Source organism: Brugia malayi (assembly GCF_000002995.4).
Source record: "Brugia malayi strain FR3 genome assembly, contig: Bm_v4_ChrX_scaffold_001, whole genome shotgun sequence".
Classification (NCBI taxonomy): Eukaryota; Metazoa; Nematoda; class Chromadorea; order Rhabditida; family Onchocercidae; genus Brugia; species Brugia malayi.
The window spans coordinates 14,502,749-14,607,433 of NW_025062479.1; the positions used below are offsets into that span (position 1 = coordinate 14,502,749).

Genomic DNA, 104,685 nt, shown 5'->3' on the forward strand with positions numbered 1-104,685 from the left:
GTCACCATTCATACATTCTCGAATATTTGGCTTCTAATTGACTTGGATGACAAATCTATCATCCATTTAGGCTTCAAGAAAAAAAAAAAAAAACGAGAAACAACAAAAGAACTGAAATCGAATTGAGAATAAAGACTTGCATAAAATTTAATGTACAAAATTTATAGAAATTAAATTTGGATTTAAATGGAAAGAAAAAACGAGTTCGAACGTGCGTGATTGTCTTCATTCTATCTTTCTTTTTCTAATTCATATATTTGCATATTGCTGTGTTTTTCTTTTAATTTTATTGTTAAAAAATTTGGATTATGATTTTATTTCCTACATTATGTGATGAAAGGAAAAAGAATTCACGATTTGATAACGATGAAAGAAGAAAGATCAGCAAATAGTACTTCTTCATTTGATAATGCATTTCAAACATTTGCTGTTTATTTTCTCTTTTCCTTTTCCAAGCGCTACTAATCATTCACTGGTGCAATAATAAAATATAATGATAATAAATAACAATGAGAAACAATGATAACTCTAATAATAATAATAATTTGATTATGTTCATTCATTATGATAACAATTTTATTATTATTGACAGCATATTGGATGATCACAAAATTGCAATCCAGAAATGATTCTAAATTAAATCATAAATTAGGTGATTATTTGGATCATATGTCTCATAAATATGTGTCAAAAAAAAAACGATAAACTGTCATTTTATATAATTTAATAAAAGAAACTAATAGAAAATTCTGAAAATAAATGTTTCAAAAGAGAATGATGAAAATGGTGACAATTTCATAGTCTAATTCTTCCTCCTATTTCTTTTCCTCAAATACATCCTTCGTCTTTTCATCATCACTCAACTAATCATTATATTCTCATTGGAAAAAAAACCAGTTTCAATGGCTCTATGGAATTTCTCTTCTTTTTCTTGTTGTATCATCACCATCACTATTATTATTATTATTATTATTTATTTATTATTAATCTGTATCATTCAGCATCACCATCATCATAATCATCATCACTATCACCGTTATCACTATCGTCATCACCATCATCATCATTATTATCGTCGTCATCATCATCATCATCCTTTCTAGCAATATTTTCAATCTTTTCCAATATTGTTTTTGAAATAAATTGATAATTGCTCTTAAATAGGTCAAGCATTTGTTTCATTTTCGAGACAACAAAAATTAGAAACGATTGATTTTATTTCATTACTGATATGTGTATTATTACTGTAACAGTTGTTTCTTTTGAGATGGCCACTTTTGCTACTTGATCCCATATAGAAATATTATGTTTTTATTTGGTATAAGTTATTCATCAGTTAGCTTACTGTTACTTTTTACTAAAACTTGTTATTTCCTAATTATAATGTAATGCATCATAGAATATTGTCTATGTAACGAAAAAAGTAATTGCAGAAAATTTTTGATTTCATTTTTTATTTATAATGATAAGGAAGCTTTAATAATGTAAAGATGCTGAACATCGACTGGAATGTAAAGGTTTGTTGTTATTTTGATTCATCATCTCTGCTACAATGTAGCATTAAAATTGAACCATCAAAAACATTTGAGATTTATCATCAGTTACTGACAGAATGATTTCTAATTTTTGCAAAAAAAAAAAAAAAAAACGAATGATAACAAAAAATAGTTTAATAATATTATGATTTACTGACTTAATTGATTATTAATGAATTTAAATTATCAACAATTTAATAGTTTGAAGTTAATGGTAACCAAGAAGTAGTTCATTAATATTATAATTTGCTGAATTAATTATTAACAAATTAATAGTTTGCTTATAATTTTCAATTTCTATACAAATTAATCAAACTCGAAAAAAAAAGTTAAAGCTATTTAATGAGATGTGCATGCAAGACATTTAGCAAAATTTACGAATAATTTCCTTGTTGGATTGGCTTCATAAAGCATATATTTGTGCACATTTCATTTGCATCCTCATTTTTTTATCGATCTGAAAAAAAAAGAAAACATTTTTCAATTCTATTAATTGCTATGTATGCCTTATGTCACTGCATTTCTATTCTTTTTTACAAATTTTAAACTACATTTTAGCTCATTTTAGCAATCGTTATTGATCAAATTTTGTTTAATTAACTTTACATTTTGCTCTATTCATATTTTACTATTATTATAGGATTAAATCGTCGTCTTCATAGCTGTGTATTTTAGTGCTAAATGATTTTGATAAATAAAATGAATTTAATTTAAACTCAATGAACAATAAGGTCAAATGATTCGAAATATAAGAAAAGGATAAAATTGTTCTTGCTTTAAAGGCTGATGAATTTATTACAAATTATTTATGCACAGCAGTTACTGGTATAAATAGAAGTAAGGAAAAAAAAAGATATAAAATGAAATGATCATTTGATTAGTATTTGGTATAATTTAGAAATTATAATGGTCTAAATTGATCAATGGTTAAGTAAATAAACATAGCAAATAAAGTTTAAAATTGTTTACTGATTCATTTATATAACGAATAATTTGTTGAGCTGTTGATCACCAATAAATTTTTAGAATTTACTGTTTCTCTTTTCATCTTAAATTCAATTATAACGCTAAAATTTTAAATATGAAATCTAAATGAAAAATATTTCATTACTAAGAGTGTTTTTTTTTTTAAATTCTTCACATTAAATTGTTTTTTTAAGCATGTCCACTCATAATATTTCAATGTAAGTTATTTTAAAGAAGAAATTCTGGTCTAAATAAATTGATCTGTGTTATTTGTTCCAAATTTAAATACTTATTCTATTTTAGAACATTTGTTCGATTTGTTTTCCTCAAGAGAAATTTTACATTTGTCATTCATTTCATAGAAATTAATTTAAAAAATTAATTTAAATTCCATTTAATTTTTTCTCCTATCCTTGTTCACATGAAAATTTTTCACTTTGAATGTTTAAAATTTAATAATTCAATGAATTTAGTCAAATTACTTGACTATTAACCAATTAATTACTATCATATTCGTTTAATCCTCAATCTACAGATTCACTTCTGAGCTTTTTTTTTATAAAAAAAAAGACTTCATCAATACTCTTATATCGAAATTAACATATTCGAGAAAAAAAAATAAAACAAATTCAGCTTTCGCTTCATGAAAACTAAAGAAATTCTAACTTTTTTTTAAAAAAAAAAATTAAAAAAGAAAAATGGAAGTAGATTAATATATATATATATATATATAAAGAAAGAGAAACTATTACTGTTATCGATTCAGAAATGCAAGATATTAGTGAATCTCAATTCGCTTGCACAAAATTAGCCAAACGAACATCATAAAGATTTGAGCTGTGTAGTGGAGATGTATGTTTGTAAAAATGGTTTTTATTGCTAATGTTTCTAATGCACTGATGATTTTCAATTTGTTGGCTATGTAGGCTAGACTAAGAGATGTTTACTTCATATAAAAATTTGCATAAGTCGAAAAAAAGGAAATAAGCTTTTGAAAATGATAAATTTTTTTTTTATCTTAAGTGTAAAATGAAATTTTTCATATTTAATTAAAATTTTATTGTTATCATTAGACTATATTTCCTTTAGCTATTTTATACTATCAGCATTAATCTTTTTTTTTTATTTTTTTAGTTGACATATAAAGGAAATTTCATCTCATCTTTTGGCTTCCTCAGTCTTTCTCTTTTTGTAATTTTAGACATTTCGATCTAAATTATTTCTTCAAGCAATTAATTCTATTTCTTTACTATTCTATTAAAAAGGTATTTTTAGCAAAATAATACATACCCATAAACATTAATTTAAAAGATTTGAAAAAATTTCTTTCATGATAATTAATGAATTCAGTGAATTCTACTCACTTCTATTATCATTATCACGAAACCAATTCATTCATATCATTATCATTCATTTATATTACTTAGAAAAAATAGTTGCTGATATATTACTATCAGCAACTATTTTTCAATCGTCTACTTTATATTCATTCTGAAATTTATAAGTCTATTGCTCTTTTTCATTGGTTTTGTTTTTTTTTTCTTTATATGAAAAAATTAATTTATCTTAATTTTTTCAATTCAAAAAAAAACATTTAATGATGAAAAAGTTTATTTCTTGATGAAATCTCAAAATATTTGAAATATTATTCTTCCAATCACTTCAATCGTATAAAATACTCTGCCACTTCACATTTATTTCATTTTTGTTCATAAAAGATAAAAATGATTGATTACACGCATCGTTTAAAAATAAATCAGTTTATATTCAATTTTTTCATCTTTTATTGCTCACTTATGACCATTTTAATTTCCCAAATATTTTTCCTTATTTTTACTTTTTCTTTTCCAATGTATAACTGTTTTTGAGTTGTATATAAATGTCACTGAAAGTTATTATAATAAACTTATATTCTTATAAGATTTCAGCTTAACTCCAAAATTCAATGTTTTCATTTTTTTAGCTTTTTCCTAATTTTCCTTATTTTGATTTTTATTTTACTTCTATTTTATTTTATTTTTTATTTTTTTTTTTAATGAAAAAAAGAAAAATTTATCATACAACAACATCTGCTTATTTCATTTATGTTTTCTTTTTGTTCACCATGAAATATTGTGAAATAATTAGTTGAATTTTTTTTTATTAAAAAAAATTATTTTTGAAACACATTTATCGATGAGACAAGATGTATTGCGCATAATAATAATTTAATTTTAATTTGATAGCAAAAATTTATCATACATATGTACTTATGATTGTTTAGATAGCACAGAGAAGAGCTGAGAGTATTTGCTGGTGAAAGTAAATAAAAATTGGAAAGATTTGATGGTATGACAGTGGCAAAGTTAAAATGACAACCACTTCCAGCATTTTATGAAATTTCATTTTTAACGAAATATTAACAATTTATTCAATTTCAAACAATCTACAGACGAAGAATATATTACGTGTTTCTTTTTCATTTTAACATCGGAGAGAGGGAGAAGCAGAGAGAGGGAGGGAGAAGGAGAGGGAGTTTTTTGGAAAGACACGACAATAGAATGGATAAAAAAACGGTTAGTTTAAATTAATTATTATCAAAAATTTACAATAGCTTGTTTTATAACATAATCAAAAGCAAATATTTATTGATTACAATAAGTTATAATCAAATACTTATAATAATTAAAACATAATCAAAATCGAAAATTATGGTAAATTATAGTCAAATATTTATAATTTTCAAAACAAAATCAAAATTTAATTGTTTTAAAACATCATTATCAACAGACAATAGTTAATATTTAATTATTTGATGAAATCATTAGTTTTCTGCTATAAATCCTAATCATTAAAAAAATATATGCTAAGAAATCTTATACTAAAGTAAATAAGTTAATAAATTTGATACAGGCAATATAACATATTAGCAATCAGTGATAATTTGTAATAATCACAATTTGTAATTTAATTCATATCATTATTTAGTGTTTCTTTAAATTGTTATTTAATGTTTTTTGAAGTAAATTTTCGTATTTAGAATTCAACATAAATTCAATCATTTAAAAAGGATTGATTTTTCAATCTTTTCAGGAAACAGAATTTCTTTTAAATGTTAGAACAAATAACTTTTTAAATATTTTTACTTCTAATTATTTAGAAATAAGATGATAAACATATGAAGCTCTGAAATTCAATATTTTAATTTAATAATCTAATAAAATAAATTCGATCTATTAGTCTTTTATACTTTATTATCAACCCAAAAAAGTGTTGTAAATTTAAATGACAAATTATTTATTTAAAGTTAAATATTTGAAATGATATTTTGATACTATTGATATTATTTTTCTGCTAGAATTATGAACAGTTGTTTCTTATCGTTTTTCTCGATTAAATATAAATTTTATATTTACCATAAAATTTAGTAGAAGATTTAAGGTTACCTATGGAAAAAATTAAAATCGAAAATTTGTTTGCATTCATTTTTTTTTCCACTGAATTATTCTTATTCTTTACATCTTTTGTGCTACCATTTAAATATTAGTATGAGTAATTTCTATTCAAATAAAAATCCTTTAATTTGAAATTTAAGTATTAAAAACCAATTTTTTTAATGCCTTACAAGTAAGCATTAAGTATGATAATTATGGGCCTGAAACATGTATTCTTATTATAATGATATTACCGATGATATTATACCTGTAGCATTAAGTAAAACTTTTTTAATCATTACTACTTTACTTCTTTTTAAAGTATACTACTTTACTCTCTTTTAACATTAATACTTTACTTTCATAATTTTAGTTTTATCTTTATGACATTCTTTTGAAGTTTGCATGTAATAGACAAAAGTTAAATTTTATGATAGTAGAAAATTTTTTTTTTTGTTTGTTTCAAAATTGAGGGACGATGCACATAGATACATACATAAACACACACACGTGTAGCTATCGATACGTGCGTACCGGTAGAGACGGACAGATGTCGAGAACAAAAAAAAGAAAAGGAAAGAAAAACATGCAAAGAAATACTAGTTTGATGAATACACTGATAAATTGATCTTATCTATCCAGAAAGAGAACAAAGAGGGCGGATTCTGTTGTTCAATGGACTGGCATATATCAGAGTAAAAAAATGTTTTAGCTAATATTTTAAATTTCTCTGAACAATTTGAATTAGAATTACAGTTGTTATTGTTGTTTTGTTTATAAAATATAAGGAAGTTGAAATTTCTACATTTTTTTTTTAAATGATTTATAAATTCTATCCTTTTTCTAATCAATTTTTTTTTTTAACTGATTTGATTACTTGTAATTGCAAAATATAATTTGTATTAGTGACAGGTATTATAGTTTTTTTTGAATATTTTTTCCTTCTACAATTATTATCACCTAATTATTTTGAATGTTTTTGTTGAAGCATTTAATTATCCACTCACAAATATAATTGTAATGAATTGATAACATCTGTCATATTCCAGTTATTGTTGTTTCTCGAAAATTCTCGGTAAAAAAAAAGCACGAGTGATGATGAATAGCAACATGGATAATTCAGAATTTAAATCTAATTCGAGTCATCAACATCGATCATTCTCTGAAACTAATATAAATTATTTGAAAATATTGAAATTTTTATCCTATCATCATGAATATTTTCAATATTTCACTAAAAAATTATTATTATATATTGATAAAATTACAATTATTTTAAATCATTACTATTGTCAATATAAACCATTGAAATTCTCACACTACTATTATCAACATAATTTTTATTATTATCAGCCAAATAATCTGATAAACCACCATTATCAGCATCATTTACCATATAATTTTATGCACTGTACTTTTGCGCACTTTATTCCAATGGATATATCGACCTACAGGAATATGCAAAAGAGCAAGAAGTGAAACATCGTCGTAGGATCATCCTACCTTGTGTTATTCCATGGGAATATGGTACTAACAAATATGCCAGTCAGAAAGGTACCGGTGGTTTTGGTACCATCCGAAATGCCAGTAGGTTTCATTTTAATTTTATAATATTAATGGTTTTGGTACTATTCCAAAATGCCAGTAGTCATTTTACAATTTTACAAAACGACTTTTTTTTAAAAAATTCATCAATAATTTATCATTATTAGTATTACTAATTAAAATCTCTTTTTTTTATTTTTTTTTTTGTTTCTCAACTGAATGTTTTTTTTTTCAAATTTTTTGAACAAAGAAAAAAAAAACGATATGTAAATTAAAACGATGCAAATTTGTAAGGGTGAAAATTTTTGTTTTATCTTTCAAAAATTCTCGACTATTTTTTTCTTTTCCTGAATTAGATATTCTATTTTATAATTTAGCATTTCAAATTTTTATCGTTTACATAACAACATTAAATAGCTTCGACTTTTAAATTTTTAAGTGAGATTTTTAGTTTGCTAAGCAAATGTTTTAGAATTTTTTTTAAATTTTAAACCAGTTTTTTGAATTGATTTGATGTTCAGTTAAGCAAGGTAATTGAATAAATCATATTTGCACATTATTTTTTCTTTCAAATCTCAAATTTGTTAAATTTCTAAAGAAAAAAAAGATGACCTACCCTAATTTTTTTTTGTGATTCATTAATTGTGAATTATTAAATTTTTACAGGAAAATTACTAAGTAAACGGTGCTTTAAAAAGATTCTTTTGTTCAAAAAGAAAAGAAAAAACAAAAAAACCACTTCATAATACATTGTTTATATAGATATGTTTAATTTAAAATTCATATCTTAGGCCAAATTTTCAGAAAAAGTAGTATCAGAAAATTTTCAAAGAATCGTAAATGCATTCGAAATCTTGCAAATTATTCTAATAAGCAATAAATTCATCGTTGAATTACCTTTAATATGACAAAAAACTAACTGCTGAAGTTAACATTTTTTTCAGATATGAAAGGAAAAATAATTAATTTAAGTAAGAAATGATAAAATAGGCTTAATTTAGTATATTTTATAGGAGCAGAATAAATCAATTTTGTTATTAAATCAACTTAAAATAATTTATTCAGATTTTTGGAACTCTTTTTTCTTCTTTCTTTCTTCCTATTACATTATTTTAAAAAGAAAAAAGTAATAAAGTTTTTACAATTTTTTATAGCTGAAAAAAAAGGAAAGCACCCCTTGAATTGTATTACTTTTTTTGTCAATTGAAAAGCTTAAAAAAAATGATAATTCCTTCCACTTTTGCTTTTCTCTTTTAAAAGTTTTATTGCTTATAGAATATTGCATCAAATATATATTTCAATATTTATACATATATAATACATTTAAAATTTATTTTTTGTACTGCTGTGAAAAAATTGATAATTTGCTGGTTATTTTTAAAATGATCAAAATTGAGTTATACAAATTCTTTGCAAATATTATTTTAACTTTTTTGACTTAATTAACAAAATTAATGTTTTTGTTTTTAAATTACTATTTTTTATAGCAACAACAATTAAATGTAGTAAACAATTAAGCGAAAGTAATGATGGTGTAGTACCATGGATGAATTGTCCTCAGTTACGAGATAAGGAACTTGCATCGCAGGCAGGTCTTACACCATTTGGTGGAATTCGAGAACATGTTATCAAGGTACAGGATAAGGTGAGTAATCACGGACATACATTTTATTTTTTAATCTAAAATTAATCATAAGTTATTAACAATTATTAACATCGTTATAAATTATTATGCTAGGTTTTTTAGTGATAAGTTGTTAGTAATCATCAATATAAATGATTCTATTAGGTTTTTATTTCTTAATGATAATTTACAAATAACTATTGGTAAAAATGATATCGTTTATCAATTTTCTTCTTTCTTTCACAGAATAATGTCAAAATCCCTACAACATTTCATCTTTTTAGTGTTTCCTTTTTCTCACTGTTAAACTAATTTAAAACTTGAATGTTTTGCTAATTAATGCATTTTATTTCTCACGAATGCTCTGTAATTTATATTATTTGAGACGAAAAATTATGATATCAAACAGTTAACATCAATAACACTGAGTGAATGATAATAGTGTTAAATTGATTGATTAATCAAATGACATAAATTATCATTGACTGATTGTGTAATCAGTTTATAACTTAAATGAAATCTAAGTAAGATTAATTTACGATTTTTTTTCTTTAGCAATATCATTTTCAATAGATCCTATTATGAACAAATATACTTTTAAAGATTTAGGCTTAAAGTTTTAGTTTATTTTAAATCATAATTTAATTTATAATTCTATGACAGTTTCGCAAGAGAAATATATTTTAGGAAGGTGAGAAAAAAAAAGATATCAATAAAATTGTTTGTGATCAGACTAGCGAAAGTATATTGAAAATTTGGTCACAAGCAAATCCTGATGCTAAAAATGGTCAACTATTTGGTAATGTTTCAAGATTTTAAGACTTGGAAAGATTTTAAAAAAATAAAATAAAAAAAAAAAGAGATTTAAAAAGAACGGTGAAGAAAGGAATTAAATTTAAGAAATCAAATATTATCCCATATTACTTATTTACTTTATTTCCATTTATTATAAAATGTCATTTTGGTTATATGTTTAATCGTATTTATTAAAATATTCAGGAAAGCATCGAGATGCTGTAATGGAAGTGAAAGGTGGTCGAGAATTTAATCAAAAAGAATTAAATGCCAGTCGAGCAGCTATACCAAAATTTCAGGATCCACGTGAAACGTTAGCAGCTAAAGCAAAGAAAGCTAATAATGTAAGTTTTTTTTTTTCTGTTTTTAATATTGAAAGTTTAATAAAAAATTGCTAAAGAAATAACTAAAATTTGTTGTGTTGCAATTCGCACTCCTAAAGTAAGCAAAAAAAAAAAAAAAAAAAGTTATGCTAGAGCTTAATCTTGTTTTAAAAAAGTAAATATTTAGGAAGAAATAAAGATAAAATTTAATTTTTTAATTATGGTAAAAAAATTAAATATTATATAAAGCAATTTGCACTCATTTTAATTGCTGATATATATTTTAGACTCGTTTTAATGGATTAATAAATAATAGGCAAGAAGAAATAGTTAAGCAAATTAAAAATGAAAAAAAGATTGATGATAATATCATGGATTCCCATTATATGGCTTGTATTGGTGGACAAGTAAAATCATTTACTTTAACTTTCATATTTAATTAATTTTATCATAATTGATTTAATCTTTATATTTAATTAATTTTCAAACAGCGTTGTTGTTGTTGCTGTTTTTTATCTCCCTCTCACTTTTTTTTTTGGAGATTTATACAAAAAGAAGAAATGTAAGTAAATATTTAGAAAGAAATAGAAATAAAATTTATTTTTGCAGTACTGATAAAAAAATCATATCACTTATCATGTGATAGATATTGTTTAGATAACACTGCAATCACAGCCATATCAGGATGACATTCAAATGTCACATAATATAATCACAAAATCTAAACCATATTTTGATCGAGTGATGAGTGAAAGAAAATATGGAATTGAGAAAATAATGGAAGCAAAAGTACAATGTCATCAAAAGCGAAAAGGAAATGGAATGATGGGCAAGAAATTTAAACTTGGTGAAAGAGAGAGAAGACTTAACGAAGTACAAATGGAAGATGAAAAGTGAACAGCTGTGATATATGAGAGAGAGAGGAATATGTGATTGATAAGATTTAATTGATAAATGAATTCATTTTATTATTATCAATTGTGGGTAAGCATAAATTTACTGATTTGGTTAATCTTTATTAACTGATTAATTATTCAGCTCATCAAAATTTTTTTATTCATTTGTTTTTTTTTTTTTTTTTTTTCCTTTTTTTGGAAGTATTATAACGAAAAGTTAATTTTTTTTTTTTTTTTTTTTATTGAGTTTTATTGAGTATTTATTTCAATTGATTTGGATTTATTATTAGTCATTATTTAATTAATTGATTTGGTATTGCTGTTTATCATTATTTAATTAATTGGTGTGGAATTATTGTTTGTCACACCCAGTTTCATTTTTCGAATGTAATCTATTGTTCTTTTTTCTCTTTTGTTTATATTACACTCACTGTCATAATTATGTGAGGGGTCACATAAAGAAGAGGCTTTGTTATTTTAATGTCAATTTGTTATCATATCACTCATAAGGATCTTTTAACATTTAATAATAGTTAATTTTAAATTTAAAATTTTAGTTTATTCTCCCTCATCTTTCTTCTGCTCTTTATCTTCATTTTAATGTAACTGATTAAACTCAAGAAAAAAAGTGAAAAATATTGTATGTTTTTGTTGTATTTGTATTTTCTTTTGTAAAATATTATATTTAAATTTATTACTTCTTCATACCATGATAAATTAATATATAACAAAAAATTATAGATTAAATTCCAAATATCAGTTCATTTTAATTTCATTTCTTTTCGTATTGTAAGAAAGTTGAAATCTTTTTGTAAAAAAATGATTTAACTTGTATTGTAAAAAAAAAGTTGAATTATGGTATAAATTAGAAATGAAATAAAGCGAAAGATTTTAAGACATAAATTTCAACCAAATTAAAAAAAAGTAACCTACTATTGCTTATCATAACAAAATTGCAAGAAACTTTTATTCTTTTTTTTTTTTTTTTCGTCGCTGATGCGTTTTTGATGTATTAATCTAGCAGAAGTAATTTGCTGAAATAACTAAATAGTGTCGCTGTTTCGTTATTTTCTGGAATTTTTAAATTTTTTTCTGTCAGAAATAACTTACAAAGGTATTTCTCGCAAGATTTCTCTTTTTTGGCAATTGATTTTTCTTATTGATATTAAATGAATCAATAATTGCTTGACCATACGCAGAGATTTAAGCCCCTCATTTCCACTCCAACTATAGTTATTCATTGCAAATGATAATGATATTGCATTTATCTCTATCAAACAATTATTTCTTTTCTTTTTTCTTTTGAGATAGTTTTTTTTTTTCTCATTTTTATCATCAAATACGTTAAACCTATTTCATTTAGGTAATAAACAATAGTAATCAATTGAAAAAAAAATTTTAGACAATAAACTTAACTTTTATAGAATTTATTAAATGATATTATTATAACAATAATAGTAATAATAATAATAATTAAATTTGTCAAGTCAGCTTTATTTCAATTAAAAATTACTGATATTTTAAAAATTTTTATCGCTCAATTTATCCGAAATGAAGCAGTTGTTTTTATAGTTACTAAGACGAAAAAAATAACTGAAATTGAAGTGAACTATTGTTTTTAGCTTTAAAATTTTAATTTTCTTGAAGCATACACTTGTGGACATAAGGTGCATTTTCACCATCATTTATCAATGTTAAGACGAAAAGCAATTCAATTTATCATTCAACCGTATGGTGTTATTAGCTATCACAGTTTTTACGTCAATGCTATTTATCGTTGTTTGAATTTTAATCAAATTTAACATTCATTTTTTGGCTATTTGCTGCGTTATTGAAGTAGAATTTACTGACCTAATTAAACTTTTATTATTTAAAAAGACGTTAATTTTTAGCCTGGAAAATGATAGCTATAATTTTCATTTAGAAACTAAATTTGCTTCTAATTAAATTTATAAGTAGGAGATAATTATTAAACTTTTATTGTATCATACTATTCAGAAATGTATTCAAACATGAATGTTTTGATTGCTACATTAGCTCCTATCATTATTGATTCAAATGAACTTTTTTCTTTGTTAAAAAAAAAAAAAAATCAACGATTAAAACCACAAAGCTAAGCTTACATATGTTGCATGGAGCTATTACTTATGTGCATAAATGAAGCATATCAATAAAGATGGATTAATTTTTTTTCAAGCATTTTGCATTATTTTGTTAGAAAATATAAATTTTGCTATTTGCTAGTGTTTTCAAAAAGGAAAATTATCTTACTGAACTGAGTAATAACTTTTACTTTGCAGACTTTTTTTAAAAATATATTTAATGTGCAAAAATTATAAATAAGTGGTCATCGCTTGTATCATTTAACTCTGATAAAATCTTGCATTTAGTCATTCAAACATTTTGACCTTACTTTAGAGACTATTGCAGATGAAAAGGCCTAAATAACTGAGACATTCATTATACAGCTATACTGGTTTGTGGAATTTGATATAAATGGAAGAAGAATAATTGCAAAATGAATGTCTCAGATCATATATTTTGATTTTTGTTACCTGATATGATATATTTGCATGTAACTTTTACTACTTTTAGAAATGTGTTGAAGTAAAGTATTATTAATCCTGTTAATGATAAGACTATTGTTAATCATTATATTGTTATTGAGTTTTTTCTTGGGTACTTTTTTTCCTTGCAGGTGTCAAAATAGGAATAATTTAGAATATTTTGTTATATTTGATCAGATACAAAGATTGAACAAAAGATAAGATAGTTATATGAACAAAAAATAAAAAACTACGTTAAAGTTTTTCGTTTTGGGCCATGTTGAAAGATTTAAAAAAAAGGTTACTTCAATTTATAGTTATCACCATGTTGATTATAGATACCACAATAAGTTTAGATCTAGGTTAATTTGCAAAGTTTTAGCTCTTTGGAAACAGGAATGATTTACGATATTTGATATATCTGCTCGGATACAAAGATAGCTACGTAAAAAAAAAAGCTGTTAAGAAACATCTGATACGATTACACAAAAAGATAAGGAATATTTGTATGTGCTTTTGATTTCGGTATTTTTAACATTATGGAAAAAGATGGAAATTTTATTAAAAGAAGAGGCATAAGAAATTATGCTAAATTGAGGGATGAAAAATTAGCTTAAAATGATTTATTGTAACCATAATATTTGAATGATTAATTTTTATATAAAAGCATTTTATTAATGTAATTTATTTCAAGATATGCAACGTTTAAAACTGGAAATGGTTAGTATGATTTTTTTCCTTCAAATTTTTCTTATGCCTTCTGAATTTTTTTTATTAGGAATTCGTTAAATTTTTTTTTTTTTTTTTAGTTTTGAATTATTGGTTCTCTTTAGCATATTGATTGCAAGTTTGAATACAAGTTTTTGATTTTCTAATTTTTTATTTATCATATTTTGTTTGTTATCTGATGTTTAATATATTTTATTATAGTAAATTTTTGCATCTGTCATACAGGTATGCTTCTATTTTGATATTTCATTTTGTTACTGAATTCTATCATACTGCTAAGGTTTGTCTTTACTTTTTATGGTTTATAATTTTTGTTTTTGATAGTTTTTATTATTTAATATGATTTATTTTTTTGTGGTATGATTTCTAGGAATGTATTGAGACAGGGATATTGTTTTAGGTTTCTAGGCTTCACATATGAACATTCATTTTGAATAATTATTCATTTAGAAGTTATATTTAGTTCTAACTAAATTTATGAAGAGAAGATAATCATAGAAACAGGTCGTATATCTTAGTATAGTATTCAGTAACTATAACAAATGAAAAAGCCTGAATCTCAAATCATTAGATTCAGTAGATCATCAAGTGTAATAGATCAGATGCAATATATCAGGCAATAGATCATCTAGTGTAATCATCAGATGCAATAGATCAGGTGTAACAGATCATCAGGTGCAATATTTCGTATACATATGATAAGCATATCAAACAATTTTATAGGAATATGGTCATTGCTGTATGGTTTTTTTCATTCCTGTATTTAATTACAGTTTTATCTGACAGTCTCAATGGAACAGGAAAATCAGGTATCAATATGAATGTAAAATCACATGTTAAAATATAAACATTAAAAAATTTGATGTAATATGGATTACTTATTTATTTTGCTCGTTTTTCTTTTTTGATTGCAAAGAATTAATTGATTTTTTTTTTTTTTTTTTTTTTTTTTTAATTGCAAAGGATTAATTGAAGAACTAGGATCTTTGGTGCTGGATAGCGAAATTGCGAGCATGGTGAATAAATTTCGGGAACAAGATGTCAATAAAATTGATAATGGAAAAGTAATTCTGGATTATCAGGGACATACGGTAACTCATGATCCTACTGATAACGCCCTAAGAAGGTTATTACTAGTGAAGAATTTTTTTTAGTGGAAAAATTATTAACGAAGAGAAATAAAGTGAAGAAATGCAAACGAACATTTCTGCATTATAAATTGCATAAATATTATTTTTTCCATAACGAATTTCATGATTAACTACAGAAATTAAAAAAAATTTTTGTTGATCATATATCCATCCTTTTATGATATTATACGTGTACATTACCGATTTCCATTATATCTCTCGGTTCTGATTAGTGATAAAACTCACTATAGGATCATAATTGATTATAATAGAGAATCTTCCAAAATTTCCAGATTTTATTTTAAATGAGAACATTTCAGCAATTGTTCATGAGTTGTAATGCACAAAGAGATCAATGATTTAACTGCTTAATGCGAGCGAAAAACTGTTGTATGAAATTTATTGTTTCAATAAAACTTTTGCAGTTCGTTAATTGAAAATTTGGTAACGGTCGCTTTTTAGGTTATTTAAATGGATAGATCCAGTCTCACTGAAAAAAGATACATACCGAAAGTGGATTGCTCTGAGTAATGAATACCATTCAGAAATTGGCGTTAAAGAGAATTCTTTAACGGTATTAATTTGCTTTATTTAAATCTCGGGTACTTGTTGAATTTCTTTTCAAATGCAATAAAATGTTAAATATAAAAGTGACGGGAAAGAAGAATGAGCAAATGTTTTTATTAAAATTTAAAATGTTTTTCTTATTTAAATTTCAAAAAAAAAAAAAAAAAACACGCAATTTAAACAATATTACGATATAGAGTTAATTTTAATTATAAAATTATAAACTTTTCTATTTGTCAAAAAATGATATTTTCAGAAGAATAGAGCTATTGATGATTTTCTTGATACGGTCTTTAATACCACTGTGTGGGAAAGTCTTTATCAATTTCTGCACCGAAAAGGTAAAATTTGTTTTAAATATTTCGAAATTGAGCAAAGTATCATCCATTTGTTTTAAGTTCCGTACATCGTCCAATAAAACCAGGCAGATTCAAAGAAATGTCGCTGAATAATGTAAACAATTCCGAATAAATATTTCAATTTAAAAAATAATGAAATAACAATTGCGAAGATTTAAGGTCATCCATATTCAAAAAATCTGCTAACATTCCGAACTAAGATTAAACAATTATGGTTTACGGAATATTCACGAAGTGAAGGTTACAGTTCATCTGGATTCAAGCATGTTTTTATGGGAGAGGTATTTTTTATCAATCATAAGTTTCACAACAAAATTTAGTTGTCTAAATGTAGTCAGTTCAACGATTTCTCATGGTAATATAATTTCACGCCGAGCCTAGCATACATCAAACTATAGAGTGACCATTTTATTATTAGCTTCACTTATTCCATTTAATCCATTCAATGTGACTAACGATAAAACGGATCACCTGCTCCTTTTTTCTTTATTTTTGACGAAAATTTGAATAATTAAAATTTAGCACAGAGATGGTGAAGTGAGTGGAATGCATTCATGGCTACGATTCTATTTGCTAGAAAGAAATGCCTCAGAGGAGTTCGATTATTGTGGATATGTCATTAAAAGATTTGTGAGTTTGTAACTTATTATGCTTGTATATGAAAATGATGTAATGGTAAGGAGGATTCATGGCTTGATTGGAAATTTTGTAAAGGGATTTACTTACGTCTGCAGCAAACACACTGATGGCTAAAAACACCAATGAGGGATATGCTAGTTCTGTTACAAAAAAAAACATAACGAAAAATCAGATCAGAAGTGCTAGCGAGGCATGGTTTTTCACACGTTTTCGTTTTCTTTTCTTCACGTGATAAGTCTTATATGTGTTTTCAAAGACGGTAGCTCCGCTTCAGATGGTGCTTATTCGTTAGAGATCAAAGTGAACCACTGCAAGTGTCGTGAAACTTGCAGCTTCTGACTCTTGTAGCTTAGACTTTTGTAACTTAAAGTCGGTTTACACTTTCATATGCTCAAGAGCCTTCCTCGTTTGTTTTTGTAGCTAGTATAGACAGATGCGTTGAGTGAAAGGTCTATTGTAACGAATTTGTTTGCTAGCAATCACGATGCAAAGTTGGATATACTTATAGATTCGTAGTATTTGCCTGCGAATATGAGATGAAGAAAATGAATAGATTGGTGGGGACTTAAAGAATCGAAATGAATTAAATGAGCGAGGAAGAAAGAGAGAGAGAGAGAGAAAACAGCAGAACCATAACAAAAAACCAAAGAACTGAGCAAGACAAGGAGTTTAAATGCTTTTATATGTGAGGAGGGATTAGCTTACAACAAAGCGCATGATTACAGTAAGTAAAGAGCTGTCACTGTCGGATGGTCTTTACCTTTTATATAGTAAGATATGGACTTTAACATAAGATCATTTGCTCATAAGAATGACTGTTAGATTAGAAAACCTTTGCACATTAAACAAAACACATAGCTTTTTTTAACTTTTTCTTTTTCAAAACTTCTTAACAAGGCAGATAAGATGCAACTTGTATGAGATGAGGTGCAATTTGGAACATATTTCTTTAAGAATTATTTCTTTATATTTCTTTTAAAAAAATGTTCAATTAAAACGAATTTTAGTATTATGCAATAATACAGTTTTATTTGTTATATTTTGTAATTTATTTGGAGATTAGTGAGACTTATGCTGAATTCTGCTAATAAGTGGCCGATGTATCCTAGGTTAAAAGATTGTTTCGGTTCTGTTTGCAGTAGCCTGATTGTTCGAGAACATTAATACTGGTTTAAGGGCAATATGGTGAATATTTAGAATGGCGAAAGTCAATTTTGATAGTATCGTTCAAGGAATTGCAAATGGTGACGGTAGATGACCCATTCGCATAAACTCCCGATATCGAACTAAATAGTGCTTTTTTGTCAAGATTTGTTGTGGTTCTTTGGACACTAATGTTGGCCAAGTGGTTGTGTGACATCCAAGGAAACGCAATGCTGAATTATGTGAATAGGATTGATGCAAGAATGCAACCTTGCGCTGATCTTCGTGCAACAGAGCGATCACTTTGAAGGACTTGGATGGAATAGCCTAATGCAAGACTTTCCATAAGTGACTTCCGTGTTTATAAGTTTCGGACGGAATTCCATTAAAATCAGATGTTCTCATTTGATTTTCCAAGGTTCAGTTCAGTTTTTCACTGATTGCTGATATGATAAATTAATAATTTTTTAACTGAATGGTGGACACTGAAAAGAGATTGAAAGTGTTCAAATAATGGGTTGAGATAGAAGGTTTATCTGTAAGAAAGTTATAAGAGCTGATATATTGATCCATACTGTGCTTTCAAAATTTTGCGGAGTCCTCTATGATCGTCGACATCTGCTCATGACTGAACCATTAGCTTTTAATATCCCGTAATTTCTGTTGAAGTTTACCACATGCAAAACGAAAAGCTATTTTCCTTACAACAAAAGATGATTTCGTTAGCTGTTATCGGATAATAGTTCTTTGATCTGTACATCGTGTTACAGGGTTTTATGAAACTGACCATATCCTACGAGTCTATGCAAAGACTTTTTTAGATTCGTAGCATCGTGTGCGGAGCCTGTTTCATCCTTTATACCTGAAATTCACTAAATCATCAGATCGTCGTAGCTTTATTTGGAATATTATCGTGGGATAACCATGTCCAGTTTGAAATCAGAGTTGTTCATTTCTTAAGATGATTGCTCTAAAGTTAGGTACATGGACACACTTTCTCTGACCCTTTAGTTGAGATTTATCTGACTTCGCAGATTCTACTGGAGAGTACTATCAACATAGCTTGCAATTTCACAAGATTAATTATTGATATCTGACAGATTGATAATTTCATAAGAGAGACTGGTGCCAAATATATCTATCGATCTTGACAATCAGACTATTTTTGCTTGTCAAAATTGGTTTCGGAAATGTGTGTATTAAAATAATCAAGAAATTTCTTTTCATCTGCATAAGATAAACATTAGAAACATTAGCAAAAATTAACTTTAAATGTGATTACTTTAATAAAAAGAAGCTGATTAGATGCCTTTTCTTTAATTGTTTCATCGAGTAAATGTTATATAAAGAGAAGAAGCAATTAATTAAATATTCATGAAGTGGAAGTTTTTTTTTTTTTTTTTTTGTAGAATATCATGGCTGCAGTGAAATTTACCTGGCATAATCATCTTAAGCGCATTGGCTCATTTTTCATAGGTACAAGTCCGGAATTTGATCTAGCTCTTTATACTCTATGCTTTCTCACACGTCAATCACGTAACACTTGCAAGGTAAGCTCAGTAATTTAGGAATTATTAAAAATGGTTTTAATTCTGTTAATAATTACTGCTATCCAAGTAATTTAAGGGAAAAGTTAATATGCAATGTCATTATTTGAGGTTTTCTTTGATGAATTAAATTGAAATTTTTTTTTTCTGGCTAAAAATTAAAGTTTCTAATTAAATTAAAGTTTTTCTTTAGAAATCAAAGTTTTTAAATTAAAGTTAAATTAAAGCTATTTTCAGTTTCAACTGGATGAATGTCCATTCATTGTTACTAGTTATAACTTTATGCAACAAGGCAAAAATTTTGTCGGAACAATTTATCCAGTTTCTGGCCCACTTACTGACAAATGCCGTCGGTATAACAGTCAATAAATATCGACGAATTTCAAAATGAAAACGAAAACAACTCCAAAACTTAACTGTATTCCGCACTAAATGATCTTTTTTGCTCCAAGAAACGACTGCCTAATGATCATATTTTAAATATTTGCGGCAAATCAAGTCTGCTTTTCTTTTTCAAATGCAAAAACTAATCAAATGTATTAAGAAAGTGCAAAATTCGTTCAAAAAATTTGAAACTAATTAAGAACCAATGTTATTTAGGATTAAATAATTTGATTTATTAATGTATATGATAAATGTGATACAGTTTTAAGCTGTATCTAATGCATTTACTACTAAAGTTCAATAAATTGTTGCAGTGAACGTTCAGACATTTATTGGATAAAGATAAAACAAAGTAATTGAAATAACTGTGGAGAAAACTTTCATTGCTTCAAATTGCTATGTTACGACCCACGTCGTGTCGAAAATGAATTACCACAAATGTTTAAATTTCTTGAAGCTTATAATTTTCTGCTATTCATTCATAAATTATTATTTCAATCTAGGAATAATATGAATACGATATGATTTGATTTTCGGGTATTTCCATTCGACAGATTCTGTTGGTAGAAGGCATTAATGCAGTTTAGGAAAAAATCGAGCACTCTTCGTTTTTTTTGAAAAAAAATTTCATCACAGTTGTATTTTCATATCAGTTTAGACATAATAATTATTGTGCTTAATGATGGTACTTACCTATGATACACATATTGCATTATCAATTTATTAATAAAGAAGTCTGATCTCAGAAAAGCACTTCCTAAAATTAAATGGTGCGAAATAAGTGACAATCACTTGAAATCAGTGCTTAGTTGTTTTTTTTTCTACAAAACATAAGATATTGATTAATTATTAAAAAAAAAAATGAAAAGAAGGATATGCGTAACCGTTCCATTTCCACCGTAATAAATTGACATCTAAGTGAATAAACTTACTTTAATCTAACTATTTCCATATGATACTTGAATCAATGTGAGCAAAGATTATGAAACCTGAAATCTACCTGAATTCATTCCACATTTAGCATCTTCTGTTTTATTCGATGATACATTCTGTCAACTTATTTATTCTTGATCATTTTCTGTGATTTTGTACAAATGATTATTAAACATATGATATGCATGAATACATCAAATATTTAGCAATGTAGTGCTATTTGACAGTTTCGTTGTATCAGGATAGTTATTTATCGCCGCAAGTAAATTATTCAACTTTATGCACTTCTAGCATTTACCTTTCCCAATATTCCAAAAAGCACGTTTACCGGGAAAATAGCTATTTTAGGTGGTAAACATTAAACCTTATTACCTTATTAAGGTAGCAAAATGAATCATTCGAATGATTAGAAATTTTAAGTGCCATTTTAAATGCTTTTCAAACTGAGTAGAATGAAGCAATTGCTGTTTCAATGTGTACATAAATGAATTCCCGATGTTATCCTAGCTTTATCAAAGTGATTTCTGAATTATGCTTAATCAATCATCTCTTTACTTAACAAAGATTAGAAAACAAATTAATATCGGAAATAACTATTTTACTCAATAGCTAATAATATTGATATATACATATAACTAAATTGGACAAAAACTTTAATCTAAGCTAAATGAACACAGTTATCTAATAGTGATCTAATAAAAAAAGAAAAGTATTTATACGCTTTGAATCCTATCAATTCTACACTAATATAAAAGTATTTAATAGTAAAACGATAGATTCTTTCCTAGTTTACATGATCTTACTTTAAAAAAACACATAAAATAAAAAAAAGAAAAATAAAAAAAAATAGTTTCAATAATTTATCATCGCATCTACTCATATCATCATGCAACATTTTTCTTATGATGTGATGCCTTTCTCTTATAATTTTATTCACTATTATCTTGTCAACATTTTTAATGCATGTAAACCTTCTTTGAATTATTTCATTATACCGTAAAACTTTAGATACAAAAAAAAATAAATGTATGCTTTCTGTATTTATTTCATTTATTTCTACTTTTTGCTTTTTTTTTTCTATGAAAGAACAATATAAGTGACACAGTTGCGGCAGCATGCGATAATTTCGGAGGTCAGTCATATAATAAATATAGGCAATGTGTACTTTATTTATTATATCAGATAAAAAAAAAATTTTTTTTGTAGAACTTTTTTTTTTTGAAATGCTCTTTTGTCTTTTTTTTTTTTTTTGATTACTGCTAATGACTTTTTTTTTATTACATAAATTTGGATACATAAGCTATGAAAATTAATTACATGAATACAAATAATAAGCCAATTTTGACATGTATTAAAAATTGCAAAATATTAAAGCTAATGTAATAATTAATAAGGTATTTAGCTTGATTTAAAAAACTTGCAAATGAAAAATTAAAAGATTTAAATCATTAAAAACCTGATAATAATACAATTATCAATGTATCACCACCCACGAAAATATATTTTTCAAACAGCACTACGACGACCTCTTTTCTCTAAAATTATCTTTGGTAGGATAAGAAACCCGTTTTTCATTTCTACCTTTTCCTCTCCCTCTCTTTATCTCTTTTTCTCTCTTTCTTTCTTTTCTCTTTCTCTTTCTCTCTCCTCTTGCTACTCAAAATAGTCATTTTACTGTCATATCTACTCATTGAATTTTCATCTCAACTTTACTAACTTTTATTTTTTTTTCCTTTGCTAAAAATTATTTGAAATAAATTAACCAATTGTTGTTTTTCCTTTTTTTAATCTTTCATTATTTACTCGTAGGAAATTTTATATTCTAAAAGAAAACATCGATTTAAATTACTATTCAGTTATTGTTCTAAAAATTATACTATCATTTCCGATAGGACAAATTACGCCATGTTGTGCTCACTTTGACGTTTGCATGATCTCAAGAAAATAAAACTAATGATTATTCTTTTCTTTTTCTGCCATTCAATAAAAGTTTTTTGAAAAAAATACATCGAATTTTTTCAGTTTCATCAATTTTCTTAGCATACAAAAATAAATTTATCTATTTGTTTTAAAATTCTTCCTTTTTTCATTGATTGCTGTGTTGGAACACAATACTTCAAATGAATTTATAATTGAATTTATTGTTAAAAATTTCATAATTATTTCTGATGAACAATTACATTTTTTTCTTTCGTATTGTGCTATTATTATTAACTTTCTGAAACAATAATTTCTAAGATAGAAAAAAATTGAAAATTTAACAGTGTTCAATTTGATAATTAAAACAATGATATTCATAGTCGGTTGATGATTCGTAAATTTTTCTATAAAAAAAAATAATACACTTAAGAATAATCAGGTCTAATTTTCACTAAATTAATAAATAATTCATAAATATCAATAACATAATTTATCATATCATCAAGTATATTCAACTACGATTGTTATAATTGATTAATTACCACTATGTTATTATGATAATCCTTATTAATTATTATTATTGCTCTTTTCATGATGTCTTAATTATGAGTGCGGTAATCATTACTAATTATCATTAAGAAATCACCACCATCATCTTCAATTAATGCTATTTTTTATTAATATTTAATATAATTTCTCACGTTATTAATGCTTCTGATATTAACTTTATGTGGCATACAAATTAAAAAAAAAAAACGAAATGATAGTTTTATTTTTAGAAAAATTCCATCAAACTTAAAAAATCTCATATTATTACTCCAAATTAAATATTATTAATGAATTGTTTCGGTTAATACAAAAATGTTACTTTTTCATTTTTCTACTTTATTATTTGTTATCTTTGTGCTATCTGTCGCGGCACTTAACAACAATATCATTGATATTAAGAATGATGCAAAACGTCAAGGTTTGTTACACTTTTTTTTTATTAAATATAAACTCAAAATAAATTAAATTTTTTTGAGTTTTAATTTCAGACTTTTGTAATATTTTAGTGTTATAATTTGTTAAATTAATATTTAATATTCTGATTTTCTTTTTTCTTTTTGCTTTTTAACAAAATTTCTTATTATCATAGCAAATAAAAGAATATGAAAAAATTTTTAAAATTTTTCATATTATTTGATGTTTGTTTAAAAATTTTGAAATTTTGATTAAATTTGTTTTTGCTCAATGAATTTTACATACAAATTATATAAATTGAATTTAATATTAACAAAGAATAACTCAGTCGCAAAAAAAATCAAAAAAATTTTTCTAGTGTCATTGAATGATATAATTCAAGGAGCATTGAACTTTGTTCGACCAATTATTGATACTTCGGGATCAATGCAATCAGATTTAATGATATCCAGAAAAGTATGACTTATTCTAATGTGAAAAAAAAACAATTTAATTTAGTATGTCTAAACCAATTTTAAAAATGAGATTGAAATTTAAAAAGCTTTTCTTACGACAAATTTTTAAAATTTATTTCCATTTTTCAGTTACAATCAGAGACGATAAGAGGAAGAGATGCTGAAATTCTTGGCTCACCAAAATATTCTTCTACATTAGATGATATGCCAATTTGTAGAAGTAATTCAAGAATATGCAAATTTATCACGTGCAGTGCACATAATTTTCAAAATGATGAATCATTATCAAATTTGAATTTAGCTGCACAAATGTTAGCTGACACGAGATTACGTAAAATGATTGCTAGGTAAATTAATTTTAACCTAAAATTTATTCATTATTCACGTTTAATTTTATTTGTGCGATCTAAAAATAACTGTGTTGTAAACATAAAATTATGCAAATGATGCATAAATATTACTGCATGTTTATGTTATTTTACCTTCTTATTCATTTATCATCAAAAATTTATAAATTACTTAATTTCATTTTGTATTTGACCATTATTTACAATCCAAATATTCTATTTTGAAAAAAGAAAAGAAAAAGGTACGAATAAATCAAAAATTAGTTGTAGTTTTAAAAAAAAAAAATTTTTTTTCTTTCAATAAAAAAAAGTCATTTATTAATTTCACATTAAATTAATATTTATAGCAATCCAAGTATATTATTAACCGTATGCCAAGAACATGGACTTTCTTCAGTTCAGTGCAAACTTTTTGCAAATGCATTTCAACTTATTAATCGGTACTTTAATAATTTTTTTTTCAAAGAATATTTTATAAGTTGTATTTAGGCAATTTATTTATTATAGTTAGTTTTCCTCTTTCGTTGTTTGTTTGTTCATTTAAAGAAAATTAAAATAAAATATTTTAGGCTTATCTCAACTACTGAATTAATTAGAAAGATTAAAATGAAATTTTTTAAGCTTCTTTTAACTATTAAATTAATTAAAAGGATTAAAATGAAATATTTTAGATTTATCTCAACAATTGAACCATTAGAAGTGGATGATCAAAAGCTACATCATTCTCTCATCACTGATGAGCCATACTATAATGACTCAGATGCACCACCAATACCAATTCAACCGGGATTGCATCAAAATATTGGATCACAAACATGGTCTACCAATGAAAAAACAATTAATAATTCGGAATTAATTTCACAAAAAAAATCATTCAGAGAAAAGGGAAATTTGCCACAAATATCAATGCATTCACATTCTATTGAAAATTTAATTAATCCATTATCAGCTTTTTCAAATTTAAATATTGCTACTAGTGCAACTACAACTACTGTAACACCAATAACAACGTTAGCAACATTACCTACTTTTCCAGCACTAATTTTTACCTTTCCAACTTTTGCAACAGTTACACCAATGCTCTCACCGCATGTTTCATCATTTAAATCACCAATAATAAATATGTTAACAAAAGAAATGGAAATGTTAATGACAAATTTTGATAAGAAATTATCATTACCAAATGCAATACCATCACCATTATCACTAATAATCCATTCGGAACAATTTAAGCCAATAAACTGGATGGAATCAGTAAGAAATAAACGATCAAATGATTATTATGATAATATCGAAGAACAAAATGATGAGCCAAAAAATATGGGTACAAGTTTATATGATAAAATTAGTGATAACAATCAACGAATGATTAAATTTCATAAGCAAACAATAGGACAAAAAGGTTTAGTTGATTGTATCAAATTTCTTAAAGATAATTAATTTGCTATAATTTGCAATAGTAAATCTTATAATATTATTTTTCTATATGATATGATTGATAAATGAAATTTTAATTAAAATAAAAACAAAAAATTATTTGTGATAAATGATGTTTTTTTTTTTGCTAGCAAATTAATTAACAATTTATTTTTGATAATTGTTAAAGAGAATAATGTTATTGCAATATGTTTGATTATAAATAAAAATTTTTTGATATTTTTTCTTTTTCTTTTCCTCGTTTTTGTTTGTTTCTTTGTTTGTTTGCTTATTTCTAATGTTTACTTAGTATAAAAATTGTAATGTTAATCAAATAACAAATATTTTGTACTTATTTTTGGATTTATCAAAACTGAGCAATAAAGTTAAAATTAAGAAAAGAAAGAGGTAAATTTAAAATTGTACAAATATATATTATATATGTTTTGAATGAATATTTTTGTTATATAAATTTGTGTTTGAATTAAACATTTTTATCATTTTCACACGGGTGCTTTTTTTTTTCCTTCTGTAGAATAATCCATAATCGTCTTTTTTGTTGAGCACTTCTATTTTGTTTTTTTCTTTTTTTTTAAAGTATAATTAGTAATATTTTGATAATAAAATATCGCAGCAAAAAATTTAGTAAATTATTCAAGATTTAAATGAGAAATAAAAATAACGAACAACAAAAAAACAACAAATGAAATGTTTAATGCTTTATAGGAAATTAATTATAAAAGATCAAAATAATGAAAAAAGGAAAAAAGTGCAAGAAGGAATTTCTGTTTAATTATCTTAAGCAATTCTCCCCTTTTCTTTTTTTTTTTTGCAAAACTTTTTAAAATAATTTCATAAAGATAAAATTTTTTCAAAAAGGAAGAAAAAAGGTATCAAAATTTTGTGGCATTAATTGATGATTTGAATGATTTTGATTGATCTAATCAGATTCATTTTTTTTTTTTTCACTTTCTTCTATCAAAATTAAAAAAAAAAAAGTCTTTCTTCAAGCAGGTTTCATTCGTTCTTTCTCTTCTCCCTTTTCTTCTTCCTATTTTTCAATTTTTAATTAATTCATCTTCAACATTTAAAATTGTAAGGGCAGAAAAAAAAAGAGGAAAAAAACACTACTTTTCTTCATTTATGACATATCGCCTTTTCAAATTGATGGCTGTTAAAGTTTGAAATAATTCTTCAATCGATTCACCTTGAAAAATCTATTATTTGCTAAGCAAGAAAACCTCTAAAGAACCGGATTTTCTCTTCCATTCATCAGCAAATCCGGTATTTCAAGCCATACCGAATGATTTTGTAAGTTAGTCATTTCAACAAACGATACTGAAATGTTAATTTCTGCTCATATTTCCTATCATTAGCAATAACAAATATTTATTTTATTTTAATTAATTGTTATTTATGTCTTAATATGCTTTGTAATTCTAAGAGTTAGAAATTAATATTTAAAATATTTGCAAGTTTGATATTTATACATATTTCTCTTAATTTTAAATTTCTCAACATTTATAAAATTCATAAAATTGTTAATCTCAATGATAAGTTTTTAGGGAAAGAGAAAATTTTTAGATCTAATTAAATATTTGAAATAAATGGTGCAGAAAACTAGTAATGAAATATGCAATGTCTAATATAATTGGAATTAAAACCAGTCTTTATTAGTTTATCTTATGATATAATTAGTAATGTTAAATAATCATATTACTACTGATTTTTCAATTAATATCGATAATAATGATAATGATGAACCATAATCAAGTTTTAGCTGTAAAACATGATTTGAAATAAAATTTGATAGAAATTATAATTTATATCCTTTTCTTCATTTCTTTCTTTCTCTCGTCTTCTATCACTTGCTCTATTTTTTATTAAACTTTTTTAGAAAAGGAATAAATTGATCAAGTTAATGGTTAATGATATAATTTGATACGATCATCATATGCTACTATTATTATTTACTACATTACTATATCTGCTATGAAATTATTCATCGTCAATTTTATCAAATTCTTAATTTTTATACTTCTAATTATAATTAATATGGCTGAATTTCATTGTACTGTAATATTTCCAACTGTTAATATAACACAATATTGGCAAAATTTTCATAATTTTAACAATACCAATCAAATGTTACAGAATTTTAACAGAAATTTAAGTATTTATATGCCAAACGAATATGACATCATTAGAAGACAAAAGTTTATTGATAATAGCATTAATTTATGTGCATTAAAAAATTGTCAACAAAATAATTTAATTAAACAAAAAAATCATCAACAATTGAAAATTCAACACGAAAACGCTATAAGGAGTAAATCATCAAATGATTTAAATGTGCTGCCATTGCAAGTAATGGAAACTGGTAAGTATCATTAATTAATTGTTGATAAAATAAATCATTTTTATGTAGCCTAAAAGGTTATGTAGTTTCATGGTACTACTAGAAAAGGAATAATTAATATTTAAAAAAAAAGAGAAGTGTATAATTAATGAGCTGTATCTTTATGTAATATATTATATTCATATAAGTTTTGTCTTATGTAAACTATTTATATCCAAATAAAAGTTTTTTTTTTTTTTGAAATGATAAAGAATAATGATCGAATTGATAAGAAACAAAAATGCAAAGTATATAATTTATAAAATTAATTTATTTTTTACCTTTCAAAACAATTTTTCGTCGTCTATTTTCTAATATTACCAATAATGCAACTATTTTTTTTTTCATACTGAATAAAATGGGTAAAAATTGTTTAATCTTCAACTTTGATTAATAGCTAATCTATAAAATTTCATTACTTAGGAAGCAATAAGCAAATGGAATTTCAACTTTCATCGTTACTTCGAAGTGCTAGCGACATGTTAAAATTATTCAAAAGAATTGGTACTCAAGAACGGGATGTTCAAAACAATGAAGTTCCTGTTCAAGGCATTGCAAAATGAGCATCGATCATCCTTTTTTTTTTGTTTTTTGTTCTTTATTTTTGTTAATGAAATTTTAAATTATAGCAATTCAGCAATTCAGGTTTTATTGATTTATTTAAAAATTTATTTCAGCAAATTATTCGAAGAAGACAATCAATGCAACAGTTATCGATACCGAGATTACATGAATTTCCATCGAAAAGAAAATTATCACTGATAAAATCATCTAATCTTGGTGATATGCCAAGTGTTACACGCGGAAGCAATCATCGAAGTATGATGTAGTTAAATCTAAAGTTGTAACGTGAAATGTATAGTAATTCTAAAATTTCACACAAAATGTAACTTAAGAGCTTTATGTAAATATAATTCCAAAACACCTAGGTATGGAATTACATTTAAGGTGTGACTAATTTAATTAAATTGAGATATGAACTCTTTTATAATGATCAATATATTTGGTCCTAATTCAGCTGATTATATTTCACAAATAAAATATATGATTTTAATAATATCTTCTTATATGTATTACAATATTTTCGCAAAAAAAATACTGTGAAATTAAAATAATATTAGAATATTATTTATCATTATAATAATTTTGTACATTTTAAAATTTTAAATTATAAATTTCGTTCTTTTTTTTTAACATTTCATCTATTTTTAATAGTTTTAGGAAAAATTACATTTTTTTTTCATAATTTTACCTAACTTTTTCATCATTTATTAATGTCAACATTTTTTTTCAGCTTTATAAAAAATGAAGTATATCATTTACCTAATGATATTTGAATAGTACTTAAACTTTTTAAGGTAATATAACAGCAGAGAATACGATATGGTCAGAATTACTGTTTGGTCCACGTGGTGTATTAACAGCTGTTTTTCATATTCTTGATGACCGACGTAAAATTACGGAGAAAATACGTGACAGAACTACAATCATCAAAAATAGCTATAATAATAAGCAAACAACTGATACGTATCATCAGTCAGATTTATCATTACTACCTGATTTTCTGATAGATGGTTAGTTTTTAAACTAAATTTTTTAAACAACAACAACAAAAAAAAAAAAAGAAATTAGGAAAAAGTAAATTTGAAAGTATTAGAGTATTTCTATATATTGTAGAAAGTAAAAGTGTTGCTGAACTAATTCCCAAATCAAAACACATCTCTAGGATTTCGCGATAAATCGGGACTAATTTTAAACATCATTCTAATAATGAGATTTATCAAAAGAGCAGAAAGCAAAGTCCCCGCGAAACATTTTTAATTTTCAAAACTTGTTCTCGTACCATCAGCTAGCTAGAACTGTTGTACAGCGAGTGGGGTTCGAACCCACGAGGACTATGTCCATTGGAACTTAAGTCCAACGCCTTAACCACTCGGCCATCGCTGTCCCACCACTTGCCGCACTTAGTTCATGATAAGTTAATTTAACAATTAGTTTTTTACTCTTGAATAAATTAACAATTCAAAAATGAAATTCAGTGGAAGCATTTGGACAAATAGAAAACGAACGTTACAGAGTCAAAAAAAAAATTATTCGCATTGTTACAATTATACTTGTATTAATATAGCTATATGTGATGTACTAAGTTTAATGAATAAGTGTTGAATTTTTTTTTGTTAATTTAATATAAATACATATGTCAAGTATTTGTGTGTATTAAATTAGGAATAAGATGTGATTAAAATCTATTGTATTCCTATCAAATGTTACATGATTTAAGGAGTTATCTAATAAAAAAGTAGATGTACAATGGCACTTTTTAATATACATTCATTTGGAATATTGCTGAATGAATCATAAATTAGTCATTCATTAATTAACTGCATCTCATTGTGATTAATAATGGATCAACATCTTTTCAAAAATATATTTTCCAATTAATTGGAAAGTAGAAACTGTGTAAATGTAGATGAAGAACTTATTCTCTCTCTAATTTTTCTTCGATCAAAATAGATAAAAGAAAATGTTTCAGATTTATCAGGAAACATCATCATTCGAAATAAATTGATGAATTAATTGAAGCCAGCCTAATGAATGCATTTATTTCTTTCAGCTATCATTTTTGTTCTTTTTTCTTGTTGTTATTTTCAGCAAAACCAATCGATTTTGCAAAAATTTTTGAATCATTTTTAACGGGCTCAAAGGGAAATTTTGATGAGCGCATTTTTAATTTACCAGAAATATTGGGAATTTGTAATCGACTTAGTTGTGGAGATATTTACAAAGCTATTGATGCATTTCGAAAAAGTGAATTTTTTATTAACTTTCAGGTACTTTCATAGTTTGCTTTTTGTTTGTTCATTTCGCTTTTTTTTCAATTTATGGATTGACAAATTTAGAGTATAAATAATGAAAAAATATACAAACTATGTGTATCATTATTATAAATATATTTTTTTTTTTTTTGAATAATTATGAATCACTTTTGTGCTTCTGATTTTAAAATCTAAATTGTGAAGAAATTCCAAATTTGAAAAGACTTTAAAGAATAATTGTATAAATTATTGTAGACAGCATTACAATTAATACAAGATCCGAAAGGATGGGAAATTCTTGGTGATCTTATTTCAAATCCTGATTTGATTGCCCAATTCATGAATGGAGCAGGTGGAGCTAAAGGTGATCGTGGTAGTATAGAAAATTTATTTGGTAGTATTACTCGTACTAGTAAATCATCAAAAAATAATACTAAAGGTATATTTCAATTATTTGTTATTTCGATGGTTTGTTAGCAAGTATTTTTTATGAAGAAGAAAAAACATTTATTTAAATATATTTAAAAAATTTTTCTAAAATTAGCTTTTTGCAGAAATTGGTCCGGAAGATGGCGATATTGGCATCGATTTTAGCAAAATGATTGAAAATGGTAACAGCGGTTATGGTAATAAATTCGAGAAATCAAAAAAGCCAACTGTTGAAGAATTGCCTGAAATTGCGGAGAATATTGATGCAATCGACTATTACAACGCCGTAGGTTTGGATCATAACAATATTTTCATTCAACAATTAAGCATTTTAATCAGAACAAAAAAAAAAAAAAAAAATGAATAAGTTAGAAAGTATTGATAAGTTTTTTTTCCTAAGTGATTGATAAGTTTAAAAATATGAATAAATCAATAGTGATTAAATAAAAAATAAAAAGAAATAATGAGCTAAATAACATATATTAAATAAATGAAAAAAAAAAAAAAAACATATACTAAAGGTAGTGAATGGATTAGTAATGTTTTTTGGAAATAAATATTCAACAATTTTAAAATTATCCAACAAAGTATGGTACGAGATGATGAATAAATCTAATGGATAAATTAAATATTCATAACTAATTTTAGGTTGAAAGTGGTGCAGATATTGATGATATTGAAAAAATTACTAAACCAGATATTATTGCGATAACGGAAACAACCACAATAGCATCATTGATACAAACCAAAATATCATCTATTATTACGGACTTAGGCCTAATATTACCTGAAATTTCTGAAAATATTGATCAAATTGAGCAGACAAAAATAATAATTGATGCTATCACACCGATTCCAACAAAAATTTCAGGGTATACTTCCTCATTTACTCTTTGATTTTAATTTTATTGTTTATTGGTATTTTTATTTTGTTATTTATTACATTTTACTTCTTTAAATTTATGAATTTTTAAAATTCTTTTTCTTTAAAAAAAAAAAGAAACCAATAACAAGACAATTGTTAAGCAGACAGTAATTTAACTACCGTAACAATAATTTTTAGCCGACAAACCACTGTTGCAACTCTTCAACGACTAGTACGTCCTTATATCACCGTAACTTATAAACCTATCATTGCAAGAACAACAACAATAACAACTGATAAACAAACAATAACAACTCGTTATTCCACCTGGATAAGTACAAGTGCAAGAAGACCAACTACTAAATCAACAACCAGAAATTTCCGTGAAGATAGTGATTATTATGCTATGTATTATGATGATGTAAGAGGTTAATATCAGTTTTGCATAATTCATAAAAATTAAGGATTTTGAAATTTCAATACTTCTGAAAATCTAAAAATCTCTATAATCAAAACTTCTATCACTTGTTAAACTCGAATATAACATTTTGCAAAAAAAAAAGTCAATGAAGAAAAAGAAAAAAAAAAAAAAGATAAATAAATTCTCCTTAAATTTATAAAATTTTAAATATTCCAAGATGATAAAATTAATGTAAACTTTATGAACTGTAACAAAAAATAAAATAAAAATGAATTGCAAGAAAAATCTATCAATGAAAATAAGTTAAAATAAATTAAAAATAAGTTAAACATCATATTAACCTTTTTTATTAACAGCAAATTAATAGTAAAATATATCGATTCATGATCTGAATAACTATCAGAATGTCTGCGATATTTCAAATGCTTCAATTATTCATTTTAACAAATGCAAAATTTGTCACTCAAGTAATATCAGAGTTCAAGGATTTAATTGTTTCCGTATTTGGACGAGATAAAGTGGGGGTAAAAATTATTCAAAGGTAATAATTGTTCCCAAACTTGAACAAGACAAACTTCCAGAATTCAAGGGTAATAATTGTTCCCGTATTTGGACGAGACAAACTGTCGGGGTTCAAGGGTAATAATTGTTCCCGTACTTGAACAAAACAAGGTTATGAATTGAGATGAAATATACAATTTTTCCTTTCAATATAATGTCATACAAATAAATTAAAGTATTGAAAATAAGTAAGAAATGAATTTAAAATACCGGCAAATAATTGGTAAACATAAAATATAAATAAATGTTTAACTATAAATAAACAAAATATTAACTACTATATTTTACTGTTATTAAATTACAGTCAATTAGGACAATAATGGATATTATCGGCATTGATAAATGATTTATCAGATAATGATATCAAGGAAGAAAACAAAACAAAACAAAACAAAACAAAAAAAAAAAAAAAAGAAAAAGAAAAAGAAAAAACGTGCATATATCAAATTAATGAATAAAATTAATGTTAGTTTCATCTTTTTTATTTTTCTCACCATTATTATCACTTATTAATTTCCTCATAAAAAATTTTGTCTCCGAAAGATAAAAATGTTTAATTCAATTTTTGACAACAAACTAGAATTATTCAAACTTAATTAGAACTCAATTTTCTTTCATTCAGTTTGACTTTATGAACTAAATATTTTACTAAAAATTGTCTGTATTGTTATTATTATTATTACCATTATTACTATTACCACTAAACATTACTGTATCATAATTACAAAGCTACACCGACTTATCTTGAAACTACAACGAACAGAATCAGCTAATTAGTCAACCATCACTATAAGATGCATTATCGATCGAACGGCTGATATCCAATTTGCTACACGGAAGTCTCAGAGATTTTTTATTTCGTCAATTATGTATATTCTCTTTATATGATTGTAAGATTTTAATATAATACTTATTTGGTAACGTATTGTGTTGTTTTATATAACAGAATTGACGTGGATTACGTTAAGATAATAATTATAAATTATTAAATTATCAAACATTTACTACTTTTTCATTTTATTGTGAATTATTCAATTATGAAACATTGCTGTTTTTCTTTCGTTCTATTATAAATTACTAAATTATGAAACATTTTCTCTTTTTTTTCATTTTGTTTTATTTTCAGGGTTAATCAAGAAATGAAATAATTAATTTAATTAACAGAAATGTTGTGATATATGCGAAAAAACCAAGACATTTGTTTGATTATTTTGTGAATATTTTTACGATTTAATTAATTTATTTGTTTCTATAGCAGCTAGAAGTATTGCAATTGATGGCTAGCAATTGGTTAGTGTTGATATTATTACAAATTTTTTATCGAATAATAATTCCTTCTTTCTTTTTTCTCCTGCATACATTTATTTAAATGTTCCTACATATTTTTGAAATTACATTTTTGTTAGGAAATTATGAAATTTTTTTGAAAAACTTGAAACTTTGATGCATATAATAGTCTCATTAGAGAATTCTTTTTTCATTTATTTTTTTATAAAAGTTTAAACTATTTAATCATTCATTATAGCCATTTATGGGTTTTCATTGATGATCACTAGCTGATATGATTCATCTTTTATCTTATTTTCCAACTGAAATATTTGTTTTAGATTTGATGCAGAAAGAATGATGATAAATTGATAATTTATTTGAAACAATGAGGAAATTATATCGTTCCGATAGTGAAGGCCATTTACCTTTTCTTGTTAATCCTATCGCAGAAAAGCGAACATCTCTACATCTATGCAGAGTAAGTTACAAGTTATTAATTTTTGAAAATCATTTAGTATAAAAATGTTTCTAGCAAATATTTTTAAATGCATATTTTAGAATATTTGATCAAAGTATAGAAATTTGGGCAGTTTTAATTTTAATAAGTGTTTTTTTTTTTTTTTTTTTTTTTTTTTTTTTTTTTCAGTACTGGCGATCATTGGCTCGTTTACAGCGTTTCGCTCTGCTCATTTTACTCCTTTTTCTATTCGTCATTTGTTTTATTGCAGCAAAAGGCACAGTAGGTGTGGACAGTGCATATCAGTTATCAAAAAATATTGCAAATGGTGCAGAACCAATCGATATGCCTCCTAATAATGATAAAGTTCTTATTGCTTTCTCTTTTACTCATATAATTTTCCTACATAATTTATATAATTCGAAAATTTAAAATCTTCCCCAAAAAAATTTTTTTAAGTCTTTTTGTTTTTAAAACATATTTTAGCTTTTCATCTTTGATCCAATGTTTATAAATTGTTAGGTTCATTTTTTTTTTCCTGATTTTTAGTCAGCAGAAGAAATAGCATACAAGGATTCAGCACTGCTGAATCAGAGTCGCGAAAATTCTAAAAGCGATGAAGAGAAAGATGATGATGTTGCGAACAGAGGAAAGATTCAAAATCTTAAACATATTAAATTTAGAGGTGAATTATAATCTTTCTTATGAATTCATTTGGTAAGATTATATGTTCTTTATTGTGCGATCAGCAGATATTTACCTAGATGTAGGAATTCTACTAAAGTTTTCATTGATCTCTGAGGAATTTATATTGTTTAAGTATTTTTGATTGTTCTCTATAATATTTGCTAATTTTTTTTTTCTTTTTTTTTTCTTTTTTTTTTTTTTTTTTTTAGGGGCACAAAACGATAAACAAAAAGCAGTGGTGGAAGCATTCAAACATGCCTGGAAAGGATATAAGAAATATGCTTGGGGACATGATCATTTGAAGCCGGTTACGAAGTCTTATAATGATTGGTTTGGTTTAGGATTAACAATTGTTGATTCGTTATCAACTGCCATTATTATGGGACTTAATGATGGTGAATTTTACGAAATCGTCTTTCAAATATCATAAAGTATCATCAGTTGTAATTATACATATGAAGAAAAGGTGTGATGAGAAAAAAAAGGAAAATTTTATTTCAGAAAAGCTTTTTACGTTTCTATTATTAAGAGTTCAAAGAAGGAAGAAAATGGGTTGCTGAATCGTTGTCGTTTGAGAAGAATCGTTTTGTGAGCTTTTTCGAAACAACCATACGCGTACTTGGTGGTTTATTAAGTGCTTATCATTTAAGTGGTGATCAAATGTTTGTTCATCGTGCTGAAGATCTTGGTTCTCGACTTGCTGCAGCTTATGCAACCTCATCTCCTATTCCATACAGCGACGTTAGCCTTACGAATAGGTTTTTTTTTTTTTTTTTTTTTTTATATTTTTATATGCAAGCATCCTGTTATTAGACTATAATTATATTTTTGACTAGTGACAAAGTTCAATCATCATAATTGAGAAATGCTGAGCAATAACTTTTTCATTCTTAAAAGATATTTAATTTGTTATATAATGTACAATAATTAACTGTAATTACAAATATCATAATTTTATAGATAACATAGATCTCATATGAATTGTCATCTTTTCTACATTATTTCCTTAGGTCTTCTTTTGAAAGACTTTTTATGTAAAGTATAACCATTTTGTAACAACATTCCATACAACTTTAGTTTTTGATTATCGTATCACATTGTGTTGTTTGCATAATTAGAATTGATTTCGGCAAATGACCAATTTCCTTTTAAAATTTTATAACACGTTAGTTCATGCGCACTATTTTTATCTGAAATGTGTGATTACGCAATCAATTAAATGATGTGTACTGTTATAACATAAAATGTATCAGCTTTAAAAGTCATTTGCAATAATTTCAAACAATGTTCCTGCGAGTTTTTTAAGTGCTTTTTAGGGAAGGAAGGCAACCATCATGGAATACTTACTGTTCTCTTTCTGAGGTAACCAGCGTCCAGTTAGAATTGCGAGATCTTTCTCGAGTAACTAACAACAACACCTATGAAGTAAGTTTTGCTTGTTTATCTTGTAATGTTGGGGTTAACTTTGAATTGCATCTGTTTGTTTGTAACTTTAATCAAATAAATTTAGTTAATTTGTTAATATATATATATATATATAGATGCTTGCATTTCGAACATCCGAGCATATACACAAGGAAGGTTGTCGTGAATATGATGGACTGTGTAGTATGTTTATTAGTCCAGTGACAGGACGATTTAAAGGTGATTGGTTATATCCCTTTTGTTACTTTAATTTAAATCCCTCTATTACTTATTTTTCTTTTTGGATGTAAATTACTTCATGTAAGTAGTTGCTTGCGAAATTATTTTTATTCTATCTAGAAAATTCATGCAAGATCATTTTTGTTCTATTTAGAGCAAATGATCATTACTATGGGTGCACGAGCAGATAGTTACTATGAATACCTATTAAAGCAATGGCTACAAACCGGCAAAACAATTGATTGGTAAAATTGCACGATAAGATAATAAAATATATATTATAAAAACTTTTATAATAAATAAAAGACTTACTTTAATATTTTCTATATATCTATTCTCTGCTTGTTTAGGCTGAAAGATGATTATAATCAGTCAATGGCAGCAATGGAGAAACATCTTTTGCGATATACAGAACCAAATAATTTTGCTTTTGTTGGTGAAATAATAAGCGATAATGTATATTCTTCGAAAATGGTATAATTTTGAACTCGTGGAATTTATTTAATGACGGAAATGATAGCTTTTTTGCACTCGTTTTTTGATTCCATCGATTTTGACCAATGAATTACTAATTCCTTTTTTATACACTTATCATGTATTCATGTTAACATTAGATGATTTATTGCAGTTGTTGCTTATTGCAGTAAAATATAATAGAAATGATAAAAATAAAAATTTAGGAGTAAATTTTTAGGATCATTTGGCATGCTTTATTGCCGGTACTCTTGCACTGGGCAGTCTGAATGGTTTGCCAGCAAAACATATAGAGCTTGCAAAAGATATTGCAGAAGGATGTCATAAAATGTATGAAACAAAAACAGGTTTAGGTCCAGAAATTGTTTATTTCAATACTGATGGATCAAATGCTCAAGATATTTCAATCAAAGTAAGTTAAACTTTAGTCACTAAGTAATAGTAACTACGTGTTTTTGTAGGAAATTATATTTTGTGGGAAATAGAAATAATTTATGGAAAATTATTTCAATGATTATTTATAGCATATGGATGCGCATAGCTTATTGCGACCGGAGGCTATTGAAGCATGGTTTTATCTTTATCGAGCAACAGGTGACAAAATTTATCAGCAGTGGGGATGGGAAGTTTTCACAGCTATCGAAAGTTATGCAAAACTTGAACATGGTTACTCGTCAATAAATAACGTCAAAAGAATACCCGTTACATATAAGTAGGTTATACTACCTAATTATTTCTTTTTTCATGAGTTTTTGTAAGTAAGTGTTAAAAAAAAAAAGCTATCATTAATATTTCTTATTTTATTTCTCATCTAATTTCAGGGATATGATGGAATCATTTTTTCTAGCTGAAACTTTGAAATATCTTTATCTTTTATTTGATGATGACAAAACTGACATTCCTCTCGACAAATATGTCTTTAATACAGAAGGCCATCCATTGCCAATTTATGACCACTAAAAATATTGTTCGTAAGTCTTTGCCTTCACTTCTCATTAATGCTTAAGAGAAGTGTAAATTTATTACTAAACATTTGTATTTTTCTTGTAAAAATTTATAAAAATATGATAAACTGAATCTTGCTATTTCTATCGCCAAGTTTCCCAGTTTACTTGAAACCTCTAGCAATATTTTCTTTTATAATGTATGCCAATCTATATATTTAGCATTTCAATGCAATAAGTGTCCTATTTTCAAGAGGATTTGCCATTTAAATCTCTTAAATTTTTATAATCTTTAATTGCATTGTAATTTTAGTTGATTATGTTTCAGAATTTTCAGTACTTCATGTTCTTTCTAATTCTGTATAACTGGTTTCAATACCCGGCCAAATTATTTAATGTAATAAAATTATGCCAATTTATTTCCTTTATTTGTTTTGTCAATTTTGAGAAGTTTATTGTAATTTATAATCGTAATTTATACTCTTGTCGAATAGTTATGGCAGTCAGTTATGTTACCGGTGACCTCAAATACTGGTCTTCTTTAAATTCATTGCAATTTATCTTCTTTATGATTTTTTTGCTTTTCAAAAAAGAAAGGTTATGGCAGATCAGTAAAGATAATTAATTGCGATGTGGTATATACCAACTTTAGGATATTTTACTCTTTAATTTTATGCTCATTTTTTATAAAAAATGGAAAATGGAGATTGTTGGCTAATCCTTCTTCATTCCTTATCCATACATATTGATAATTCAATAGTTGCATATTGCATCCTTAACCGCTTGATGAATCTTTCATTTTCAATACCAACATTCTAATAAATTTAATTATGTCAAATTTGGTGAGCTTTCTACTATCTAGCCTTTTCCTTCTTCTTTCGATCAGTTAAAACTTTTTTAATTTAAGATAATTAGCTTATTGAAGTTGATATTTTTTTAATGGTGAAGATGTTCCCTTTTTAGTCATTTATTATATTTTATTGCTTTACAATTTGCTCTATTTGGTAATTCTTTTATCACAAAGCTTTCTTTATTCTTTAACGGTTCATTCAATGATTCTTCTTTTTTTTTTTCTCGTTTTACGTTTATTTAATAATTTTTGGTGTGTTCCTAATTAATTGCAGAAAGCAACATGTAAATGTGTAACAAATTTTTTGCTCCAATGAATAGCTATAAATCTAATGCATTAAATGAGTATATTTGCGTATACAAATAATAATAGATTTACGTAAAGTTATATATAATATTGAAGAGGTATTGTACACCTTTTGTTAGAGACAATAAATTCTGAAAGTTAAACTTTTCACAATAAAGCTTAATGTATAATTAAGTAGAAGGAAGTTAAAAAGGCTTTGATAATCATTATAAATTTGATTGTCATTTTACAATATTAAAACATTAAAATATTTATTATTAATTTAGTTTTTTTTTTGATGTTTGTTTTAGAATAAGTTAAGCTTTTATAAAAAGGACATTTGCCAACTTTAGTGTATTAATTTTCACATTTTTGTTTTACGTGTGAACTAAAGGTTTTTTTTTTTTCTTTTTTATCCGTTTATTTTATTTAGAGATTACTAAGTTATGATTTTTTTCGTGTAGAATTTTTTCTTTTTTTTTGTGTAGCTAAAAGCAAAAAATGGAAATCTCACAAAAAATAAGTAAAAATAAAGAGCAATTACAAAGTGAGGTCTGTTATGAATTCGTTGTTAATAACATATCTTTTATAAATAGATTTGGAATCAAAAAAAAACAAAGCTCAGCTTGTATGTTTTTTTAGTTGCATAATTTTCGAATTATATTCATGCTATTTGAAAATATTTATACTTATGTAACGGTATCCACGTAATAAAGTTTATTTGTATTTTTCCTAATCTTAATTTATAAAGAAAAGTTGCAGTAGGATTTATTGCGAAACATTTTATTAGTGTAATTTTCCATTAATTGGTATTCTTTATAGTTTAATTTTCTTTAACTGACATAATTATGTCATAAATAATTGATTTTGATGATAGCTTTGTTGTAAACTTCTATCAAATATATTTTTCTTTCAAATTCATAATTTAAAAGAAAAATGCTTATAAATGAATGAATATTATTAATTTTAGTTATGTTGAGATGTATCAATGATAATTTTTTTTTTTTTTTTTTATACATTCTTATTTTTACAAAATTTGCAATCCGAGCTATGGTAATACAATTATCCAACTAACGACTATTAACCAGCAAATTTCGTAGAAGAGATGAAATCATGGAAGCTTCCAAATGGACAAAATGACCTGTAATAACAGGGCTAAGGGTTAGTAACAGATTACCTGAAATATGGTAGAATTCATTAGGAATAGGTCATTTGTAGAGTGGCGGAATTGATTAGTAAAGATTCATCTGCAAAGTATCACTACTTTAGATGGTTCCTTTTATTTCTAAATTTTACTAAGCTAAAATTTATTTCGGAATCACTTATTCTAGTTATGACAGCTGACGTTTTAAGATCTTTGATCATGCTAAAAGCAGAAATAAATTTAGTTTAGTTAGAAATAGCTAAAAGAAATTTCAAAAAAAAGAAAAAAATAACAGTGATAGATAGTATATAAAAGTTTTTACAAATGGGTACACATTTTATAAGTTTTAATCATTTTAAATCATTTTTAAAAAAGAAAGAAAAACGAAAAAAGCAGAAGGAAAAACAATTATCTTTAGAGGAGGCATTACAAAATATTATGAGCACAAATTTGAATAACAAAAAATAAAATTCATAATTTGAAAAAAAAATTATTTTCTATGAAATGATAAAAATTTGTTGTAACAAATATTTTCAGTAATTATAATATATCGTGCGGCAGTGTTTTTTTTTTTTTTTTTAAAAAAAATGGATGGTTTTAGTTTTGTAATTCTTATTTTACGTGCTTGTGCTGCAGTATGTTTCTCTTCATTTCTTTTATCATTTGTCAATTCATTCTTTCTTTCCCATAAGTTTTAATCAAAATTCATTTATTGAAATTAATTCAGTTTAGCTAGTTAAATTATTCAAAAAAAAGAGAAAAATAAAGGAAAAAAGAAAAGGCTTATAAAGTTTTATAAAAAATATAATCCCATATGTGAGAAATGCTATCTAATGAATTAAATAGAAAATATTTATGAATGAAAGAAAAAAATGAATTTGCATTAAAAAAATAAACAAATACTAACAAATGTAAAGTTTGATATAATTTTTAAATTAAAATATACTTGGAAATTATGAAATAAAACAATAATAACAATAATCGTAATAATAATAATAGTAGCAATAATAATAATAATAATAATAATAATAATAATATTAATATTTTATAATGGGCAGATAGCGAGCTTAATTTCAACAATAAATGCAGTCATTGTTCTTGTCAATGCAAATTATTATGGACATATATTTATGCCTATAATCGGTTTCATTTTACTAGTCCTTCTTGTCATTTGGACATTTATTGCTGTGGCGGATGTTTTTGCCGGATTACACGAAAAATATAATTGGGTTAGATTAATTTCTAATATGATTAACTTTATAAAATTATCAAAATTCTTCAATTATTTTTTTTACCTCTTTGTAATCTCTAAAAATGACCTTTTTTCTTCTTTTTTTCAACCAACCGTTTGAATGATTTCTTTACTGATTAATAATTCCTTATTTAAATATAATTAATAAATAACGTATGTTTTTAAAAGTGCATCAATATAATACCTCTGCAAATCTGAATAATCTGAATGTGTGCCCTTTGTAATAAATTTGTAAAAAGTATAAATGATATCAATAAAATCATGGATATGATAATGAATGTGCTGATGAATAAATATTTTCAAATTATTTGAAATTATATATATGAGCTATTTTAAATTAATATATATATATATATATATATATATATATATATATATATGTATACTATTTATGAATTATAGGTAAGAGGATTGATGTGGTTCAGTGTCCCATATGGTTTATTAACAGCTTATCTTGTCACAGCAGCATATCTTTATGTCATGTTACATCGAAATTTAATTATTGTTAATATTTATTCTTAACAATTATAGCTCTTTTTTTTGTTCTACTTTCTCATTCAATTTATTTTAATCTTCAAAATCTTTATTTTCCTTTTTAGATTTAGCCAAAAAGGCAAAGTAATTAAATTAAATTAATGAATTATTATATTATAATGTCGCATTAAGTAATTATTAAGTAATGTAAATGTTTTCAATAAATTATTCTTAAATTTCTAAATCTCTAATAAATAATGTTATAATTGTTAAGGCATTTACATGGATTGCAGTATGCAATATGATTACGGATGCATTCATGATAAATTGCTTATCAAATGAATCAATGATAATACATGTATAATGGAAAGAAACATCAAATTGACTTTTTACAATTAAATTTTTCATTAGAACAATATAAATATATGTAAACTACTAAATCGTATTCTTGATAAAATATTTCTAAATTATTAAAAAAAGATTTAATAGTGCCTAAAATTTTAAGTTTTAATGCTTATAATCTTTGACATCTTATAATACTAAGTTTTTACCTAAACATTGTATTAAATTTTTTTTCATTTTTATACAATAACTGCGCTTCTAAATATTGTATATCCGAAAAAGTATAATTCGATAAATTTTTTTTTAATTTATGAAATTGTATAGATGCTAAATTGATAAAATCATGTCAGTACGTAGACAACAAATACACAAAAATGAAATGATATATGTAAAATTATTAAAAGTACAATACGAGTAAATGATAAAAATGATCAATAAATGTGTGGTTTGAGATGATAGCGATCAATTGGTCAAAAATATGATTGAAAATTTCACATTTATTTTCATTATGACATTATTTTAAAAAATTTTTATAATATAAATTTTTTTTTATAAAACTTCTAATAAAAAATTTCTAAAATTTATTTTCTTAATACAAAAGCTTTTACAACTTTAATTTCCATTTAAACCGATTTAAATCTAAAAGTTCTTACAATGAAATTATATTTTCATCTGTTTTTAACATTGCAAAATTTTTATGAAGTAATTTAATTGATCCCAGAAATAATTTGAGGTTCGAAATTGAATTGCTATATTTATATTATAACCAAAGTAAATGCTTTTTTCAATTTTGATTAACTATTTTAATTTTTATTACAACTTAAATTATAAGACACAATATTTATTTAAACAATGCAAATATTATTACTAGCAAAATTTTTAGAATTAATGTAATAAATGTCTTTTTTAATTTGTAGAAATATTTGATATAACAATATGTTAGGTAATTTTTTATAAAATTTTTTTTTCAAAAAATAATATGGATGTTTTTCAAGTTTAATTTTATTGTAAATTTTATGTTTGAAAAATTCAGATTCATGTATTAAAAATAGCTAAAATATAAATTATTATATTTAGAATAATCAATAATAAGCTATTGAATATGAATTGTGTCAGCTAATGAAATAATAAAAACAATGAATAATAAGTGATAATTGGAAATATCTATAGGTGAATTTGTTTACTATCGTTAAAATCTTTGCAGAAAAAAGTATATGAAGAGTTTGAATATGACTGATAAAGTTATTTTCTCATTTAAGGATTGCTCATAACTGGTTGCTTCTTCTACTGCTCTTATATCAATCTTTTCAGAAATATATCAAATCATTTGATTTGATATTTTAAAGTTTTCTTAAATAAATTACTAAACTTGGAGCAAATTACTTTTATTTTATAACCTATTCATTAATTAATCAATTGATAGTCCTAATTTAATCGAAACTTTCCTAGAAGAAAATAATAATTCGAAGAAGATAATATGACTATTATCACAATGATTGCTCCTATTCTGTCATTACTGAGTAACATTATTGCATTAACACTGATTATTTTAAGTATCATACAATGTACTGCTAAAAAAGCGTTAGTTTTTATCATAAATTACTTTTTAAAATTATAAGAAAATTAGAAAATTTTTTGATAATTAAGAACTGACAATTAATTGTTGGCTTTTCAGAAATGAATTTAAAATGATTTGTTTATCTTAAAATTACATTCAAAGATTCTTTTTTTAAATTATTTGAAAATTTTTAATGATTAAATTTTCAAACATTTCAAACCACGGAATTAAAACGTTTAAATTTGTTAAGTGATATTAAATTATTGCAACTTTTCTAGTCAATGCTTAATAAGCATAAGCTAATAATCTAATAGGCCTTTGAATGCCTGTTTATCAGGCCTAAAGTATAATCAGTTGACAGCACTTTACTTTAAGAGAAAATAAAATTCATCGATCGCTACAGTAAGCTAAGCTACCAAATCCACTTCTAACTTTACTGTAATACTTAATTGTGAGAAAAGGATAATAGGTAATTTGCCTTCATCATACCTCAAAATTTGATTCTGATTAAGCTAAAAAACTGACCTTCAAATATTATTTAGAAAAGGCATTCCGATTCCCGGTTTTGACCTGTGATCATGAAGAGATGATTCCGTTGAACTATGGAAATATCATTTTCTCATATAATCTTGCAATATTATCAAAAGTGTATTACAGCAGGGAATATCAATAACCAATATTTCAGTGATAAGCCACCGGCACCAGCAGGAGGCGTAGCCGCTCCGGCAGCAGCTGCGCATCCTGGCGAGGAAAAGAAAGAAGAGAAGAAAGATGAGAAGAAGGAAGAGGAAGGTGAGAAGAAGAGCAAGAAGTCGGAACAAGAAAAGAAGGAGGGTGAAGGTGGTGAGGGGGAGAAAAAGGGTGATGAAAAAAAGGAAAGTGAAGGTGAGAGGAAGGAAGAGGACAAGAAACAGGGGGAGGGTGATAAGAAAGAGGAGGGTAAAAAGAGTGAAGAGAAGGGGGAAGAAAGAAAAGAGGGAGAGGTAAGTGTGAAGTTTTTTTTGTTTTCTAGTTGGATGTCTTGAAATAGAAACTTGAATAGATTTTTTGGAATTGATCAATTCGAGATATCTCAATTATATTTTGGATTGCAAATTTTGATGTTATCCTTCGACCTTTTGTAAACAATTATCGGCAATTGTCTGTTGCACAATACTTGAAATGAGATGGTGCATAGCAAAACAAATTCTTATGTTCCTATCGCTATAAGATAGTAGTATCAGGGATAAGCGGATGATCATATCGGATCAGATCTAGTCAATAAAAATTTTAGCTTTCAATTAATGGTTTAAATTTTTATAGGAAGAGAAAGGTGAAAAGAAGGAGGGTTCCAAGAAGGAAAGTTCCAAAAAGGAGGGATCAAAGAAAGAGGTAATGAAATTTTCGGTGTTCAATTTCTCCATTCCTCTCTTTTTTTTCTATTTCACTTATGAATTTGAAAAGAAAGGAAAAAGAGAAAGAAAAGAAAAGAAAAAACAATTCAGGAAGAGAAAAAAGGTTCGAAGAAGGAAAGTTCCAAAAAGGAAGGATCAAAGAAGGAAGGATCCAAGAAAGAGGTGGATTTTTTTTTTATTCTTTGATCGAAATTATTTTCTAAATTATTAATTTGAGAAAGAAATTTCTTATTTTTTATGAAAATAAAAATTTAAGAAAGGAAATTTTCGTTTTTTTTTTTCTTTTTTTAGGAAGGTGAGGGTGAAAAAAAGGAAGAGGAAAAGAGAGATGAAGAAAAGAAAGATGAAGAGAAGAAGGATGAAGAGGAGAAAAAGGATGAGTAAATAAATGAATAATTGGATTTAAAAAAAAAAGCAAAAAAAAGCAAAAAAAGAATTGGTGTGCAAAATGATGATCTATCTATCTATCTCAAAAGTATGAAACAAAGTATTAATTTGGAAAAAGAAGTCAAATGATTCATAACTTTCAAATGTTTTGGATCGTTTAATATTTCTGCTAACAAAATTTATTTCAAATAAAGCAAAAAGAATTGGATAAATTTATTAATACTCATTAAAATATTGTTGCATTTAAATCTGAACGGAAATCTGAAAAAATTACTCAAGCTTAAAAATGATTAGATAGCATTAGCAAATAATTTTAATGAAATTTTTCAAATCTTATTTTTCTAATAACATTTAAATCAAGCAATACTTCAATATCATTTTTATCATATTCCTTCACTTATCAGTGGTTAATTTTCTTTTTCCCTTTAATAATTTATCCTATTTGAATTTATCATATAATTCTGCTTAAAATATCTGTAATAGAAACAGTAATTATAATTTTAAAATATTGCTTAAATTATTGAAAGAAATTTATTGAATGAAAAAAAATTATTAAATATGAAACATTTTACAAGTCATGTACTATATTTATTCATTTTATACATTTCATATATAAATTGAGTGTTTGAAGGTCATAAGTCTATTTTACTATTTCTCTATTTTAGTAAGATAGTGAAGAGATTATTTTCCAAATAGGTAATATGCGAAGTCACAAAAATTTATAATCAAACAAAACCATTTGTAAGAACAACAATGCATTGTTAAAATTACGTTTAATCTAATTAAATTTAATTTACATTATTTTTTAATTTAACTGAATTTAACTTTAAACCAATTAATTAGACAAAATTTATTTTGTCGTTCCTTTTTCTCTTTTAATATTATTTTTTGTTTTTGTTTTTGCTTTTTTTTTTTTTAAATATTTTATTTCATTACGATACTGTGTAAAAAAAATTAAAAAATTTGAATTTTTACACGACATTTTTGCATGATATAAAACAATTGGTATAACAGTTATGAAATGGCAATATATTTGTTATTCTTATTAAAAATACAGTGAAAAGCAGCAGAAGTCTGCATTCTTCTATTATCAAAGTGATTAATTGAATTCTTATCACTTTGTATTTTTCTACAATAATATGAATGTGCTAAACTAAATCAGAAAATTTGACAAAGAATAAAATATGATATTTTAAAAATGAAATTATCGTTATCAAGTGAAAAAATGAAAAAAGCTTTCAAAAAAAGTGTTATTATCAACTTTATCAGATGATATTACACATATGTAAAATTTTATCCCTTTATTTTTTCCTTTTTTGTTTTATATTTTCTTCAAATATATTACTTTTTTTTTATGCTCACAATATATTCTAATATGTTTATAGATAGCGAAGAAAAGAGCAGATAAAAAAGAAATTTAAACATACAAATAACAATAATAATGGATAAATTGAAATTGATTGAATCGCCTATATTGTTGATTTTTCATTTTATATTATTGCTATATGTTGCCCTAATTTATTCTATTAATTGCTGCAGCTCAAAAAAAACTCCTCGTGCGGTTCGTTTAAAAAAATCTTTAAAAAATTTATAAATTAAATTGACTTGACAATTGCAAGAAATATATTTGAGAAATATTCTCATTTTTAATTTTCAGTTATCTATAATAATATATTGAAAAAAAGGAATCTATCAGATTAATTAATTTAGTGATTATAAGAAACATATTTGAGAAATATTCTTATTTAAGTTTTCCATTACCTATAATAATATTTGAGCTAATCTTATCAATGAAATGAATAATCACTGTAGCTACTTACTATCATTCAAAGATAAGATCATTTGTATTTATTATATCATTGTTTGCTTTGTTCATTTTTCATTGCTTCTTTATTTTTTATTTTTCGATTTTTTTTTTTCTACGAGAACTGTATCAGAAATGAAATAAACAAAAATTTTATCTTAGTTTTATTTATCAAACGAAAAAAATGTGATAATTTTATTAACTATCAATAAATATCAGTTGCAGTCATTAATAGTTTTTTTTTTTTTTAGAAGAAGGTCACAAAAGAACAAAAAGGAACGACAGAAGGACAAGGTATGATGTTTAATAAATATTATAAGGATATGAAAACTGCTATACAAATGTTAAAATGGAAATTAAAATCTTAGATCAATTCTTTTGGAACTGAAAATGCATTAGTTTAATCTACTTAATAACTTATTAAATGATCCTATAGCATACATTAAAGACAGATATCAATTTAATAGGTAAGTTTGAGATTTACTAAAATATATTGTTACCATATATATTACAGGTGCGCAAGCAGGATTTGCTGCTGCTGCAGATGGAGGTCAATTTAATCAGGTAAGTTTGAGATTTACTAAAATTTGGACTAATCTTTTTATTGCATCTTTTAGTCTATTAGTCGATTTTTTTTGTATTGTTTATCTATTAATAAGTGTAATAAATAATTATTTGGGCTTTTTTTTTTAAAGCAAGTGCAATTTTTTTAGGGTGGTGGTGTGGTTCCTGTTGCAGAAGTGCCAAAAGTACCTGGAGAGGGAGGTATAGTCGGTGAGTTAGTTTATAAATTCATGATAATTGTAATAGTTTGAAAAAAAGCTAATTCATGATAATTTTATTATTTAGGAAAAAAATAAAATCCTGGTTACAAGCTGAATGATATGGAGATAAAATGATAATTTCTAATTTTAAAATGATAGCAACTTTTATTAGATTTGGGCTTTTGTATATTTTTTTTTTAAACGTGTAAATAATTCGCTCTTATACTAATTTAGAAAGATTAATTTTAGGAACATATGACCCGAACTATCAAACATTAGCTGGTATAGGTGGTGAAGTATTTGGTGAAGATAAAAAGAGAGCTGCTGGTGCCGGTGCTGGTGCTGGTGGTGGTGGCGGAGGACCACAGGCACCACAAGTTACTGGAATGGCTGGTAGTTTTAATTAGTTATGCATGCATTTTAGAAGGATTTTTTATGTTTGAAGTAACTTCTTTTGAATTTTTTAATTAAATTAATATCACTAGAAGGAAGGTTTTTTTTTTTAATTTTTTAGGAACCTATGATCCAAACTATCAGACACTGGCTGGTGTAGGTGGTGAAATATTCGGTCAAGACAAAAAGAAAGATATTGGTGGTGGCGCTGGTGGTCCACAAGCTCCTATTAATAAAGATGAAAAAGCTGGCACATTTGACCCCAATTATCAAGTAAGCAAATTTTATTTTAATATTTTTCAATGTATGTGTAAACTTGATACAAAATGCATCTAAAACTTTCATTTGTAGCAAATTTTTAAATTTTGTTTTTAAAATTATTTAAATTTGTTAAATTTTATATCATTTGTATCAAATAAATCATATTTCAGACTTTAGCCGGAGTTGGTGGTGAAGTATTTGGTACAGATAAAAAACAAGAAGGTGGCGGTCGCGGTGGCGCTATTGGACCAAAAGCACCTGATAATAAAGATGCTAAAGCAGGAACTTTTGATCCCAATTATCAAACACTAGCTGGTGTTGGCGGTGAAGTATTCGGGCAAGATAAGAAGGAAGCTGGTGGTGGAGGTGGTGGTGGACCACAAGCTCCAGAAAATAAAGATATTAAAGCCGGCACATATGATCCTAATTATCAAGTATAACAATCTTTAAATAATAGTCTCATTTTAAAAGAAAGACAAAAAAGCAAAAAACAAAAAAACTTACCTTTTAACACTAATCTCTTTATGAAAAAGGTAAATGACATTATTAGTCACTTTCGATCAACCTTTTTCACTTATTTAAACTCAAATTATTTTACAATAAAGGAAATGAGACAAAAAGAAATATCATCATATATCATTTCTACTTTTCATATTTCCATTCCATTTTACAGACCCTTGCTGGTGTAGGCGGTGAAGTATTTGGCGCAGACAAAAAAATATGAGCTAACAAATTTTCATAAAACAATATTATATTGATAAAAAAAAACGCCAGCTTTGTACTCATATTATCATTGCATTTACAATTTATATATTTTCAATAATACTATAAGAATTAATCACTTCCTAATTCTAATGCATGCAGTACAGTCTTATTTTTTTAAAAAAAATTTAATTACTATTTTAAACGAAATAATGATGTAGAATATTTTGTTTGTATTGGAACAGGATGTTAACACAAACAAAATTATGAAAATGGTCATTACTTAATGTATCATACAATACATTCAACTGATATTTATTAGTGAAAATGAACGCTAATATTAATTTAAAATTACATAATTAAGAAGAAAATTTGAATTTATATATGATTCATTGATGTTAAATACATTTCATTTTCCATCATTGCTCTATGAAATTTCTTTTCCTTTTTGGCCATTTGAACTTTATATTTGCACCAATAAAGCAAAAAAAAAAACACCATAATATAATATATTTCACGCTTTTAAAAATTTCAATGCTACTATGTTAACTTAAAAATATGTAAAAATGCGGTAGTTAGATCATTCCGCAATTTCTACTCTGAGATTATTACTGTAGCAATAAATGCAAAAGCAAAAAAATGGATGCAATCATAATAAAATATATAACATTTCGCTCCTCACCTTTTCCACTTAATTATTATTGTGTAAGCAAAAAAGCAGATGTAATGTTCTCCTTTTTTTTTCTCTCTCTCTTCATCTCCCCTCTCTTTCATTGTTCACTAATAAAATGAAAAATAGTTGGAGAAGTTACATATAGATTTTATTTTAACGCTCAATAAATGCTACTATTCCAAAAAAAAAAAAAAAAAAAATTAAAGACAGGACTGAAATTTCATACACAATTCATCAAAAACTAGCAATAAAAATGAATGATCAAAACTACAGATAATTCAAACAATACCTGTAACAGGTATAAACAATGATCATTAATGAATATAGTATCTGTTGATTTGATACAATATTTTATGCGGCATTTTATATTAATAACAAGGTATCCGGTAGTCATCAGCTTATCCATACACATTTCATTTAGTATCCCTCATATAATTAATCTTTTTGCGTTTTCCTTCAACCAGCTGGGCTAGTCAGCTAGGAGGACAATATGCATAGGCTCATTTGATGCAAATGAGCCTATGCCTAGCAACTTATACCGCAATGCCACTCATTTTATCGGATAAACTAACTAAACTAAATGCTGTATGATAGGTTTCCTTTTTCCTTTAAAGTATACGGTATCCATATATATACATTTTATTCCTATTATAATTTTCGATACATTATACTTTTTCCTTAAATACTGCAATTTTATTTCACAATTTTTGTTTAACTTTTTTTTTCAATCAACTTCTTTTTACTAAAATATCTATTTAAATTACTTCATCATAGTTCGTATGGATAATATAATGACAGCATTACTGATAGAATGGATTAGGATGAGATATTTATTTAATAAATAAGAAGAATTAATTCATATTAATCTATTAATTAACATATTAATCTATTAATATATGTTTGTTAAATTATTTTGTTTCCAATTTTTGTTAGCACTATAACTTTTGCCAATTTAGTTTAATTTCATCCGGATTTTAACTTATTTTCACACTATAATTGTTTTCTTTTACTCTATTAAAAGGTGAAAGATAGAATTGATGAAAATCATAACTAAGTGAAAAGATGAAGTATAGGTAAAAGCAGTATAATGGACCCCTGCCATGAGGTCATCTCATCATCATCATCATCTCACCTCTATGACCCCTGCTGTACTCGACAACCCCTTTTCCATTACTTTTTGAACATAATTATAAGTGCAAATTTTCCATTCTTCCTCAATATTTGTTTGATTTTGCACATTTACCGCTTTCGGATACTGTAGTTCTCGCATGAAATTTATAATTTTGTCGACATTTCATTTTGAAACAGTAAATATTTCTTTATATTGTATTATAAAACTGTTCAAAAAAAAAAAAAAAAAAAAAAATCGTGAAGTTTATGAGCTAATAATTATATATAAGACAATAATTAATGATTATTCTACAAGTTCGTAATAACTATTTTCTGTTTTGTTTTTCAAGTAATCCTGTTTTATATAAATATTTTTCGTAATAAATAATTTATGTTTTGTTTTTAAATAATTTCTGCTTGTTTTTCAAGTAATCCTGTTTTTCAAGTGAATTTTTCCAAAATTTATCTGAAACACTTGACTGGTGATTTAAAAGCCTTAATCAAAAATGATTAGTGATTAGATCAGTATGAGATTAAAGTTCATTTATTATAGTCAAAATAAGACATTTGTCAGCATAGTTACTTAAAAAATTTACTTAATTAACAACATATTGATAATGCTTAATGCTTTCTAACATTGATTGTTTACAGTGTCATAAACTGTATGCTGAATTATCTGGTATATCAATAAGGAGTGTAAACGAATTTTTATGATGCTATTTAATTTACCAATGTGTTGAAAAATAAAGGTCTATTAGTGATTATTTTATGTCTCTTTGCCAGATGTTATCATTTTCTCGAGAATTAGTATCAAAAAGAATGAATTATTTTACAGTAATGTAGTGAAAAAGAAGAATCTTTTTTTTCTTTACTAAATTTAAAATTTAGGTCGCAAGATACGAGAGACAAATTTTATGGAATTAAATAATTAAAGATTGATAAAGTGATTCATTTAATCATCAAACAACAAATATCATATCATATTATTTAAACAGTTTCATTTCATCTGTATCTGTACATAAATGCTTTTATATGCCAATGTGGATTTTTCTGCAGTCTTATTCGTTGTTAATATTCTATCAGTGATTTCCAATTAATTAATCAAAACTTTTATTATTTATACCTATGCATATAAATCAATGCAACAATATATGATTTACATAAATGATTGATTAGTATTGCATTATTTCATTGATACTATTTTTAAATAAAATTATTAATTTATTGACTTATGCGACGAGGAATGAATTGAAGCATGAATTATTATATATCTTAAAATTTTTAAATTAAATCAATCAATGGTTGAGCTACTTGCATCAAAAATAATTCTGGGCGACGAGTTTGATTGTATATTTGTCAAAATGTAATGAAGGTTATTCTATTGCTTAAGGTTAACTTAGCCAGGATAGAAATCACTTCTAAAATTCAGCATAAATCGTTGCATTAATAGATCAGAAGCAATCCAGCACTTTTTAATAATAATAATATCCAAAAATAATTCAGATGACTTTTTGAATTTTCTACAGTTAGCATCTTTTCACCTGCTATCCTAGCGGTTGGTGTCAAATTGTAATCCGTTCCGGTCATTATGATCATTATGATCATCATTAGAACAATCTGCAATGCACATCATTTTCCTTTTTCAAGTGTCCTTCTTGACAGTTTAACTGATCTTTTACCATTTATAGCTCCTTCCTATTATTTCATATTCATCCCTCAATAATAATTTTTTTTTTTTTTTTTTTTCATCAAATCTTCCTAAAACAAGCATTTTTTCATTTCTATTCTAACATAAAATTATTTAATTTATTTTACATTTCAATTTTGTCTTGTCTTTTAATATGAAATTAATGAATTTTTTTGAAATGATTAATAATAAATTTAAAAAAAATTTTTTTTTGGAAGAACGTGTGAAATTAGAATAATATTATAGTTAGAATAATAAAAAATTTTGCAATATTTATTTTAGATAAATATATAACAAAAATATTAGTCAGTAATAATAGAACATTATGATATCTGTTTTGTTAAAAGTGGAAATGAAAACCATTGAGCTATTATTATTTGTTGGCGCAAAATTGCTGTTACTCCTACTACTTTTATAATCCTCTTTCAATCCTCGCAAAGCCGCCGCACACTGCTCTTTATGTATTTACATTCTAAATATATGGATAGATAGATATAGATATGCTTTTCATGCTAGTTCAATTTATTTGTCCAATTTTTATTTTATTTTTTTTTAAAGTCACATTTGAACTTCAGTCCTTAGATTTGCTATTTAAAAATTTTTTCACTCTTTATTAAAAATTTAATCAAAAAAAATGATGAAAAGTTTTAATATTATTTCCAGAAAAAAAAAATAAAAACCACTTTACATGTTATTTCTAAAAATACAATCAAAAAATTTTTCAAATTAGTAATTACTGTATAGTTATTAAATGTTGATGTATGATTGAACTTTAAATGCATAATTAGAAAATGTTAATATGATATAAAACATAATTATAAAATTGATGCTAGGTTAATAGTAATTATTTAGCAATTTTAATTGTAAGAAAACGCCATTTAATATTATTTAAAAAATTTTATTATAAAAATTGTTATCTTTATATTTGCATCTTTTATCCGTATAATTTTTTTCTTTTTACTTTTTAAAATAACACTAATTTTCGGATGATATATTTGTCATCATTAAATGATGATACTCAAACCGTTTCATCATCACCAATTTCAAATGCTCCGTCAACTTCAACTGCATTATGTCAAGTTGCAACAGCAGGTAATAAACTTCTTTTGGTACAAAAATAATAAAAGTGAAAACCATTTTTTCAAAAAAACGATTAAACTATTCTCATTCAGTATTCCACGTATTTCCTTTACGTGTTTTTTTTTTTTTTTTTTTTTTTTTTTTTTAGTACAATAATAATAAAAGTAAATTTTTTCAAAAAAAAAAAATTAAACTATTCCTACGTAATTTTTCATGCATTCTCTTTACGCGTTTTTTTCTTTTTGTACAAAAATGATAAAAAGTTAATTTTCAAAAAAAAAAAAAAAAAGATTAAACTATTCTAACGTAATTTCCTTAAGTAATTACGTGCCTTTTTTCTTTTGAAAATTTATTAATAACAGTAATAAATGAATGAAATATAATAGGATGTTGCGTATCATGTTTAATTCCAATTACGGATCAACATTTTCTGTTAATGAATGAACAAAGTTGGCACTATGAATGTTTACGGTGCTGTTTATGTCATTGCTCATTACATAATGCATCAACATGCTATTATAAAAATGGAATGGTACTTTGTCGTGATGACTATCTCGCGTAAGAAATTTACTTATTATCAATACATCATATATCGTTATCATAAAAATATCATTATCATTATTATAAAAAAAAGAAATGCATTTGAATAAAAAGTTTAAATGTGTTGTATAAACTATTCAGTATTTAATTATGAACGCTTATTTAGAATATGTACATATACACACTTTTATAACTTTGTTATACATAAATAAAAGTTAACATTTAAATAAAATTAATTACATTTGTTGAAATATTTCTTAGCCGTCATATTAACTCATATTATTAAAATATCATATTAATTATTAAAAGATAATTAATTACTCGTGTAATTTTGTAAGATAATTATTTTTTTAAATAGAATAAAATAAAATAATTGTTAAATTATTTACAGTAAATATGGTAAACGTTGTGAACGATGTGCTATCATTTTATGTGATGAAGATATTGTTATGCGTGCTAATGATGCAATTTTTCATTTGGAATGCTTTACGTGTTACGTCTGTTCCATACCACTTCAACCAAGTGAATTATTTATAATGGGTTGTAATGGAACATTATATTGTAATGGTGATAATTTTTTTTTTCACTATTTTCATTTTTAAATTTTATTTTTTTTTAAACTCATATTTAAATTGGTTATTTCATCATAAAATAGATGCTATCAGCAAAATAATTAACATTAACACATTTCAAATAATAAAAATATGAATGTTCATAATCATTAAGGAGGGAGTTTTGAAAAATCACGACGAATGATTTTTAAAATAAATTAATTTCCAAATTAATGAATTAATTTCAAAATGCCATTATTTCCACTTGTATTAATGATTAGGAAGAAATGAATAGCAGGTTTAAGATATTTGCGATACAAGTTATTGATATTAGAAAAATGAAATTAAATAATTTAAAATACTTTTTCATAAAAAAAAAAGATATTAGTAAGTAAAAATTATGATATGCATTTTTAGTCAGTAATTCAGTTAGGAAATGATATTCAGGTTTCAGCGCACTTTGGTGCAATCAATCCTACAAATGATGATAATTCTTTACGAACAACCGCTTCATCTGAAATTTCACTGATAGGAGGGAAAGAACGATGTCGAAAGTGGAGAAAGTCAACCGATGATATCGAAAGTACCACCGATAGTATTGGTTGGCATTGGTGTTTTTTAATTGATTTTTTTCATTTGCGAAAAAAATCTTTCATCCTTCTAGAAAATAGCAAATATTATTTGTTTATTTATTTGAACTGATAATAAGCAAGTGTGACACGACAAGAAAGCATAAGACTTTGCGCCTTTAAAGATATCAATTAAAATTTTTAATTAATAGAAAAATGATTACATGTATATCCATTTAAATATTTACATTATCATTTGTTTTTTTTTTAATGCAAATTTTATCACTCATTCATATGATTTGTTGTCAAACAATTGCTAAAAAACAATTCATTTTATTAATTTTTTTGATGAACATCGGAATAGATATGTCCCTTTTTTTTTTGTTTGTCAATTTTGTTTTCGGAAAAAAAAAATCTATCAATTATCTTTTCTTTAAAGAGAAAGCGAAACTTAACTTAAACTTTGTTATAATTTTGGGATAAAAATGAGAAATCTGCAAAGGAAAAGGAAAAGCGAGAGAGGTAAAATTTAAGGAATGGATGTTTCAAGTTAATGTAATTTTAAATTATAATTTTAAAAATGTAAGATTTAGAAATGTAATGAAAGCTATGAAAGATTGATATCATATGGATGAGCAAATTTACACAGAGCTACCGTATCTAAGCGCTAATTGGAGGATGAATGTGACAGAAAGCATTGACTCTTGCTAATGTATTCAAAAAGAGTCGCTTTGTTCCTTGAAGAGGAGCAGAGTTAGTGCTAACTTAGCTACGAAACTCGAAATAACATTTATTACTTATTCCAATTATTTCTAAGAGAAATACTACAGTATGCATCTAAGAGCATCCTTTATTGCAGAAAACAACAAAAATTGTTAGGTTACATAGAGCTTTGCATAATTTCTAATTATGTAAATAAATTCTAATTATGCAAATTACATATAACATTATTTTTGAAATGATACCAAATCATCAGCAAAATCTTACATGATTAAAAAATTCGAACAGATAATTAGATATTTGACGATAGGTTTTAGATCGATTTCATCTCGTACATACTTGTTGTAAACGTTTGCTATTTGAGAAATTATTAATGGGACGTATTTAATAATAATTAATAGTAATAGTAAATAATACTAATATTACTACTAATAATAATAATAGTAATAATAATAATAATGATAATAATAATAGTAATAATAACAATAATAATAATGATTAGTATTCTTTGTTATGCATGATTCTTTCGGAAATCAAGCTATATTAATTTAACTTTTCTGATCTATATTTATTTTTGTACCATTATGAAATTTTCTTATTATGTTGCATTATCTTTGCAATTTTTTTTCCAAAAGTAAGTATATTTAGAAAGTGCAGTTAATATAGTTGGTGAAAGATTATAAGTTTTTTCTTTCTTTCTTATTGAAATATTTAAAAATAGAAGGAAAAAATGAAAGGAATTATAGACTGTGTTGAAGAAGAAGCGTTAAGTATAACGCATAAATCAAAACGAATGCGTACCAGTTTTAAGCATCATCAATTGAGAACAATGAAAAGTTATTTCAATTTAAATCATAATCCAGATGCTAAAGATTTGAAACAATTAGCACAAAGAACTGGTCTTACAAAAAGGGTTTTACAGGTGATTTTTTGTTCAGAATTTTATTTTAAATCTTGACAATTCCATTTAAAATTTTGCAATAAAGTTAATATAGTCTAAGTACCACTTGAAAAAATGAGAATTTTTTGAAAAAAACTATACAACATACTGCATGGAATTATGATAATGTGTGAAATACTACTTATAATTATTTAATATTATTCGTATTATTTATAATTATTATTTAACAATATTATCAAATTTAACACTTGTTTTAGGTTTGGTTTCAAAATGCTCGAGCAAAATTTCGTCGTAATAGTATACAATGTCGTGAAACATCCAGTAATTCACCACATGTACCATCACTTCCAAGTACTACCTTCAACGAACCAATTGAACCGGTTTTTTTCTTTTTTTTTTTTTTAAATTATTTAGAAAAAAAAAAAAAAATGCAAAGCATAAAATTGACGAATCTAAATTGATTACTAATTAGCACAAAGAAACTGGAAAATATTTTAAATTTAATCTCACTATTACTTTATGTAAGCTATTACATAAAGCATATTGGAAAACTTTCTTACATAACATACCTTAAGGAACAGATTTAACTTAAATTTCATTCTATAATTTCATAGGAATGATAAATTTTCATAATTATTTGTTATTGTAGATATTTTTAATTTTGTATTCAAATTATTAAATTTCAGATAACATGCGGTTCAGTAGGTGATTCTATGGAAGAATCATGGCAAACATCAGTAAGTCCGGAAGAGGGAAGTCAACGAGATGAACATTCCGGTAGCTCAAACGATGACAACGAATTAAATAATGGTAAAACTGAAACTGAAAAAAGCGGCTGTATTAGTTCATCAGAAAAATCATTGGCTGAATATTTTGAAACAGATCAAACAATGTTGTAAAGTTTTGCGAAAAAAAAAAAAAAAAAAAAAAAAAAAAACATACACAATAATAAATTTTCTTCAAATCCTTTAACAATACTTTCGTTATGAAAAAGAAAAAATGAAATAAACAAATATCATTTGTCATGCCAAAAAAAAGAAAGAAAAAGACCGAAACTTTAATGAATAACAAAATGCAACCAATAAAGTTTCTCTTGAAAGCATCATTATTACAAGATTAAATTATGTAAATATATGGAATGATTTTGCATCCTTAAAAAGGTCACAAATTAAGCATTAATTAAGAATACCAAGCAGAAGATACCAATCAATATGATTACAGTAATGGTGAGAAAAAATTTTTTATAACATCTTTTTATTTTTAATATTTATTTAGTTCTATTCAATTTACATGCGATATGTACAGAAATTTTAATGCATATCTAACAGATATTTAAGGTAAACAAAATCAGTTGGTAAAATTTTGAAATATTATCTATGAATCACTACGGTATTTAGGCATCTAGAAGTAATAAACAATTTCTGATGAAATCTTCCCATATTAATTATTCCTTAAAATTCAGAAATTTATGAAAACATGATAATACAGAAAAATTAAAGGAACATATATGCTCATAATACTAAGCGACACTAACTATAAGCCCTTAATGAATTAAAATGATGAATTGCACCTGATGAAGTATTTGAAAACAACAAAAAATGGCAATAAGCTCTATGCATTAGAAATGCTAAGGAGATGAAGAAAATTTAACGGATATTTAAAAGAAATATATTTCAAACGTTTAATTAAAATTTGAAACTAACACATAAGATAAAAAACCCCGTTGGAAATTTCAAACATTAGCAGAAAATGAAACCAATGTACTTATAGGAGAATTTTAAACTAATTATTACCATATATTTTTAAGTTACTATTTTTAAAAAAGTTTTGTTATTTCAGTACAATCTTCTTTCAAAAAGCTCATCTCCCATTTCTTCAAAACTATCAGTGTTTACTAATAAGTGAAATTCCTATTGCTTAAGTAAAATTATAACGAGTTAAAACAAACTGCTTATGCTATCTCATTTTATTCTTCAGAGATAATTTCATCGATAATACGTATATTCTTCTGAGATTTTATAGAATGACCTTTCACAAATGCCTGAAAAAGAGTAAGCAATTCATGTGTATGTATATTTTGTTTTAACAAATAATTAGTCTCAATATTTTCAAGGTATTACCTCTATGAACATCTCACATCAGTTGCAGGGATTCTATGCATACAAAAGAAGAGTGATTTTCATGACTACATATACCCTTTTTCGAGCTTTTAGAAAAATTCGAACGAAGGCATAAATATTTGGTGAAGTTAACTGCTTTGATAGAAATTGTTGATATTCATCAGTTTAAAAGAGATAAGATTTAAGTAAGGCAATTCAAAAAACACTTCGAAATTGGAATTAATTCGAATCTAACCACCTGAACTTAATTTTTGTAGGAAAACTTTTACATGAAAGATTAGCAACTGTTAAGTCAAAATTAGAGTCCAGAAAGAAAAATGCTAAAAAAGAAACAATAAAATGCGGAAGATGAAAAAAAAAGAGATATGATAAAATTAACGTTACCAATTACAGAATGCTGTCTGTGATGTTTGAACCCCGAAAGGTTCGCCATAAGCTGAGGCATCAGGTTGCAAAAATCTGAAATTTCTTATCATTACGAAAAATGAATTAAAATTGTTGCCTTACGCCCATAACATATCTAGCAAATATAGATGGTTACTGTTTGAGTATAAAAGGGACAAATTTTTAAACTTAAACTTACCCCACACTCTGTGAAGTATTAGCAGTGCTACGCCAATAATTAATACTACTGATTGGAGCAAACGGTACGAATGAAAAAGTGTTGCCATGTGGTTGATAAATGCAATTTGACTGGGGAATCTGATACATATTGCTTTGGAAAATAGTAGAGGCTTCATTTATAAAAGCATTTCCAGTATCACCATGACTGAAGCTAAAAAAATTCATTTTTAACACTGATTATTTTAATAAAGCTAATAAAGTAGAAACACAATCCTCAATCAATTTTTAACTCTTATATTCAATAACTGTGAGACTAAGTATTTGCCATTGTTAAGTTCTGAGATATGAAACAGTTAATAATATACTTCTCCAAGTACTAATTTGTTTATCGATTGTGCTAAACTTGTAGAACGAGATTCGAAAATAATACGAAAATAAAAATTGTTGTTTGAAATAAATTTATAGAAAAAAATTTACGACGCGTGAATAGTGCTTGGTGTTTGACTGCACCAAGCAGAAGAGTTCAATTCTTCCACCCGATTTTGCGCAACAGATATAGGACGACTGAAATGAAATGAGTTATTTCCAGCATTTAAACGATGATCATGTTCACCAAAACGTCTGAAAGCTATTACATGGTGTTCTTATTCTAATTCAGTACCATATATGAAAAGGTGAAGCAATAAACTATGGATTTTGTTAGTTACTACGATATTCAGTAATTGTTTTCTTGGCACTAACATTCTACTTTCATTATTTGATAAAAAAAACAGTAACGATATTTGAATTAAAAATTTTAACGAAATATGTCAATTTCTCTATGAACAAGAAACTGTGTTAAGTGCAAAAATAAATCAAGAAGAAATACTCCGTACGCTCTATCGTAAGATTTGGAAGGGCTTTTATAATTTTCTTTAGTCATTTTCTCAAGCCATTCTGGCACTTCTTGATTAGATTCAACCAAAAGATCCATCAAATCGTGACTAATATTACGATTTCGATCCGTAAAGAATGAAGTTGCTAATCCGATATTTCCAGCTCGTCCTGTACGACCAATACGATGAACATATTCATCAATGTCAGTGGGAAGATTGAAATTAATCACATGATTCACGTTTGGAATATCAAGACCTCTAGCAGCCACCTAAATTTGCATGCGTAATACGAAAAGATTTCGTTCTTCCTTAACCATTAATAATAACAACAGTAATCTAATACATTTTTCTTTGTTTTGTTTTTTTTTTAAATTAGATTTATTTCGTGATAAATGTAGAGAGAAATCTTACGGCTGTTGCAACTAAAATATTTGTTTGCCCCGATCTGAACATTTCCAAATGACGTTCTCTTTCGTATTGCTTAAGATCACCATGAATGGGCATAACATTGTAGTGATTGCGTTGAAGATGCCATGCTAACTCATTTGCACCTCGTTTCGTTTCAACAAATATTAGGGTAAGTCCTTTATTTACTGAAATTTGTATAATTTAACTCGTTAAGAATCGATCTGAAATATTCATTTCAAAAAAAGAACTGCAAATATACTATTTGTTTTTAATATAATTTGATTTATTCTAGAATTACTATATTGTCAAATTTGAAAAATGCAATCTGAAAAGTACCAGAAGAGAAAGAAAAACAGTGCGATCTGTTCGCTTTGAAAACGAGAAAAACTGGCTTAATTATTGGATAAATTAAGAATCATAGAAATAAATGAGGAGAAGTATCCTTGTTTTTAGGAAATTGAGAACACAATCGTGTTAAGCATGCATTATTACTAACTTAAGAGATTTATGGATTTATTAGTATATTCAAAAAAAGACCAAAGCATATTGATTTTTTCCGCAAATTGCTGAAATCGTGGGAAAATAAAAAATCCAAAAGCATATAAACAATTGTTAAAGATAATGTACACACAGAAAATGGATACCATCAGTATCGAGAAGCTCCATAAGCAAACGCTTCTTGTCATGCTCCTCAACCCAAATAACTTTTTGAACAATGTTTTCAGATGTTGAACCAACGCGTCCAACGGAAAGAAATACATAATTTGGCACAAGAAAATCCTGCGCCAATACCTGAATTTCTTTTGGAAATGTAGCAGAAAACAATGCTGTGACGCGTTTACCCTAAAAAATATCAGGTCATGAAATGTTATCAAGCTAGAAATATGTTCCTGACAGATCAAAGAAAGTCTTGAAGATATTGTGCATACTGATTAGAAGTATCAAATACTTTCACTTGAGTCACTTTAATTCCTATTAAACAGAAAAATATGATCTGATACAATCTCACACTTGGATCTCTTTTTGGTATCCAACACATAATTATACCGCTAAAAAAAGAATGTGACGTATGCTATGCTATACAAATGATGATAGTAATATAACAATAATAAAACTAAACCTTTTCTGGCATCGAATGATACTCAACAATCTGTCGAATTTGCGGTTCAAAGCCCATATCAAGCATTCGATCTGCTTCATCAAGTATCAGAAATCTACACTCATGAAGAGACACGACATTCTGATTCATCAAATCTAATAGACGTCCCGGTGTAGCAATAAGCATATGGCATCCAAGCTAAAAAAAAAAAATTAATACAATTTTATGCTTACCCACTATAAAATCTAAGCTTCAACTGATTACATAACACCATTAAAAAAAAAAAAGATTATGAAATCGCTTATTATAATATTCCACATACCATTAATTTTTGCACTTGATCGCGGTAATTTTCACGACCACCATAAAGTACGGCAGATAAAACGTTGGTTCGATAAGCGAATTTTAAAGCTTCTTTATGAGTTTGCATAGCTAGTTCACGAGTTGGCAATAATATTAGCGCAACTGGGAATACCGTACGACGATTCATATGTGACTGTAAATAATTCAGAAAGTAGATGAAAATCAAAAGCTTTTTCCCATTATTATACATCAATTCGCTTTGATAAAACATTTTTAATAGGCTAGAACTAAACAATAATAAACTTGAAAAACTTACTTTCTTTAGCAGAAAATAAACAAAAGAAATGCATCTACACGCTAACAAAATAAATATTAACTTCCCATATAAACCATATGCTATCCAATTCATTTGATAAAAAATTATTGTATCTTTACGTACAATTTAAGTTGTTCAATGCAAAACAATTTAACTTGTTTCAAACTTTAGGAAAAATATTTTGCACCGTCTTCGGTATCAATCAGAGCTAACTTAATAAACTATCTCGGCAGGATTTAACTAAAGCAGATGCAGTATAAAAAGTAACAAATTAATTTTGAACAGTAAATGATAAATTTATTGAAATGGCTTCAAATTTACTTACCATTTTCATTGCAGTTGGTTCATTTTGAATGATGTGATTGATAACCGGTATTAGAAAAGCCGCAGTTTTCCCTGAGCCAGTCTGTGCACAAGACATTAGATCACGACAATTTAGTAAACTTGGAATAGAATATTTCTGAAAAAAACGAGTAGAAATAAGAGTTCAAGAGTAGAAATGCGAAGCCTTGCAGGCAGCAAGTAAAAATTAAGTAAATACTTGAACCGGCGTTGGTTTCGTATAACCTGATTTTTTGATATTTTCCTGAATCCATGGATGCAATTGCAGTTCATCGAACTAAAAATATTTATTGACAGAAATATCCAACCATGAAATATATATGGATAGTATAATACACAAAGCATATAAGAAGTACGAAAGCTAACAATATTTAGAAGTTTGAAGATTTAAGTTTATTACTTTTATCAAAAAAATAAAATAAAACGTTACCACTGCACACGGAAACGGCACATCACTCCCTGTTGCTAGAACCGGTATTTTTTCATATTTATCGAAATTGATCCCACAGTTAACGCCAGTAAATAGAACGCTAAAGATAAAATTGGTTTAAAAAAAAAAAAAATCAATGAAGGAAGAACTCAGAACAATTTAATTTCACTTTTAAAACAATTCAGAAAATAAGAAATTAGCAAAAATAAAACTATAATTCAATAAACTCGACATATACAACACTACATGAGGTAATTATGAACAGGTAAGAGATTAACTGCATCGTAATGTCAAATAAGGCACAAACGAAAGATTTTAATGTGTAAATTCATTATTAGAAAATCCAAAAAAAAAAAAAAAAAAAGTGTGAATGGGAACAAATTATGTCAGACAAGAAACAATTTGAATAAGGCATATAGCAAAGCTTAATGATTTAAGATAAATAATACGGTCAGATCATAATGATACAATTACTTATCTTATAACCACTTAAATAGAAGTAATTTTCATCTCTAACCGTGACATAATGGATAGATATAATATAGTTATCTCGTAAAGTTAATCTCAAAACATTCTAGTAATATATTTGAGTAACATTATTATATTTTTATTATTAATACTATTAAAAATAATATTATTAATTATGTTTCTATATTTTTTAATTATTTTTAATCTCATTCAAATTTAATAATATGCAAAAATAGCAAATTACCGTTCGACTATCTCATTTCGAGATCCTTCCTGCGGCAAGATGTTATCCGATGTTGCACTCATACCTCTCGAAAATCTAAGAACAGACAAAACATAATAAGTAAAATTGTCCTCTCATCAAAAGGCAGAACAACTGGAACGAAATCATGTTACAAATAAATCATTCAGAATATGAGATTTATAAAATAAATTAATGTTAAAATCATTATTAGATTGAGAAGAAATCAATTATGCATGCAGCAAAATATTTCAACATTGTACATCAGTTTCATATTATCTGAAACACTGCAACCATAAGTTGCCATAAGCTGAAAAATTGAATTTGATAAGCATGTGGAAATGAAAAATAGAAATAGAAAATAAATTATATTCACAACGTTCAAACAATATAAAAGAAATATGAAAACAATATGAGATATTACAAAAACTTGAATAAATTAATACATTTTTAGAAAGATAAGTTTTAATGTTTGTCGCATAAGATTTCCAAGCTAAATTAATATATGTTTCAAAAGAAACTAAACGATCATAAAATTATAAATTCATAATTCGGTCCATTCCGAGCGCATAAAGTTGCGAAATATTCGGCAATATGTCTTATAAAATTATTTGAGAAAGATATAAAAAATAAAAAATTTGTGAAAAAAAAAGACTAAATGCAAAAACTTATATTCTACGACAAATTTAAATATTAAAATAAGCAATTGTGTTGTAATATTTCTTAAAATATTCAAACAACCATTTCTGACAAAATGCCATAAATTAAAAACCTTTCATTTGAATTTTGAAAATTCTTCAATAACAAAAAATGAGAAAATAAATAAATACATAAGCAAATACCCACTGCTAGTTATATACTGATTGGAAATAAATCATTACCCATTCATTACATAAGATGCTATTCAAATCTAAGCTAAAAAAAAGAATACCCGACGACGATGATGAAACATCGTAACCAATTATCTTTTGAAATCTAAAATCTATATAGTAATTAAGAATGGAATAAAAATAAAAAAAGAAACCAAAATACCTAATTCAACATATCACATTCAACAATTATCAAAAATGATTTACCACACTGTTCATACTCATTTATGCCTGTTAATAACTACGTTAAAATTTCATCTTTTAGCAAATGCAAAGAAATTTGCACAATAAAATTTTTATTATCATTTATGCCTACTAATCTTTTTATGTAAATTAAAGATGAAAGATAAAGTAGTAGTATAATCTCCCATAGATAGATGAAAAGAAATAACTATGATTTAGAAATCTGCAAAAAATCAAAAGAAATAATAATAGCTTAATAAAAGTTGATTAAATTATGAATAAAAAATAAACGTTCATTTAAAGACGAAAGAAAACTAACCAACAAAAATAGAAAATTAGGAAAACTCAAATGTATGGCGAATTTGAATGAAGGTTGCACATACATTAAATCGCGATATGCAAATATCAATGATCAATGTGATATGCATATACATATTTATAAAAATGAGATATTTAGCATATGGGAAAAAAAAGGTAATAAAATATTGAAAGTAGTGAATTCAATATCAAACAGTGAACAACAGTGAATACAAAAAAATATTTATTTTCTCTTCTTTTGCAAAAATATTTGAAATAACATGCATAAGATGTATTAAAATAATACAGCGATATGGTTAGAAAAACATCAAATTTTTAATCCAATTAATAACAAAATTAATATTTTTTCAGTTTCAAAAAAACCTTGAACTCTTTGTTCCTCAAAAAAAAAAGCTGAATTCCCTATTTTTAAATGCAATAATTTTCAATTTCAAAAAAAAAGCTTAAAATCTTTAATCGTTATGAATATTTGCAATGCCAAAAAATATGGGAAATGTAACACAACTGAGAAAAAGGCAAATTACTGGAAATATAAGGTAAACAAAATGATTACGCTAAATTCTCATAAAATGTCAGTAAACTTTGCAAATTAAAAAATGAAGAAAAATGGGAAACAATAATATTAAAGGAATACTAACTTTTGGATTTCAATTGCAATTGTTAATAACAAAAAACTAAAAGCATTTTGAATAGAGATAATGAAACCAGAAAAAAAAAATGATATAGTATTTTTACTAGAATACTTTCTAATTCTTCTTACTATTAGCACAATTTAAAAGATAATATTTTCAAGCTGTTTTGAATGTCTAATGACGAATTTAAATTTTTTGTTACATATTTCAATTCAACCACTATCCTCTTTACCATAGCTGAAAATGAACAAAAAACTTACCATTATTTTAAATCATCACTTTTTGAAAACTTCCACCGAATAGAATTTTCTTATCGAAGACTGCATTCCAATCTCAACAGCTGTATCAATCGGTTTCACGATAAATGGTATGGTACATAGTCCAATTACTGTTGATGTTAATTTTTGTACTTTCAATGGCCATTTAGTTGACCTATAAATTATAAAAATAGTTGCAATAACTTCAGTAAAAGTTAGATCTAAGGATTATAAACTATAATAATAAATTTTCATTGAAATAGAAAGAACAGTGATAGGCTACCTCACAAGGATGAGAAAGTTTATGAGGTAATCTTTAATACAGCAGGCAAATTAAATTCTTATTAAATAAAAATAATTCTATTTTCAAAATTATTGCATCAAATAAAAAGTTACTGCACTTTCTATTACAAATTAATATTTGTTTAATTACATTAGCAATTAGCACATCGTTTAGCGTCTTTCTTGTGTATCATAGGTTTTTTCAGAAGCTAAAGATGATGTATAAATTCGCATAGATAACTAACCGGGTAAGCAATTTAATGGACAAATAACAAACACGATTGATCATAAATCCTGGGATGACAACAGATGCCAAACTTTGCCAGATTAATGTATCGACAGCTCGAAAAGCAACAGCTCGATATCGTTCCTTACAGTTCAAATAATTTAACTGAAATTGAAACTTTTAGAATGCAAAACTGTTAGACTATTTCATTTTATCTACTGAAAATAGATCCAGAAATAATTTAATCATTTGAAAAGTTACATGAATAATTCAACCTGATATGTTTTTCGACTTTTGTCAGCTGTGTCAGAAAAAACATAACCCATTGCAACAACATATGATATTCGTACTGCATTTGTTGGCACCCAAGCACGAAATGCTTCACCAACTTCATTTGCATAACCTGAAAATGTTACATGTATTCAAGTACATTATTCGAAATAACTGTAAAATAAGCTGAAAGTATAAATCCATGGAAGTACAAATAAAATCGTCGACCCACTAACTTTTCCGATGTTTTATAAAGAGAATGCGAAATAAAAAAAAAACATCATATCTTAAAAGTGGATTTTAAACATTTTAATCTTTGAATGAAACTTATGAAATGAAATCAAAACATAAAAACTTTAGAGTAAAACAAAAGACAACAACAAAAAAACTGTTATTTCTGGTATCAAATACCACACAAATTGTTCTGCTCATCTATAATATAACCAAAACAACAAAAATATTCTGAAGATATATGGAAATTTGTAAAACTCACCAAGAAATCGTACCGCGGTATCACGGTAAATGTCCATTTCATGCAAATCTTCTCGAGCTTTATCATAAATTGTTAGTTTATTCATAAATGCTATATTACTGGATTAAATCCTGAAATATTTTGGAGATTTCATCCATCATTCATACATGCATGAAATAATAAAAATCGTAAATGTCTCCATGGCTTTATCTGAATAATAAATTAGAATAATAAATGAGCATAAGATAATGTCAATTATAATTAACTCTGCACATATATTTGAACAATCCTTCAACAAAAGCAACAATAATTGCTAATAAGATAATTATTTACTAATTATATAACAGATAAGAATGGTAAATCAGTTTATTCTTTAATATAAGCCTAAAATTTATTAAAGAAAATAAATGACAGATCATGACAATATTATGAATTGCACAGCTAGTTATATCTGATATATGCTTATATGAGGAAATGTTTTTTAATTGATCAAAGAAATTCAAAATTTTTTCACTTTTATTTGTAATTAAGTGGACTTAAGATAATGTTAATTATAACTAACTCTGTACGCATTTTTGAATAACCCTTCAACAAAAGCGACAATTACTAATCAAATAATGACTTCGCAATTATTTGCTCATCAATTATTTATTCATCTACATACTAGTAGTATTGTTTAATACGTTTTATATTCTAATGAATATTCGAACATACGCACCATCAGCCATAATATCTCTGAAAAATTATGAGATTTCACAAAAAAAAATCTAATTTAGTAGCTAAAATTTTTTCACCTACCAATAAAGAATAAAATTCCGCATCTTTACCAGTAATTAATAGTATCCCAGACATATCTACACTTATGTATAAAAAAAGAATCAAGAAAAGTTAAACAGATATATGGCAAATTCATGTGATTTATCAAGAGTAATAATTTCATCTTTTGATTAATCAATCATTGTTATTTCAAAAATCTTGTCATAAATTATTATTAATACAGTACAAATTTTATGGTAAAATAAATATATATATGAAAGCTAAATTTAGACAAATCTTTTAGTACGGTAAAACTTGAAAATTTGAAAGCAACCTCATTCTGTAATTAAAAAAGTGTCGCTAATCATTACAGTTATTTTCAATTAACTATGATAAGTTGAGTGAGAAATTCGTTGTTATAGCTATTTCAGAATAACTATAACTGATAAGTGTTATAAGCTGAGATTCCTTGTTATAGTTATTTCAGAATAACTATAACTGATAAGTGTTATAAGTTGAGTGAGAGTGAGAGATTATTTTTATCTGATCTTACATCATGTAATTTTTGAAAGTTAAAAAAGAATGATTTGTTGAATTGTATGTGTGTGTTTACAATCTCAAAAATAAGTGGTTAGAAAAATCAATGCTGATCATTGCAATCACTGAAAGACTGAAATCTGCGGACACATATATCACGAAACTCACCAGGTAATAAATTTTCAGAAATTTTGAAGAAAACATATTTAAACTAAATGGAGGAATGCACGCAAAAAATTCATTCGAATCATGAAGAAATTCCAAACATTCACAGATAAGCAAAGAGATTTTAGAAAACTGAGTTTTAGAAATGTTAAAATAACTGAGAATCTAGTTCTGGAACAGACTGTATGAATCTACTTTTTTTTAATCTTAAAAATTGATTTGCAATAAAAATCCAGCTACCTATGAAACAAGATGAAACAAGAGAATTAGGAATCGAACTAAATGTTGCTTTGAATTGCTACCGAGGATATTTGTTTTGCTCAAACTCTTCTTCATCTGTGATCAAATTTAGAAACTTTCTCGAATTTGACGAATTATGAAAGGAAGCTGAATTTGAATTGTTCCAGCTCGAAACAGTACTGTTCCAATATTAGTTTTTGTAGCAGATGTAAATAACATGATTGAAAAAATTTTAATTTGCAGAAAAAAAAACAACAAACAAAACAAATTGAAAACTGTAAAACGTATCACAGAACGACTAATACAAAACATTACCAAATAATGAAATATATAAGTTCTGAAATGAAAAAAGTCTGAAAATATGAAAAGCTGCAAAAGATTCGCTTTGAAAGGCTATAACCAAGACATTATCATATTAACATCAGAGGCACCGCAAATGAAAATTCTGAGAATCCTTCTGTTAAAATTAAATAAGTCAAAGAAATATATGAAAATTAGGGAAATGATGTAATTAAGTTAAATTTCATGCTACAGATAAAATTTAGATAGAATTTACATATATTCACCTTTGAATAATAAATACACCATAATAAAACAGAAATATAATGTTTGTACTTATAAAAAATATGATATTTATAATATATCTTAGTATTTATAAAATTAATAGATGAAAGTTCAAGAATATGGATCAGATTCTATGATAAATTCTTGTAAAACTTGACATATACAACTCATATATTTACAAAAATTAAAGGTAAGTAATCTAATATTATAAATGTCGCAACATTCATATTTTTTACTAAACATCACCGCAAATAACAAGAACTGAGCACCATCAGATGTCCAAATATTTTATGTCAAACAATCTAAACATGCATCGTAAACTTCTCAAATGCTTTCAAGATAGTTTCAAACTTAGGCTATTAGAGTTTGCATCTGGAAGTGAAAAATAAAAAGAAAATAGAGCTGTAAGATCGGAAAAGCAACTAATTCATGGAAAATTTTCAAAAAAAACAAACTCAAAATCAGGATGAAAAAATAAAATATCTAAATAGTACACTGCATCACTGGGAAGGAGGAAAATGAAAACCTATCAAACCGTTCCACGTTAGAACCCTTCTTCAATAATTTACTTCCCAATTTGCTAAACATATCAATATCAATATAATATATTCTGGCTTATATTAAAAACTATATTTTTATTTATATTAAAAACATACAAAAAAAAAAGACACACTGCCTCTCCTCATTATATATATTCCACTTCCTCACTATTTTCAACACTATACAGTTTTCATGAAAATAATTTGCCATGTTTGGTATCATAAAATCAAAATACTAAACATATAAAAATGAATAAATTTTCAAACCCTTCACCTACTGCCAACTCCAAACTTTTTCCATAAGTGAATATCGTAATGATCATCAAAACCTAATTTGACGTTTGCTCCATCCAACTATTCGCAATTTTTCCTGCTTCACGTAGACCACTTACACAAGCACCAGTCATCGTTTGCGGAAAGAAGCGATTTGTTCCCTGCAATATTAATTTTAAATCAAATAACGTAAATGAAGGGAAAATGAATATAATTAAATATATTTAATAGAAAACAATCTGGTAGGGAATAGATTAAACAAAACATTAGGAATGACAAAAATATCGAAAGACAGGCAGCTAAGCTTTTATAAGTATTCGCTAGATATTTTCTCTGTATTCACAAAAGGAGATATGATTTATGAGGAATAACTTAATTTTTTTTGTACAATTCATTCAAAAAAAATGAAAATGCTATACTTCTCCCGCAAAGAATAGCTTTCCGTCGATATCCTCTGCTAACTTATCATAATCATCGCCACTACCACCCACACGAACATAAGTATATGACATACCAATGTGACGATCTCGACCCCAATGTGTTACAACATAACCTTCTGGGTCCGGAATATTCTAGAATTCACAAAAATCACAACTGCTTAAGTTTGGTAAGGAAAATAAGTGAGATTTAAAGATAAATACTTGTGTATCATCATCATAACTTGAAATTCAAGATTTTTAAAGTATTGATTTAAAAATTACAAAAAATTACGAACATTGGTAATTTTTTATTGAATATGAAGAAACTAAACCTCTTGAGGAAACATATCGCGAAGAGTATCTACAAAAATGTCCACTACTTCCACATCACTTTTTTCATTTACTAAATTCACCGAGTCGCCACATACATAGGACATTAGAACATAATGCTGATTTTTACTTCCCTAAATAAGATTATTATAAGTGGCTTTGCAATTTCTATAGAAGGTAAGCATAAAATACATCTGAAGAATGACACATACTGCATATTATCTCATATTTACCTAATATTCTATGCCAAATGTTCAATTAAGTTCGGTTATAAATTCGAATAACAAGTCTAAGGTTCAGAATTTTGGTAATAAGTTATAACTGCGCACTGGTCTGCAGCTCTTTATTAATAATGCACTAATTATGAAGAAATAAACTTTGAAAAAAAAAAAACATATAAGAACGAACAAAGGTGGTTTTTGGATAAAAGAAAAAAAAAAAAGAAAAACTCAGAAATTCTTGAACAATATTTACACGAGTTGAAAAATCGTAGAACATATTAAAAAGTCCTCTTTCATCAGCATTTTTCGGCACATGGCCAAAATAATCCAACGTTCCATCACTTTTTAGAATGGACAACCAGAAACGTCGTGAAAATTTCACAGCTACCTAAAAGTTCACATAAAATTGATAAAAAAGTGAAAATTTGCTCCACATTTAATTAATACAGAATCTAAAAACATTTAAACTTACACCATCAAAGAAGCAAAGTGCCATGAGAAATAAGATAATATAGAGAAAGAAATAAGCTCATTTCACAGTCTAGTACCTCACACTGCACCAAACTGTTTACAAATAATTGAAAACGATGAAAGGTCATTAGTAACCAAACAAGCCATAGCTCAGAATACAAATAATCAATTTCCGATTGCCTTACAAAAAAAGTTCATCTTCATTTGTTAGAGGAGTAACATTCAAACCTTTTCTATTAAGCCAGCACCTAAATTCTTTAGAGCAGCTGTTTTTGTTGGTGGTAATGCAGGAACAAATGTGATTAATTCTTTTTGTAACACAGCTAATGGAGCAGTAACCAAAACCTCAAATAAAGGAATAGCTATTTAACAACATATCACTGTTCGAATGTTCAATTTTTATCAGTAATAGTGCTAAATGAAGAATGAAGCAGTTGAGCATATCGTTTCTGAACGACTGAAATAGAAAATCCGTTTTGTTGCAAGCGGAGCACTATTACCTATTCTGAACATGAGAAAAAAAAGTATAACAGGAATAGAAATAAGTTATTAATAAAGAGGACAAATGGGACCAAAACCTTGGATCATTAAAAAAATATTGAAAAACGAAATTTTGCCAGAAATAAAATAAGGAATGGAAGAAACCTTATCGCATGAATACTTTTTTCCATTACTGCATTTAACGAGAATTTTCTTTCGCCCCTGCCATTCAATCTTTGATACCTGAAGAGATTCTAAAAAAATTTCGAAAATTTAATATCACCTACACAAGAAGACCTTTTTTTCTATTATTAAATAGTATATTATTTTAAATTATTCATCAAGAAATTAAGAATTAATCAGGAAAGCCGATTTTTTGAAGAAGTACACAATCAACAAAACAAAACAAAACAAAAAAAAAAAAAACAACAGAAAAAGCTAACCTCATGATTACAACGAATATCGGTACCCTCTGCCAATCGACGCATTAGTTCCGACGTACCATCAGTTAGTAAAGCATGAACTCCAGCAAACTGTGCCACTGCTTCATTCTGGTCCCAATTACGAGCCGAAACACCATCTAACTTCGAGCCACATGAAAACTCCACGTTACCAATCTGCCATTGTAGCATGCGCTCTTCTTCCTGATTTCATTAGAATGTTAAACATAGACCTATGGTCATTTTCCTATCTTCCTATTTGATTTAATCCTTTAATGAAAATTTAAACCTGTAACTTTACCAATATTTCAATAAAATACAGTGATCCAAACGTACATTCCTAAGACGTATTGAAATCTAGTATTGTATTAGAATTTCTCCTTCCTTGTTGACATTTGGCTTTAAGTAGAAAGACAGAAAGTTTTTATTTATTTTTTTTTTTTTTCAAATTCTTTTGCTTCAAACAAAGAAGCGCATATTTACACTAAACTGTACAAATACATTCACTTATGCAAACAATTAGTAGTCACAAAAGATGGACTCCAGCCAGCCGGATTCGAACCAGCGACCTAAGGATCACCACGCTGCACTCTACAGTCCTCCGCTCTACCAACTGAGCTATGGCTGGGCACAAGCAGGTTGTGCTCTGACTGAATTTTCAGATATTGTATTAAAATATACATTTTTGAGAGTTTGGAACTGCACACTAAATGCATATGTTAAGCATGCAAGGAAAAGACAAATGTATAATAATGAGGCATGTAGAACTGGGAATAATTTACATAGAGGGTGCAAATAACTACGCAAATAATTTGATATCACTAAATCTGATAGAAGCAGATCAGAGTATGATGCTGGATTTTAACAATAAGAAATGTTCAGAGCTTTTAAAAAAACAAAAATTTGTGAAAAAATGATAGAACCAAAATAAAAAATTATAATGAGTGCTACTTTTTAAAGCCTATTAGAAAAAGTTATTAAAATAAAAAGAATTTGAATTAAAATGAAATTAGCAAAAATATATATATATATATATATAATAGAATCAGAAAGAAAAAGCAATAAATGCACCAACTTCAGTCCATTTCAGTCCTGTCGATTTCAGGAATGCATTATGTAAGCCCATTATGCGATCTGAAAATAAATTTTGGAGAGATTATCATAAAAAAGAGAAGTGGATTTCAAAAAAAAATTCCTTAGTTTATAGAATAAATCGGTTTCAAGTATGCCACAACTCCAAAAAATAGTTAATACAAGTCCCTCTACTCAACATCTCAAATATATAAATATATGAAGTGAACTTCTCATTATGCATTTTAAAAGTTTAGAAGAGATCTTCCTTACACAATTATAGCACAACGATTTTAAAATAATCTCTACCAAATAATGCCCAAGCATTATTTAATTTGAATTTTCAATATGCAAATTGTGTAAAAAATTACCGTACAGACTTTCATCACCAACTTTTACATTTTGTTTCCAGTCGGCCAAACAATCCAGTAAACAGTTAAAATGTTCGTCGACAACTCGATCACAAATGCTTGATGCTCGCTTTCCAGTTCCTGCATCCAACAACGGACATTCGTCTTTTACCGCTCGATAAACAACACCTATCTAGAATTTTTATGTTAAATCAAAATTTTCCATCTACCGGCATAATTTTTATTATCATTAATATTTTACTTATATTTTACATATTTTTATTCCATTTATATTATTTATATATACTTATATTTTTATTATATTATTATATTTTTTTTTTCTATTCTCTGAAAGAAATACAACACTCATGCAAAGTTAACAGCAATATGGAATAGTTTTCGGAAGAACTAAATGAAAAAAAAAAAAAAAAAAAAGAAAAACAGGCAGATTGTAAAAGAGCATGTGACAAAATTTCTTTCCAAAAACTTTGTGTAATGGAATTTATAAGAGAAAAAGAATATAAGTACACCTGTTCGCACATTAAGACAATCGGGTTGTTAATAATTCCAGTGATAAGCTGTGCACCGCTGCCAACTGCAACGCCTAAAGACCAATCATCCTGCAATTATTGTTTCTATTCGATTTGAAAGCATAAATTGCAAAGTAAAAAAGAAGCAGAATTCGATAACAGTTTAACTAACAATTGTAAAAAACACATCATAAAATTTAACAATGTACTTCTACCAGATTCACAAAGATTGTCTAAAATTCATTATAATAAAACTTTATTAGACCACTGAAAAGAAGTAAATTCTTTTATCAGATGTACAAGCTCAGATCACAATGATCAATAAAATTCTTTAATACCTTACTAAATATACTAAAAATAGGTAAATTTTAAAAGATAAACCACTTTGAGAAGCTTGCAAACCTCAAATTTTATGCCTCAAGAAGAGTTGAACATTCTTGTGAATCTGACACAATGTAAAAAGAAATTTCTTTAATTTAGCAAATTTTTTCTGTATAGCTCGCTATACATAATAAAAGATAACAGACCAATAATCGCCCGCCTAATTTTCCCTTTGCTTCAAGAACTTTAACCCGAGCACCAAATGAACGAAGCTGTCGAGCTGCAGTCAAGCCACTAATTCCAGCTCCAACAATGACCACTTCCATATCCTAAAAAATTTTAACTTGAATCTCAAAAAAAGTGTACTGTCAAAAGCAGCAATTTTGATTGCTTGTAGATTTGGAGTTGATAATGTTATAACTCAGCAGAATATCAGTTATTAAACTATCATATAAATAGAAGAATAATTTAAATGACTTACATTATATGTTGATGTAAACACCGAAGTTTTCGGGAAATTTAACACACCGTAATTGATGAGAGATTTGAGAGTAAGAAACTTGATGACTCGATTTAATTCATTAATATACCAAACTCGTGCAAGGCCGCGACAAATTAGATACGGAATACAGCATTCAACAGTTAAATATTGCTTAAAAAAAATCAAATTTTCAAAACTTGAGAAAACAATACAAAGGATAGAAATTTTGCGTATTTGACGTAATTAAGGTTTTATATGCAATCTGTAATGTAATGATATATTTCTTGAGTTAATCTCCGAATCTTTAAGAAATATGTTTCATAAAACTCACAAATGGATTAAGATTCCATAAAGCAATGACCAGATTCCGCATAGCTAAATAAGCAACTGGTTCAGTAGCATATTCCGGAAAGCTGTGTAATTCATCGTATTCCATAACATCCGGTCGTAAACAAAATGCCATCGACTGTTCATGTGGAATATTAAATGGGCGCATAAAATCCCGAATTGCATCCTCTAACCAATTATAAATTTATTCTAAGTTTATCTTTCGAGAAAACCATAATTTATCATGACAAATAGTAATTAAAAAAGTTCATCATAAGCGATAATATAAAGTAAAAATAGCAAGGAACGTATAGAAATGCTAAATTTCCTGGTGACTCATAGTATAGGATCGTGCGTAACATTAATTAATAATGCTGTTGTATTAGCAATTATAAGATCTTAAAGAAATAAAGATACCTATCCAATTTCACAAAAGAAAAAACTTTTAATTATATAGTGGTAAATGATTTCTCGGGAATTTAACAGAAAATTTTTGGAACTTAAACACTGTCTAATGGAAAAACCCCACAATCAAAAGTCTTGCTTATTCTTTTCAACAAAATCATTCCTTAAAATTTAAAATGGAAAAGAATTACCACTTTGATGTTCGAATATTTCATTAGTAGGACTAATGCCCACTTCATCATAGTAATATTCATGTTGTAAAAACGGAGCTGCAGGTGAATTATGTAGTAAAGGTGGAATACTGACCGACTTTATCCATAACGTTTCAGAAGCTTCACGAACACACTGAAAGCTTACTTTACTGAATGAAAAATTAAAGTTGTCTCAAAAATTTTTAAGAGTAATCATCATAGAAATGGCAATAAATTAAAGACATAATGAACAGAACATGTCCCAAAGAAGTTCATTTGAACAACCACTACAATACCTCTTCCTCTTTAACGCCACATGGGTCGTTTAAGTCATCTCTATCAGCTTCAATTTGACTAGCACAAACAAATTTCTTGACGTCCTCACGATTTATACTAGTCACAGTAGTTGATAAATGCCTAAAAAAAGTTCTAGTGAATGTATGGATTCTCAAGTTTATTAAATTTAATTTAGGATTGAATTTTAACTATATTTCTGCTTCAATAAAAATCCATCACATTCTTCAAAATAAATTTTGTCCGTAAACAAAAAAGATTTCCTATTTTCCGCAGATTATCTAAAATCGCCCAAAAACGATACAAATCTTGAAAAATTTTTATAAGAACCTACCTGAACTTTTTGCAAAGTCTGCACTGCAACCAGAATGGAAGTAACTGGTCCTGAATATACAGTCGTACACATGGGGTGCAACGACTTTCAGAAGCCCATTTCCCTTTCCACTCATTGAAACGATCATTACCTGTTCGACCACTAAATTTATTTCAGTTAATTATTTCACCAAAATTCTGTTTTATGCAGGAATTTGAATATATGACAGTGTAACTTAAGAAATACTAAACTAGAACTTACGGCTTCCATATCTCATCATAGCATGCACAACAAACGTGCTCGCCTTTCGAAATATGATGGAAAGTTTTGTAGTTATAATTTCCATCTACAGGATGTGTACTTCCACTATTTTCTTGACCATAACACCTAAAAAATGTCAAATTTGCAGACATAAAGAATGGTCGAAAGCTTTTTGTTAAATCAATTGACAATTTTTACGAAATCATAATTATTTCCATTACAACAGCAAAAATGTGGAATTAATTTAAATTAATTCATTAGGCATGAAAGAAAGACGATACTTAGTGAAACGCTACCCATTAAACATAGATCTCTCTGCGAATGACTAATTTCAAATAAAACAACATAAAATAGCTTACATGGATGAAACACCCAAAGCACAGTTTTTTAAAGGACCACAATCATTGCGTTCACAAGAACCCTCTCTCGATTCATTCGATTCTGAACCGTTCTTTAAAATGGAAATAAAAACTATGACTTCATTAAATTTATCAAAACTTAACGAGTAGCTTGTAATTCTTAAAAAATCTACTCATCAGGGCAAATTTTAACTGTAAATTGATATATGGCAAAGCAATCTTGGATCAAATTGTGATGACATTATGACTTTCATTATATTTCAGTAATGACTTGCAGTTAAGTGAAACAAGATTGGTTATTAAAGATTGTGGTATAAATTAGATGTTCTAGTTTGCATAAACTTACTAGAGCTAACAAACAACTATTTCTAGCAACAGAAATATTTTCAATTTTTTTAGTAAGAAATTTACCTCTACAATTCCACGATCAACAGAACTTTTTAGATCTAACTTCAATCGTTTTTTAGCAACTTCTGCTGATTCGCGATGATGACGCACGCGTTTTGAATCATTACTTCCCTCTTCATCTTCCATTTCTATTTCTTCCTGCTTATTCTTTAAATTCAAATAAAATAAAGAAATATCTGAGATGATTCATTTATTTTATTTCTGTTAATAAGTCTTTTACTTTCTCACAAGGCTAAAGTATCCTTTTATGCGAAATGATATTGGAAAAAAAAAGTTAAACTTATGTAATTTACAAAGGTTTTCAGATATTATCTGTGCTCTATTTACAATGCAACTGATAGCTTAATAACGAAAGCGAAGCCCGAGTTGCAAACAAAAAGGTACCTTATTAGAAGATTCAATATCGCAACAATTTTCCACATCATTATCACTTTTTTGGTCTTTTTGATCACAAGCCGAACCATATGAAGTAGAAATCGTGGACGCTCTTCCAGTATCACTATTACTAAGTATCATTATTATTTTCCAGTATCATTATTAATTGCCTTATTTTTTCAAATTAAAAACAAATCGTACTGATTTCAATTTTCTAAACAATTAATTGAAAATCAAAACAAGCACATTTTATAATAATGCACCAATTATTGCCTGCTTTGACAGAAACAATTAAGTGTAATCGAGAATTAAGGACAGAGTATTTATCTATATATCAAAGCTTATCTATTTACCAACCTTACCTGTGTGTTACCTCGTCCAGAGATTTAGCTTAAACCAACTTTTGGAATAAAAACAAAGAATTGTTACCTTGTTGATGAACGCATGTCGAGCAGTTGCTAAATCTACTTACACTCCTATAAAAGATAAAGTTTTAAATTTAGTAGATAAAAAGCATATAATAAACCACTAAGAAAGCTTCAAATGATATAGGATCCATTTTTTGCTGCCTCAAATTTCTGTAATTATTATCGATATATTGCATTATTCATTTCTAAAGATAAAAGTAGCAATATGAAATACTATAAAAAATTCACTATTCATTTTAGCCATTCTATTTTCTGATGATGAATTAACATAATCACAAAAAAAAATAGCTGAGAGTATGAAAAAATAAACACTATTCACCTTTTCGTTTTCAAATTATAAATGAGGAACTTTCAAGTCATCTAGATACGAAAGGTCATCGATAAAAAAGGTCAATGGTGAGGAAAAGCTGACCTTAACAAAGGTATATAAAGAGAATGTTTGAATGAAAAATGCAAACGTACATATATATACATATACGTTTAACCCTTCACTCATTAAGTCTTTCAATTAGATAATACTCCAAACGATAATCTGGAAACGTATCGAAACACAGCGAGACATAGGGAAACGACCACCAACCAGTTCATTGTTAGGAGGTTTCTTCATTTTACCACTTTAAGCGTTATTTTAAGGATGGATGTCCTCGGGATGAAGGCGTTTCCGTTTTTCGGAAATTCGATTTATCATCTTTGATTAGCTATAAAAGATTGCATATTGTAACTAATTTTATATTTTATAAATTATTTTAAGTAATCAAAGATTGCTTTTTCAACAGGTACCTTATACACATACATATGTAAGGCAAATTGATGACATTTTATTCGAAGGAGGAAAAATTCAGTTCTTGCAATATATTAAAATTTCTCTTTAAAAAATAATAAAATTATTATTTAATTTCTACTCATTTATCACTTCTCATTCTCAATTATTTTAATTCGAAAAGAAAAACATCTAAATATAAGCTAAACTAATAATGTTTTAAAAACATATATATACTTTCTGATAATTTAAATGCTGCTAAGGATGAATAATAGACGTATCAATTTTTTAAATTTATTACATTTTATTGATGGAGTTTTTTTTCTTCTTTTTTTACAAATTTTTTTAAAGATTAAGAATTCTGCTTTCTCATCATATTTGCAATAAATTCAAATTAAAGTATGATTCATCTCGATAATTTCAGAACAATTATTGATTGTATAATTCATGTTTGTATGTAAGTTATAAATAAGGATTTCGTTTAATTTTTCAATTGAAAAATAAAAATAAAAGATCTTTTTCTTTAGTAGGAAAGGACTGATTGATATATGCATTTTTTTATGTTTAACTATTAGTAAAGCATATAGTAGAAGATGATAAGTGTGGAAAAAACAAAGTGTTGAAGTAATTTCTTGATTAATTTTGCATGAATTAATTTTAGAAAACGGATGAATTAAATTAAAACTTAAGATGGATCAAAATTTTATAATATAAAGTACATCTTATAACAATTTAAAGCAGCAAAATAATTCCAAAAAACCCATTACAATTTGATCAAATATTGCTACAAACAGTACAAACGTCAAATACTACCAGTAAATCGTTTAATTTATTTAAAAAAAAAAAAATTAAAAAAAGTAACAACGTTAAATTTAAAAAAAAATAACAATTATTTTTATTATTAAGGCTCAAATTTCATAAACAATATAGCATGTAAAATGATATGGAATTAATTTTTGCTTAAATAAATTCACAATGAATATTTTTATGAATATTTAGCGAATGTTTCTTAATTCTGATAAGCAAAGAAAGAAGAAAATTTACCACAATAATATTTCTCAAATAACTTTTGTCACGGTACGAAAACTTCCTAATTGTTATTGAAAATTGCTTAATGAAATTTCTTTGTCTATCATATATCTCATCGAGATAAATTCTTGCTTTTTTAGTCATTCATTTTTTTATCCTTTATAATTTTAATCAAAATCGATGAGAAGATAATTATTTATAGTCAATACATTTCAAAAATATATGTTATACAAAAAAAAGAAGGAAATAATACAGTTAAAAACATATACAATATAAAAAGTGTGTTAACATAATTGAATAAACTAATAATGTACATAACAAATATATTATTTTATTAAATATAACACTAATAATTATTGTAAAATTAAAATTTGTAACATTTCTTTTTCTTTTTGAACGTATAAATTAAAATTTGCGACATTTTTTCTTTTTAAAAAAGAAAGACATATTTCAAAAGTTTAATTAATTTTCATAATTTCAACAAATATTTATTGTAATTAAACATTATTAATATTTATGCTATATCTTGTTGACCTAATTTTCCTTTAACATCGCAATGATTTTGACATTTTTGTTCAATTAATAAAGCCCAAGGTTCTGGCTCAGCACTACATAACCAACAAAATAATCCATTACATAGCATTAAAATGAATGCTGTCGTGAAGACAATATAGCGCCATTCCATTATGGTATTATTCGGTGCTAATGTACTAACCACAAATGGTACCAAAAGCATACTGATACATATAACTAGCTGCAATATATGTATATTTATATATATTGTTTATTAAAATAATTAAATTTTATCTGAAAAATTTAAAAAAAAAAATTGTAGTAATTAATCAAATATTCAACTTATTTCTCTAGTTTTGTTAATTGTTAAGTTTCATTTTCTTTTTTTTGAATAAATTTGTTGACATAAATTGTATGCAAAAAAGGAAGAATTTGAAACACTTAAAAAAAAATCAAATTTTTCAAATGAATTTTGAACTATTAATATTATAAGGGACGAATAAATCAAATTTGAATTAATTAAAATGACTAAATCTTGAATTAAATTGGAAATTTATCAAAATTGACTCATCTAAATTTATCTGGCATTACTGCCACTACTATTAATAAATTATCAATATTCTCGAATGTATCATTATTGAAGTTTAATTAGGTAGTAATATACCAGTGTACTAATATTAATTTATCTAGAAAAGCATAGTAATTAATATATTAAGAAATGTATTAGTGATATGCTATTATTAATAAGTTATACACATATTCAATATGATACATTTGAGAAGTAAATTATATTTCATTCTTAATTGATAATTAATCACTGTAGGAATCGTTTAAACATTACTAAATAATACTAACACTTATTAGTAAACAAGAAAAAAAAAATAAACAAACAAACGAACTTGAACAACAGCCATAACAAATTCAGTAAATGTACGAGCAATTAATGTTGCTGATTTCATTGAACCACAAGCAATTAACCCAATGCAACTTACAGCACCCGTAAAACAAAGTAAAGCAATTGCAACATTATTTGAATTAAGAAAGCCAAGTGGTAATATGAATGAAGCACAACCGACCATTGCAATTGTATTAAACAATTGAAGTTTAAATTTTTCCTATAAAAAAAAAAAAAAAAAAAAAAAAAGAAGAAAAAAACACTCATCATTATTAAATTTGTAATTAAAATAATGAATTTACTGTTTATGATAAATAAATTATAGTTTTTTACTAGAATTAATTACGCTTGATGTTTGCATAACATGTGGTGATTTTTTTTTTTTTTTTTTGATTTTATAGCACAAAATAATTAACAAGCTAGGTTTGGAAAGAATATTTCATTTATTAAGACATCAAATTGCGGTTTTTTTATTTATAACAAATCATTAAATTATGACTTTTAATTGTAACATAATTCTTATCAATTAATAATTTTAATTTAATTTAATTCAATTCAAGTTAGTAGCATCAAGTTCTACGTTCTATTATGGTAATTAGTAAGTTATAAATTTAAATCTATCAATATTCATTTATGTCAAAAATTTTTAATAACTTAATAATGTTTGCCTATAGTTAGCTATAATTGTATTTTTTTTTTTTTTTTTTTTTTAAGAATGGAATATATGGAATCTTTTAACAATTGGATGATTATATTAGAGTTGAACTAACCGAAATGCATGTTATTTTATCAGAAAGAACACCGGCAATCATTTTAATAACTAATTGAACAAAAGGTGGTAATATTGCTGATAAACCAGTTCGTTCAATTGGAACTGCCAAAGTTTTGTTAAGATATGTTGGCATAAATCTGTAAGTGATTAAATAAAGTTTTAGATAAAATCATCGAATTATGAATATTACTACCAAATTATTACTATTTCACAAAAAATTAAAAAATGAATTAATCAAAATAATTTAAAATAATAAATTTTTTGCATCATATATTAAAATATATCATTCCATAAACCTACTTATTTATAATTTGTATAATTTAATCAATATGATTGGTAACATATCTATAATTTTTTCAAATAACTGCTTTCATAAGCTCTGACATTTAAATGATAAATTTAATAATGAATTGAAATTTTTATCAATTAATAATTGAAAAATTATAAAACGATAAAAATTAAAACATACTGAACAAGAAGTTGAAATCCAAATGCATTACCCAAAAATGCAAACCAAATTGCCCAAACAGAACGACTGGTTACAATAGATCGATATGGTATTGCTATCTCTTTACGACGCTTACGTTGTGCTATAAAAAAAAAAAATTAAAGTAAACTAACTTGTTGCAAAAATAATTATTACAGCAATATATGCTTGAGTAGTTTGATTAGATTCTTTTAAAATTGTTTGTTAAATATATGATATATTTAATTAAATGATATTGCTTAAACATGCTTAATTAATTCTCAAAATACTGACATGAAAATGAAATGATAGTGTTGATAAATAGTTTCAACAATTATGAATTTAAAATTTAAATAAATAAGTAATTAAAATGTTCCAGTCAAATGAATTTAAATGAATGAGTAAAATTAATTTTAAATGAATAAGTATGAATTTAAAAATAAAATAAGTATGAAATTTAAATAATAAAATTAAATGAGATAAAATGATGTTAATATTACTAGTGTTGATCATATTTATTTAAAATTATAATTAGGTCAATAGTGAAACAAATACATCATACATCGTTGTGAATGATTGAATGAATGAGTAGTCCTGACGTAAAGTTTTCAAATAATAAATTTAAAACATCAAAAGAATAAATTTAAGAAAAATTTTCTGATATCAAGAATAAGTAATACGAATTTATAATTATTAAGTAATGATATCTAGTCATAAACTTATAATTTAATTAAAGCTAAATTAGGCGCAAGAATTTCATCATTAAGTTAACGTGTTATTTCGATAACAATGGGCTTATTAGAAAATAAGTTTTTTTTTTTTGTTTATCAGGGAAATAGATAAGCATGCTGATGAAATTATCAGGGAGAAGCAATACTAATGATAATTGTAAATTGCTATATGATAAAATTTAATTTAAATCTTTTTTTCTAGCTAACTTTCTAAGCAACAAAAGTTCGTTAAATTAATTTATTTTATATTGCGATAACAGTAGGAAACAAATTTCAAATTCTTTCAGCAATTAATTAGGCTAAACACATTCAATAAAAATTGAAATTTTATCAAAAAAAAAAAAAATTAACCTCCTTCAGTGATAAGAAGTGCTTCAGTAGCAGAGACACATGGATGTTTCATAGGATCATTTCGATAAAAAATGAAAAATGTGAATGCTAAGGTGGCAGATATAATTGCAGCTGAATAGAAAGCTGATGGCCATCCGAATGTAACACATAAATGTGCTGCTAATGGCATTGTGATAATTTGTGATAATTGACCACCTAATGAGAGTAAAGTTAAAAAATGACCTGAAATTTTAACCCTTTAATATATCAAATAGATCTGAAATTACAAACTTTAAATAAATTTATTAGACCGAAATTTTAACATAACAAAATTGGTTTTTTTATAAACATTAGATTACATTTCACAATTTATTCTTATGGTTCAATTTTTTTTTTCTTATCATTCAAATTTCTTTTTTTTTTTTTTATATAAATTTTTGACTGAGATTTTTAAGAAATAAAAGAATGTAATATAAATGTAAGCGTTATAATAGATTGAAAAAAAAAAAAGTATCAAAAAAAAAAAAAAAAGGATAAAATTAAAGTCTACCAATCTCTGCGATAGGAGCCCAACTTGCGCTAACACAACCCATTAAAGGCATAGCTGAAGCTAACGCTATACCTGCAAATTTTTTAAAAAAAACTATTAGGACTTATAAAATATTATTAAAACTATTAAAAATATTATAAACAAAAAAAACTTATTAAAAACTATTAAAACTTACAAACAAAATTTATGTTAATATTATTAAAATAACATCAGTGTTGATTAATATTCATAATAAATCTATTTTTATTATTATTAGAATAAATTTCATAAGTATCTGCCGTTTTGCCTTTTTAAAATAATTGATATGGAATGTTAAAATATAAACATATCAATTGATTCTGACTAATTTATAATTTCACGCATAAATTAATGTACATAAACAAATTTATTTGTTATTATTATGTGTCGTTACATATATTATCAATATAACCTACTGAATATCATATTGAATTTGTTAAATGATATTTTTCATTTAATTGATAGCGATATAATATAAAATAACAATTAATACATTTAATTAAATAACAATTCATATGATTAATATTCCACAATAATATTAATTAAATTTAATAATAATGTAAAAAGATATATGCAATTTGATAAAACAAATATTATATCACCTATACCGCTACCAGCAAATATATTAATTATAAAATGAAAATTATACCTTGTGTGATACGTATACATACCATCCAGGTAACACCTTGACGTGCAGCAAACGGCATTAATGCAGTGCCAAATGATGAAAAAAGTAAAAGAATACTAAAAACAATTTGTGAACCGAAACGATGAAGTGCATATGCGATTGGTAAAACAAATATTATAGCACCTAAGCCACCACCGGCAAATATTGTACTCGTTTCTCGAGGTGATATTTTTACTGGTTCAACCTAAAATGAAAAAAAATTTTTTTTTTTGTTGTTTTTTTCTTTTTGTTTTTTGAAATTATTAATAATATTAAAAAAGAAAAAATTAGAAAAATTATTTTGAATAAATTTTAAATTTTTTTGAATTTTTCTTTTTTTTAATAAAAATTATAATATTAAAATTAATCATAAGATTTCATCCAGATAACTAAATAAATTTGTTGTATATTTATAAGAAAAGAGAAAGAATAAATAAATGTAACTAAATAAACTTATTATTTATAAGAATAAAAAAAGATTAATAAATATAACTAACTAAATTTAATACACATTTATAAGAAAAGAAAAAAATATATAAACTATAAAATTAAAAAATAAAAAATAAACTAACCCCTTCAACAGTAGCATTTGATGTCATGCAAATAACTGCTAAATTAAATGTCATTTCATTAGCACGTGTAGCTGTTAAACTTAGAACTGCCATTATAAGTATAATATAACGTGTTCCATTACAAAAATCACATCTTACATCCGTTTTCTTTACATTATACGACACTTCAATCAATGATTTTCTTGACTGTTGTGATTTATCATTAACAATCATATTATTACCATTTTTTTTTATATCAATTAATGGTAACATACCATTTCCATCATTTTTATGAATTAATAATGTTGTTGGTTGTAGAATAGAAATTTTATTTCGTGAATAAGTTGTTGTAGCTGTTGTGGTAGTAGTAGTAGAAGAAGTAATAATTTGTGTAGTATCACAGATAGTTTGATGACAGTCATTTTGATGAATTGGATAAAATACAGATGTTTCGGATGATGCTATAGTCGAACATCCATTTGAATTATTTGTTGCCATTAATAAGAATTCGTTTTCTTTCTTTTTTTTTTTTTAATTTTTGTTCTTGTTTCTTTTTTTGTTTTTACTTTTGCTTTTGCTTTTTTCCTATTTTCTTTCTGTGAAATATAATTGGGAATAATAATCCACAAAATAGTTTTAGATACGTTGATTGAGGTACTCTAAATTATATAACTAATTTTACGAGTTAAACCGTAAATTAGTTAAGATGAAATATTAGAACAAATCAAATTATTGATTAGTTCAAGTTATACAAATTATTGAATAGGTTTAAATCAAATTATGCAAATTATTGAATGGGCCTAATATTAGTTAAATTGTTAGAAAAGTCTTGGAATTTAATTATACAATATATACAAAAAATACATTGTGAAGAATAAAAAATAATATGATGAAAAAGATCTAAAGCAATTTCAGTTGACAGTACATTGATAGTTTACAAACATGCAGACAGATATATATGTATTAAAAAAGCAAACATCTAACGGTGTCATCTTATCGTTGCTAATCATATCAGAATTAAAATTTCAATGTGTTCATTTTTATGAAATATTAAATGTATTACTAAGTGCATGTTTTTTTGTTCTTTTTTTTGCAAAAAAATTTAAATTATTCAAATTATTTTAAACTATTTAAAGTTTTTTCTTTTTGCAAAAATCTTATTTTAAGAAAAGGAAAAAGATTATTATTTTTTTCTCTTAAATATTTATTTAGTTGAACAAATAACGCTTACCCATTTATCAAAGATCAAAAAATTTGTTAAACATTTTCAAAACAAACTTTTATATTCTCTTTTATAAATTTTACTGACTCACTGACTGTTTCTTCTTTTTTTTTCCACTGTATGTCACAAAAATCACATATATACCTCTTTCAGGTATGTATGTTTTGTCATTATTCGTTGCTTCTTAATCATTTACATAAAATGACGCATTTTAATATTTCTTATATTTTTTTGAAAAATAAAAAAAAAATGAAAAAATAAAGAAATCTAAAATTAATAAGGACAAATGAAAAAGAAGATATACGACATTTTATATTACATGATTAAAAAAACAAAAAAGCAAATTTTACAGTAATTATATGGAATAAATGAATTTATCATTTTTTTTCTTTTGCAATTTGATGTTAATATATTGTTATTGCAATTAATTGTATATTGTTACTAATGCATTTTGCAATTAAAAAAGAAAGGTGTTGTCTAGAAATCAAATTAATAATTAATCCATTTGAAGCAAATGATAATGAAAGATTTTATTAAAAAAATGCAAAATGTGAAAAAGGAAAAAATAAACTGTCATTTTGTTTCATTGTCCTTTTACATTCTATACCAATTAACTAATTAATTTAATTAATAATGATTGCTTATAACATCTATAAATAGAAAAAAAAACTAGATAAAACAAAGCAACGAAAATGAAATAGCATTTCAAAAAAAGAGTGGTAAAATTAAATGCATTAAGTGAAACTGGAGGAAAAAAGTGTAATTTAAAGTGTAATTTATATGTCGATTGACTGATTGATTGACTAATGGATTGTAGATCGGATTGAGTTAATAAATTTAGATTTTAAATTAGATTTTTTACATCTCATATTATATATTGCACAACAATGAAACAAAGATTACAAATATCACTGAATTGTTAAAAATTGTTTCACATATAAATTCAACAGTGACGTTGAAAACTCTTAAATCTGTTCATTCAGTATGACAAACAAAAATGATTTGTACTACACCCACATTATTTCATAATGGAAATCGGCAAATATTAAAATTCTCTGAAATAATAAGAAAACGAAAAAAAAAAAACTTTAAAATATTTTGTTTTTGTTTTGTGAAAAAATTCGACAAAATTTTAAAATTATCGAAGTTTCATAAATATGAATAATAATAAAATAATGATAATAATAATAATAATAACGGTGATAATAATTAGTGTGAATCATTTTTGTCGATAATGACAAGTGATAACATTCAAAGATGGAAGAGAGATTGTGGAGTTTGTTAACTAATGCTAATAAAAATAAAATTAACAAAAAGAGATGTAAATATAAAACTAAAATTTCTGCAAGTATCATAAATTTATTGAAAGTATGAAAAATAATTATAAACAATGAATGGAAAGCTATGAATTATAGCTTCAATTTTGTTTACATTTTCAACATTAAAAACCATCAAATATCTTTTTCCTCTCCCTTTCCCTTCTCTCTTTCCCTTCACTTTCTCCTTCTCTTTCTCCCACTTTCACTATTAGATCATAAGAACATTTCGCCCTATACAATAATATACAAATTTTTCAGATTATAAATTTAGCGTATTTTATATTTAAATAATTTTGATAATCTATAAATTATTTCCACTTGCGTCGTTTTTTTTCTTTTCAGTGACAAACAGACATTTAAAAAAAAATTTGTAAAATCTTTTTTATTTTTAATGTCTGTCTGTCATTGTAAAAAGATAAAAAAAAGAAGTTTTTTTTTTTTTTTTTTTTTTTTTTTTTTTAATAATAAAATGCGACAATATGATTTCATATAAATATTTCAATCAGAAATTTGTTAAAACTTTTAAATGAAATTTGACTAAACGATTAGAAATGAGACTAAATGCTAATAAAAAAGCGGCATATATTTTTTCATTATGAAAGACTGTGATGACATTTCTCAGGTATCGCAGGTGGCCTTAAAAGAAAAAAAGAGAGATAAAAAATTGTAGATCACCTTTGTTAGATCATATCAATTATTTATTTTATTGCCTCACATATTTATTTATTTACTTTATTATTTATTTATTTGTTTATTCATTATTCTATTGCAGTAGTTGCTCATTTGATTATTGTATATTAATCAAAGTAAACGAAACGATTATAAATCATTCTGTTTAATTGATTGCATTATTTACAAATTAAACCATCTATATTAGTAGGAGTTTAATCCACAGAATAAATTTAACAAAATATAGTTTTAATAATTCAATAAGTTTAGAGGTCAGAAAAAATGGAATCATTTATAGAGTTCCTGATTAGTTCAGAATTAGAAATGCAATTTTTGTTAATAATATTAATCAAATGATATGATCCATTTTAAAGTAATATATGAATTATACGATTAAATAAGGAAAAGAAAATATCATTTATCTTGCTTCTTTTCAAATTAATTATCAAAAGTTAACTACCAATTCTGCTAATCTGTTCAAAGATAATAAATTTAAATTAGATGTTAGTTAGCTAATTAATTCGAAAAAGAATTTTAGTGACTTATTATATCATAGATGAACAAATAACTATTCACATTGTACATCATTGAGAATTAATTTACTAACCTTAAAAATTAAAAAATTGCATGATATTTATTAAATTTTTTAAATTGAAATGAAAGAAAAATTTATACATCGAACTTTTAAAATTGCCATTTCATTAGTGAACATAATTTTTTTAAGTAAAATTGATTAAGTAAAGTGCTAGAAAATAATTCAATCATTTCAAATTTTAGCTGAAAATAAAAGTAGCATAAATTTGAAAATAAAAAAAAGAGAGAAATGAGAAAACTAATCAATTAAGCTGATCAATGTTAAAATTTAGAAGTAATGATGACATTTGTGAGAGTGAGGTAAATAAGAAGAAATAGAAGAAATAGGTGACAAAATGTTAGTTAAACAATCTTTATTTCAATCCTTAAAAAAGAAAGAAAGAGAAAAGAGATTATATCATTTAGTTTTCTGATTACTTTTTTACAAAAAAAAAGCAGAGAATTAAAAACTTTTGTCTTCATATAAAATCAATAAAGTAAACTAAAATAAATATTCTTTTTTTTAAAAGACAGTAAATACTTCTTTTTGTTCTTTCAATATCATTCATTGATTAAAAATTAAATTAGAAAAAATTAATTTTGCAACTGAAATACTTAAACAACAACAAAAAAAAGAAAGAAAAAGAAGATAATTCTATCAAATATTTTACAGAAATACCAATGAATTGCTAATAATAATGATGAATCAATGATTTGTGAAAAAAAAAAAATACAAATAAGAAATCTGAAAAAAAAAACCAGAGAAAGATTGATAACAAATAATATTATTATCGAAATGATAATAAAATATTAATCAAACAATATTTTTCCTTTCAAAATTCTTTAGAGAATCAAACTAAGATGATAATTCATCCTATAATATATAAAATTTCAAAGAAACTTACGGTAATAATTTTTTAAATATTAAAAAAAAAGAGCAGAAAGCGTGTATAAAATTTTTATCGTTTTTTAAATATGCTGAAGAGATGATAAATCATAAATTGAATTTAAAACATTTCATCATATTTAAGAACAATATTCTTTCTATAAGCATTTAATTTGTTTGTATCTCATACATAATATCCATTTTAACTGTTAAAATATACAACTATTTGAAAAACAAGAAATGGAAATGATAGTTACGAAAAGTTTTGCTTTTATTTTTGTTTTCATCAATTAAAAATGACATTTATAATACGAAGAATAAAATTAGATTTATCAAATTATACAAATGAAATTATTAATTTTTTAACTAGAGAGAAAATGCACTACAAATATAATGAACATATTCGAAAACAAAAAAACGAAAATAAAATAAATGAAGTTTAATTAGTGTAAATTTCAAGCTAACATTTTTAGTTTATTATAACATTTACAGTCATCTTAATAAGAAATACAAGAAAAGAATAAATTTAAAAATGCTATTAAAATAATAAATGATAAATAAATTATATAGTGAAGTATTAAAATGATTGAAGGAAAATATAACATCTTTTTTCTTTTTATTTAATAATATCATAAAATGATTTAAATAGGAGAATTTGAAAATATATCTTAGTGAAAGAAATATGAAAATAATTAGTGAATGTTTATTTTCTAGATCAGTAAAATTTAACTGTCATGACCCCTGACCTATAGATAACAAATAGTATCAGTATATATAATGACTAATTCTACTGAATGCAACATTAGAATAAATATACCTAAGAATATAATAGAGCCTATGATAAATTGAAAAACTAAGAGATGTAATATTTATATGACTAGGGTCTAAAGCCTAGTAAGCTAGCCAAATAGTAAAATATCTCCTTCACTTTCCCTCTTTCTCGGTCTCCCTCTCTCTCCCCTCCTCTCTCCCTCTCTCTCATTCTCTTTCTATCCTTATTACAATTTCTAATCGATTAGTTTAATATTTCTCGCTTTCTCAAAGTGACTATCATCGTCTACTACAACATATTTTCAAATAAACATCCTTATTACTTCGTTCTGCTATTTGAACTTTTAATAAATAATTGCTCACTCATTTTCTCTCTTTCCATTCATTCATTCATTCATTCATTCATTCATTCCATTCATTCATTCCATTCATTCATTCCATTCATTCATTCCATTCATTCATTCCATTCATTCATTCCATTCATTCATTCCATTCATTCATTCCATTCATTCATTCCATTCATTCATTCCATTCATTCATTCCATTCATTCATTCCATTCATTCATTCCATTCATTCATTCCATTCATTCATTCCATTCATTCATTCCATTCATTCATTCCATTCATTCATTCCATTCATTCATTCCATTCATTCATTCCATTCATTCATTCCATTCATTCATTCCATTCATTCATTCCATTCATTCATTCCATTCATTCATTCCATTCATTCATTCCATTCATTCATTCCATTCATTCATTCCATTCATTCATTCCATTCATTCATTCCATTCATTCATTCCATTCATTCCATTCATTCATTCCATTCATTCATTCCATTCATTCATTCCATTCATTCATTCCATTCATTCATTCCATTCATTCATTCCATTCATTCATTCCATTCATTCATTCCATTCATTCATTCCATTCATTCATTCCATTCATTCATTCCATTCATTCATTCCATTCATTCATTCCATTCATTCATTCATTCATTCATTCATTCATTCCATTCATTCATTCCATTCATTCATTCCATTCATTCATTCCATTCATTCATTCATTCATTCATTCATTCATTCATTCCATTCATTCATTCCATTCATTCATTCCATTCATTCATTCCATTCATTCATTCCATTCATTCATTCCATTCATTCATTCCATTCATTCATTCATTCATTCCATTCATTCATTCATTCCATTCATTCATTCCATTCATTCATTCCATTCATTCATTCCATTCATTCATTCCATTCATTCATTCCATTCATTCATTCCATTCATTCATTCCATTCATTCATTCCATTCATTCATTCATTCCATTCATTCATTCATTCATTCATTCCATTCATCTAGTTAAAGCATATGTTGAATGATTGCAACTTTGATCTATAACAGTTAAAAGAGAGCACTGATCATTGATATTACTTATTTGAGCAGGACAATAATGTGATATCATTAATTAAGGTTAAAGTGTACGAAAAATTACTGAAAATGTCAGTCATTTTAGCCGCAAGAAAATGGTAAAAGTATAAGCGGAAAAAGCTATCAAATTGCAAACGATAAAAAATTTGATATTGAAATTTGAATCATAGAAATGAGAAAAGAAAGGAAGAAAATAAGGAATTGTTAGTTTTTGCATAACTAAAATATAAAATGAGAAACTTTATTAAAATTTTCATTTTTCTCATTTAGCTAATTTCATTTTGTTTTTCTCTGCCATTTTTTAAAATCATTTCTACAATCTTGCATTCATTCCCCTTTCTCTCTCCCTCTCTCTCTCCATTGCAATTTACCGTAACATTCTACATGATGGTATATCTTAATCAGTCATGTCTAATTAATTTAATTAGAAAATATTGTTAACATTTTTAGTGATTTTAATGATAAAGAATAACTTTTTTCTGTTAGAATGAAAAAAAATTTTTTTTTTAATTTGCAAAAATTTTAGTTGTTGTAATTAGATAATCATATTCTAATTGTTATGCAAAATATTTCAATTTTTCAGAAAATTATTTTTTATTAGCAATTATGTGACATTATACTTTTACAAATCAATTACTGTGATTTTTTTCGTCAAAAATGATTGTTATTATAATAAATTAAGCTAGGAAATTTTAAAGAAATATGATTAATTTGATATTCATAATTTTTTTTTTCTGATATTGTTCGTTTAGCATTCTCACAATTCCGTAAAACTAGTTGGTCTTTTTTTTTTATTTCTGCCATTTATTAGAAAATGAATGAACGAGTCAATTATTTTAACCGTATAATCGTATCGTATAAACAATAAATCAGTGCAAAAGGAAAAAATTCGGTTATTCTGAAAATCTCTTTAATTTTTAATCAACGAATGAAAAATGCAAAGAAAAAAGTAAATAGATAAAATGATAAAGTAGAGCATTGATAATTGCTTGATCCTTAAAAAAAAAAACATTAAAAAAATGCATATTGCTTATTTATAAAATGACAATAGTTATATTCTTTTAAAACGAATTTAATGATTATCATTAACAATTATTCAAGTAGCACAGAATTCTAACGAGAAAAAAATGAACAAATTTTAAAAAAAGTAGCTGAAGAAAGAGTATGCAAAAAAAGAAAATGATTTGGATCACATAAAAAAAAAATCAGCTAGTATTTATCATTTTCATTATCAATTACTTAAGTACAAGATACAGATTAATGACTGATTGAATTTTCCTTTTTCAAATTAGAAAAAAAAAAAACATTACTATTTTTCATTTTCTCAAATGATGATAGTTACATCCTTTTTAACAAATTTATTATCATTATCAATTATTTAGATACTACGGGATTACAAGGAAAAAAGGAGGCTTTTAAATGAATAGCTAAAACAAGTGCGTTTAAAAAAAAAAAAAAAAAAACCAAAAAAAAAAAAATAATAATTTTGATCAAAGGAAAAAAAAATCAAAATTTTAAAAATAAATCATTATGTTTAATCTTTATTTACTATATTTAATGTCTTACTATAATCTAATTATATCTTATCATCATTATGAATTATTAAAATATTATATTGATACAAAGAAAGAAAAACCAAAATAAAGCAAAACAAATGGACGATATTTTAAAATGGTAATAAATATTAAATACTTAAAAAAATTAAAATATTTGAAAATAAATTTCGAAAAAGTGTATTTAGAGTACAAAAAAGATCGAAATTTTAAAAAATTAAAATAATAAATATAAAAATAAGATAATTTTAAATGAGCAAATGATATTGACTGATAAAATTTTGAGAGAGAATTTGTTATGTTTCTTTTTTTTTTCTTGCTTTTCTTCCTTCTTCCGTTATACACTTTATAGTTCAATGTAATACATCATACCATCCTTTTTATCAATGATTTTTTTTTTTTTTTTTTACAATCAATTTTTGTTATTGAAAAATCAATCGATTAGACATACATCATTGTAATGCCAAGAATGCTTTGCACCCAGAAATGGATGAATGAATAATTTTTTCATGTAAGTGTAAAATTATTATCATTAAAAGAGAGTTTCTTTTTTTTTGTTTTTATTAATTCGTTATAAAATTTTTTTTTTTTTAATATTACTAATTGCATTGTTTCGTGCTGTTTTGTTTCTTTTTTTTAATTTTTCAATAAATATATTTCTATTTCAATTACAAAAATAATCTATATAAGCAAAATTTAATTAATTGAAAATAATAAACACTAATTTGTCTCTGTTTTTTCCTTCTTTTTGCCTCCTTTGTGGTTTTTTTCTTTTTTTTTTTTTTTTCTCTAGAAAAATAATCTTTGGAAATGATCGCTTAATGATTTTTTTTTTGTTTGTTTTAAAAAAACATCATTAATATGTTTACCATTTTTTGTCATTTTTTGAATGTACTTTCTTGGTAATTATCCTGATTGCTTTTTCTTAACATTAATGGAACAAAAAAGAAGAGAAAAAAAAGAAAAAAGACAAATGAATGGCATAAATTATCCTAAATAATTTCTTAAATTAATAGAAATAAAAATTGAAATTTATTTTATTTGATAATATCTGTTTTCTCAATAACGTATTGAAATACTGAAACAATTTCTCTAATATATTTATCATCTGAATTTCAAATTATTCCAAAAATATTCAATAAACGATAATCGTGTCGCGGATTTTAATATCGCGATCTAAAAATATGAGTTGCAAATTGTAGTAAAGATATCCACGTAATTTCCGCAAATAATGCTTATACTTCGGACTCTTTGTTTCCAAATTTATGCTTCTACATATTGAAACAATTTACATCGTTCTTTGTTAGCAATCCTTACAATCATGAGGATATCTACATTGTTCTTTGTTTGCTATCATAATCATGCGGTTATCTAATAAGCTCTTTATTAGCAACTGGTGCCCATGCAAGCACCTCCTCTCCTTTGTTTGGATCATTGTCTAACATCAATGTAGATTTATAACCATACTATTGTCAATCATATCAGTTTTTAAATCATCCAATCCTCCGAATCATTTTATTCAATTGTTGCCCAAATATTTAGCTGGCATCCAACACATCTCCCTGACATCAAACTTCTCCCCCGAATAACAATTTAACCAAATCATAAAGGTTTGTTTCCAAAAACATTTTTTTGCTTCCACTACAATTTTGGTGCCACGAGCCGGGACATGTCCGACAGTATAAGAAAAGGAAGCGAATTATCGAAGTCGAGAACTCTAGAACTTCTTAAAGAAGCAAGTGAACTCGATCTGACCTCCCCGTCTCAAACACTATCACGAGGGGAACTTCAGCATCAATACGAAATTAAATTGCGAATCGTCAAGGAGAAGATCGCACATCTCGAATATTATGCTGGGTTACTCGAAACAGCTAATCAAAATTGGCTGGATAATATTCAGAGCTTGACAATAGCAACGAGGAGAAAGGAAGAGGAGACGAAATACGCCAATATGGTTGACGATCCACAAGGTATTTTAAGTTTAATCACTAGAACAAGAGAAACTATTATTACCCTTAAAATACATACTGATGAATATTGCTCGGTACTACAACATTTAAAACAAGAAGAGGTCAAAGAATCATTTCCAAAGAATAGTATGATTCACACAAATCAAGCAGAAATAAAACTTCCTCAATTACCACTAATAACGTTTAGTGGGGATCCAAAATTGTGGAGGCAATTTTGGTGTAGTTTCAAGGCAGCAGTCCATGAGCAAAGCATCCCAGATATTCAAAAGTTAAACTATCTGATATCATGTCTTAAAGGAGATGCTTTGTTATCTGTAAGAGGTTATGATATAGCGCCAGAAAACTACGATGTTATAATAGGTTTACTAAAAGAGAAATATGGTAAACCTTTCCTTATAAAGAAATCACTCTACAACGAGTTGAATACCATCAAAAAAAATGACCGAGAGTGGAAAGCAACCATAGAAGCCATGGAGAGAACATTTCGACAACTGGAAGCTATAGGTGAAAATTTAGAGCATTCAAGCATCGAAATTACAATTGAAAATAAACTACCAGCGTGGATAATTGATAAATTATACCAATTGAAAGAGGATTCGACGACTTGGTCAGTTAAGGATATCCGGCAGTACCTGACAAAACTAGTTCTAAGAAATGAAGAAGTTGCTAGAAGTCAAGCAGACACAAGGGAGAAGAAAACAAACAAAAATAATGTTAGAGGCGAAACGTCAGCTTTCGCCACAATCAACCAAACAAAGAGAGATAATACAATCAAATCAAAAAAGGTTCCAGGAAAAATTTCTATAAATGGGAAAAGGAATCCATGCGTATTTTGCAATAAGGACCACTGGAACAATGAATGTAACATCTATCCCACTCTCAAACTCCGGATGGAACGTTTGAGAGAAATCACTGCATGTTTCAAATGTTTACGAAAAGGACATGCAACAAGTGATTGTAAAAAAGGGAAACCTTTGTGTTTCCATTGTAAAAGTCCACACAATACAGCACTGTGTCCCAACAACTACAAGGAACTCACGCAAGCAGTGGATTCCAACAAAGAAAGGTTGGGTTCAGTCACAATCGCTAACTCCATTACCGAAAAAGGAAATCAATGGAAAAAGCGAACCTTACTGTTATGTAAGGAAATAAATGTAACCAATCCAAATCGCCCAAAAATCCAACAAAAGGCTTTAATTCTATTCGATATTGGTTCTCAATTATCGTTCATATCAAAGGATTTGGCTTATCGATTGAATCTACAAGAAACTAACGAGATGGAAATAAAAATTGCTTCATTTGGTGATAAGACGCCAAAAACGTGTATCACTACTAAAACTGAAATCGGAGTAAAAATTGGAAATAAAGAAATAATCCGATTAGATGTAATAACAGTTAACCACTTGACGAATGAATTGCAAGTAGTTAATCTAAACAAAAAGGAATTGTTGATGATAGACAAACGAAATCAGTTTAGTAATTTCAAAAACAAATGGAAACAACCGGACATACTCATAGGTGCGGATCACTTCTTCAAGTTTATCCAGTTTGACCAAGCAGAGAACTTAAAATCAGGATTTTCATTGATCCATACAAAGGTTGGACCTATAATAGCTGGAAGTGGGTATATAAATGAAATACACGACAGTATTTCAGAAACCACATCAGTAAGTCCGATTTCTCAAGTCAATGCCGTCAATATTCCAGACTTAGATCACTTTTGGAAACTGGAATTAATGGGTATACAAGACAAAATAAACTCTGACAATGATGAAAAAGCATTGCAGCAATTTAAACAAACTATCACTAGGGACAAGGGAAGATATCAAGTTTGTTGGCCTTGGAAAGATTCAAAGAACAAACTAAGCGATAATTTCGGACTTTGCCTTGGAAGATTAAAGTCGTTAATTAGGAGGCTTCAAATGAAACCTCAATTACTAAGTCGATACAATCAAACTATTGAAGAACAACTCAATTCCAATATAATTGAGAAAGTGTCATCGGAAATGAATGAAGTTGGTATTATTCATTATCTGCCTCATCACGAAGTAATAACACCAAATAAAACCACGACAAATCTGAGGATAGTTTATGATGCATCAGCTCATTGTAAAGGAATGAAAAGTTTAAATGATGTTTTATATCGGGGACCAATAACACTCCCTGATTTGGTTGGAGTTTTGCTACGTTTCCGTACAATGAAAAATGTAATAATAGCAGACGTAGAAAAGGCGTTCTTGCAAATAGAATTGCATCCAACAGATAGAAACTGCACTCGATTTCTTTGGTTGAAAGACATTCGAAGTCCAGTTAACGAAGAAAACGTAAGTTGTTACCGTTTCCAACGAGTTCCATTTGGAATTGTATCATCTCCATTTTTATTGTCCGCTGCACTCAATTATCATTTGGAAACTTGTAAAAGCAAAATCGCACTCGAGTTAAGGAAAAATCTATATGTCGATAACATTATAATACCAACCAAAGGAACCAACGAAGCTCTTTCCAATTATAAGGAAATTAAAATTATATTCAATGAAGCATCAATGAATGTACGGGAATTTCTCTCTAACGACCAAGAAGTCAATGAAAAACTTCCGGTACAAGATCGAGCAGAGGTAAGTTCAATTAAAAAAATTCTAGGTCTCAATTGGTACCACAAACAAGATATCATTCAAGTAACGTTAAAACCATGGTTTGGTAAGAAATTAACTAAAAGAATTATATTGCAATTCGTAGCCTCACAATATGACCCACTAGGATTCATAGTTCCTATACTGATAAGATTCAAATTGTTTCTCCAAACTTTGTGGAAAAAGAACCTTTCATGGGATCAAACTATAAGTGAGGAAGATGAAACCACGTGGAAATTACTCACGAACGAATGGCCAAAGAAACTAAAGGATCTACCAAGATTCACAACAAATTGTTCCAAGCAAGTACAATTTCATGTTTTTACTGACGCATCAACTGCTGCATACTCAGCAGCTTTATACATTCGAACTCAAGAAAGAGAAGTATTCTTAGTGTTTGCTAAATCCCGAATTGCGCCAATTAAAGGAATGTCAATACCTCGATTAGAATTACTGGCAATACTCATCGGAGTGAGAATGGTACAATTCGTATTAAAACAAAAAGAACTTGAGGACGTGATAACAATTTTATGGTCCGATTCTCAATGTGCGCTTCATTGGGTTCACAATAGTTCCCGTTTACTACCAACGTTCATACAAAATAGGGTAGAAGAAATACGAAAGGCGAAAATCCATTTTAGATATATCCCAAGTGAACAAAACCCAGCTGATATAGCTACAAAAGGAATCTCTCCGAATAAACTAAAAGGATATGATCTTTGGTGGAAAGGACCAAAGTGGTTAACAGAAAACGAATCAAAATGGCCACAGTGGAAATACAATTACAATGAGGATTACCAGGATGAAGAAATTGTGGCCCACATCACAGAACCAATTATCATAAACAAACATTTCGGAATCTTAGATGCTAGTCGTTTTAGCAAATGGTCAAGATTAATAAGAACAACTGGTTGGGTTCTGAAATTCATAAGATTAACAATGAAAAGGGAAATTCCTTGGCTAAAGATGGCAACGAAAGAAAAGAATATATTGACAACACAGGATTACGAGTTGTCAGAAATTGTGCTATTCAAACAAGCACAGTCAGAAGGAGTTACCAAAGATGAAATAATCAAATGGAATTTGTTCTATGATAACGAACTATGGAGATACAAAAGCCGCGTAGTTAACTCTGAAATGAAAGAGAGTAACTTACACCCAATATATCTCCCGAGACACAACACCATAACTGAACTCTTTATTCAGCAACGACATGAACAACTGTATCATGCTGGAATTGCTCATACACTCTCAAATCTGAGATCGACGATATGGATCCCAAAAGGTAGAACGGAAGTCAAACGAATCTTGAATAAGTGCATGAAGTGCAGACGCTGGACAACTAAACCATTCAAATTACCAACTATGGCTGATCTTCCAGCATCTCGGACCACAAGATCAAGACCCTTTGCGCGAGTAGGACTAGACTATTTAGGTCCTGTGAATATCAGGAGTGATAATGGGCCAACAAAAAGATGGGTAGCACTATTCACATGTTTCACAACAAGAGCTGTACATCTAGAAGTAGTAGAAACTCTTTCAGCCGAAAGCTTTTTACATGTTTTCAGAAGATTTACAGCAAGACGAGGCTTTCCAGAATTAATCTTAAGCGACAACGCTGGTCAATTCCAGTTAATTTTTAAAATCATTGTGAAACAACAATTAAATGAATTCCTAGCGGAAAGGAAAATGATCTGGAAAAATATAATACCAAAGGCGCCTTGGAACGGAGGAGTATATGAGCGACTTATTGGGTTAACAAAAAGGGCAATGAAAAGAGCCATCGGCAGAAAGTTATTATGGGAACGGGAATTGATTACGCTAGTAGCGGAAGTGGAAAGTATTTTGAATACTCGACCACTAACTTACGTAAATTTTGATGATTGTATCATATTGCGTCCAATTGACTTTATACTACCGAATGCGCATCTAATCATGCCTGCTAAAAACAAGAATGAAATGGATGATTTTATCCCTCATAAATTGGATTCGAGAGAAAAACTCATTCAATACTGGTCAAATACACTAAAGGCCCTCGATGCCTTCTGGGAAATATGGAAAGAGGAATATTTAAATACTCTTAAAGAAAGAGCACAAAGGGAACACTCTTCTCCGAGAGATGTAGTAAAAAGAACTCCCCACGAGGGAGAGATTGTGTTACTAAATGAACCAGAAATTCCCCGTGGCATGTGGAAACTAGCCAGAATAAGAGAAATCAAAACAGGAAAGGATGGAGAAGTGAGAAGTGTCTCGATAGAATTACCGAAAGGAAAAATACTCAACAGACCGGTGAATATGTTATACCCACTGGAAGTCAAAGGTGAGGAAATTGACCCTCAACCAACAATGTTTAACAAATCAGTGCAAAATGTCAATGAACAAGAACCAATTGCTCTACGAACTAGAAGCGCTATAAGGCGAAGCAATCAACCAAAGCTGTCCAACGAACTAAAGCATTTAGCTCCTTCGGTCGGGAGTGTCGCGGATTTTAATATCGCGATCTAAAAATATGAGTTGCAAATTGTAGTAAAGATATCCACGTAATTTCCGCAAATAATGCTTATACTTCGGACTCTTTGTTTCCAAATTTATGCTTCTACATATTGAAACAATTTACATCGTTCTTTGTTAGCAATCCTTACAATCATGAGGATATCTACATTGTTCCTTGTTAGCAATCCTTACAATCATGAGGATATCTACATTGTTCTTTGTTAGCAATCCTTACAATCATGAGGATATCTACATTGTTCTTTGTTTGCTATCATAATCATGCGGTTATCTAATAAGCTCTTTATTAGCAACTGGTGCCCATGCAAGCACCTCCTCTCCTTTGTTTGGATCATTGTCTAACATCAATGTAGATTTATAACCATACTATTGTCAATCATATCAGTTTTTAAATCATCCAATCCTCCGAATCATTTTATTCAATTGTTGCCCAAATATTTAGCTGGCATCCAACACATCTCCCTGACATCAAACTTCTCCCCCGAATAACAATTTAACCAAATCATAAAGGTTTGTTTCCAAAAACATTTTTTTGCTTCCACTACAATTTTGCAATAATTTTCATCTATTAAAGGTATTTTACTATTTGATGTAATAAAAAACGAAAAAAAAAAAAGTATATATATATATTGATGATATCGTTAATTAGTTGATTGTTTAAGAATAACTATTTATTTGTGTTCAAAAATTATCTCAAGAATTAGTTTCAAAAATCTCAATCTACTGATTAATTTATACAAAAAAAAAAAAAGATTCATTAACTTCTTGCATTTCTTTTTTCGTTTTCTCTTAACCGGAAAAAACAAAATGAATTACAAGATAATCACTGAGCGGTTCATTTCTGTGTGAGATAGTCATAGTTTAAGTTATAAAGCAAGATAATTCATTCGTAATTTTCATGTGAAAATAAAAAATTAGTTACAGATAAGGAATTAAAAAAAAAAAAAAAACTGAATTATGGTATTTGCCCAGGAATTACGAAATTAATTTCAGGTTCCTTCCTTTTTTTTTTTTTTGTTCTTTGTTGAATTAAATTGAATGCACAATTATTTGGCTTTATTTG

The 104,685-nt window shown here is 26.2% G+C and overlaps 13 protein-coding genes and 2 non-coding genes across 18 annotated transcripts; 9 read left to right on the forward strand and 6 right to left on the reverse strand.

Moving 5' to 3' along the window:
- Nucleotides 1-5,041: 5,041 nt before the first annotated feature.
- On the forward strand, nucleotides 5,042-11,098 carry Bm4743 (Uncharacterized protein; the record flags this gene model as incomplete). The annotated part of the gene is made up of 6 exons (XM_043074854.1): nucleotides 5,042-5,056; nucleotides 7,369-7,501; nucleotides 8,947-9,104; nucleotides 9,771-9,882; nucleotides 10,083-10,222; nucleotides 10,859-11,098. 6 exons carry the CDS (start codon nucleotides 5,042-5,044, stop codon nucleotides 11,096-11,098), a joined length of 798 nt encoding a protein of 265 aa, XP_042930788.1.
- Nucleotides 11,099-15,099: 4,001 nt separating this feature from the next.
- Bma-endu-1 (Uncharacterized protein) lies at nucleotides 15,100-20,126 on the forward strand (the record flags this gene model as incomplete). The annotated part of the gene is made up of 8 exons (XM_043074855.1): nucleotides 15,100-15,181; nucleotides 15,348-15,498; nucleotides 15,965-16,076; nucleotides 16,326-16,410; nucleotides 16,588-16,709; nucleotides 16,951-17,058; nucleotides 19,620-19,760; nucleotides 19,995-20,126. The coding sequence occupies 8 exons, from the start codon at nucleotides 15,100-15,102 to the stop codon at nucleotides 20,124-20,126; spliced, it is 933 nt and encodes a 310-aa protein (XP_042930789.1).
- A 3,729-nt stretch (nucleotides 20,127-23,855) lies between these two features.
- Nucleotides 23,856-26,199, forward strand: Bm4163 (Uncharacterized protein; the record flags this gene model as incomplete). The annotated part of the gene is made up of 5 exons (XM_043074856.1): nucleotides 23,856-23,961; nucleotides 24,316-24,413; nucleotides 24,542-24,759; nucleotides 25,107-25,199; nucleotides 25,431-26,199. The coding sequence occupies 5 exons, from the start codon at nucleotides 23,856-23,858 to the stop codon at nucleotides 26,197-26,199; spliced, it is 1,284 nt and encodes a 427-aa protein (XP_042930790.1).
- A 2,346-nt stretch (nucleotides 26,200-28,545) lies between these two features.
- On the forward strand, nucleotides 28,546-33,116 carry Bm1793 (Uncharacterized protein; the record flags this gene model as incomplete). The annotated part of the gene is made up of 9 exons (XM_043074857.1): nucleotides 28,546-28,555; nucleotides 28,997-29,109; nucleotides 29,251-29,392; nucleotides 29,932-30,147; nucleotides 31,226-31,404; nucleotides 31,645-31,828; nucleotides 31,944-32,104; nucleotides 32,467-32,690; nucleotides 32,882-33,116. 9 exons carry the CDS (start codon nucleotides 28,546-28,548, stop codon nucleotides 33,114-33,116), a joined length of 1,464 nt encoding a protein of 487 aa, XP_042930791.1.
- Nucleotides 30,439-30,520, reverse strand: Bm14515. The gene has a single exon. It is a non-coding gene; the product is annotated as a tRNA-Leu (tRNA).
- A 2,203-nt stretch (nucleotides 33,117-35,319) lies between the features above and the next one.
- On the forward strand, nucleotides 35,320-39,156 carry Bma-mans-3 (Uncharacterized protein; the record flags this gene model as incomplete). Its single annotated transcript, XM_043074858.1, has 12 exons — nucleotides 35,320-35,412; nucleotides 35,581-35,757; nucleotides 35,941-36,076; nucleotides 36,288-36,473; nucleotides 36,608-36,836; nucleotides 37,395-37,503; nucleotides 37,620-37,722; nucleotides 37,877-37,967; nucleotides 38,073-38,196; nucleotides 38,417-38,608; nucleotides 38,721-38,908; nucleotides 39,018-39,156. The coding sequence occupies 12 exons, from the start codon at nucleotides 35,320-35,322 to the stop codon at nucleotides 39,154-39,156; spliced, it is 1,767 nt and encodes a 588-aa protein (XP_042930792.1).
- Nucleotides 39,157-42,006: 2,850 nt separating this feature from the next.
- On the forward strand, nucleotides 42,007-43,509 carry Bm18007 (Uncharacterized protein; the record flags this gene model as incomplete). Its single annotated transcript, XM_043074859.1, has 4 exons — nucleotides 42,007-42,054; nucleotides 42,478-42,648; nucleotides 43,074-43,175; nucleotides 43,420-43,509. The coding sequence occupies 4 exons, from the start codon at nucleotides 42,007-42,009 to the stop codon at nucleotides 43,507-43,509; spliced, it is 411 nt and encodes a 136-aa protein (XP_042930793.1).
- Nucleotides 43,510-44,979: 1,470 nt separating this feature from the next.
- Nucleotides 44,980-46,827, forward strand: Bm85 (Uncharacterized protein; the record flags this gene model as incomplete). Of its 2 annotated transcripts, XM_001892055.2 has the most annotated exons (5): nucleotides 44,980-45,068; nucleotides 45,731-46,028; nucleotides 46,348-46,416; nucleotides 46,530-46,601; nucleotides 46,731-46,823. In XM_001892055.2, 5 exons carry the CDS (start codon nucleotides 44,980-44,982, stop codon nucleotides 46,821-46,823), a joined length of 621 nt encoding a protein of 206 aa, XP_001892090.2. The 2 variants fall into 2 exon arrangements, with proteins under 2 accessions (XP_001892090.2, XP_042930794.1); XM_043074860.1 differs by lacking the exon at nucleotides 44,980-45,068 and having other exon boundaries at nucleotides 45,817-46,028; nucleotides 46,731-46,827.
- Nucleotides 46,828-48,267: 1,440 nt separating this feature from the next.
- On the forward strand, nucleotides 48,268-50,772 carry Bm4044 (S-antigen protein precursor, putative; the record flags this gene model as incomplete). The annotated part of the gene is made up of 8 exons (XM_043074861.1): nucleotides 48,268-48,387; nucleotides 48,882-48,924; nucleotides 49,145-49,194; nucleotides 49,344-49,404; nucleotides 49,644-49,787; nucleotides 49,909-50,060; nucleotides 50,219-50,482; nucleotides 50,722-50,772. 8 exons carry the CDS (start codon nucleotides 48,268-48,270, stop codon nucleotides 50,770-50,772), a joined length of 885 nt encoding a protein of 294 aa, XP_042930795.1.
- Nucleotides 50,773-55,206: 4,434 nt separating this feature from the next.
- On the forward strand, nucleotides 55,207-59,480 carry Bma-ttx-3 (homeobox domain containing protein; the record flags this gene model as incomplete). The annotated part of the gene is made up of 7 exons (XM_043074862.1): nucleotides 55,207-55,312; nucleotides 55,687-55,858; nucleotides 56,232-56,407; nucleotides 56,846-56,992; nucleotides 58,427-58,602; nucleotides 58,839-58,961; nucleotides 59,268-59,480. 7 exons carry the CDS (start codon nucleotides 55,207-55,209, stop codon nucleotides 59,478-59,480), a joined length of 1,113 nt encoding a protein of 370 aa, XP_042930796.1.
- A 1,132-nt stretch (nucleotides 59,481-60,612) lies between these two features.
- On the reverse strand, nucleotides 60,613-66,054 carry Bma-laf-1.2 (ATP-dependent RNA helicase An3, putative; the record flags this gene model as incomplete). Of its 2 annotated transcripts, XM_043074863.1 has the most annotated exons (14): nucleotides 60,613-60,622; nucleotides 61,086-61,160; nucleotides 61,285-61,476; nucleotides 61,743-61,829; nucleotides 62,141-62,409; nucleotides 62,552-62,733; nucleotides 63,193-63,391; nucleotides 63,669-63,845; nucleotides 63,970-64,143; nucleotides 64,592-64,726; nucleotides 64,808-64,885; nucleotides 65,039-65,138; nucleotides 65,751-65,825; nucleotides 66,011-66,054. In XM_043074863.1, the coding sequence occupies 14 exons, from the start codon at nucleotides 66,052-66,054 to the stop codon at nucleotides 60,613-60,615; spliced, it is 1,797 nt and encodes a 598-aa protein (XP_042930797.1). The 2 variants fall into 2 exon arrangements, with proteins under 2 accessions (XP_042930797.1, XP_042930798.1); XM_043074864.1 differs by lacking the exon at nucleotides 66,011-66,054 and having other exon boundaries at nucleotides 65,751-65,812.
- Nucleotides 66,055-68,024: 1,970 nt separating this feature from the next.
- Bma-mtp-18 (Uncharacterized protein) lies at nucleotides 68,025-69,362 on the reverse strand (the record flags this gene model as incomplete). Its single annotated transcript, XM_043074865.1, has 4 exons — nucleotides 68,025-68,181; nucleotides 68,534-68,679; nucleotides 68,790-68,917; nucleotides 69,278-69,362. The coding sequence occupies 4 exons, from the start codon at nucleotides 69,360-69,362 to the stop codon at nucleotides 68,025-68,027; spliced, it is 516 nt and encodes a 171-aa protein (XP_042930799.1).
- Nucleotides 69,363-72,386: 3,024 nt separating this feature from the next.
- Nucleotides 72,387-80,518, reverse strand: Bm5385 (the record flags this gene model as incomplete). 2 transcript variants are annotated; one of them, XM_043074867.1, is made up of 20 exons in its annotated part: nucleotides 72,387-72,491; nucleotides 72,750-72,902; nucleotides 73,082-73,213; nucleotides 73,554-73,688; nucleotides 74,000-74,116; nucleotides 74,417-74,494; nucleotides 74,695-74,895; nucleotides 75,767-75,825; nucleotides 76,134-76,305; nucleotides 76,643-76,732; nucleotides 77,170-77,292; nucleotides 77,445-77,615; nucleotides 77,776-77,960; nucleotides 78,368-78,521; nucleotides 78,664-78,784; nucleotides 78,996-79,136; nucleotides 79,236-79,361; nucleotides 79,595-79,686; nucleotides 80,006-80,140; nucleotides 80,387-80,518. In XM_043074867.1, 20 exons carry the CDS (start codon nucleotides 80,516-80,518, stop codon nucleotides 72,387-72,389), a joined length of 2,622 nt encoding a protein of 873 aa, XP_042930801.1. The 2 variants fall into 2 exon arrangements, with proteins under 2 accessions (XP_042930801.1, XP_042930800.1); XM_043074866.1 differs by having other exon boundaries at nucleotides 80,006-80,149.
- Bm14514 lies at nucleotides 75,233-75,319 on the reverse strand. Its single transcript has one exon. It is a non-coding gene; the product is annotated as a tRNA-Tyr (tRNA).
- Nucleotides 80,519-83,108: 2,590 nt separating the features above from the next.
- Bm5849 (Uncharacterized protein) lies at nucleotides 83,109-88,585 on the reverse strand (the record flags this gene model as incomplete). Its single annotated transcript, XM_043074868.1, has 8 exons — nucleotides 83,109-83,348; nucleotides 84,007-84,222; nucleotides 84,773-84,911; nucleotides 85,244-85,364; nucleotides 86,323-86,544; nucleotides 86,852-86,923; nucleotides 87,519-87,741; nucleotides 88,109-88,585. The coding sequence occupies 8 exons, from the start codon at nucleotides 88,583-88,585 to the stop codon at nucleotides 83,109-83,111; spliced, it is 1,710 nt and encodes a 569-aa protein (XP_042930802.1).
- Between the last annotated feature and the right edge of the window lie 16,100 nt (nucleotides 88,586-104,685).